The sequence below is a fragment of the Phymastichus coffea genome, unplaced genomic scaffold, assembly GCF_024137745.1.
Source record: "Phymastichus coffea isolate CEN01 unplaced genomic scaffold, Cenicafe_Pcof_1.1 PCOF00114, whole genome shotgun sequence".
Lineage (NCBI taxonomy): Eukaryota > Metazoa > Arthropoda > Insecta > Hymenoptera > Eulophidae > Phymastichus > Phymastichus coffea.
Window position 1 is genome coordinate 369568 of NW_026706925.1, and position 108666 is coordinate 478233.

At 33.7% G+C, this 108666-nt stretch overlaps 8 protein-coding genes across 11 annotated transcripts in view; 7 read left to right on the forward strand and 1 right to left on the reverse strand.

Annotated features, from left to right (window-relative positions):
• Positions 1 to 4590, forward strand: part of LOC131670725 (uncharacterized) — a 7048-nt gene extending 2458 nt beyond the window's left edge. Inside the window, exons 6-10 of the mRNA XM_058946590.1 lie at positions 2717 to 2888; positions 3726 to 3896; positions 3988 to 4069; positions 4139 to 4274; positions 4410 to 4590. Of these exons, the coding sequence (XP_058802573.1) occupies positions 2717 to 2888; positions 3726 to 3896; positions 3988 to 4069; positions 4139 to 4274; positions 4410 to 4590 (742 nt within the window). The remainder of the gene's footprint in view (positions 1 to 2716; positions 2889 to 3725; positions 3897 to 3987; positions 4070 to 4138; positions 4275 to 4409) is intronic.
• A 4542-nt stretch (positions 4591 to 9132) lies between these two features.
• On the forward strand, positions 9133 to 11799 carry LOC131670714 (nuclear pore complex protein Nup54-like). The gene is made up of 5 exons (XM_058946548.1): positions 9133 to 9285; positions 9481 to 10098; positions 10173 to 11074; positions 11145 to 11372; positions 11456 to 11799. Exons 1-5 carry the CDS (start codon positions 9186 to 9188, stop codon positions 11576 to 11578), a joined length of 1971 nt encoding a protein of 656 aa, XP_058802531.1. The 5' UTR covers positions 9133 to 9185; the 3' UTR covers positions 11579 to 11799.
• A 4109-nt stretch (positions 11800 to 15908) lies between these two features.
• Positions 15909 to 16529, forward strand: LOC131670726 (uncharacterized). Its single transcript, XM_058946591.1, has 2 exons — positions 15909 to 15983; positions 16263 to 16529. Exons 1-2 carry the CDS (start codon positions 15909 to 15911, stop codon positions 16527 to 16529), a joined length of 342 nt encoding a protein of 113 aa, XP_058802574.1.
• A 5743-nt stretch (positions 16530 to 22272) lies between these two features.
• On the forward strand, positions 22273 to 35417 carry LOC131670698 (alpha-tocopherol transfer protein-like). 2 transcript variants are annotated; one of them, XM_058946517.1, is made up of 7 exons: positions 22273 to 22577; positions 33736 to 33891; positions 33975 to 34134; positions 34247 to 34427; positions 34505 to 34690; positions 34872 to 34977; positions 35066 to 35417. In XM_058946517.1, exons 2-7 carry the CDS (start codon positions 33753 to 33755, stop codon positions 35224 to 35226), a joined length of 933 nt encoding a protein of 310 aa, XP_058802500.1. In that variant the 5' UTR covers positions 22273 to 22577; positions 33736 to 33752; the 3' UTR covers positions 35227 to 35417. The 2 variants fall into 2 exon arrangements, with proteins under 2 accessions (XP_058802500.1, XP_058802501.1); XM_058946518.1 differs by having other exon boundaries at positions 34872 to 34994; positions 35069 to 35184.
• LOC131670727 (protein psiR-like) lies at positions 31619 to 32143 on the reverse strand. Its single transcript, XM_058946593.1, has one exon. The coding sequence runs from the start codon at positions 32141 to 32143 to the stop codon at positions 31619 to 31621; it is 525 nt and encodes a 174-aa protein (XP_058802576.1).
• Positions 35418 to 53603: 18186 nt separating the features above from the next.
• LOC131670732 (rho-related BTB domain-containing protein 1) lies at positions 53604 to 68803 on the forward strand. Of its 2 annotated transcripts, XM_058946598.1 has the most exons (14): positions 53604 to 53861; positions 61622 to 62021; positions 63458 to 63561; positions 63635 to 64040; positions 64102 to 64344; positions 64820 to 64905; positions 64976 to 65102; positions 65163 to 65297; positions 65459 to 65482; positions 65838 to 65991; positions 66075 to 66205; positions 66276 to 66518; positions 66846 to 66994; positions 67059 to 68803. In XM_058946598.1, the coding sequence occupies exons 2-14, from the start codon at positions 61842 to 61844 to the stop codon at positions 67330 to 67332; spliced, it is 2256 nt and encodes a 751-aa protein (XP_058802581.1). In that variant the 5' UTR covers positions 53604 to 53861; positions 61622 to 61841; the 3' UTR covers positions 67333 to 68803. The 2 variants fall into 2 exon arrangements, with proteins under 2 accessions (XP_058802581.1, XP_058802582.1); XM_058946599.1 differs by lacking the exon at positions 65459 to 65482.
• Positions 68804 to 69219: 416 nt separating this feature from the next.
• Positions 69220 to 75566, forward strand: LOC131670733 (ADP-ribosylation factor 6). The gene is made up of 5 exons (XM_058946601.1): positions 69220 to 69454; positions 70657 to 70769; positions 71317 to 71420; positions 71511 to 71709; positions 71941 to 75566. Exons 2-5 carry the CDS (start codon positions 70688 to 70690, stop codon positions 72081 to 72083), a joined length of 528 nt encoding a protein of 175 aa, XP_058802584.1. The 5' UTR covers positions 69220 to 69454; positions 70657 to 70687; the 3' UTR covers positions 72084 to 75566.
• A 9277-nt stretch (positions 75567 to 84843) lies between these two features.
• LOC131670690 (voltage-dependent calcium channel subunit alpha-2/delta-3) lies at positions 84844 to 107237 on the forward strand. 2 transcript variants are annotated; one of them, XM_058946507.1, is made up of 25 exons: positions 84844 to 85325; positions 91452 to 91533; positions 91614 to 91724; positions 92821 to 93049; positions 93703 to 93834; positions 94529 to 94851; positions 95362 to 95629; positions 96252 to 96388; positions 97671 to 97751; positions 97954 to 98034; positions 98111 to 98185; positions 98282 to 98296; positions 98378 to 98482; positions 98551 to 98622; positions 98689 to 98830; positions 100137 to 100346; positions 100633 to 100723; positions 102062 to 102094; positions 102999 to 103103; positions 103186 to 103298; positions 103473 to 103606; positions 103679 to 103848; positions 103920 to 104119; positions 104630 to 104885; positions 105025 to 107237. In XM_058946507.1, exons 1-25 carry the CDS (start codon positions 85231 to 85233, stop codon positions 105311 to 105313), a joined length of 3549 nt encoding a protein of 1182 aa, XP_058802490.1. In that variant the 5' UTR covers positions 84844 to 85230; the 3' UTR covers positions 105314 to 107237. The 2 variants fall into 2 exon arrangements, with proteins under 2 accessions (XP_058802490.1, XP_058802491.1); XM_058946508.1 differs by lacking the exon at positions 102062 to 102094.
• The last annotated feature ends 1429 nt before the right edge of the window (positions 107238 to 108666 follow it).

Genomic DNA, 108666 nt, shown 5'->3' on the forward strand with positions numbered 1-108666 from the left:
TTGATTATTATTCTTCAGGATTATAAGATAATAAGAACGATATCATCATTAAGTTACATAATAAATTGTGAAAAATAGTTGCCAGCAGATAAAAAATTCAAGACCTCATCATTATACAAATTATATTCCCAATTTGGTATGTAATCAAGTGTTTGTTTAATCCATCTTATCATCGCGGTTTGAAATAACCAAAAATATTAAATGTTACGTTATAATTGCATTCAAGGGTTGGAATGACGCGATCGCACTGTTGCTCAAAAAATTGGCAGCTAAATGTAAAATAGTATATAACGTATGTAGAAACGTAGATTATTAGCATTATATTCATAATACTTTAGATTTATTGTCTTTTCCCATTTTTTCTTAACTTTAACTTATTTATTCGTTTTTTCTCAAGATCGTTTTGTCATGGTTAAAATGTTTTCTGGATCAACGCAAACAATAAGAGAAATATAAGATTGAAATTATGAAAAAGTGAGAGACTTTAACAAACATCAATTGCCATGCACGCGAGTAAATTATTTTATACATCTAAATTTACAACTGGTTGTTGACATCACGTGCTATATTTTAAAATATTATTGTAAAATATTTTAAGTTTTTTAAATATGATGCTAATTCATTGGCAGTTAGCTTCCTCGTTACCAAATTCAATTTCTAATTTTTTTTTCATAGATGTTTTTTCTGATACCATTAGTCCGAATGATCTGTACAAACAATTTGGTTCATTGTTTATGATGAGCAATATTTATACCAAATTTCAAGTCGATTCGATTAAATTTACTCCCGTTATTGTAAAAACAAAAAAAAGTATTTTTAGACCAAAATTATTTTCTTGCTCTTGGATACAAAGATTTTAAATTTACAGAATATTTCACTAATAATATCAGACACCTTGAGTAGAATTCCGAAAAAGTTTCATGCATTAATTTTAAAATATGATTTTTTTAACATTTTACAACCTAACTCTAAAACGTGAGTAGTAAGTGATATGATTTTTTTTTTCAAATGAAAGGAACATAAAAATACTACAAAACTTTAACATGAAATTAAACGAACTTCATGCATAAGATCAAAAATAATTGAAAAACCAAATTTTATAATATTTTGAAATCACATAAATTTGATTTTTGATCATACTACTTGATAGATTTGAATGAATCTTTTTTTCCATCCTTCACTTAGTAAAAACACATTGCAAAAACCTTTAGACGGCAAAATTTACAGTATAGAACGGGAGTTATTGACAACGACATATATACATATCATACATACACACACGCACAAACATTTGGTAAAAATTGCATTTTGAAACCCCTGATAACCTTGAACAAACTTCTAAAGAGATTTTCGTTAAAAAATTTTTTCATGTAAACAAAGTTTCCTCTACAAGGAAATAGATATTTTTGTATTGTATTAAACCATTTTTTATGATCAGGATTTTTGTTTTGTTTTAAGTTTAAATAATATATTAGTGTTAAGTACGATCAAGTAACGCAGAATAACAAATATAATTAATTTTTTAATTTCTGTAAATTTTATTACTCCATATGATTTTACATTAATATTTAATAATTTCGTAGATATTCATCAGCCGGAGATAAAATGATTGAACATTACTGTGATATTGTCTGAAAGAAATCGACTAAAGTTAAATGCGGTACTACCAGATGTTAACAAGGAAAGTACACATAAACGCCACACGAGATGAGAATCTACTTTCTCGCACTTGTGTCGTAATATAATATTTGCCGTGTCTGTATTTACGTACCTGGTGATAAGCACTTTCATGAATCAGTAGAAGAAATTGCATATATCATCGTTTAATTGTATATATTGATCAAAAAATATATTGATTATTATTATTGTTGAGTATATTATAGATAATATCAAAATTAAAAAATTAACCTTAGATGACAGAAGAAATTTTACGTTAATTTGATTTTTGCTTTGTCGTACATCATCGTTAAAACCTACGTTACTGAACTTATAAATCAATAAATTGAATATAATTTATTATTTGTTGTGCTTATTTAATACAATCTTAAAATTAACGTTTTGAAAAATAGATTTAGTCTTTTTGAAGCTCATTCCCTTTGGCTAAAAAATAATGACAGCCACGTTATTTCAACATATGCTAGTAAACTAATCAAAATCAAAATTAAAAAAATGAATTAAATTACCGCTATATCGATATTACACATCTCTCGTACGATCTGAACTGAGCGGTTCGAGGAGGAAAAACTATCTTAATCCAACACCGGGTGGGACCGATTCATATTTTTCATGCAAATAAACTTCACTGATATCGATTAATATATGTTCAAATATTTGGCCAAAATTTTTAATTGAGATTATAAAGAAAATAAGTATATCCTAATGTACAAATAAGGCATCCCTCTAACAGATTATTTTTCTTGGGACTAATGTGAAGCATCGGAAGTATTGGAAAGTTTGATACAATTTCCGACGTCATTGCGATAAGACTTGTTTTGTGGGATTTCCAGTCAATTTAATTCTTTGGTCGTTTAAAAAAAATGTGGACTTCTTTTGAATTAGAAGTTATTGTGAAAAGTCTATTGGTGTGAATAAATCAAACACTGTCGACCTGTAATGTGGATAAGATAAGTCAAGCGAATGCCGTGCTGACGCAGACAAATTTATCGTATAAAACTTGCAAACGAAGTTAGAGCAAAAGTAGTATTCTAAAAATCAGTCCGCGAAGAAACTTAAAGAACAATATGAAAATGATAACAAGTACAACAATATTTATTGTGCTGATGACCGCGCTAACTACACTATCAACTGCTTCTAACTATTGTCATATCAGGTGTCGTTATGGTAATTCGTGGACCGATTATAATAGTCACACAACTTGTCTTTATTCGGTAAGTTAGAATAGATTTGCACATACTTTTAGATTACTTAAATATTTATAAAGGTCAATCCACGTCAAACGGATAATGGTTCTGTTCAAAATTGTAAATCGCCAAAAACATCGTGGATAGGCTCAAAATTTTCATCTTACACTACTTTCTTTTGCAATATGGCGATTTTCAAAACTCTAAAATGGCAGCTCCAATATGGCGCCTCAAATCTACAGATTTCATAAAAAATTTTGAAAAATCAATTTTAATTCATTCAATTGTGAATCTAAGTATTTTTTATGCCAAGTCTCAATTAAAGTCAAGTCGGATTCGGATTCAGTAACACGTAATGCTTGTGGGTGTCCTAATCTTATCAAAAAATAAAAAATATTCCCAATTTTACCTTCAAATAACCTTGATCATAGGGTCAAACGGACATCATATTTGGATTCAGTGACTCGAAATACTTATGAGTATCTTCATTTCTTCACCAATCAACATTAATCAATTAGTAATTCTGTAATCCAAGTGCAGTACTAGAGTACAATACTATAATCCTATGTAAAGCTGAACGCTGAATTTATTTCTAGCATAAAAAAATGCTTAGAATCACAATTGAATGAATTAAAATCGATTTTTGAAATTTTTTTATAAAATCTCTAGATTTAAACCGCCATATTAGAGCCGACATCTTAGATTTTTCAAAATCGCCACATTGCAAAAAAAGTAGAGTGTAAGACGAAAATTTTGAGCCCACCCATGATTTTTTTAATGATCTACACTTTTGATGTGGATTGACCTAGATATATTAATTCTGATTTAACGTGTTGCTGAAATATTATGCTTATACCTTGTTAGCGACCCGGTCCGTCAGCTTATTGTACTGGATACCAAGGATCCGGATTGTCGAATGATGAGAAGCATAGAATTATCGATTTACACAATCGATTGAGACATAAAGTTGCTAGTGGACAAGAAACTCAGGGTATGCCTGGACCTCAACCTCGTGCAAAATACATGCCCTATTTGGTAGGTTTCCAATCTCCTCGTTCAACAACTTTTTAGTCATAAAATAAAATAACAACAAAACTAATATTACAATATCATTAATGAATTGGAGGAATGGGATGACGAAATCGCATCAATTGCTCAAAGATGGGCTGATCAATGCACCTGGGGACATGACTCATGTAGAGATATTGGTAAGAAAACATATCATTTTGACGATTCTTTTAATCTTTCTTCAGATTAATTATTTATTTTCTTTTTAGATCGTTATCCCATTGGTCAAAACATCGGTTTACGCTTTACAACTGGAGATCTGAGCAGTATTAATGTTGAATCTATAGTACAGGACTGGTACAACGAAGTGAAGAATTTTAACAGAAATCAAGTGTCGCGATTCATGTGAGTAAACAATTTTTTTTATTCAATTTACAATAATGATCAAATGTTGCTGGATTATAATATTGAAATAATTTTTTTTAACTTACACTCCTTTCATTAAATTTTTAAAAATAAAAAAAATATCCAATATTTTAGTAATAAAGGAGCAGGAGGTAATATGATTGGACATTACACTCAATTAGTCTGGGCAAAGACGACTAAAATCGGATGTGGTGTTTCCAAATACAAAAATGGCTATGCCAATCTATTTTACCTTGTCTGTAATTATGGACCTAGTGGTAATTATTTATCTGAACCGGTCTATCAAACTGCTTAACTCACTGTGTAATCATTATCAAATAGCGTATTATTAATTAATGAATATTGTAATAAAAAAAAAGCAATTGACATTGTAAAAAATATACTTCACATTTATTTTAACGTTTTTCCCACATCAGACCATATAAAGGTTATTTTATTACTATTTTATTATCAACATAAATATTTATACATTGATTCTAATAATCCAATCGCGCAATTGTTTATAGCAAAATATTCGTGGAGGCGTGCGAAAATTGAATGTATCATATCATATAATTGTGTAATGAGAAGAAAGCACACATTGAATGGAGAAAAAGTGCTCAGAATCTCATATGAACCACAGCGATATGAATGAGTGATAGTGATTAATTTGATTGTCTGAATTTTTGGATGAGCTCATAAGATTAGTAATTTAAGACATACAATAAGTAGTTATAAGTACTTATGTATGTTTTTTAATAATGTCTTTTATGATATTGTTTCGACACATTCAGCATTTATTCATCTATTTAAAATAACAAGTGATATTTAGCGCGCTTCACGCGTTGATTTTTTTCGCCTTTTTTCGCATTTATTTTAATACATAAATATAGATCAAAATTTTTCTTGGCGAAATTGAACATTCAGTAATTCAATATGCATTTAATATTCCTATAATTATACGAGATATAGCCGACGATATGATTTATTGGTAAATAAATATGCAGTTATATACTCATGATTTAAAATGTTATCAATAAAGTTTTAAATTTTTATCGTCTGAAATTCTGTGTTTAAAAAGCATTAAAAGTGAAAATTTTCAAAAAAATGATGAAAAATATGCAATATAAGTTCTAAAAACATTATATTTTTGTATAATCGTATCCTTCACGATACAAATAACATACTTCGGTGTCTACCATGGTTGTAATTAATGCATTTTTTTAATTTTCTTATATTTTATGTAATTAAATACAACCAATATCACTGTTTAATATTTTATTATATTTAATAATTCGTCAATTTACATCTTTTATTGCCTATTCAAAGATAAACTCTTACCCAGAGTAAAGTGCAATTTCTATATCGAAGGTATCAGTTGGTTTTTATTTTGAGATTCATATGATTAAATCAATCAATTCATGCCAACGTTACTGATACTTTTCAAACGTCTAATCGTCTACGGAAATCGCACTAATCTTTCATGAGCATACGCAACATATATGTACTATCGTACATAACAGCTGGTCACATAACTATCTTTTAGCCAATCAGATCACGAATGAACTGGCTTCGCTTTGTCAGATTCTCTTTTTTGTAAAAGGATTTTGACAACTACGACTGAACGTATAGGTATGGTATACTATGAAATACTATGGCATGTATAATAGATTTTGTCTTGTTTGTATAGTTTCACCTCTAGTGGTAATATCCACTTGTGTATTTGTAATTAAATTATAATTTGAATACATTAATAAATTAAATTCTTGAATTGATTTACCGCCTCTTGCTTTTAAAAAATAACAATGACTTAATTTCAAAACGTTATTCAAAATGAATTTATTTAGGTTTTCAACTGCATATTAAATGCTTTATTGATAGAATCTACTAGTGGAATAAATCCAAATCATGTTTCAAAATTTACAAGTATTATCCATCAATCTTTGTACACCATACTAGATTAAACGAATTACAAATAATTCAACATTTCCTCTATCCCGCAAATAATTTTTCTAGATACCGCACTTAACGGCTCCCTCGCTTGAGAAAGATATAACTTGCATATCTATCATTATGGAATATTGTGCGATTCAGAAAGGGGGCCACCAACTGGGAGCGCTGATTTATTTATCCCCCTGGGCCTAAAGTTATTGTGTCGCAACTATCTCTTGGCTTCACACGTACGCTTGTGTGTGTGTGTGTGTGTGCGCGCGCGCGCGCGCGCGTGTGTGTGTGTGTGTGTATTCATATGTAGACATATCCGTGATCGATCATGTCAACGTTTACTTGCGGCGAATGGTCTAATTGTGTCTTTCTTCCCGTAGTCGTCATGGATACGGGGCCTACAAACCACTTTGTGGCTTTTTCGAGGACGCCTTTTTATTTTTCCTTTTTTTTTTTTTTAATAGCGAGGGGTAAGCGCTGCTACAACAGTGGTTTGCTTTTTTTAGGGTGAGCTTCTAAGGTATATATATTGTGGTCATTTCCTGCCTTTCAATGACTTTGTTTCTTTTATAAATAAATACTTTAAGAAATCAAAATGAAAAATTGATTTTTCAGAAAAAGAAAAAAAATTAAATCTTATTCTCGTGCTCTTTATGAAAATTTTTATTTATGGTTACGTGAGAGTAGTTTAAAAAAATTACTTTGATGAAAATTCAACATTATTTGTATCCACCATTTAAATATCGAGGAATAAATAACTGGTAACAAATTCTATGTGAGTGTATGTTAAATACTAGCGTTATTTAATGCGTTTAGCACGTTTTCTTTTTATGTTTTCTCAGTTATTTATTACCTTGTTGGATCATTTGGGTATCAATTAGAAGGTAATTGCAATAGCATATACACACATATGAATAAATTATGTTGCCACTACATCAATGAACTTCTACTAATTTTAAGATGTATCAGAAAAATTATTTAAGAGTTTCGTTAAACCTACGATTGATAAAGTATACTAAACTATTATACTATTATGCAATACTAAACCCTTAATAGTTGTGGTTTTCTCCTAGTCGTTTATTAGTTTTTATAAAACGTATTATTTTATAAAAGTTTTTATAAAATAATACACTTCGTGTATTTTTGTGTTGAAAACACCCTTGAACATTCTTCAGATTTAATGGGTTTAATATTTTGACAATTAGTTTCCGTTGACCCATATTTCTTACTTTACAGTATAGAAATAATGAAATTGAATTTTTTTCTATTTTATTGTATTTGCTTTCTCCCTCTTCCAATTAAATGTAAAGTTAACGCTATTAATTAAAGAATTGAATGCTTAAATATAAATCACACTCTTCTAGATATATATAATACAACTATTTCAAAGTATACGAAAATTCAAAGCTTCGCACTCTTTATTTGTATAAACCAATTACAAGTTACAACATTTGATATTGACATCTTGACTCGTAATTTTTTTTTATAGGAAAAATCTAACAACACGTAAATTTATCTCCGTATAATAAGAGGAATTAAACATTCAATTTGCTAGAAAACAATCATTAAGCTGTCGAAGATGCCAAAAGCCGACAATCACAGCTCATTATTCTGTTAGCCCCAATATATACGCATCCATGAATTTTCAGATCCCCCGTTGGGTGCGTTCTTTTCAACTCCGTCGCGACCTGTCGCCGTCGTCATTCTGACTAACTTTTCCATAGGTCATAGATTTATTACGACTCGTTTAAAGAATGTGGAGCCACGCTGTCTGGACTATTTTCTGGGATTTTTAACAGACGCAACGCGTGAGAAACACGAATCTTACGAGTACATTGTTAATTTTTTAATTGCGAGATAATTCATTTAATTTTTTCATCGTATCATCTTCTAAAATTACTCAAAAATTGAATGTGAATAACAATTTTTTTAAATTATTTTTCGCATTCAGTGATGCGTTCGCTTAATACTCTAGACAATATTTATCGTTTTACAGTAATATGCATTTCTACTATTTTTAAAAGATTTAAAAAACCAACTTCATGTTGAACTAGCACAACATGAAATTCAAAGGGTACCATAAATAGTTAACATAAGCATTCTTGCATTAAATTATCTATAAATTTACCATAGAATAGCCAATTTTTTTATTTATGTAGTTTGTTTTAATTATATTTATTTTTTTTGTAAATTAATTTTTTTAAGGCTTTTCTCTCGCTTATGATCGGGGGTTTATATGCCGCTGCTCTCTTTCATTAGAATCTCTTACTTTTTGAATTTAATAAATAAACAATCTATAATTTTTAAATTAAGCAACAGTGTTTTCGTATTATTTTTCCTATTTTTTATTTCTTAATCCTTATATTTATCATGGTATATAGTACGAGAAACAATAATTTAGTAACAATCTAAAGAAATACTATTTTGGGATAAATAGAAAACATTATTTTCTATAAAAAGCTCTATGACAAGAACAATAAAAAGATTTTCAGTTTCCATAAAAAATAACATGAAATAACAAATGTTGCTACATAGATTTTAGTACAAGTATGTTGTTAATTTGTAAAGTGAAATATAATCTATAAATTAAAAAATAAAGTACGATATTAGAACTTTTATTACTGCTTTTTTTTTGTTTTAAGAAATAATATAAATTGAAAAATATTGCAAAGTATAAATTATTATTAAGAATAATTATTGTTACAAATAATAACAGATAAGAAAAAAGAAGTTCTCTCGTTGAGAATCTAATCCGGATTCACAAACTAATTGAATTATCTGCGAGTGCGGCGGAGAATAACCTTAGCTTTTGAGCGACCGCGAAGTCGAATACACTGAAGTGCGTTCTAAACCGTTTGACCCAACGCTGCACATGCCTATACATGTGGGTAGCGGCAGAGATTAGTGGCGGGAATACAGAGGAAATCATCAACTGTCAAGACTAGTTACTTTAAATTAATCATAAATATGTCTTTTGGAAGTGGATTTGGTTCGTCAACACCTGCTGCAAATACTACTTTTGGCTTTGGTACAGCTACACCTGGCGTAGCAACTCCCATAAGACCAGGTAACTTGTAATTACGTACTTTTAGGTTATAATGCATTTGTTTATCACTATTCAATCATTTCAATTGAAATACAAGAATGCAAGTTTTATTCATAAAATACTTCATGAAATTGAAATTATTCAATTATTACTTATATTAACTAAAAGACTCTGTTTTTATTTTACTAACAAATTATATTTTTGACATGGATTCAGTTCAATTTGGTACTTCTGGCACTGGTTTTGGATTTAGTGCACCAGCTGCTTCAAACACTCCATCCTTGTTTGGAGTTCCAACTACTGCCACAACTCAGTCTATATTTGGTACTCCATCTGTAACAACCACACAGCCACTATTTGGAACTCCAGCAACTACCACCCAATCGTTGTTTGGCACACCAGCATCCACTACACAATCATTATTTGGAACTCCAGCTACCCAGCAGACTACAGCATTTGGTACTGGCACTGGGTTTAGTACGCCAGCAGCTACTGGCTTTGGAGCTACAGCTGCAACTACTACAAGTACATTTAGCACACCATCAAATAATTTTGGATTTGGTACCAACACTGGCTTTGGTGCTATACCTGCATCTTCTATGTCAACTTTTGGTTTGGGATCAACAGCACCAGTCACTTCACTTGGTAATTCAAGTTTTGGATCCTTCGGTGGTTTTGGAACTTCAACATCTACTACTTCTTCTGCTCCATTATTTGGAGGATTTGGCACAACTAATCCTCAGCAGCAGACTTCAGTTTTTGGAGGTAGCTTTAGTGCATTTGGAGCTAAACCAGTAACAACCAATACAACTGGTTTCGGTGGATTCAATACTGGTAACAACATTTTCTAATCTTACATCTTAAGTGTATTAGAAAAACTGATATGTATGTTATGAGTTAATTTTCAGGGAACACTTTCGCTAACTTTGGTTCTACCTTAAGTCAGCCTCAACAACTTCAACAACAGCAAATACAGCCAAACACAAATACAATTTCAGAAGCATTATACAATGCTGTGTTCAACTGTCAACTGTTTAATGATGAAAGAGATAACACTATTGCTAGGTGGAATTTGATTCAAGCTTTATGGGGAGTAGGGAAAGCATATTACTGTCCAAATGCACCTCCAATTGAACTGAACCAAGAAAATCCATTATGTAGATTTAAAGCTATTGGATATAGCCGAATGCCAGATGCTGACAACAATGATGGTTTAGTTGCATTGTGTTTCTCAAAGAAAGAACAAGAATTGAAAGATCAGAAGCAACAATTGATAGCATCGATAAATCAAGTTTTAGGAAATAAACCCAACCTCTCTGTAACAGTAGATAATATCAAGTCTATCGGAGAATCTAAAGGTCAAGTATCAATTTATGTTGTGGAAAAAGGAGCCACAGGATCATTGAGGAAAATTCCAGCAATTGAATTGTTCAATTTTTTGACCCAACCTATACAAAAGCAACAGCTTACACAAATGGGAGTTGAAAATGTATTTCCACAAATAAAGCTAGACCCTGCTCAGTTAAAGGAATACTTGGAAAACCCTCCATGCTCAATTGATCCTCGCCTGTGGAAACAAGCTCAGCTTGATAATCCCGATCCAGAACATTATATACCTGTACCAATGATTGGTTTTCAACAGGTGAAACATCGGTTGAAATGCCGAGAAGAAGAAACTGCAAGACATCGTGCTTTTCTTGATTTAGTTACAGAGGATATACAACATTTACAGAGGCAACAGACAGGTACACAAGCTAGATTGAAAGAACACAGAAGAACTTTACTGGAACTTCAACACAGAGTATTGCAAGTAAATTAAAAGTTTATTATTAAAACAACTCACCTGTAACAGATAATACTATTTTTTAATTTTTATATAGGTTTTAGTAAGGCAAGAGATAACTAGAAAAATTGGATTTTCCTTACAACCAGAGGAAGAAATATTGACAAATAAATTTGAAGCAATGCACTCACAAATTAGTGCTCCAACGCAATTCAAAGGTAGGATCAGTGAAATGTTATCTCAATTAAGAATGAGACGACATGTAGACACACAAAATCAAGAAAGATATACAATGGATCCAATCGCTCAAGATGACATAAAAATTGTAAGTTTTAACAAATTATATTCTGATAAAAGTTTGACCTTTAGCTATTTCATTTTTTTAATAATATTTACACGTGATTTCAGTATTTGAACATGGAGCAGCAAGGAATGACACAACTGATTGAAACTGTAAATGCCGATTTAGAAAGTTTGAGAATAATTAAGGAAGGCATGTCAGATCTCGTATCAAATCAAAACATCACGTGATAATGTATTAATTTTTATTTTACGGTTAGTTTTACTATATTTGACGTTTATTTCGTAATCTACCACGAAGTTTTTTTTGTAAGAAAAACGATAAATTCTCAAAAATTACCAATTAATTAAGTAAGACTATTTTACTACTTGGTGTAAAATGTCCAAGAATAATGTTTATAATATTAAAACATACACATATTCACATTTGTTAAAATGAAAATATATTTTTACTGCCTATGCAGCTTTTTACTATTCTTGTATAAAAATAATTTACTTGTATATGTATTCATTGACACTAGCTCTTTAGTTCTTACTATCGTAATTTATTTACTTCAAAGTTTTAATATAAGAAATTCAATCAAACTACAACACATTTGACTTATGCCAAAATCCTTTAAACAATTGTTAAAATAGAAAATGATAAAAGTCACGTTTAAAGTAGGATAATCTTGAAAGAGTAATTTCCAGTAGTACAGCCAGAGTAGTAGCAGCAGTTTACTCGCGGTCTGACCGAACGTTGAGTGACAACTTTTGTGCCCCTTCGTTACTAGGGGATCATGAATTGTAACCTACCAACTCTCCCTCGGCTTCGCGACAATATATTTTTTTAAATAAGCGTTTACAGAGTAAATAAAATTTCTACATCGTAGGACTACAAACAATCACTCTTGATATTTTTTCATCGAAAAATCACGTTACCGATCTCAATATTATAAGATATGTTTTTAAAATGATCAACGCATCGAAGACGAAGATCGCGTGGGGTAGTACTGAAGGGCGCCGCATCCACATTCTTACCCCGAACTGGCGCGCCGAGAGACACCTATGCGCCCCTTTATTACCAGGGTTGCAGAACTACTTGTGCAGTCGACAATTTTGTAGATGAGAGAGCGTTGTAAAATATTTAATTACATAATGTAAAGCAAAATAGTTTTTATTAATGGCTTAATTTTTTTTTTCAGGCTTATGTATCTATTTAAAAAAAACAATTTCGATCACGATAAGTGTTTTTTATATACGTCGTTTTAAAATGGATTATTCAAACAAGAGCTTTACATTCAACCAATAAACTTCATTCGATCGTCAAGTCATTTATAGTAAACCGATCTTATAATTATCATTTAAAAATGAAAATTTTTGATTAATAACAAGATGTCATTATTTGATCCAATTAAGGCAATTGCGATTTCGTGTTTAACAATCATTTTCTTAGAGAACATCTCTTTTTTTCAAACGAACCTTTCCGACAAAAAAATAATAATTCACGCTAACACACTACTTCATTAACACACTACTCCATCAGCACAAATAATATAAATAAAAGAACACAATATCGCACATCTGGCATAAGCACACCGGATGCAAGCAGGAAGCGTTATCTTAGGACAGTAGGCGATAGGCAGAGGTGTAGTTTCCTGGAACGGTACATACAGCTCGTCGATATCAAGAATGCACACGTATTTGTTATGTCCCTCTTCAATTATTTTTTTGTTTCGTTCCTTATATGCAACGGCCAACATGGCGAGTGCCCAAGCGATCAGGACCACAGCCTTATTCACCAGTAGAAATCTCGTCACTGTCGTGTCAGGCAAGCGCCAGAAGCATCCGCGCCACCAGGCAGTCATAATTTTCCACGTTGGTCGCGCGTAACGTCTTTTTACGGGTTTCGCGTGGGAAGGAAGTTTGCCTTTACGAGGCACAGGGTAGCAGGACAATCTTTTGCTTTGAATACTCTCTTCTTTTCTAGAGACGAAGAAAGGTAGAGAAAGCTCTTTTTTTTGTAAAAGATCGTTCGTTAATTAAATCGTAGTATCGTAAAGTATAATAAACATCAAAGCATGTATATAATACGAAAATGATACTTTTGCGAATTCATAGTTATACAAAAATTCGAAATTCGTAATACATAAACAACTTTTCTAACATTTCAAAAAAAAAAGGATATTCAAGCTCTTTCTAAGCTCGCAAAGCTGCAGTAGACAAGTAACAGGATTGATCTTGAATCGAGCTTCAAAGCACCCAGTTGTTTTTCTAACAGGGCAACATGTCGTCAACAGAGTTCATTCTCTCTCTTTCTCTCTCGCGCCTTCATCCAGTTTGCTCTGTTAATTGGGTATGCTTTGTTTACTACTTTTTCTTTTATCGGCTTAAGTAAAATTTTTTCCTAGCAGTACGTGTTGACGATTTATTTTTGATTATTGAAAGATTATGAATTATTGTGTTACTTTTATTACGTTTATTTTATTTCAATGCTAATAAATTTAACCAACGAATTTTCTTTCTCAAATAATATTCAATACTCACTATGCGGAGAGAGCCATATAGTCAACTTAGAAATCAGAAATAAAACTATAGCATTTCCAACTGGAAATCTTCATCTCGAAATATTAAAAATTCCTATCAAAACTAATTAAATAATTATTATGATCATGTGGATCTGAACTTTCACAATCACTGACAAACATTCAAATCCAATGAAATTTTTCAGTAAAACACCTAGCGCTATTCAAAATCCAGTGATAAAGCTCGCTCCGTTGCAAGCTCAGCCATACGTCAGCAGTTTTTAGTAGTACAAGTCGACGGTCTGACTCGTTTAGCAGACGACACACCAACTTTTCTTTTTAAAAATCATCAATAATTAAAATAATCTCTATCCTATCTATGCCAACCAAATATAGAAGAAGATTGTTGAATGTTGCACGAAATATATGCACATTTCCCACAAGCAATGGTATGTTGGACCAAAAAGCGGCTACTCTCCTCAATAATTTGAGGCACTCTTCCCTTAACAGGCAGCAGTTATAAGCAGGAGAACACGACGTTGAAAGAAGTATTTCCCCGCAGTTGTGCTTGTAAGTGCGCTTGCGCTGCACGCCCACGCGCTTCGCTTGAGCTTCCCTCCAAGTAGGGGAGTAGACAAATTACGGAGCTGGCTCGATATTGTGTTAGCGCGCGCGAGGGGTTTCGTATAATACGAGGTCGACGGCGGCCGTACGTATCGGTTAGTTTATCGAACGCGCACCTGGCAATACGGGTGCTTTAGCTGCGTCGTAGTTTGACGGACAAGAGATTCTATGTCACACATGCGGTGGAATTGTTTTACTTGTTGACACGTTATGAATAGTAATGCATGAGGAAGGAAATGTCGAAAACAACACATGACAATCAGTTAACGTGTATTTTTATTCTGGCGTTATTATGACGTGTAAAAAAATTATTTATCGAAGTATATTATCAACGAGTAATTTTATGATAAAAACTTTCAAGTTTTAATGTAGCAACTATTTTTCATCATCCAAATAATATCAATTTCTTTTGTAAGATATGACTGACTAAGGATTCTCTCTTATCGTTGCTCGATTTCCAAAGATAGAGTTAGATGTGTGAAACAAGTGCAATTAGAATTACAATTAACTGTATGTGCTTTATTAATTGAAAGCAAGAGAGAAACTGTGTGCGTGTTGTACGAGTTTGAATGTCTCCCAACCACGGCAAATCTATTTTGGCGCGTATTTTGTTTAATTATCTCCACTTAATTGTTCTTCTGGAAGTCCAGATATACTTTCATGCGCGGCCCGGAAATATGAGTTGACGAATATCCACCAAGCCGTATGAACGTAACAGGCGAGCGCGAGTACAAGCGAAAAGCGGAATCAAATGACTCTCGTGAGGCTTCACCTAAAATTTTTGACAAAGAGAACCAATAAATTAGTACGAAATTTTTTAGTACAAGTCTGAATGATTGAAGTAAACTAATAAATCAGTGATTTCTTGAAATGTTGCGTAAATATATAATGAATTAAAGTACTGTTTCCTCGTAGATGGAAATAAATCTTGTTGCAAATTCTTAATGCTATTTGTGTGATTTTTTAAATTGGATTTCAAGTATAAAATAGAAATAAAAGTTTTTAAAAATAAATTTTAGAAATAAATCAACAAAATAATTTATTCTTGTACAGTGCTGTGTTGTAACCTTGGTAGATTTTTGTAGCACTACTACATTATAAACAGTATGACTCAAAGTTACATTATTCATAAGTGTTTTTAATTTTGTTTGATTTGACGTAAATGCAAAAAAATATTTAACGTTTACTAAGCTATGGATATTTTAATTTGATATTCAATATATTATCGATATTTCGGCTGTTCTATTTAGTTTCAATCGAATTCTAGCCTATTTCACTCTTATTCTCCGAAATCATCGTTCATTACTTTATATATAACCTTACAGTATTTTTGATAAAATTTAGTATTATCGTTCTTTTTCATAGTGTCGTACTCATATTTGAGAAAATGACAATCGAGTAAATATAAAATCAACTTTTTATAAAGATGTGAGATGTTTGACGTCATAGGTGTCGGTATTTGCATAGCTTGCATTTCATACTTGTGTTGCATTTATACGACGACGCTAGTGAGTATTTGAAAAAGTTTCACGCAAATTTTTCAAAATAGCATCGTTACATTTGATCTTCGACGAACCAAAAAATTAAGTTGTCAACTTTTATAACCTTATTTTTCAGTCGTTTCTGTAATAAAGATTGATAGATTGATTCTCTAACTTTTTAATTCATATACAACGCAGCTGTCTGAAAAATGCAACTTATTTAAATAAGATTAGATGTTTTAACTCTGATTCGAATCAGGTTATAAAGCATACCCATTATATTACCTTAAAAAATTATATTACCAGATGGCTCGATCTACAGCTAATTCATTCCATCGTCCAAAACGATGCAATATCAAATCGCCACTAAAAAAATCATCACCAGAACCAGCAGCAAAGTACGATGATATGAACATCAAGTATTCGAAATCGACGAGACGACGTTGTCTCTGTACCAAGGCTCGTTGTATCGAGCAATCGAATTTTTCAGTGCCAATGGCTCGACGAAGAATTTGTCTCGTTGCTTCTTCGTTTTTTGATACCGAAAGCACAGAAGGAAAAGAGGGTACTTGATATTAAAGTTTAATTTCTCTTTGAATTTGTAAACATACGTACTGAGGTAACTACTGATTTTGTATTAATATTTTTATTTATTACGTTCGAAATTTATTCGTTAAAATATTTTGAATTACGAAAAAAATTGTTTTTCTTATTGTCCGTAAAACGGAATTTTCTATTTTGATATTAAAACGAAAAAATAATTCACATCAATAACGAAAATACTGACAAGAAATTACAAGTAATCAATTGCAATAATAATTTTTATATTCAAATTCAGATCGTTGATCTTTGCTCTTCAGGAAAGTGTAAGCGACCCGATGGTGAGAGATCAAGCACAAATGAAAACAAGTATCTATTTTTCCACTAACTTGCTTCGACATGAGCAGTTTCGACGATTCAAATATTGCGCCTTTATAGCCTTTCAATCTCTTAACTTTCTCCTGTTAAAAGTGCTTTTTACAGTGATGTTTAGAATAAACAAATTCTAAAGTTAAAAGAAACTGTCACTTTTCTTATTATTACGCGAATAATGCCATTTTTGCATTTTAACATTAGTAAATTTATATTATATAATCACCACCTGACAAATGATTTTTCATTTGTTAATTATTATCATTTTGTTAAAGAATCAAAAGATCGTACACTGTTCATAGAAAAGAAAACAATGAAAATCTCATTTAAAAAATCAAATTTAATTTCATTACAAACGTCACATCCGCGTTACAAACAATTTACTCTCTCGCGATCAACGTACTTTTTCATTCAACGTACGGACGATAAATAAAAACCATTCACTTTCGTTACACCAACAAGTATAAAGTAAGGTCATCAGTTCAAGAAGCGGCATACTCTTCCGGTCCACCTTGAAGCACGGGCCTATATCGTCGCTGGAGATTGTGCCTGACATTGAACGAAATCTGCAAAATTCCAATCAATATATTTTCACTTGTCGACTGTGGTTTATTCACAGGTCGACGTGCTTTGTTTTATATATATATATATATATATATATATATATATATATATATATATATATGATGCTTTATTCCATCCTGTGAATATATTTAAACAAATGTATGTTCAAAATGTAATTGATAGAATGTCAATGATGTGTCGAACCACCGATGTTCACTTAATTTTGCTGAAATGTTATACAATTATTCACTTATTTTTAATGTTTTATTGTGACTTTTGGAAAAAATTTGCTTTTTAATACTTAAAATAAAAGGAAAACTTCTCTGCCGATTTGTAAAATTGAATTGTCAAGTTTATGTAAAAAAATAGGTTACAAATAGTGCTTGAAAAGATATTCAAAGAAAATATTTTAATTGAAACAATTGGTTAACAGTTTGTAATTTCATTCAATTAGTCTCAACTCTCATCTCAAATCGTTTCTTCAAATAGATACATCTGAATGACATATTTTTTGTAAAATAAGGAATGAATCTTCAATTTGTTTCAAACCATACAATCAAGATTATATAACTATGACTTTTTTTATAAAAATCAATTTTTTTATACGTAGATGAATATTATATAGACTATTGTTACATTTTTGTATACAAGTTAGTTTTAGATTGTAAAAGTCAAAAAGTTTGAAATTGAAAAACACTAACTATTTAATAATATTAAGATGAAACGTATTTTCGATAGAAAAATATCATGCAGAAGCTATAATTTTTATAATTTTTATTTTACAAAATAAAGTTCAACTCCTTGAAATGGAACTACATTTTTCGAAGACACTATATATACATTTCTTATGTATATATATATATATAAAAAAAAATGTGAATGAAGTTTTTATCTCAGTCTGTAAATGGAAATGGAAATTTCCTGAATAGCATTATATTTTATTTAGATCGTTAAATTGACTTAAGTATTGAGATCTTTCATCGATGCCTACATTTAGAAACTGTTAATGACGCACAAATTAACCTATTTAAAGCGAAAAACAAAAAAAAATTAATGAAATTGCGTACCTTGCGTCATTATGAAAAAAAATGAATTCTCTGTTCACTATCCCGTGCAAAATTTGTTCTTGTCGCTGCTGCGGTTAGAAATATGTCGATTTGTTAAAGAAAGGCACTTTTGCGAATGTGCGTTTCTAAAAAAAAGAAAAGTGCAATAATAATTTTTTACTCGAGATCATTCTCAAACATGCGTTTGAATAAATGATTAACCCCTAATCATGAATTATTATTATCGGAATCTTTACACTTTAGTAGTAAACGTTCATCTATTGTGCTTTTTTGGTTCGTTTATTCTTGCAATAATTCGATTTCCAGTGGCTGCACTTTGATTCATCATTGCAGAGACCTAATGTTCTTGGGCAACGACGGTTCGTTTGTGGCTTGAACGTACATATTCCAGTCCACATCGCCGAAATTATTGAAGTAATTTGGAAAGCTACAACACCAAGGAAGAGGAAGTGTTTTTCCATTATAAATAATTTTTCCAAGCGAGCAGAAACTCATGAATAAAAGCCATATACTGATAATAAAAGTATCGAGTAAAACCAGTTCTTAATTAGCCACTAGAAGTTAGATCATTGAAATTTAAATAATAATATCCCCGCGATGTCATAACACTATACTACATTTGCTCAATGTAAATGAATTCACGAAAAAAATTTATTGTACACGCGCAAAACGTACGCCTTTCTACGCTCAATCAAACATGCGATATGTAATTCCCACGACTAATGTGCCCTCGAGATAATAATTTATCCGCGTAGCTGGGCTTTGTAATTGAACTTAATCAGCATACCAAAACGAGAGTAAAAGGCACCAAGCGCTGGTTATGCAAGCACTGTTGCACAGAGTCAAACATTCCACTATAGTAGACAACGCCAGCGATGACGACGAACGAGAAAATTCAATTTTTCTAAAGACTACTTGATAATTCTTCGCACGTTTTTCACGCCTTGAAACTGGAGATTATCGAAACAAGGCGCGTTGCTGCAACCTGCAACCTAATCGATTTCTATGCGTATGCCAAAAATTTTTTCCTTACGAACGAAAGTCGTGAGGTGTCTTAAGAATTTTGATTGCCTAGTTTCCAATTTATTATCGTGTCTCCTAAAAACTGGTTTAAATAATCCGTTACTCGATCTCGCAGCCGCGCACCCGACTCATTAATTTTCAACTGACTGTGGGATCGCAATTAGTGAAAGGTGTGTCGAAAGTTTTTATTTTCTTCTATAATGCAGAGTTCAAAGAAATGAAAACGCATAATATCGCGCTACAATTTTCTGTCAGAAAATGAACATACGAGGAGCTGGACATGCCTTTTCTCAAGATCAAAATAAAAGAAACTCGGAATACAACTAATAGAATAGTTGAAAATTAAATTTAGTTATTCATCGTACGTGCCAAAACTCTTGACTGCTCTACGTATATTCAAACACCTGAATAAGAAAAAATTATTTACTCTTACAATATCAGTGATAAAGGAGCAATAAAAAAAGTGAAGAAGTAGGTTACACCGCCACAAATCTGGTGATTTTCTGTAAATCAAAAATTTATGATTGAGTCAAAAAAAAAAACATCTAAAAAAAGTTAATGTGAAAAAAGTCAAAGAAATCATTGACAAAGCATGAATTTCAAGAACATTTTTTACTTTTCTCCGATCAAAAAATACATTATAAAACCAATATTAAAGTGTATAGACAAGATCAAAAAGTGCTACGCTTTATGAGGCACGCAACTAAGTGTGCATGTAATTAAGGATACACACAAAAAATAGTGTATGGTTATGAAATATTTATTCTTATTAGCGATCTCAAAGCCACTAATCGTGATTAATTTTATTCACGGCCAAAACATTCTAGGAATGCAAAAAATTTTTTTTTCGCATCAAAAACCTTCTCTGTAAATTTTTTTCCATCAAGCAATTTTGTTCTCAAAAGTTTCTACAAGGCTAGACTAATTAAAGATACATCCGGTTTACCAGTGAGATTTTCCCTCTACCGATAAATATCAAATTTCCCAAGTAGTTTCATTAAAAAAACTAATCTTTAATCGCAGTTGTTAGCCAATTGAATGAAGCTTGCGCATTCTTTATGTTTTACTATGCTATATTTGCATACTATGGATGCGTGCAGCTCTTATATAGCTACGCAAATGGAAACTATTTCATGAATAGTCAGTAGGCCGTGGACGCATGAATTCCCAGCAGATAAGTACACAGTGCACATGGAATACCATCTTTTGAAGGACTGATATTTATGTTGTCCGAAATTCGCTTATATTGGACTTAGCAATTTTTGCAATTTTTTTCTATTTAACAAACATGTGTTCAAAGAAACGTTATCGTGTTATTTATTAATTGGCTTTCTCGGAATTCTATTGTTATTCAATTTCTATATTTTTTCAAATATGATACTTGACTCGTAAATAAAATGACTGGATGTAATGTGTTTTACCTGCAAAAAAGTTGAATAAGCAAATAGTTTTCTTTTAACACTATCAATATATTTTCAACTTTGTTAAGTAACGAAAAGCTCTCATAATCGTTCAGACCACTAATCTTATTTTATAAAAAATATGTATAACGTTACAAACTGACTTTGAATTGATTATTTCATAAAGTACACTGGAACAACTCGATTTGACTTATTCAAGTCATTAATATATCAATGTAGAAAGCTCCAATATTCAACGAATTCATTTTCAACTAACTTCAACATTCAATTACAGTAAAACTAAACAACAAAATGTTGTTACAATGGAATGTAAATAAAAGTAAAAACGTACAATGCAGGCGAGTCATCAAGTGTCAGTTCTTTTCTTCGTCTTATAACGGCGCCAAAGTAGGAGCGCGCTGTTACTGTCAAGGTGATTGCGAAATTTCGCACGCTCACCTGCTGCTCTACTTGCGAGTCTGAAATCGAACCATGAGATCGTAGCCGTGTTGCTCTTTTTCATTCGTTTTTTTGTGTGTGTTCTATACATGATTAATACACGACGTAGTATCAAAGAAATTTTCATTGACACACTTTTAACAAAAAACATTAAGTAATGAGTTCTATTTTGGCTTCTTGTGTGAGGTTCAAGTAAATTTTTGAATACTGAAAACTGAATAATTTTTATAAAAATGAAAAGTCAATTAAATTTGAAAAATTAAAATGAAGATACATCATACGATTTAAAAATTTGAATACTATCTTTTAGTTAATACATTGTATTGTTGCAACGAAACAAGTTTGATAGTTAATTCATCTTATTAAATAAATCACAGATGAATGATCGTCAATGCAACTGAAACGTGGTCAGTAGGATAAATGGCAGTTGCGTCGAGATATTATTTAAAAACAGATCTGTTATTATATGCAATTAACTTCGAAATAAAAAATGAGAAGCCTTTTAAATGAACAGGTCGATGGCAAATCACTGTGAAACATTCTACTGAATCGAGTCGGCAAAATAAATCTTAGATATATTTCTACGCTACATAGAATACTGATTCACAAAAACGTAATTTTCTCAGAAGTACGTATACTACGTTACTAGAATATTCGAACATTCTACTCTCAATCTCATCTTCAGAACAAAAATAGAAACTCGTTGGTAAGTACAAGCATATCAAATAAAATCTGACCAAACGAGTTACCCATAGCCGAACGCAAGATCAGTTCAACAACCGGAAACTCATATGCTGCTCGAAAAAGAGAGAGAAAGAGGGAGACTTGGTGGGAGATGGTTTGTACGCGCGATCGTTTGAAACCCCTGGCAAACGCGCAGAAGTGCCGGGAACGTAAGCGTGAGTGAACCGATCTCTTCAAGGAGGACAACTCTTCCACTCGTACCTGGCTTTGTTTCTCACTTTTATCGACAAAACAATTTCTCTGTTGAATTTCGATCTTTGTTTGTGTGATCAGTCGAGCGGCAAGGATATTTATTATTACTAGTTGCTGTTTTCTAGCAAATTTCCGCTCGGCAAGTTCTATCGGATAGTTAATTACACACACATACACGCAGGCGTACAAGCTTCGCAATCACAACGACGCTATAGGCTTTATTTGGTTATTGTGCACGACGGATTAGGAACGTCTAATAGGTATGTTTTTCTCGTGTTTTTCTATGTGCGATTTTTTTGTGTTTCTTAAACGCTTTTTTTTATAATATTTAATTATTATAAAAAGTGGTTGTTATCTACCACAGTTGGATATAATTTAATATAGAAAAATAAAAAATGCCTAAAAACAAAAAAGAATTTTTTTTATAGTCTGTATGAATCATTATAATAAACGTAGAACAAAGAATATCTACGTAATCATTTTTATAGAATGTTAAGATAAAAGTAAGAAGAAATCTTCTTTAAAATTTTTTAATAAAATCAAATAAATGCTAATATTTATTTAGACGCAGTCAATCCAAATATAAAATACAACTGTTTACTATAAATAATTAGTTTAGTATAAATAATATTACTTATTTCTGATCATATGAAAATACAATTATTTTCAATGTTACTTGCCTTGACATTAGTATTTTTATAATAAAGAACCAGGTTAACTAATTGAAATTAGAGATAACATTTACCAATTCATTATTTAATACCAATTATCAAAATTAATCTTTTTGATTGATCTGATTAATAAAAAACTTTAGGATTACACATTTTTAAAAAAACATCCGGTTAATTATCGAAAAATTATCCAGGTAGTTGTATTAGCAAGTTCAAATAGTATAAAAAAAAATTGTTGACCCATTTATTGAATGCAAAACATGCGAAGATACACATATACACACGCATTTACGCAATAAATCTTTTATAAAAAATAAGTATGTTGAATTCATGAAATAAATAAAACAGTTTAAATTGAATATATAACGAATTAAAACAGCGTAATTATATTCAATCGAAATATTTAGTTATAGATTGTGATAATGAAAGATAACCTAATGAATCAATTGAAGAAAACGAGATTACTACATATTTATGGAGTAAATTAGACAGGGCAAATTTCATATATGTTCAATCAGAACAGTATAATTACAATGAATCATAGATTGTTAGAAAAAGAATGTACTCACGCGCAGTAAATGCAACCATTATCCATTGTACATTATTAATTTCAACAGGCTACTGTCATTTCATTAAATGTTATCTTCTCGTCTTCCATGATTATGTGTAAAATACAACTTACACTGGATCGCTACAGGTAAGATAGTCTTAAAATTATTGAACTGAACTATTGTTTCTGATGAAGTTGCTACATCTGGTCAACGTAACATCAAATAAAGTACAACGTATTAGCCTATACAGTGATCCAGTACTATAAGATTTATTTTACACTACTAAAATTTCTTTTGATTTAGTTGAAACTTCGTATAAATTCTAATAGTGGAAAAATATTTCTTCGAATTTTATAAATCTACACATAGAGTATAAATTTTCTGATGTCTCAGCGACAAAACAGCATTAAAAGCTGATTGCTGTTTCCACAATCTATTGACAGCAGTAAACTGATAGCGAATTAGAAAAATAAATATTACGCCGGGAGTAACTATAGAAGGTCAATGAGAAAACTTAGCTGTCCAATATGATGTTTTAATAATAGAAGAGACTTGATACTAAGTGTCGGTAAACAGATCAAATTTCTTGTATACGATTAACATCTGTTGGCAATAAAAATCAATTATTCACCTCTTCAATTTCCATTATCACTCCGATAAGCTACGTAGATTTTCATACTTTTTTTGATAAAATATTCTATGGGAAACGTTAAAGTTCAAGTGGAAAATAATAATACAGATAATAATTATTTCAGCAGCTAGTTATAGTATGTGTTTTGAAAAAGAACTTTGAAAAAAGTAGTTACTTTCAATATTTATAAGTTTCCATGATGTATTCTCCTTATAACATCTACATATGAAAATGATAATAATCATTTCGTAATACTCATGTAAATAGAAGTATTACACGTTTTTTGTGAGAAAAGTGAGAAAAAACGTGGGAAATGTGATTTGGTCGACGAATATAGTGCAGTGGAAATAAAGTAGCACAGAACTTTAAAGACTATTGGCATCTGAACATCATTGATTAATTGATATCTTGTGCAACAACAACTTTTCTTTCGTTGCCACGCTACCTGCATCACAATCAAATTCCACCAAACCGATTAAGTAAAACGTGACGGTGAGATTATTGTTTTGACCGACTAAGAAAATAAAATATTTTGCTTTCCGCGCACGTCGACAATTTTTGATAGCGCGTGTGCACACTCAGCAACACCTGGTAATCATGTCTTATTTCGACATACACGGCAAATTAACGAAGGAAAGGTACAAAGCTTTTCACTCGGTTGTGTGCTCTTTAGATAGAGAGATACGATAATTTGTTTAAACGCTTTATCTTGAAATTATACGTAGATTGCTAACTGTTAATTCCTTCGTTTTCTAGTTTATTTTGAATAAGTGAACCTATTCGGGCTTGTAAATGCTGCACTTAATCAACATTGCAACAAAAATGTCTTATGTTTTTTAACTCGCAGATGAAATCTACGAAGCCTAGCTACTAGGGAAAATTAATGCGAAGATTTTATGAAATTAACTTCTGTTTCAGAATATTTGCTCATTCTTTACAAACGATGAATCAAATTAAATTTATCATGCCGTTTATTTAAGAAATCTTGATGCAATTGATTGCTATAAAATTTGAAAAGGAGCAATGAACATACATTTAACGTAATTACTACATCTGTGTGTACAACTTATATTTTACAGACATGTAACGCGATACTAGCTATGGAATACCTAATGTGTTGCTCAAAAGTTGAACACATATTGCTTTCTCTTTGAAATATTCATAACAATACAATTGAGTTGAAAACGAGGATGAAAAACTAGCTCCAAATAATGTAAAATATCAAACGTAATGTACGATTATGTTAAGAAAATTGTACAGGAATTTTTTAAATAAACAGTACGACATCCAATAACGTACTAATTGTTATTATCGCTCATTGTCATTAATCTGACAGTCATTTACAAATAACTGTCACGTCTCGTCGCCTCCGGGGTATACACTGTTATGTCTAAAGTCGAGGTGACAGGATAAGTGGAATAAAACGACTAAATAAAAATAAAGGTTTCTTCTGACGGAAATCAGCGGAAAGCCGCGATTCGCCTCACGTCGTCCTAAACCAGTAATTTCTCCGAGTGTGTTTCGAAACCGATAAGCACACATACTTTCACACCCGCGCACTCGTATGCGATGTGCTTGCCAAATCCATGGAAACATGCGTCTCTACCGAAATGGATGTTTTTTTTCTGCTGGACGCTCTTAAGGTTGCATGCTTAATATGCGTTATTACCTAATGCATATTTATGCTTTGAGGAGCACGTGTGTATATTCATTTGGATCATCTGTCAAATATGTCTCACGTGGATTTCACTTTTTTGATCAGGTTTCTTGATGGATATCATGTTGATGAATACAAACTAAGAAAAAAACTTTTTGATATATAGATAATTAAGAAAAAGCTATTCAAACTAATGTCGTTAAAAATATTTCGTAATGTAATAATAAATAACTTGTTTTTAATTTCTAAAATGAATATTCGACCTCAAATAGTAGGTGATAATTTAATATGAAAAAAGTTATGCCATTTACATCTCGTATATATTCCATACAATCTGTCTCCAAAAATCATTAATTTTGCTTTTATCCGACGAACATATCAGAAATTTTAAATGCTCTCGAGGAACTGTCATTATAGTGATGAAGAGAATTGAATCGTCTTGAAAAATAAAAAATTTATTGCTCAAAACATTCTAAAAATGAAGCTTTCCATTACGATTCCTCTTGAAATATATTAAACTACTAACGAAAAGATACCCACTGCAGCAAACATGTCGATTGACTTTATTAAATATGTAAAAAGAATTTTCTAACCGCTCATCCATTGTATCATCGAGAATGCTTCTATTGAAGATTTGTTAAATTAAACATTGAGATATTTTAAGTTTTTTTTTTAATAAAATTGATTAATTAATGGATAAGTGGCATTACAGAGTTATAGAATATATAAATAATATGTAAATGAAACTAGCCTCACAATGTTTCATACGAATCTTGATCATTTTTGTAATATTTATCAAGTAATTTTATAAGTTGGACTGTATCATCTAATGCTACAGTAGGTGTCAGACAAACCATTAGAGTAATACCAATATCTATAGTTATATTCAATTCTGCGAAACTACTATGAAAGTATATTTTTGTCTTTCTATTTGTATATATTTATGTTTCCAATAGTTCAATCATCGATTCCTTTATACGATAAATATTCTTGCATTTATGGTTCCTTATAATTGTTTGTATGAAGAATAATTTGAGGATTAAACTGTCTGAAATAAAAATGAGAAAATTATTAATCACCAACTTTTTCCTGGGATACAGAATTTCAAAGGCGGTTTTTAGTAACTGAGTATGTATCTAGGGCTTCGATTTCCAATTTAAACTGTGTTAACCCACATATAAAAATATATGACCATTGGCAAATGATATCATTAAATATTCTTACTTTCACTGTGAGAAAAAATTTTCTGTATTTATTGTATATGTATGTATATATATATATATATATATATATATATATATATATATATATATATATATATATATATATATATCTCGATTCATCACATGTCAATTCTTGTGGAAATTTAAATTCATATTTCACTAGAAATTAGTTTAAAAGAAGTTAAAATTTCCTTAAAAAATTCGTTTCAATAACAGAACCCTCATTTTGCCTCAATCATCCTTTTAACAATTAGTTGATAAAAAAATAAGCTTTTTCCATAACTTTTCGCCATTTTTTATGATATTACACAAAAAATAGCATCTGTTCTTTCAAATACACACTGAATTAACAATTAATAATTTGGAATTTATTTTAAATAAATAGAGATAATATATAAATTAAGAATTTCGCAATAATAGCATCGATCATAATTGATAAAGTTTACTGAGTAAATTTGAGTTAGAACCAACCAATTGTTATAAGGAAAAACAGCAGTGAATTGGAGAATGAAAAAATTATTTCTATGTCAAGCAAGTTAAAGCAATAAATAATTCAGTAAGCAAGAAAATTTATGGGATAAACGAAGCTAAAGTATATAGGGTAGCAAAGAATCACGTCCAAACAATAATTAAGTATATAGTACATTTAAACAAATGACTTACTTAGTCATTCAAAAATTTGAGATAATCTGATCATTATAAAGAAGGACGATCGCCCTCACAAGCCCCGTTCAAACAGATGGTACCACGAGGACAATCCTTTTTAGATTCACAAATTTTTATACATCGAACAGGATTGTTACGGCATATATAACCATTGATACACTTCGCCGTTAGACATGTTACTTGTATCTTCTCACAGTATCCATCCAAACATTCTTCATTTTCTCGACAAGGTTTATCATCGTTGCACGTAATTACACAGCGCAACGGGTCATTGAAGCCGACTTCGGGACAGCCTTTTTTTTCCCAAGGTATGTGAGGAATCTGTGTCTTTGAGCGAACAAGTATTGCACCCGTAAGTAGAAGAACAACGACGATAGACTTCATTTTCGGTCGATTATCTGTTTGTAACTGCATTGGCGCGTAGTAACATTATTGATATATTCGGTACACACAATGAATCACAATGACATTAGTCGTTATATGTTTCGCAACCATCTTTTTATAATTATCTTATGTTTGCTTATTTCTTGGATTTTTTCTTCAGGAAGATGTTGAAGATCGCAATCGTAATTTGTCGACAAATATTATTCGCATATTTACGTTCATTGCTCAATTATATATGTTGACGCTAAAAAATTATTACAATACTCTACCAAAAAATATTCATCATTATAGTATCGTCAACATTTATATAAGTTTTATTTAATTGTTAAAACTTAAAAATTTCGTAACATTAAAGAGACAATTATTGAACGCATGAAGTGAAAATTCATATCCCTATGAAGCAAATAAAGTTAAAACAATAAAAAGTTGAGTAAGCAGGAAAATTTACAGGGAAAATGAAGCTAAAATAACAAAGATAACGCATTGGTCATATATACACAAAGAGTCCATCAGAAAGAGCACAACATTTTATCCTATAAATGCTATATAACCTTTCCGAAAGAACGAAGTCTTCGTTATACGCTCAAGATGAAGTTCGTCGTTGTATTTTTACTCGTTAGCTTGGCATTGGTTTATGCGAAAAAACCAATGTGCATAGACTCTAACCATTGTATCAAAGGTACCAAATGCATGAACGGACGCTGCGAAAAACTTCCAACAATCAAACTTAGCTGCCGTAATATCTTGTGTGTACCAGAAAGAAAGTGTGTCAATGGACGATGCGTACCAAGAGATTTAAATACACGTAGTAAGCGTTCACCAGCAGCTGCAAGTTGCCGCGATGTCATTTGCATACCAGAGAAAAGATGTGTCAATGGAAAATGTGTACCAAGAGGTTAAAATCTAGTTGGATATCTTCCGCCAAATCCCTTAAGCTGTCGAATTGTCGTTTGTATACCAGAAAAAAATGTGCTCCAAAAAAATCCATACCACAGGATCTAGATTAAAATTATATACTTCATCAATGTAACAATTCAATCAATCTTGTTTAATATGTCATTTTTGCGTATTTATAATTATCAAACGAATCAAAGATGTATTTTGATGTGCTGTAATAAAATAATGATACTTTCAAATAAAATGTATGTGTTTAATTATCTTTATCTCATATAGGGGCGATGTAAAATTTAAGTCTAAATTAGTCTTAATATGAGATGAATACTTGTCGAATATAAAAAGATTCAAGTAACTCCTCTGAAATTTAAATAACAAAATCTTAGATAGAATAAGAAATAAGTACTGTAAGTCAAAACTGCAAACAAACTTAACGTCCGTACGCATTACAGCACTTCTTTTCGTTTCTGAAAGTATATATTTAAAATAATGATGTGTATATTTAAAAACATTTAATATATTTCCAGATTAATGCAAGGTTTTTTCAAACGCTTTAATATAAGTACATTTATGAAATTTTCGTACTACCCGCTACTGCAATTTTGAACATTATTTCGAAATCTTAAGTAATAAGCAATGTTTGAAATTCTAAATCAACTAGGTGCATGAATAATGTATCTTATAAAAAATGTAATGAAAAAATCAATTAGTTTGCATTGATCATGATTTTTTGACTGGTAAAGTATATTGTTTCAAAAGTTTAGTTAATAAAATGATTTATTCCGACTAACAACATACTTTGCTATAATTAAATTTAAATGTCCAAGAAGGTTAATGAATTAGTTAATAAACCGCCTAAAATAAATTGTGTTATCATTTCTTTATCTACATCGATCGAGTTCAATTTTTCTTTACACGTATATTGTTTCATCCTTACGCTAAAAAAACATTTGTCATATTAAATAGCATCTTTTCATTATTATTAATTTATTTTCCAACATAAACTCAACTTATTAATAACACATGAATATAAAAGTACTGACAAAAATTAAATATTTGATATGAATGTTTTTCTGCATGCTTGATTTTTTTGAGTATTTAGTTAGATTTTTTAATTTTATGGCTACTAGGTCATAATTGTAGGTAGTACCTCAATTTGAAATTCTCTGCCTGTAACAAAAAGTTAAATTTTCTACTATTAATACTAACATAAGCATAAATATATACCAATATCTTGAAAAAAAAAACAAAAAAAACTGTATTTTCACATCAATCAAAAAGTTCACTCACCTAGTCTACCATTCATCGTCATCTGATTAATATGGTACATAAATTATTTTCTCACAACCCCCTTTATAACAGAGTGTCTTGCGGGGACATTCCGTTCCAAGTGTGCAAGTCTTGACACAACGAACTGGGTTGTTACGACAAAAATAACCATCGCGACAATCATAAGTAGAGCAGGTTAATAATGGTCTTCTCTGGCAGTATCCATCCAAGCAAATTTGATTGACACCACATAGTTTATTAGCGTTACATGAAGTCACGCAGCGCGTCGGGTTTTCAAGACAGGCATCGGGACAGCCTTTATTTTCACAAGTTATGAGTGGAATCTGCGAATAAACCAGAGTTGCACCCGTAAGAAGGAGAATAGCGACGATAGACTTCATTTTTGACCGACAATTCGTTTGTTACTGCATCGGCACATCATCAAATCGCTGTCTTTTATTCGATGCACGCGGGGAATTTCAGTGACGTTATGATACGTTGTACATATATTTGTGCTTTTATAGTTTCCTTATTTTCGCTTCCTTATTTGCATTTATGCATTCACTGTTTGATTGATTTTATCAAAGTTGAGACTGCAAAATAGTGTCAATACTTTGTCAGTGATAATGATGACTTGGATTATAAGCGTCATCGTGCAAGTTATTGTCCTGTAATTTCATACTAAATATATTGTTGTTTGTCTTGTTATATGGAATATTTGTGGAGTATAAGGTTTTCAATGATAAGATGTCCATTACATCGAACAAATTAATGAATCAGTATTTGAAACGCATGAAGAAATAAACAAATAAATATTTTAATTCTATTTATTATTGTATAAAAGTTATAATTACTGTAAAATTTAGACATGAGCAATTCGTTTTATTAATTAATAATATAATTAATGTTAAAACAATATGAACAAACAAAATTGCAGTAAGATGGAGATTACTTTGGTTTCTGTGTTGTTATATCGATTACCTATAAGCTATAATATAATAACTATATATTATCCTCAAGTCCTCAAAATATTTTGCAAACAGTCTACCTGCAATAAGAAAAAATAGCTATTATACTTTCATATAATTTTATAGAGCTTGCATTTTTTGTGAAAACTTTGAGTTTTGAAGATCAAATTGATCGTTTGATTGCTATTGTCAAAGCCTTGCTAGATTCTTATATCATAATTCATATGGATAAAAAAACGAAAACATTGAGACTACCGTAAATAACTTAACTCTTTAACTCTATAATTTATGTACGCTAAGATAGACAATGAATACTAATTAACACTCATAGCTTCGTAGACATACAAATATGTGACTCACTCAATCAGAATATAACTATGCTAGTCACTACACCGACGGCGTAGTTGTTCTTATGGGACTGGTGAAAATTTTCTCGCAGTAACCATTCAAACAAATGGTGCCTTTGGAACAATTCTCTCTCGCCTTGCAAGTCTGAATGCACCGAATAGGATTCTCTAAGCATACATAACCGCCACGACACTTAACAGTTGCGCATGTCAATTTTGGGATTTCCTCGCAGTATCCATTGGTACAGGTTGTACCACTCGAACAACTATTCTGCTTGTCTTGGCATGGTTTTACGCAACGTATTGGATTCTCGAGACAAATTGTCCCAGTGATACATAGAACAGTTGCACACGTTAATTTCGGTTTGTTCTCGCAGTATCCATTCAAGCAAACTTTGTCAGGTGAACAAATTCTGGTTGTGTTGCACCTCGTAACACAACGAGTCGGATTATCGAGACAAGCCTCGCGACAACGTACATTTGCACATGTTATACCTGTTGGCGATTGGTTCACCTGATCTGCATTTACCCATGCTGTTAAGAAGAGACCGAGAATGAGCTTCATTTTCGATTGATGCACTGTTTATGACTGCGCTTAAGCAGTCGTCGGCTTTTATTGTATGAGGAAAAACTGCAACGAGCTATGTGCTGTGTTATCATAATTTTTTCTGCTTATCTCGATTATACTTAATGGCTTCGTTGTTTGCTAGCACTTTGTCACCATGATTTTTGTTATTACCCATTGGTAATAACATTTTCTTAGAGTAAACTTTTTTTATGCAGAATTCTATGCTGTATTGAATAGTGTGCGTTAGTGACAATTTTGCACTTAACGAGGACATAATTGTTAAGTAAATAATCACACATTTCATCTTGATGTATTTACTTTGTTATTTATAAACTTGCAGAATAACTTAATTCATTTATTGTCCATTGTAGCTGATGTTATGTTGTAATATTGTTGATTAATCAATTGGTAGATTGATATATTTTTTCAAAACATTATAAATTTCCGCAAAACCTGATATCAGGTCTAATAAAAAATATTGATTTAAAAGGAATAAATCATTCTTAAAAATTGCCTTTGCAAATATGCAAAAATGTAATTTTCTTCCAAGCTGGACAACAATGTCATCACACCAGGAAAAAATACCGAAAATAACGTTGGGAAGATAAGGAAACAATCAAAATAACCAAAATAACGTATAAAATTTTCGCATAACTTCGATTTTTCAAATAGTATAAGAAAAGATGAAGCTCATATTCGCTGTTCTTTTGTTGGTCTAGCAGCGGAAAATATTGACTTACTTGACAATCTTGAAGGTGTACTCTGCATTAGTGGTACGACTTGCCTTGAAATTGAAATTCGTTGCATTTGGAGTTGCAAGATAAAAGCTTATCTCTAAAACAATGCTATGAAAGAATCTTTTTGCATAAAAAACAAATACGAGAATTCTATTTCACATATCATTAATTACTTTGCGCAAAAAACTCTATTCAGGAAAATTATTCTATTTAATGAAGATTCATATCAAGGAAAACGTGAGATAAAACTAATAAAAATAACGGAAAGAAAAATAAGTACAAATGAAATGTAAATCAGAGAAAGACACTTTGTAAAAATAAACAAGAGAAAATGGAAATGCAAAGATCTTAGTGGCTAGTTCTTTTATTTTGAGTTTAGTTTACTATATTCTGTTGTTGTAAATGATCATCACTTAATGAAAATTCGTGCATTCATCAATTCATCATTGTCTTACGTACTCTAATATCTTGTAAGTCTCTTCTCGTCAAGAGGAGAATAAAAAAATTAATAAAAAATCTTTGTCGTCTTATTGTCAAGGCACATATATATTTTAATGTCCGTGACTATACATATAATAAGTTACTCATATACATATATGCTAATTAAGTCGCGCGTAATATACATTTTCTTTACTGTATATGAAACTTGTGTGAATTGCGCTACGATACCCCTGAAGTAGAATTTACAAATTGCCCTCACCCAGACGATAATACAATCGAATAGTTTGAAAGTAACATAGTTAAAAAATATAATTTTTCACTATCAGAAATATAATGAATTTTCATGATAGATAGGTTGTTATTAAATGATCTTTAATGAAATATAAAAAGTGCCTTACTTTTCTGTTACAGTTTAGTTATTAATTATAATGACATTATTACCGCCGACGGTTGAGCAACAGAGGCGGATCGATGAGGAGTTGCCGCCAAATCCAGAAATGAGAAAACTCGATTTAATTGCAATCAGAGATTGGCTTGCTAAACAACCACATCTTCCGAAACATATGGGTAATTTAAATTTAATAAAGTTTTGAATGTGCTACATTATTATACATTATATTGTTACAACTAATGGCGACCAATGAATCCAGATGATAAAAGATTGGAACACTTTTTATTCGGCTGCAAAAACAGTATAGAAAGATGCAAAATGATAATAGAAACATACTACAGTGCACGAACAGCTTTACCTGAGTTCTTTGCAAACAGGGATCCACTTGCAAGGGATATTCAAGATTGTTGTGATTCAATGTAAGTTTGCATTTTTAATCGAGTGTGCTTTTTCTACATAACTCGGTTACTAAATTTTCATTAAAGAGATTACAGTTCAATAAATTTATGAACTTATCATCGTTCTTTACAGAGAATATTTTGTACTTCCAAAATTGACTGAGGAAGGTCACAGAGTGACAATATTCCGACTAAAGGATACAGATATTGACAAGTTTTCGTTGACAGCAGCGACAAGGCGAGTTCTTATGGTTTTGGATATTCGTCTGATGGAAGAAGCTTCTCTCACAAACGTCATGGTCTTTGACCTTAAGGTGCATATTCAAATGTGTGAATTTTAGTGGTTTGATATATTTTATTTTCAGCATAAATGTGTTTTTCCTTAAAACAGGGATTCACAGCGGGTCATTTCGCAAAATGCGTACCAGCTCAAACAATCGTGAAGAAAGCCATGCTCGCTACACAAAACAGCATGCCATTTAGATTACATCGAATTCATTATCTGAACGCGCCGTCTTTTATCGGCAGTATCATGAACGTTTTTTATCCGTTATTGAAGGAAAAACTCATTTCAAAGGTGAATATTGAAGATATTACTTAGGAATGATTTAAGAGCTATAATTGCTAGAACCGCCATTGTCATAATTTTTGTCAGATTTTTCAAAGAAACATCGCGTCTAGTAATCTACTCTACGTAAAATCAAGATTTTTATAAAATAAAAATAACATCTGTTTTGACGTATACTCATCGTTTTTAGTTCCGAATCCATACCGGTGGGGGTGAAGAGTTACACGCTTACATGGATAAGGACATTCTTCCAAATGAGTACGGTGGTAACGCAGGTAGCTTTCAAGAGCTAAACGGTACGATAATTTTATAGGTATTTTCGAGTATTTATGAATTCTTTCATTGAGTAAAATAACCATTGAATGTTCCGTACATTAATTGCAGAAGCATGGCGACTAAAAGTTGAGAAACATCGTGACTGGTTTCTTCGCGAAGAAAAAATCAGTCGAACAAACGAAAGTGCCCGATTGCCTAACAACAAATCCAATATTCTCAAAGAGCTTGAGGGTGTACAAGGCTCATTTCGCAAGCTCAACATCGATTAAAATTTCACTTAATTATTCACCTCAATTATCTATTCTCTCTCTCTCTCACACTCTCTCATTCTCTCTCTCCCTCTCAATTTTATTATTATGTGGATAATAAGAAGTGGAGCGTGACGCTCATTTGTTATAGATTATAGTACGATTGCCTTTTTTATTAGTTGATTGTTGCTGTAATTTTTACATTTTGTAATATTTTCATTGAATAAATTTAATTTGTAATCTAACTGGTTTATAATGAACTGCAATCAAACCAATTAGCATAGTGTAGTAAATATTAGAAAATTTCATGATAAGTATGTGGAAAAATGGCCTTTTTTACTAAAAAGAATTAAATTTCAACTCAATTCTTTTGTTAGCCGAAAAATGATTTTGAAATCACATTAAGTGAAAAATTCGGCGGTGATTGGTACAGTAAACTCTATATTTTTAAGATCTCTTGTGGAATTTGAAAAGTTGGGAATTCTTGTCAAATGATATTGAAAAGGAACCTATTTAAAATCCGACGGGCTGGTCAAGGTGGTGGAAGCAGCCTATCAGCGAGCTTTCGCGCGCTTAAAAACATTACTTTTATTTTCAAATCGGTGGCGCTCTAAAAAATTGTTCATAATGGCTTGATTTCGATGTTTTTTATAATCGAGAGTAACAAATAAAATAATGAACATTGATGCAGTTTATATTCACAAGTAACTGAAATTTCTTTATTATCAACAACCAATTTTTTTACGATTTTTTTGAACCTGATTCTATAATACATTAATATGTACATTACAATTACACGTTAATTCTCGGTTTTTGTATGTTCTTTTTTTATTGAAAATAATGATGACGGCGAATGAACTATCACAAAAAGAACCGATAGGTTATAGATTATCCTTTTTTTATTGTTTTAAATTTGGAAAATTCAAAACAATACTTTTACATAAAAAATAAGTATAAATATTATGTGAAATATTATTTAAAATACAATTCCCATCACAGATTTCTTCTTGTGGATTCCATATCTACTCATTGGCAAAATCTATATAGATTCCATTAAAATCAACATAGAAGTCCATATAGAATCTACGTAGATTTTATATAGAACTGTATGGAATTTATATGGATATCATATTCATTTTATGTAGAATCCATGTTGATGTTATATTAACTCCATATAGGAATCTATATGGATATTTCCAGTAGGGAGTATTATTGGATACTACATGGAGAGTGGATAACTTATAAAATGAACCAACAATATTTTTATTGCGGACTTTTCTAATTTTCTTCATCTATTTCTTATCTACGAATAATTTTTTATATCAAATTTCCATATCATAATGAGTATAATCTTTGATTATAGACGAATGAACTTGTACATATTGTCTTAACTACAGGTGGTAGAAATCATGATATTATAGATGAAACTCGACTGCAACATGCGACCTTATCGTCTGCAAGTAAGAGCAATGTAATTAATTTTATCTTTATCATTACATACTCATGTATTCACTTCAGTACATAAAGATGGCGACACTATTACATAATTGCAACATTATCATTTATCAATCAAAGAAAAGTGCATTTTCATCCAAACTGTATTTTGTAATAATGTTCATCAGTAAAAGTAGTTCTAGATCTTGTTAAATAAATTCCAATTAAATGCGTCATTCGTATTATTAGTTTGAACACCATGAGTACAGGTAGTTTTAAAAATTTTAATTAAACATACACACGTAATATACCTTCTTCTTGTGGGAGTTCAAATAAAATTCATTTTTTCAGTTTGTACAATAATATTATTATTCGATTATTTTAGTTTGTTAAAAGATTAAAAGATTAGATTTTATTAAGTTTATACTTGATTAAAAACCTATAATAATATTAATTTAAAATAAAATGAAAAAATATTTTGATTATTCACGTCAATCAATATATAGTACTGAACAAATTAATCAATCAAGTAGCATTTGTCAAATAATGCAAGCTCTTCGATTAACGTTATTACTATACAAAATCAATGTTTTCTAGAAATCAACCTTCGGCAAAAACCGGAAGCATCAAGAGCAAATATTCATGGCTTATTTCCACGAAGCTCTTGAATATAAAATGCCATTCGCCTTCACTGCAATTACGCGCGTGTAAGAAAAAAACTTATTCCCCCCATTCGACTTGAGGGATCAATAAATTGTCGCCTTGACCTTGAGTATTTTCCGCGAACGATCAAATTGCACGAGACTTGCGTGGTGTGATGGGCTCGCCCATTGAAATAAACACAAGCGACTTGAATAAGACCACGCGCTCACGAAATCCTATGTTCATTGATGATTTTGTTGTTTCGCTATACTTTTCGCAATAAACTTAAAACGTTTACAAAATAAATTTTAATTTTCAAGTTTTTATTCGTTTACTTTATAAGTATACTGGGTGAATAAACAAAGTACTTGTCGTCAAGATGATTAATATAAGATTGCAGTATGAATGCGTGTATGCGAGCGTGTGTGTATGCATGTGTATGTCAAAGTAAATAGAATCATGATTTTAATCAATATGACATTAATTTTTGAAAAACTGTTACTATTAAAGCCGAGAACAATCGTCAACGTTACAATTATTTTCGTTAAAAATGTGAAAGTACAAGTTAAATATTATACTTTCATTGAATAAAGATTCAAATAAACATCTGTCTTACCACCAATATTTGCAACAAAAATATATGTAACAATAATAAAATAATAAACTTGGACGAAGACGACTATAACCGCGTTTATACAGCCATTATGTAGCTCTACACCATCATTTAGCCAGACAAAAGCTCAAAAAATCATCAATAAGGAAATATTCTCAACAAACTAACAATAATAAAAAAAAATTTTGTTATGAGAACGCATATCAAATGCAATGCCGTAGAGCAATGCGAGTAGAGTGCTTGCGAGCTTTCGCTCTTTCTCTCATAGTCACAAGCCCCCACTTCTGGTGCTCTCTGTTGAGCGCGGGGTCACAGTAGGTTCATTCAGAGCGACTACGGAGCAGAGATTAGTAGGGAGATTGCTGACGGCAATGCTTCCGAGCGTGCCCGACAAATGTTACTGGTTCGAGCGCCCCGTAGTGGCCAAAGCACCGAAGCTGACGCACATTTTCGTTCGGCGCGAGAGGGGAATACCAAACGTGCGTCTAATATACAGAGGAGAAGAAGAGAATGTGCGTCTGACCAATCACGTTAGCCGATGGGCGGGGCGAAGCAAGAGTGCGAGTTTGAGCACTCGAAGAGAATTTCGTCTCGGCAAATCTTTTCTCTTCGACCAGAATAAAGGCTTCGATTCCCACTTGATGCAATTTTTTTTTTTTTTTCATAATTAAATATCTCGAAATATCTTAATTATTACAGCAAATATCTACAACTTAAGCCCCTTTTTTAATCACAAACCCTCGTACATTTCTATGAACATATGTAACTTTCGTACTACGTAATCCTAGTGCGTTGATAGCCGAGATGGCTAACGCGTGCTGCTTGGTTTCATTTTTGTCGTCCCGGGTTCCAGTCCACGTAGATACCATAGATAAAAATTTTTTTTTCTCACAATTACCTTACAATTAATTTGTATGATGACGAGATTAATTTTTATATTTATAATTTCAATATAAATTCTAACTTCATTAAGTATGAAGTTAGACCGATGTCTAGAGTTGGGTTCAATTCCTACTCAATGTTATGTTTTTCCTTTGGTTTTAACTTTTTTTTAGATATAATTTATAACGGTTATTTCAGAAAATAACTCATGTCTATTTATACAGCTCTTATTAATTATCTGGGTATGAGGATGCAGTTCCTTTTGACAGGGTATTATCACACAAAAGTGTAAATTTATATTACCGACTGATCTTTTTCAGGTACATAATCGTAATGAGAAATAATATTTATTTCTTGAACGGTTATAATATTTTGATTGGATAGAAAAGTGCGCGGGATTTTCCTAACTATTAAGCCCATTTATATCTATAAAAATTAAATCAATATGCTACATAGATTCAGTTTCTACTGATCTCGGAATGTTCAATTTAAAAAATTTTTTTTTATGAACAAAACTAAAATGCGCGTAATTGTTAATAAGTTTTATTGGTCTTTCACAATCATGTGCAGTTTTTAAATAATTTTTCTACGTCAATTTTCATCAATTTTCCGCTCAGTTCCTTCATCCACACTTAGAATTTTCTTTTTTTTTTTAAATATACATGACTTTGACATTTATATATTTTCACGATAAAAATAGAATTTTATTTGCCAAAATAATGATAGAGTGCATTGCATTGCCAAATTTATTTCTTCACAAGTGGCTTGATAAAAGGCAACGTTTAAAAAAAGACTACCAATAAGTATTTGTGTATATATATCATCTAGAAAATGTTTCCTAATACAAATCGAACGTTTGCTGGTCCTCAAATAATCAACAGAAACTTGTAATTATTACTCTTAAAAATACGAGCTCTCTAAATCTTATATATGTGTATATGTTTGTTTTTTCAAGTTGGAGCCGTAATTCACTACAGTTTCGTATTCTCGTTGCGTTAAGTGTGATATAACCGTCTAATAATTATTCTAATTTCGGGAAGAAAATGATGTTAAATATATTAATGTTTATAAAATAAACTTTTAGGCGTCTTTTACATGAATATATTTTCATCAGACCTTATTTAGTCAATAATGCTTTTAGAAAAGATTTACTTATCACTTTAGAGTAATCGATAAATCATACTTAAACTTCAGAGTTGATTTTATGTCCAGAGAACACATTGGTACACGTGTTTTGACTTCAAATTTCGAACGTAGAAAGCATCTGACATTGACGTTAATATTTTAAAGATCACACGTCTTATTATAGTCAATAGCGTTTCGATAATTACTAGAATTGATACTTTGCAAATTGAGCATTCTTCTGTTAATCTGCGTGCTTTAACATAATACACGCGTTAATATTAATGATTTAATACATCAATTCAATTTAAACAAATCAATTTAATAAGCAACTTCATAAATTATAGCTTTTATAGTATACATATAAAGTTAAGCTTAATAAATTGTAGCTTTTATAGTATACATATACAGATGTTACATACAAATAATATAAATGGGTAACGTAGATATATCAATATACTTTTGTTTATATAGAAAACTAAACAACACTATCGCATAACAGTTAACAGCCATTGCCTTATTTCACGTATACGCCACTCCTATAAATTATTTTCTCCTTTATTAATAATATTACTTTGATTATTTGCATAATTATGTAAAAAAACGAAAAAATTCCATTGTATCCATCTTGTAGATTTTACAAAATTAAAAGACACGTATTTTTTCTTTTTTCGATTAATAGAAAATTGACTGAGTTACGGCGTGCCAAAGGTACCCACGATTATTCGGATATATGCAAATGCTATGTTATCGTGACGTCACGGAAAGCTTTATCGCGCTCTTTCTCGGCCAGTTTTTAATTGATTAAATAAACAAAAAATACGTGTCTTTTATTTTTTAAACATCTACAAGACGGATATAATAGATTTTTTTCGTTGTTTTTCATAGTTTACTAGTTTCACTGCATCGCATGAACTTATATAAAGATAGGGGATTTATAAATAAATATGTTAAAAAACAGATATTTTGCGAAGCTAAAAATAATGGAAAAATCTTTTCAACCGCAACAAAATACCTATAGAATATATATATACTCACCTGTCTCTAAAAGAACGCAAGTGTAAAAAACACTAAAAAATGTTAATTGTTACGTCGTAGGTCTGCCTTTTAAAAAAATACTCGGATTTGCTGGGACAATCGAGGCCTATGGTAATGAAACGAGTAAAACACTTAACATTAAAACTTTCTGGAGAAACAAATTTAAAGGATTAATACGATGCCGCAATTCAAACGTTTTTGTCGTTACATTTTCAAAAATAAAAGACACATATTTTTTTCTTTTTTTGATAATGAATAATTATTAATTTACATGGCGGGGACAATAATTTAGAGTTCAGTTGGCGTTGTTTTATTTCATCAAGTATTATTATTACTTATATACTATTTGAGAGGTCTATCATCCTCGGTCTATCAGTTTCGATTTAAAAACAATAAGTTGACCTTGAAACAACCTTCAAGAATATCGTCAAGATCAAATCCAAGGCCACCGTTAAATTCCTCGTTGAAAGTTACTAGAAAAATGACCTTAATCTTTTTCAAAAATAATTTACATAGAAAATGTTATAGGAGTTTCTGGACTTCTTGGAAACCCTCTACAGGGTATCCCACTTTAATTTAGGTTATAAGAGAACTCCGAACTTTGCAAAGTATTCGAAAAATTTTTCAATAAAAAATTGTAAGTTATGAAGGGATTTACTTGAACTTCATTTTCAAGGTTACTACAGGGTTAACTTTATTTTTTAAGTAGGAACCCGATTTTTTTACCCAGGATTCCATAGAGTGAAAAATTCTATGTTTATATAATGTATCCCAGAGAACCTGCAACGTTATTTCGAGGTAATAGAAGTTCAATCTTTTTTTTTCACTCATTCTCTACCTAAATTACATAAGAACTTTAAAGATTCATGAAAAATTTTAAAGACAAAAGTTACTATACTTTAAGAGGGGCATCCACTTTGACTTTCAAGATAATTTGAAGGTCATTTCAAGGGCAGTTTTGTTTTCGAGCTGCAGAATGTGATATAAGTCATTTTTTCTACTTTTTCGAATACTTTGCAAAGTTTTAAATTATATTACTGTCCAAGTTAAAATAGGACGCTGTATATTTATCAGACAATAAATTACACAAATACATTTTTTTTATATTATAAGCATGAATGTTTATTCTAAATAATATTTGAAATACATAAAAATATCGGTAGAAATAGTACATGTACAATAAATACATAATATTAATAATACATAATATTATATAGCATCTTTTTTGCTCCAATGATACGTTCAGGCAGAGCAGTTTACAGCATATTATTTAAATTTTTTTTTAATTTTGACAGGTTTCCACACCACCACAGAGGTACTGTCAATTAGCATGTTACAAGAAGGCGAGACTGTTTAACACATTAACATTAAATTTGAATAAAATTATACATAATATTTGTATCTTTTTTAGTTTTTTAGTTTTTTTCTCTCGTTGTTCCTTATAACACACTCGGCGCGTTGTTTTTTTTTTTGTTTGACTTCAAAACATTGCATAAAAAAATATAAATTAATAATTTAATTAATTGCGTGGTATGCTGCAATAATAAAATTATTAAATACTTTTTCATGAAAATATATGAAATAAAACCGTGGAAAACTCGCCTAGAGCCCTACTGTAACCACGAGAGTCTCTTTCCTAACCAATATATTAATCTACACGAGGGAGAGTGAAAAAGAATGAAAAATTTGTATACAAGGGTGCGGAATTAGTAATAGTTAAAGAATTTAAATATTTAGGATTCCGGTCTACACAAAAAACACGTACGCGACACATACTAAAAGAATGGCAGAAAAAGCAAGTCGGGCAATCAACGCAGCATAGGGGGTTATGAAAAGAGCAAGAATTGATAGCTTCAGAAAGCGGCTACATCTCATAGATAGTATTATCAAAGCGAAATGTATGTACAGGATAGAAATATGGGGTTGAAGAAAATGGGAAACAATAGAAAGAGTACAAGAAAAATTCAAAAAGATAGCCAATTATAAGGAAAGCGAAGGAAAATGTCCGATGAGTAACGATAATAACGATTAAGACTGTGAGTCACGCTAATGCTTTAGGAAATTTATTAAATAAAGCTGTATTTGTAATTTAGATGTAAGGGAACTAATGTAAAAGACCAAAAAAGCTATAAATGTACAAGAATAAATAAATAAATACAATTTAATTTACAAATTAAAATATACAAACAATATAAACGCTATATAAACATATATACGATATTAAATGAACAATATGATATAATTAAATGAACAACATGAACATAATTAAACATATATATAAAAGTTATATAAAATTAACGCAAGTATAATATAATATAAATAATAGATAAAAGAGAAAGACTGGAGGTAGTAAAGGAATACAAATATTTAGGATTTTGGTTTACTATGAAGGGTGGATATGAAACACATTTAAAGAAGATGAAGCAAAAAGCGCAGAGGTCGATGAATAGCACATGGGGTCTAATTAAGAGAGTAAGACTCAATACACTGGAAAGAATACTGCTAATACTAAATTCAATGGGGAGAGCGGGATGTCTATATGAATCGGAGTTATGGAGCTGGACACCGCAAGAAGAAATGGAAAAAATTCAAGCAAAGGTAGTCAAGATGGCACTAGGTAGCAATATGAATACACTAGATTATATATGGAAAATAGAGGCAGGGATAGAAGGCTTATATTTGGAAACAATAAAGAGGGCGACAAACTACATAGCGAAAATCGTTGAAATGGATGACAAAAGACTCCCGAAAATATCTGTTCGCGAGGTTATTTTTAGTCGATCGGTTTCTTCTAAAAGAATCACGCTCGCTAGGGAATGCCGATTTGATCGAGGAGTGATAGGGTCGCTGTTATGAGAGATGTCACCGTCGTACAGAATATCCAGACTTACTTTATACAATGAAGAGAATATAATTAAATAAATGAAAAACACTTCCTAATTCGCGAGACCGCACGGAGATGATAGATGGGATCTCCCGTGAGAATCACCCAGATGCGAACGCCAACCCGGATCTCCTCGTCAGACTGAGAGGTTTCCAACCTGGAGACGACAGCGCTGCCTGACACGAGCGACCAGACAAATAACTGTCACATCAGGTGATCAGACGCCAGGGCCGTCACGAAGATGAGCAGGGATACTTGCCGGAGGACTCGTTGTGAAGCAGATGCTGGAGCGTTCGCTGGTTGTTCGACCAGATCTCAGGGAAGAAGAGGGGGGGGGGGGGGGGGAGCGCTGCACACCCCAGTGATAGGCACACCGAGAACGTTGATGTAATGAGGTTGTGTTATGTGTTGTGGTGAAGTAAGCTATTAATGTGTACTTGTCAAAAATAAAATTATAATAATAATTATTATAATATAAATAATAAGACTAAAAGTTAAAACGCATTATATTATTAATAGCCAATAAAACGGGAACAATAGAAAAATTATTTCAATCATGATTTCTAACTAATCCAATAAAAGAAATTTTAATTTATTAATCACGTGAAGCGAATTAAAAATGTATTAAATTAAAATGAATTAAATTAAAGTAAACATATTAAAGTAAACAAATTAAATCAAAGAAACATTTAAAAAAACCTAAGCACTTTGTATAATTTTTAATTTTCTATTATTTGTTTTTACTTTGGCTTTGGCCTCTATTTGACGCTTTTGATTATTAACCTTCGTAGTGTTAATTACTTTCAATCTCATTAAAAATTGCAAAGCTTCTACTCTATGTTTATAACAAGTATTATTTCTGTCAAACCAATCTGGAAAGTGATCATTTGTTATTTTTTCCACTACGTCGGTTAAGTTAGCAACTAATTTTTTTTGATGCCAAAGACTTGTACAGTGTTGTTGAAAACCAAAAAGCTGGCAAGTCACAATTTTATTAAAAATTAAACTCGATCTTGTTAAATACGAAATTTCAGGAAGATTTTTATCGGAATGCTCATATTCTCTACATTGAAGGTAATATTCATAATCAGTTATTTCATTTTCTACCGGTTCCATAAATACTTTTTTACACTCACAACATTTACTTTTTTGAATAGATATTTTAGCCGTATAACCACTGAAAAAATTTATAGCATTTTTCTCGTACAAGTCTTTTTTTTCAAAGTCAATGAATGTACTCGAATTTACGGGTTGAAATGTCTCTATAAGTTCCGCGGCTTCTAAAAGTTCGAACATTTCTTGATCTATTTCTAAGTCTTTTTGTACAGTTTCTATACCGGGTATATACAATGCGGCAGCGGCTAACGGTTCGGTACTTTCATTGTGTGAGTCCTTCTCATCCGGATTGATTAAATTAATAGTTTCATCTATTTTAACATTCCCCCGTTGTCTAGTATGAATTAATGAAGTGCACACAATGTGTCTAATTGTTAAACGATAAGCTCTACATGTCGGATTTGGATTGAATCCATTTCTTCCTCGAATCTTCGAATGAGTATGCTCAACGCTATCTTGATTACAGAGGCCAGTTGCTAACTCAAAAGATGGACATTCGCTTTTTACGTTTCTATACAATTCTAATAAAGCCGTCGCGGTCAAAGATAAACCCGTAAAACACGGTGGTCTCGTTTTTTTTTCCGATTTGCTACATTTATTCGCGTGTACAGTTCGCGTTGTCCATTGTTTCGACGATTCTATAAAATCTACAAGACACTTTTCGATTTCTGGATTGCGATTTGAGAGTGGACGCTTTTGAGTATTTACATTATTTATTTTATACGAATTGCAGGCATCAATAACAGTGTCCATTTTCCTCACAAAATCTGCTGATTGTCTCCATGTTTCCGATATTAGTCCATTTCCAATGCCTTGCTCACCAGCTTTACCAGCAGTTTTTATCGCAGCTGCTACTCTTTTACTCAAAAGTTGAAAAGCTAAACTAACTTTCATACTCTCAAAGGTACTAGGATTAAAGTGCTTGTCTTTTAAAAAAGCTAATAAATTCGACGATTCGTTCGTTTTATCGATTTCGTACGTTCTTACTATATCACTAAAAGCCATAATGATATTATTATCAATATAAATATATCTATGAACTCTTAGTTGATAAAGTAATCGTTTAATGAGATGAGGCCAATCAAAAGCTGCGAAAACTAATTTTCCTTCATAATAAAAAAAAGGCTTATCTACAGATACTTTTAAATTTTTATAAAACAATTTTACGTTATTTGAACCTTGATCGCACACGATAATTTTGACTATAGCTCCTATTCTAAATAAAGCAGTTAAAATTTTATGTAAAATTTCTAATAAATCATCAGCACTAGCCCCACTTGAATTAAATCCGAATGAAAGTATTTGGCGCCAAGGATTAACAGCATTAATGCTATCTAAACAAAATAATAAAACATATCTAGCTATTTTTGAACTTCTAATATTATCCCCCATATCTTCAAGACCCTCAATCTGATCGTATTTTTTAGAATATTCCTCCATGCTTTTTATACTCATCTCATCAAACTTTAACGCACAATAACGCTGCTCTACGGGTAATTTGCTCAAATTATCTTGTATTTTTTCCAAAAGATTGTTATTTAAACCCGGTTCAAGATCTAATTGTGCTATCCAACTTCTTACTGTAGATTCTCCGGCTAATCTAATTCCTAATTTTAACAATTGACTGTAACCAGCAGCTGAGTGGTAGTACATAACTTTACATAAGTTTTGTTCGGCAAGTGTGAACTTTTGTCTATTTTCCGGTTTGAACTGCATTGCTACTAAAGTTTTACGAGATTCGCTAAAATTCTTTTCATGCATTAAATCATTAATATTTTTAATTTGTTTCTTTTTTTCAACAACTAAACGTTTTTGTAATCTATATTTTTGCATTTTAGTATTTTTTGTATTTTTTTTAAATCTATTTAATTCTAATTTCAAACGATTTATTTCGCGCATCAAGGATCTTTTATGCTGTTCACACTTAGCTGAACATAATTTTCTATCACGATACGTAGATTTACAATTTCCTTTGTGTTCATTTATTTCAAAATTTAAATAAGACTCATCTACTTCTACATCATTTATATTAAAAAAAATTTCTTTTCCTGAAGGATATTTAACATCATTACCATTTCTATGCAAATTAAAATTTTCTACATTCTCAACGATGTTGTGATCTACTGTAACATTATTTTCCGCAGATACTTCAGGTATTTCGCTAATACCTGATATTACAACATCAATCTCCATGGATTGCTGTTCTGTAGAAACCGGTTCTACTTGTTCGTTACGGACAGTGTCCATGGTTAATTGTCCTGTCAGCTGTTGCTCTGTCTCGTGTACAAGTCCTATTTGAGCATCAGCTGACTGCCAATGGATCGGCACCGCACCTTTTCGTAAACGCAGCTTTCCATTTACACAGGTTATAAAGTCTTCATCCGAAAAGTGGTCGATGCAAATTGAAGCGGTCCTTAGCGACGTCGGAGCCCAATACTTCAGTTTGTCGTTGCCTAAGGAATTAATTAATTATTACCGTAACAATAATCAAAATTATTGTTACGGTAACATGTTTCACATGTCCGGCATCACATTCTTTATTTCCTTCTCCAAAATAATCCTTTCTATAATAGCAAGTTACTACTTAGTAAGACTTTTGCCCAAACTTTTGGGAGTTTAGCTCGTCGTTCGTATCGAAGGCAAGAAGTTTGGTCAAATTTATACATATAGAGTCGTATCTTGCTTGGGATCTAGTATGCGACCTCTAGCGGAATAACTTATAACTAATACCTATATATATGAGGTTAAGTCGGCATTTCTTATAGTTGAAGACAAATCATAAGAGTAATTGCAATCTCGCTTATTCAATTTTATTCCTATTGCATCATTAAAAATTTTATATTTAATAGCTAGAATATCGGCTAATTTTGAATTTGATTTAAAAAGAAATTATTGCTTATTCCACTATATCTTAATTAGTTAATAATAATTTTAGGACTTAATAATAATAATTTTAGGATTTAAAAAAATTCAACCGAAAAATCAAGTTTATTTTTTATTTTAGACTTTTCAATGGTTTTATAACTCGATGGAAAATTATAAAATAAAGAATGTGAATACCATACATGTGACAAGAATTGTAGAGTATTTTAATTTTAAATAAATAACTAAAAGATAGAGTGCACAAGTGAAAGAGAGAAATATAAAGAAATTGTATTTTTCATTAAATCAATAAATAAATAAAAGAGAGAGAGAGAGAGAGATACAACTTGAGCTTGATAAACTTCATGCAAAGTTGAACGACGGTCGCTCAATTGCGTAACTCATATTGTGAATAATTCGAGATTGCCCAATATCCCCTTTGCTAAATTGTTAAAAATTCTTTGCCACAATCGTAGGAAAATGCATCGAGGTTATGGTCTTCAGAAGAAACAAAAAATTATAATTTAATCGTATAATGATTTTTCGTTTAATTAAGACAAAGATGATGTATTAAAAAAATTGTGATAATATGCTCGTGATTACAAGCTTGTAAAATAGTAAAACGTAGTTTCCTGTTGTAGAAGTCACGTGATCGTCAGATGCATAATATATAGAATATTTTTTACACAACATAGTTATAAAAATTCTTTTTTATAACCGTGTTGTGCCGTAGTATTTTACAGTCTACTCAAGGTGCAATATATGCATACTGTAGTTATTGTTCGGATTTTCAGGTGTAAGTGTTTTTAGATACGTAAATTTCGAATGCTCTTGATACAAATGTACTTTCGTTATTGGGTGATTCATAATTTCGTTTATTTTTTTTGAAAAAAATTGTTAATATTTTGTTATTAAATGTTGTTTTTTTTGATAATTTTATCGTTTTTCGTCTTTTTGGTTCTAATCATTTGCGTTATTTCAAGTGTATTTGTAAATGATAATTATTTATGCTTATTTGCGTTTTCAACGGTTTAAACGATAACAAAAATATGTCTGAGCAAAGATGAGATTCAATTTCTCATATATAAATATATATAATGTAGTATTTGTCAAAAGAGAAATAAACGAACGTTGTAAGTGAATAATACAGCCATCATATATGTGCGACATTTTTATTTTATATTTATTAGACTTAAAACTTGGTTATACAGAGTTTTCGTCGGGTAACGATGAGATATTGCCGTAAGACATTTGTGTACAATCTTTGCCTATGGTGGCAGGTACATTTACAAAAGTGTAAAGTGAACCAAACAGTGTTTTTTTGCGTTCGTGTACTTATTTTCCGTTCCTTTTTGTGCAAAATAAACGCAGTATTAAATTTTTACAAAGAATTCTGTAACAATAAATTTTTTTTTGTATGAAAGAACACGACTCACACCAAAGTTCTTAACAACTTGCCTTCAAAAGTATACGATATAGTTTTACAAAGCTCTTACACGAACAAAATGAGAAGGGCATTAATCATGTATATAAAAATTATCAGTAAGCATTCAAGATAAATTAAATATTAATACTTGAAAAGAATCTGAACAATTTTTCAAGCTCTATATTTTTTACTTCACGTTATAATGAATATTCTATTTGTTTCTATCAATCTACATATAGTAATGAGTTTTCCTTAAATTGAGATAGCATTCTTTTGAGGTATTGGGGATTAGATAATGAAGCGACATTTATAAGCAGAGGTTAGATGTAAATGATGTTCATAAACTTAAATTCATTGTTTCTATCCTTGGCAACATTTATGGCACGGTATATAAAATGGGAGTGAATTACATCATGGGGTGTTTGTTACAATTATCATACTGATTACTTTCTCGTACATTGTCCCATTTACTAAGAATGTGATTCATAAATTTAAATATCACAATTCAATGTTAAGAGGAACAAAGATTTAATTGAAGTTTAGTTTCATTAATTGTTTATGCAAGATTGATTAATAATTACTTTTCACTGTTAAAAAAAGTAATTAAGAAATCTGATGTATGATTTTAATGACGCCTTTATGATTATTAATAACAATTTTTCAACTTTAAAATAATACAATAGCAATTAGTATTTTGAAATAAATAAATTCTTGATTTTTCACGAATGTTAACTTTCGTTAATTAAACCATTCTTCACTAAACATCGTTAAATAATTTGGAAAGTCAGCCACAAAAATTAAAAAGTAATTAACTTACAATGTAAAACCATAAATCTAATTATATTAACTTATTTATCATCTATAAAAAATCATTAGAAAAATATAAATAAAAAGTACTCAAGCAAAAGGAAGTCTGACTTAAAAATATCACAGTCAAGCATAGTTCAAACAACGAGAAATTATACTAATTACGCTGGCTATATTTCATATTTTAATATTCGCATCATTAATACGTTTGATTTTTAAACGTCGTACGTCAGCAAAAGCTCGACGCGTGTGCAATTTTTAATTTATTGATTGTTTTAATTCATTTTTTTAAGATCGTAAGAAAGTATCAAATCACAGTCGTTTCACACGTATGATTCCTACTTAAATTGAAAAAACTGCTCTCAACAATCGGAGGAACATGCGTGAAACGCGTAAAAATTCTTTTTTAATAAATTTATAATTGACAATCACTATTCATCTTGTCTTCAGTCACCAATTTTTTATTTAAATCTCCTAAACGTAGATATAGCAAATGAGAGAGTGAGAGAGAGAGAGAGGCGCGTTTCAGCCGCTAATCTATTTACACGCTGCGGGGATATCACAATAATACGTGTATACGCACGCGTTGGGGGAGCGCGTGATTTTCGTGCAAGCTCCCGCGAGCGCGCGTAATCCGGATATAACGATCGTCAACACGAGAGAGAGAGAGAGAGAGAGAGAGCGAGAGAGAGAGAGAGGGAGAGAGGGAGAGAGAGAGAGAGAGAGAGAGAGAGAGAGAGAGAGAGAGTTCCAGAAGTTGCAAAAAAAATTAAAGAGCCCAACAAATAGCGTAAAAAAATAGAAAGAAAGTACCAAACATCGCGGAATAAGAATGAGAGAAAGAGAGAGAGAGTGCAACAAATGGCATGGTTAAGAGACAGAGAGAGAGAGAGAGAGAGAGTTCCAGAAGTTGCAAAAAAAATTAAAGAGCCCAACAAATAGCGTAAAAAAATAGAAAGAAAGTACCAAACATCGCGGAATAAGAATGAGAGAAAGAGAGAGAGAGTGCAACAAATGGCATGGTTAAGAGACAGAGAGAGAGAGAGAGAGAGAGAGAGAGAGAGAGAGAGAGAGAGAGAGAGAGAGAGAGAGAGAGAGAGAGAGAGAACAGAGACAAAAAGAAAGCAATTTTATTAAATCTAATTAATTTTAACTTACCTGCGTTGTCAATCCATTGCTTGTGGCGGTTTTCCTGAGTCGATGCATCGGGGAAGCGAAAAAGTTGATGACCGCTGAGCCTAGAATTGTTACATAGTCTGTACTGGCAAAAATCGTACGTTTTCGCCATCGTGTACGATTGATTGCACGTTCACTTAATCACTTTTCACGCACTGTTATCACTGTTCACTCACTTTTTTCACTTTTTACTCACTATTTTCACTTAAAGCACCTTAAGATAACTATTATCGAGAAAACTTTTATCACAAAACTATTATCAAGAAAACTTTTATCACTGGCCCTTAGTATGCGCACGTAGGTGCCAGAACGACAATGATAGATTCGAGCGCGAATTGACAGCCGATACTCGGTCACATTAATAACCGCCAAAACAAAAGAAAAGGGCATTTAAAAAAGGCGGTTAATATGACAATTCAAATTACAATACGAACTGGGAGCTTGAATAACAAGTATTTCTAAAATGTTGAAACATTTAAATGATTAGTATTAATTAATGATAAAACATTCGATAGTAAGCCAAATTATGTATAAAAACGAAAAAAATCTATTATATCCGTCTTGTAGATGTTTAAAAAATAAAAGACACGTATTTTTTGTTTATTTAATCAATCAAAAACTGGCCGAGAAAGAGCGCGATAAAGCTTTCCGTGACGTCACGATAACATAGCATTTGCATATATCCGAATAATCGTGGGTACCTTTGGCACGCTGTAACTCAGTCAATTTTCTATTGATCGAAAAAAGAAAAAATACGTGTCTTTTAATTTTGTAAAATCTACAAGACGGATATAATGGAATTTTTTCGTTTTTTTACATAATTATGCAAATAATCAAAGTAATATTATTAATAAAGGAGAAAATAATTTATAGGAGTGGCGTATACGTGAAATAAGGCAATGACTGTTAACTGTTATGCGATAGTGTTGTTTAGTTTTCTATATAAACAAAAGTATATTGATATATCTACGTTACCCATTTATATTATTTGGATGTAACATCTGTATATGTATACTATAAAAGCTACAATTTATTAAGCTTAACTTTATATGTATACTATAAAAGCTATAATTTATGAAGTTGCTTATTAAATTGATTTGTTTAAATTGAATTGATGTATTAAATCATTAATATTAACGCGTGTATTATGTTAAAGCACGCAGATTAACAGAAGAATGCTCAATTTGCAAAGTATCAATTCTAGTAATTATCGAAACGCTATTGACTATAATAAGACGTGTGATCTTTAAAATATTAACGTCAATGTCAGATGCTTTCTACGTTCGAAATTTGAAGTCAAAACACGTGTACCAATGTGTTCTCTGGACATAAAATCAATATTATAACCGTTCAAGAAATAAATATTATTTCTCATTACGATTATGTACCTGAAAAAGATCAGTCGGTAGTATAAATTTACACTTTTGTGTGATAATACCCTGTCAAAAGGAACTGCATCCTCATACCCAGATAATTAATAAGAGCTGTATAAATAGACATGAGTTATTTTCTGAAAGAACCTTTATAAATTATATCTAAAAAAAAGTTAAAACCAAAGGAAAAACATAACATTGAGTAGGAATTGAACCCAACTCGAGACGTCGGTCTAACTTCATACTTAATGAAGTTCGAATTTATATTGAAATTATAAATATAAAAATTATGATGTATATGATAATATATTAGTTTATTAAAGTTGAATTAACTATTATTAAAGTTATATATTCATTCACTTAATGTAATGGCAAGAACGGGATAAATGGCAAAGAATAAGAAAACTTATGATTGTACTTTTTATTAATCTCGTTATCATACAAATTAATTGTGAGTTAATTGTGAGAAAAAAAAATTTTATCTATGGTATCTACGTGGACTGGAACCCGGGACGACAAAAATGAAATCAAGCAGCACGCGTTAGCCATCTCGGCTATCAACACATTAGGATTCAATTGTACGAAAGTTACATATGTTCATAGAAATGTACGAGGGTTTGTGATTAAAAAAAGGGCTTAAGTTGTAGATATTTGCTGTAATAATTAAGATATTTCGAGATATTTAATTATGAAAAAAAAAAAAAATTGCATCAAGTGGGAATCGAAGCCTTTATTCTGGTCGAAGAGAAAAGATTTGCCGAGACGAAATTCTCTTCGAGTGCTCAAACTCGCACTCTTGCTTCGCCCCGCCTATCGGCTAACGTGATTGGTCAGACGCACATTCTCTTCTTCTCCTCTGTATATTAGACGCACGTTTGGTATTCCCCTCTCGCGCCGAACGAAAATGTGCGTCAGCTTCGGTGCTTTGGCCACTACGGGGCGCTCGAACCAGTAACATTTGTCGGGCACGCTCGGAAGCATTGCCGTCAGCAATCTCCCTACTAATCTCTGCTACGGAGTCAGTCCGCCAGTCGGTCCGCGCGCCGCGTTGACGTATCTGTTCTCTCTTGCACACTGCTGCTAGAAAGACTTGCAGCAGCAGTAGCACAAACGAAGACGGAGAGCCAAGACGAACAGGAGCGAGAGATCGATCCGCGTTGCCTGGCTTTTGCCCGACAGAGAAACAGTGACGCAGTTTGTCCTTATCTACCAAGCTGCAAGCTGACAGAACGCCAAAAGATAAAAGTGCCATCACCGTGTGTTTGTTGCACCACTTGCCAGGTAGTCAATCCCTTATTCCCTTCCACTTCTCGCGGATTATGCCACACACGTACAGAGAGAGAGAAGAGGGGGAGGAGTGTATGCACTGCGGTGTGGCTAACCTAAAGTGATGTTGATAACCTAACATTGCTGCTGGTGCAACATAGCTTTACATCTTTTCTCGCGTGAGGTGGCTTTTCTTTCCAACTATCGATTTGTTTCTTTGAAACTTTCGGGAATCGCGATTTTCCTCTTGCCAACGCCCAACAGGGAAGAAGCATCAGTCTGTGCAAAAGAAAAAATTAGCCAAAATTACGTTAACAACGATCCACATTGGAATATGTTAAACGACGCGGAGACTCGTTCTCTCTCTCTTTCTCTCTCTCTCTCTCTCTCTCTTTCTCTTGCGCGCGCAATTCGTAAATCACGAGAGCCCACCGACTAAGTGTCACTCGCCCTTTGCCGCAGCAGCATTGATTCTCAGCATCGATCCCACAGCCGGCCTAAAGCTCAATTCACAAAGAGTGCATAGCATGTTTTTTTCTTCGTTTGTGCTACCCCAGAATGCAAAATTATTGTTTGAGCCTTGGAATTTATGATCGCTAGATTTGTTTTTGCATTGCTCTGAGTTTTCTCGTAATAATTGCTGGATGATTCTAATCTCTACTTTTCTCTCTCGCGATTGTACGATAACATCGTTCGTGTTGACTTGGCGAAAGCAGAAACAACTATGTCGCGTAGCTTACAATATGATTATTATCGAAAAAAAATAGCAAAAAATGTTTTATTTCTTTGATTTTCAGTTTGACTTTCACTCGACAATCGTATTTATTCTATTTTCCACAAGCTCACCTCTGGTATTGACAGAAACGCGAAGAACTGAAAAATATACATTCAAATATAGCTTCATATTTACCATACCACTACAATAAAGCAAGTTTCTTTCCAACCTGATGGGGGTTGAGCAAATGTATCAATCTAGCGTCGTATAACAGTTTTGACATTGTTACCTGAAAAATTTTGTTGATATTTTTTCACAATATTTCAGGTTCATTTCAAATTATCTTCAATAGTTCATCTTGTCATATATATTATGTTATATTCCGATTAGATTATAGAACTGTGACACCCAAAATTGAATAACTATAAAAAATAATTCGAAAAAACATAATGCGAACGCGCTTTGCTTCGTCAAGATACGTTATTCTTTATTCATCGCATGAACTTTCGTATACCGCGAAACAAGAAAGTTTGTCCACTTAAACACAAGGTACGCGTCTATTAATATCCATGCTATTTTTTTATCAATAATACAAAACTTTCCAACATGCAACCGCGGCTGCTTTCTGCAAAATTGAAAATAATCATCGAAACTCTTTTTGACTTCTTGGAATAATTATGCGTTTGAGAAGAGTTACGTAACATTTAAACAATCTCTCGATTGCCGAGCTATTTTAATTTACGATGGCGCTTGTACGACAGATGAGATCTACGCGGTTCTGTTGATTGGTTAATTTGTCGTTGTTACTGTCATGGCTTGTTCGCTCAAGTGGATGCACTCAAAGATACATTTTTCTCAGGCATTGTCCACGAATTACTGTTGTGAAACTCACGTTTTACATTGATCTTTATAAAGAAAACTATCCAATAACTGTTATAAGTTCTCCTACGATTTATAATTATCACAGCTTTTAGTTTGCAATATCAAACTTTACCGCTCTTACTCAAAAAGAAAGTAGTGTCGATTTAATTTTGAAACTCAATTGAGCGCATTTATGGGGTAAAAAGAACAGTTGCTAACCTTGAATAGGACTTTGAAGCTTAATACAAGCGCTTAATACATGCGTCGAGATAAGATGAGTGTGATTTGTAAATAAAGAAGCGAATGATTTAAAATGCTTGTTACTTTTCATTGTTCTCATCTCGAGTTATTTGATATCTCGGTAGATCAATCGAATAACACTTCTTTTGCATTTATACAGTTATAATTCATTTCGTGTGGTTGAACAAGTAAATGAGCTTTAATGATATCGTGATAAATTAACAGAGTATCGTTTGCATGTCTTTTTCCATTCGATTACCAAATTTAGATAATATTCAATCGCACTCATTTCCAAATAAATTGTTCAAAATTAAGCTTGAAATCTTTTAGAACAACCCTTAAAACAATCGGAAAATCCTTTACGTCTCCCAAGATAACAGGAGCGACTGGAATCGAATCGACTTAAAATTTGGTACAAATATTGCTGATCATAAATAATGAACCGAGTTCTTTGTACAGGTCATTCGGGCTAATGGAATGGAATAAAATATCGATAAAAAAATTAGGAATTGAATATGTTGACGAGGAAGCTAACTGCCAATGAGTTGGCAGCGTTTTTCCTTGTGCGACGAGATTCAAAATAAGAATAAAAATGTTTTTTTTCTCTTGTTGCATTTCAAACCGAGAGGCGAGTCAAGACACTCTCAGCGCGTAATTTTCAAGCATTATATAGCCGCAGTAGGCGTTTATGAAATAAACATATTGAAGGTGCAATTACACAATTGAGGCTGCATTCTTCGAAACGTTGAAATTGTAGCTTCGAGAATGACACCTAAGTAGCGAGACAGCGCGTTATGAAATTAAGAAGGTATTGCACAATCTAGCTCATTTCATTTTGCTTATTAAGATCAAAATATAATCGTCTGATCATTAATTTTCGTGGCTCTTACAACTGGTCAGATAATTATCGAACGATTAGTCAAAGGTTTTGGCGATTATTTATCGATTGAATTGAAATCGCCAATCAGACGGATTTTAAATTCATATTGCTCCTAGATTAATTTATCAATCTTGAAGTATTATTGTGGATAGTGAATCGTTGTTTAACCGACATGTTGGTCCAAATTGTTCCGCGGAATCGTTGAATGATTTCGAAAATAGAAGCGATTATCCGTCGAAAGTTTTAGATAAGTAGAAAAATAAAAAAAGAACGAATTTCTTTGTACGACACAATAAACAGATAGTCGTAAAAAGCCTATCACAAGACAAGCAAACGTTGGCCAGACGCATTTGTTTGGCTTGTAAAATTAATCGCGATAGGCGGTAGTAGAACTGCGCGTTTTAGTCATCGAGCAGGAGATATAATCCCAGAAAAGACGTAAACAGTTTGCTCGATTATCACGCGACCATCTACGCACGTGGGTTTTATTACAGATGAATTTACTACTGGCCACTCTCTCTCTCTCTCTCTCTCTCTCTCTCTCTCTCTCTCTCTGCAATTTTGTATATCAAAAGAGTTTACGTTTTGAATGGCGCAATCATTCTCTTTCACGTGTGGACTGCGAGACAAATATTTTTGTATTTTATTTTGTGTGCGTCTTGATAAATATTACTTCAGATATTCTTTCCTCAAATTCATTCTTTGTTTTTAGACTGAATCGTAAATGTTCTATATGGGCTTTTATCATTTAATTCGCTCATTCTACTGCACAAGAAAAACTTTTAAGATTCATCTACTCCTAATAGCATAATTTTATTCTGATTACTGAACGTGTAAGTTTACATTAACTTCTTTTACTGATAAATATTCCATGCGCATATTATAATAACCAAAGTAACTTAATAAGTGACTTATTTCTTTCGATAAAGTAAGCCTTATAAAACGCCACCTAACAGTTTTTACCTAAACCTATCTCAAAATGAAGCAAACCTTAAAATGATAAAAAAAGACGATGGTTTTCCACAATTCATGGTATATTTGGTTTTGAGATAAATTGTGATAAAAGGTTCTGAGTAACTTTTGTAAAGTTTATTCTATTACAGACAAAGAATGTTCGAACAAATATCTTTATCAAATCAGCTGTCAGCTAAAACATTCCAAAAGTAAGCTTGAAAAAGCTTAGTATGCTTATTAAATAAGTTTAAAATAATGAAAAAAATCGGCATGTCCTTAAAATCTGTGATATTTTACAAAGAATACATCTATAAAGTTTCAGAGTTTTCAAACAAAAAATTAATAAAAATAGAGTTTTTAATTTTTAAATCCACATAGTCATTGATACTTCATTATACATGATATTGCCAAAAAATATTAAGATTAATACATAAAAAATATTAAAACCTACTCGTAAGCACCATTATCATTTTTGAGAGATCATAGGCGTTTGGTAATGAAAACTGCTTTGACTATTCATTATATGTATGTTATTGTATGTGCGTGTGTCTGTGTGTATATATATATATCATATATTATCCGTGACATTGCCGCATCAACCACAAGGCAGTAGTCGATTATCGATCCGCATGTTATATGGTGGATGTGTGAGTATATGTGTGGTTTATGGGCGCAAGAGAGAGAAAAAGAATTTTGTCGATTCATTGGTCTGGAAAAAATTATATATATATTTTTTTGCCACGAGTGACTTTTATTATCAACATATGATTTAGAAATTCGAGTAATTGAGTTTTATGGTCGATAAAAAGTTGCAGATTGATAAATGGATTTTTATTGATAGATATGTGGAAAATATAATCGTCTTATTTTCTTTATAAAGCAGGCAACTTTACCACAGATAAACTAATATTTGGCATGATTAGAAAAATTATAAATAAGAATTCAATAGAAGAATATTATGGTAAATTGAAAAATAAAAAGCTGAATTATCTTCAATTAGTTCATTACATTTGAATTATTATCATTTAGCGTTCGCACCAATGATTGTTGTCCTAATTGAGAGCATGTGTGACAATTTTTAGTAATGAACACTATAATTATGATTGCCATACGCAATAATTTTGCATTTTTCAATCAGTCAACACGCGTCTAGCAATTCACTCAATTCCATAACTTTATATTTCAATTATCGTACAGTTTCCTACAAATAATCAACAGGATTTGCTAAAATTTGAATGGAATAACACTACCATCGACATACTTTCTCTACGTTATCACATGCTTTCGAGGCTAACAAAACCTCACGGAAAATCTAATTCTCGGATCTCACTGGTAGAGAAAAACAAAAGATAACTAGCTTACAGCTACCCAAACACAGCAGGTCTCGGATAGGTTTTTCTTTTAGTTCGTATCTCCTCTCCTACACCATATAAGATTATGCGAGATAAGTGCGACGACCGCTCGCAGAAATGAAAAGAAGGAGGAATAAAGACGGCTGAGGCGGATGAGAAAAGTTTTTATGGGAATTGGCATTGGCCAGGAAAAAAAGAGGTACACTCTCGAGACGTAAAAAATTACGAGGGGAAAAAGCGAGATCGAGAGATTGCTATTTTCTGCAAATTCCAAATCTTGCGATACTTTTGTTTGTGAATCGCCTCTCTTTTTTAAAGTTTCTATGAATACAATCAAGTTTAAGGAGTTTTCTGAAGAGAGGTATGTTTAAACGAAATGTCTGGCGTCATAAAGAATAATTCTGCGACATTGCCGTCGATATCGATTATAAAATATTCTTAGATTTCAAAAGGACTGTTAACGGTTTATTGAATTCAAGTACAAGTTCTATTGTAAATACACTTAACTGTTTGCAGGTACTTAATTAGTTTGACTTTGAAAACGATTATTATTTTTAATCGTTGATATGATTTATTTGTATCAGAAAACAAATCTCACATATGAAAATCTCATACTGAATTACATTGTTTGAAGAAAATTGCATCTAAGTATTGAACAGCTCAACAGAGTGACTTTCAAAATACGATTATCAAATTTCATTACACAAAAAATCTCTTGCGTCTCAATAAATCATGTCGAAACAACAAAAAATCTCTTGCGTCTCAATAAATCATGTCGAAACACATGTTGCTCAAAAAATAGTATGAAAAAGAAACAAGAACTATCTATTAAAAGCAACCTTATTAGCTCATCTTTAAAACTTCAAAAAAAAAAGAATCAAGTGAAGTAAGCTGTGGCCTACTTTTTTCCTTCGAGCCGTTGACCCGTCCCTGCAATGCGCCACTATCCTGATTTGAACTTCATGTCAACTTCAACAATTCAAATCCTTCCATTAATTAATCGTTGTTCTGAAATATAGTAACACAACATAAAATTTATTGCTGAATATACAGATTTACTATTATGCTTATTATAGTAAAAATATCCTTCAAATTCTTTGTAACAAAGATGATTTCGTGTTATTCATTTACATAAAAAAACTTAAGCTTTTTCAAACCGTCAATCATACGACACAAGTGAATTATTACGAAGAGCGACCCTCTAAAGTCTCACAACCTTTGGTTCAAGAACCATCAGATGTGTCCAAATCAAATATTAAGCAAATAATTAAAAGAAGACAATATCCCGTTCTCGTATAAAATTTTTGATGGTGCATAACAATTTCAGACTCGAGGTTGCGAATCGTGTTTCTATAAATACAAAAAGTAAAGAAATTCGAGTGAGGCGCACAAGCGAAATAAAAAAAAAGATCGTTTTTCAAATGATCGATAAAACTATAAAGTTCCAACAGGCGAGAAATAACATATTGATTCAACTAGGTTAATTGAATCGCGTACTAATCAGTCGTTATATAAAGCATAAACTTCTAGTTTCAGGTACACTACTATGTAAAATCATCATTAAAATAATTACATAATCGGCAAAAATTTTTCTTTGTTTCTTATGTTTGTAATTTTTCGGCTCTTAACCGTGTGCATATCGCCGCTTTCTAAATTCTAATTTTATAGTATGGAACAATTAGTATATAGTTTGATCAGTATTACATAATATTAGGCAAAGTTCGCTAATATTCAGCCAATCGATACGAAGTAAATTTTCCGAAAGCTCAAAATGTCATGATTCTTCATCTTTATTCTCAAATAAAACCCATAGATTCTCCAACAAACTATTCAATTCTAGTTTTTAATTAGCACGTGCGTCATTATTAGCAAGTAACTAATCGAAATGATCTCCAGCTGCGAAAGAGAAAACAAAAGTGATAAAGACCTGCGGCGGGAGGAAGAGAGAAAGACTTACGGGGTCAAATCAATAGGCGGTTGTATGTTACGTGTATACGTGTATGTAGAGCGCGTGTAGAGCGCATCCGCTCTCTCTCTCTCTATCTATCTCTCTCTCTCTCTCTCTCTCTCTCTCTCTCTCTCTCTCTCTCTCTCTCTCTCTCTTTCTCTCTCTCTCTCTCTCTCTCTCTCTCTCTCTCTCTCTTCTGTTTCGTTGAAAATACACGACTTGTATGCATTTATTACTTCGATTTTTTTAGTTTCACTTTATACATGTCTTTCTATAAGTCAAACTATTTAATTTTTCGATGGTGTTTTGTTGTTATTAAATTAATCGTCTGTTAAGTGAAGTTGTGGAGTTAATTATCACTTTCGTTCTGCACTTGTGAACCCCTTGGGTACTGCTTTGATTAAAGTAATGAATTAATAATTTATGTGATCATGCAGAAAATTATTATTCTTATGATTGTCAAATGTAGAGTAAATTATTTGTATCGATGCAGATAATAATTTAATACCTCGCATGGATCGATTTCTTCTAACAAGTACTGTTTATAGGCTTGAAATGATCCATTATTAATATTTAACGAGCATACCTACTATTTTTGCAATGTCGTTATACAGAACACTTACACAGTATTCAGGTAGTTAACTTATATCGAAAGTCACAGTGAATATCTGATAAAATTCATACAGGAAATAGAAATAATTGCCAATTATAGCTAATATTTATAAAACTTTAAAAGAGCCATAAATTGATGCCAATGGATCTGGGCAAGATTATACGTCAGCAAACATGTGAAATAATGCGCAACTCACGTTGATGTGTTTACAGGTCGAATGCATCTTAGTCGTACTGTGAAAAGCTCGACGAAAATAAGCATCAACAGCCAGAAAAGGGTAGGAGCGCGAGCGAAGAAAGAAGAGCCAAAGCAGGAGGTGCAGGGAGTATTTAGTAAGGGACTAGAATTGGAACCACGATCAAGTTGGATGAGTTTGCGTGAGGCGGTGTCGTCAATGAGCGACATCGCCCAATCGCCAACAGGGAGTCGGTGATGGACAATGAGCAGCCCCATCAAGAGCTGGTCAAGTGCGTGGTCGTCGGCGACACGGCGGTTGGGAAAACACGACTGATCTGCGCCCGCGCCTGCAACAAGCACGTATCACTGTCGCAACTGCTCACCACCCATGTCCCGACCGTCTGGGCTATTGATCAGTATCGGATCTACAAGGATGTTGGTATCTCAATGTTTACTCTTTCCCTATTGTCTGTTCACTCACTATCTACTTTACATGCTTGCGCAGCTTATTATTTCACGCTGAATACCCTCCTCGAACGTTACTGAAGAAATTTTTATGATTTTCCAAATTTTCAAAGCTTCAGAATAATTTGTATTTTCAACTTATCTTCGTCATGTTGAACATGAGAGTTAATTTTTTATGCATTCAAGTACACCATTAAACAATCTGAAAGAAAAAGAAATTATGAACAAAAGAAGGATATTACACCCAAAGCCTTTCAACAATTTTATGAGACTTCAAGATTTTTGACATTTTTGAAAAGTCATAATTCTTATCCAGCAGATTGACTAGAAATTTTGATAAAGTTTTAGAAGACTTTCGAAATTTTCAGACTTCTTCGAAACTCTTACAAATTGTTGATGAAACTTAGCAAATTTTTCATCCAGAGAAATATTTAGATAGATTTTTTAATTTCATAATTAGTCTTGATTTTTCAATATTATTCTTCATATTTAGTTTATTATTTTAAATCATTTACTGACTTACGGATCAAGCTCTAAAAAATGTAAACAATTTTTATTTGTAACCTCAAATCTTATAGAAAACGATCATTCACATTAATAAGGAAAACATGTTTAATACTTTATAATTTATGAAAAAAAATGTTTTACATTCTATGTATGTATTTTTTTTCCTTCTTAGCCTTTGTTTCAAATTAACAATCTCCTAACATTTTTCCTAGAAACGTATGATTTTTAACAATTAAAATCTAGAAAATTATAATCTTAGTATAATAAACAAAATTTGTATTAGAAACAGTCATATAATGAGGACTGTTGATTACGAAATAACTGTTTAATCAAACTTGAAATTAAATCGCAAGCTTCTTTATATTAAATTCATCTTGAAATGTATTTTTGAGTCATCCGGTACTTACGGTCCAATCAGTATTTATTAATTGATAAAATACAAAATGAGTTGAAGGAAAAGCTTCATTTTCGCAAAAAAAGCTTTGGTATGTCGTTTCCTCAATCTCGAACAAAAGCTGCAGTAGCAGCAGTCTCGTAGCAGTAATAACGTTTAACATCAATGAATCAGGGCACACAAGCACATACAGCTTTAAAACACGTTCTCTCTCTCTCTCTCTTTTCTCTCTCTCTCTCTCTCTCTCTCTATCTCTCGTTCAAGCGCGTGATTGAGTGTACCAGGGACAATGGCTCGAAAATACACATCACGTTCCGCACTTTAAGCGCGCACACAAACCCACGCACAGCCTAATTATCGTATAACGCTTAGCTCGCTCGAGACAAACGGAAGCAAAAGCTTTTCTCGCTCGTTCACTGAACTTTAAACTCAAGCATGACATAAGCGGTCATTATGCGAAACAAGGCAAATATCAAGTGTCCTTTAAAAACTAAACAAACCAAAGGTGTTGGAACGCTCTTGGGAGGTGGTCGACAACGTGAACGTGTCGTTGCGTCTGTGGGATACATTTGGCGATCACGAAAAGGATCGTAGATTCGCCTACGGCAGGTAATGCTATTAATGAAAGCATAGGAGTGGCGCGGCATATTGTCCGTTAGAAATGAAGTATTTCCGATTGCAGGTCAGACGTGGTGCTACTATGCTTTTCCATAACGAACCCCGTGTCGCTGAGAAACTGCAAGGCGATGTGGTATCCGGAGATCCGTCGCTTCTGCCCCCAAACTCCGGTCATCCTGGTAGGCTGCAAGAACGACCTGCGATACATGTATCGCGACGAGACCTATCTGAGCTACTTTCGCGATCGAAGCCCCTTCGTGAGAGCAACGCGAAAGAGCGATCTGGTTATGCCGGACCAAGCGCGCGCGGTCGCGCGAGAGCTCGGTGTCTGCTACTACGAAACCAGTGTATTCACCTACTACGGCGTGAACGAGGTTTTCGAGAACTCGATAAGGGCCGCACTCATCGCTCGTAGACAGCAGAGGTTCTGGATGACCAATTTGAAGAGAGTCAAGAGGCCGCTTCTTCAGGTGCATTCTCGACCCTCGACATTTCCGCTACCGATTCTAACCAGCCAATGAATGTTCGCAGGCGCCGTTCTGCCCGCCAAAGCCATTGCCACCCGAGGTCACGCTGGCACCAAGCACCTACGAGGAAAACATCAAGTCGCTGTGGACTCGGCTCGATAAGACCGACGTCGCTCTCGTCGCCGGTGGACAGTCCTTCAATGCCCATCGCTGCTTTCTCGCTGCTGCTTCACCCACATTCTACCGCCTATTCACCATGGAACTCATACAGGAGTACACGCCAAGAAGTTCTAGCGAGTCTAGTATGGTATGCTACTTTCCATTGCCATTCCATTTTTTTACGCTTTCCATGCTCGAGAGCTTGCTCTAAATCGCAACTTGGCCCTTAAGTTACAAACATTCTGGATTGTTTATAGTCAGATACTACTTTTTAACTTGAGTGGAAAATCTGAAAAACTTTCAAAGTGTTCTGATTTCTATTCTTATTCAACAATTAATCTAAAATTTGCAAACCATCGGTTGTCAGTTAAATTTCGTATTTTGTAAGCAGCAAGTTTGTCGTGAAAATATTGAATTTTCGAACTCCATTAAAATTAAAAGTTATTTATAAATAGGTTGTTGAAAACTTATTTCACGTAATATGTATCAGAAGCTACTGTTCAAAATACAATGCCAATAGTAATTTTAATTATAAAGTCGTGTATATTTTATTACTCGCAACTCATACTCATAACAAAAGGTAAACCGGGTTTGAAACTGACATAAACTCAATAACGTTCCAGGTCAGCTCTTTCGGCGAGGCGACAGTTGGCGAGTTCAACGACGACACAGAATGCCTGATCCGCATCGATCAAAGCAAAACCAATAAGTAAGAAATACATATAGAGCTTACGTTTTACGTATATCTCGTATCCCACAAACGTGCTCTTATCGCGCAGAGTATGGGATCAGATCAAAAGACGCTCGAGTTTTCAAGTATTGCCAACCCTGGAAACCCAAAGAAAGCCCATCGGTGCCACTCGAGAACTCAATCATCCTGCCTTCCAAAGTATTCGCGTCACTGTGGTAAGTTTATGGAACAGCGAGAAAAAAAAAGAGTGTAAAATCCAAGCGACCGTTTTTCAGACTGAAACCAGCAATGGAGCTCACCAGCAGACGATTGTAGTCACATTGTCGAAGCTCATAACGAGTCAAGCGATGCAGCAGTGCTTGCAATTCATTTACACTGGCAATCTCGACAAACGCTACCACGATCTCAAAGTAAGTCAACAAAATTTGCGCAAAGGACAATTTTTACGTAGAACGGATTCGAAAAGTGATTGCATAAATCGCTTTTGTATGTCGCGAGCGCAATGTCACAATATTGTATACCGAGTATATGTAGTTCGATGGCCTAATTAACATAACTGTGGTTCTTTCAGACAGCTCCTATCGGGCTTCTACTGGTTAGTACAACATGTATGTGTTAGACGATCATATAGACACGGTGGTACGTAAAGTGAAAAAAAATACACGTAAGGGGAGATTATATCACCACACGCGTTGCACAAATGAAAAAAAAGGAATCACTAGATATCATAAAATTTTTTTATACGATTTTTCGTCATAAAGTATGGAAGTGCACCACGCGAGTGTACTTCGAGTTCATGCATCGATCATGCACATACATGTTTTAACCCCCGTCGCTCTCATTGAGATTTTACTCTTATCATTTTTTTTCTTTTCGTCAATTAAACGTCAATTAAAATTTTTTTCTAATCTGTATCAACGATTCCCCGTAAATGATGTAATTGTCAACAGGAGGTAAGACAAGCTGCCGAGTTTCTGGAGATACCCCAACTCTTGATGGTACTCAACAATATGCAGTCGCGTGAGCAATATATGAACAGCGATATGAACAATCAGTTCAAGCAGATAGTACGGCAAAGGCTTGAAACTCTTTGTCTTGAACAAGGCAAGTCGGACATCTGATTATAGAGCTTTGAAAGATCATATCGTAACTTTCTTTGTTTTTTTTTAATGTTTTTCAAATTGCAGGTCTCTTCGCTGATGTAGTTTTCGACTTAGATGATGGCAGCTTGCCAGCTCACCGTGCCATTTTAACTGCCCGCTGCGACATGATGAAAGCCATGTTTTCCGGTGATTTTCGCGAAAGCAGCGCAAAAATAGTGAGTTCGCGCCAACCATTTCTTCAATTGAATCTACATATCGACGACAGTTTTCTTTCGATTTTCATAGATTGCATTTCCCGGAGTGAGGGAATACACTTTCCATAAGCTGTTGTGTTACCTATACACAGACGAAGTGCCGGCAATCTCATCCGACAGATGTTTGAATTTGCTCGAATTGGCCAATCGTTTATGCTTACCGCGACTCGTGAATCTCGTTGAAAATCGCGTTATCGAGGATCTGGAGAGACTGTCACAAAACAACGGCAATGAGGCTGTGGAAAATTGCCTTCGATTGCTAGAGCCTTGCAAGGTAAATTACCTTTTTTCTGTGCGTTAGTTTCGCCTTATAAAAGGAGATTTTCACTCGAAATTTTCCTAGTTTTCACGTAAGTTTAAGTTATGCAGGATAAAATTAAAATCTACTAATCGATCCTCATGCATCTCAAGCGAAGATGTAACATTGAAATTTTTTATAATATTCCTCAATTTAAACATCAACAATCTAAAGAACAATCTTTTTATGTATCCATTACAATATATTGATTCAGAATATCGAAGCTACATTTAAATACAGTAATAAAATACAAAGCCATATTTATTTGATGGTTGTATAATTGTTTATGGAATGTTGGTATAGCTACACAATGCCGATCAACTTGCCGATTGGTGTATGAACCATTTGTGTGTCAATTACAACAAACTTTGCAAAATGTCACCACGTAGCCTGCGACTTCTACATCCTGAGAATCAGGAGTATCTGAGCGAGCATCGCTGGCCTCCTGTCTGGTAAGTATCTGATTCACATGGTCACTTATTCAACGTTTGATTGTAAATATCCATTGGCACCCAGGTATCTCAAAGACTACGATTATTATCAGAAGTGTTTGGCGGAGCAAGATCGCGAGAGCAAAAATAAGCCATCGTTGAAACGCAACCGTAACCAATCAAACTCAACGTCGTCGCCGTCATCGTCAGGTTGCTTGTGCTTCTCGTCGTCGAGTAAGTCGCGTCGCTCGGCATTGACAACATCGACAACGACGACGACAACGGCGAGCGAGGCGACCCCAGAACGTCCCTTATTCGAGTCCGCAGTGCAAATAGCTGAGGTGCAAGATGACGTATGACAGGGACCGAGCGGCTCCTTACGCCGCTCTTTGCGTTTTGTCCTCGTGCTGCCCGTGCTGCTCGCCTTTATCTGCACGATTTTTACCATTTTGATACTGCTACAGATTTATACTTAAGCTGTATCTCCATCTCTCTTTTATCTCTATGTTTTTCTTATTATCTCTCCTGCACACTTTTCTTTCTTTCTTTTATCAGTTGGCTATCTGCCGTCCGAGATAGCAGCGTTTGTGTAATCCTTCTTGATTGAATATTTACTCGTTAAACAAGGGATTGTTTTTTTGTGGAAAGTACAGGAATGACGGTTTTGCAACGCATATACGTTTTTGATTTCTTTTCTACTTTTGTCTTATTCCATATGGTGAACGATGATATTACAAACGCTACATTTACCATGCAATAAATTTAATTGGATACTCATCATTTGCACTTGTTCAACGAGAAAAAGGAAGAAGCAACTGCTGGAATTTTCGTATGAAAATGAACGGCCCGAGGTGTAGGGTGAAAAAAATTGCGAGATAATATTTCGTGTTCTTGAATACCATTTTAATCGCAATAAAATTAAGAAACAATTATATACAGTAGGGGAAACGTTTTTTTTGTCTTTCGAAAGCGATGATAAGTATTTTTGTAAAGTTTTTGAAATGAGGATACGACGACTGGAATATTTTCAAAACTTGATTCGAAAGTCAAAAACTTTTAATGAGATGTTTATGGACTGAAAATGGACAAGAGATTATTATATTAAATAGATATTAGGGAATTGATTGCTAATTAAAACTTTTTTATATAATATTTGTGATGTCTCGAATGATCAACGTTCGAGTTGAAAGATATATAACAGAATAACTAAATAATGTAATTGTGTGGGAAAAGCAAACTTTGAAAACAAAAAAAAATAAATTATGCGCTCTTCAATCAACTTTGTATATGGATAAATACAATTCATTGAGAAAGGCTAAATGTTCTAACTTTTATCGGACACGCAACATCATAATTAGAAATCTACTTTCGCACGTAGATTTTCCCCGTTCATGTACCTCCGTAAGCGATTGGAGCTAAAATAAAAAAAAAACAAAGTAAAAAAGCATATCAGAAAACAATTACCAAAAAAAGATAAAGGAATAATAAAATGTTAAAAGCGCTCCTAAAAAACATACAGACACACAAAAGAAAATACACTCAATTAGTGAAACTTCCCTATGAATGTACAAGAAAGGAAGATAAAAGTAAATGGTTCGTAGAATGGTGATAGATGATTTTGTCGAGAGCAAAAAAAATACCCACAATAATAAAATTTCTTCTCTACGTATGTAAATGGTCTCATCGGTTTCCGATTTGCGAAATGACAAAGTTCCACATATTTAATTAGATTGACGACGACGTAATATGCAATACATAAGAAATATAAATATTATAAGAATTTTGTACGTAACTCTTAATAAAACATTCGTCCTTCAAATATATTTGACTATTTTTGAATAATAGTAACATTAAAATGTTTTCTATAAATTATTATCGTATACACACATAAGAAAAAATTGTAAAATTGATAAAGTACGACAATCAATCAAGGCATTACAGCCTCCATTTCTATAATTCATTTGTATGTAACAGCAATCCAAAACAAGTGTGATCTGTCGAAGTTGCGACAATTGTGGCGTTTCCAACCTCGAAAAAGTAAATCAATACCTTAATTGCCCCATTCCATGGATATAAAGCTTATACAAACGCGCGTGTTCGATAAATTACTCAACGCGGCACGGAGCCTAACACACATAATATATATACATATCTAGAGTAGGTGGGTAAAAAAAAATTTTTTAAAAGTACGACCCCCTCCTCGTGACGTATGAACAACGTCAGAGCGTCAGGTACGTTGGAATACGGTAAGTGACAGTCAGTAAAATCCAACAGCCGTTTAGGAATTCCCGTTGGTCTCTCGGCGCATCATCGTCGTCGTCGTCCACGCGAACATACATCATTGAGTAGCAGCTTCTCGTGCTGCGTCCGCTTTTAGTGAAAGAAAGAGAAAGACAGACAAGCAGAGTGCGAGTGAGAAAAAAAGGAGTCGCAACGTTGTGATGTGCAGTGCAGCCGATGACGGCCGCGATTCTTCGTTCGGTGAGTGCACACGTGAAATTCTAAGATATATACGTGTCTGTAACCAGGAAGTATCGTCGTTCCTTTTTTTCCTTCGTTTGCTGTTGCTTCAAATCCCCCTCTCCTCCCCCCTACGATACGAGCGATATAACACTGTTTTGTACTCCAAAAAAGCCGCGCCCTAGCTGCTTTTATTACTCAACTTAACCTGCAGCTCCAGGTCCGTTTTTCCAACTCTGTTACTTTAGACCAAGTGTGACACCTTCGTTTACCACCTTAACTCTCTATCTTTGGCAGCGATTGAGATATACCGTTGGGTTCACTCTCTAGTGCGATTGTAAATAGGATGTGACATCTATTAAGAACCCACACCCACTTGAAAATCAATTGTCTACACAACAGTCTGTTGTGTATTCATTCGCGTGTGCGAGTTGTTTTATTCTTTCATTGTGCAGCTTGCATTCATAGGCAAGACTGTGGACACATGTCTGGCATTCTTCGTTACTGGTGTCAGTGCTCAGCGCAGCCAATGATGTTTAACAACTCCATCATTGGCTTATGACTTCTTGAGAATTTGTAAGGGCAAAAATAGAATTAGAACACTTGTTGTACTATTTTAAGTATTCAACATCAACAAAAGATCATTAAATGCATTATACTCACATAAAAGGGACGAGTTTGATTCTCAGCTGTAAAGTTTTAATGTTATTTTGTGATGTTAAAAAAATATCTTGATTTTCTCTATCAAACTCAGCTGTATCAACAGTTACACAACATCCAGTACAATCTTATCAATAAAATTTGTACACAAAACATAAAAAAATTTTTCTAGTGGAAATGCTCAAATAAAATCTGATAAAATTTATCAAAACAGACAATTAACTATATCATTGATTTTAATATCTCAATGAATATGGCATTCTATTAAAATCAAATTATTTATCTTGCAATTGCCAAACATTGAATGATAAGGAAATGAGTATCATGGCAACTCTCATTCACACTCTTCCTACCTTACATGTTATGAAACTGAAGATAATGTATTGGCTTAGTGTATGTGTGGGTATAGGTGTTTGCATATGTGTTTGCATATCAGTGCCTATTTCATGTAGTAGAATGATCTCTGAGAGTGAAAACCTCTATATGTCAGCTTATGCTATTTATAGACAAACCAAGAAGATAAACTATTAAAATGCAATAATTTTTAATGACTTGATCTTTAGGTGCCAGCTGCGTAGGAAATCTGCCAGTAGGATGGGCAAGCTCTTGTCAAAGATCTTTGGCAACAAGGAGATGCGCATTCTCATGCTGGGATTGGATGCAGCCGGCAAAACCAGTATCCTTTATTCATTATCTTTATTGCCCCAGAATATCAATGTACATTAATCAGTGCCGCTCCATTGCATTTCTAACTAGAGCTAACATCAATGGTGATATAAAGACTAGTCTTTGACTTTTCGTTTCATTAATTTTTATATATTAAAGTCTAGCTAAATTTATTATACAATCATTAAAGATTGTTTGATCTATTCTATAGCTAAAATAATTAGGAAGACTTTCATTTTCAAATTATAATAATGCATCAAATGTGAAAAACAATACTCAGTCAACTTCTCTTTAGCTATATGTATTATTAAATACTAGCATAAATCTGTTTGTAATTTCAGTTCATTGGTTGAAACGTACTCCTCAGTGAGAAGATGGAAAAAGTTGAATATGATGTGAGATAAGTGAGTCATTAACATGAAATAAAAAACATTGTATGACACACTACTTATCATATTATGTTGTACGCATAAAAACTTGAAATGGAATCTAGTTTAATAATTTTTCAATTTTATGGTTTCCAACTGAACATGTTTTTCTTAACAAAATGTCATTAGCAATTCTGTATAAACTTAAATTAGGCCAATCAGTAACAACTATACCCACTGTTGGTTTTAACGTAGAAACAGTCACATACAAAAATGTTAAATTTAATGTGTGGGTGAGTATTGCATATTTTTCTTTCATACATGATATGTTAATTCAAAATGATCAGTTATAAATAAAAAATATGTTTTTATCTAATTTTCAGGACGTAGGTGGACAAGACAAAATACGTCCACTTTGGCGTCATTACTACACAGGTACGCAGGGACTCATTTTTGTAGTCGATTGTGCCGATAGGGATCGAATTGATGAGGCACGTCAAGAATTACATCGAATAATAAATGATAGAGAAATGAGGGACGCTATTATTCTTATTTTTGCCAATAAACAGGATCTTCCAGAATGTAAGAAAACGAATTCTTTTTTTATAGCTCACATCAAAGTTAAACTATAAATGGAAATAAACCAACTCGATTTATTTAAATAATATTATATCAATTTCCTTTGAATTATTAATTGTAATTTGTCAATTATTATATGTTTGAATATAGAATCAAAAGTAATCTCAAAAATCACATTTAATACTCTTTTGTCTTAATGGTATAATTTTATAATAATTTCTGTATATTGTTCAGCAATGAAACCACACGAGATCCAGGAGAAGCTTGGACTAACGCGGATACGAGACCGAAATTGGTATGTGCAACCATCGTGTGCAACGAGCGGTGACGGACTCTACGAGGGTCTCACGTGGCTAACCAGTAATCATAAATTATGAACGAGCGGCTAAGAAATCATCATCATTGTCATCGTCGTCACACATCAGAGTTAGTCACCGAAACTCGTGTATCATAAAACAAAAAAGAAATTCAGCAATTCGCTAGCTGCTTTTCGGTGCTCCTTTAAAAGGAGTATCGCTAAGGCAATGTTTTTTCCCAGCAAGAGAGAAGTGCAGCGAAGCAATGTGGTCATAGTTGAACAAATATAAGAAAAAAGTATGTATAATCGTTATCGTTTACTGAATGCAACTTGATTTGCGATCGAGTGATGATATAGTTTTTACTGATAGGGAGGATAGACAATGTAAAGTAAAATGGAATAAATGAAACAGATAGAAGCTTCGGAAAATTCATTATTACAACTGATATATATTATATCTATCTCTTTCTTCCAACGACAAAAGTTCAAGTAAATTTGGACGATTTACAATAGTCTTATCAAGAAAATTTATGAAACAGCATACAATAGCGAAATTTAAATACCCCAAATTCTGCGTTTAGCTTTTTTTACATCATTTTCTTTTTGGTACCTTGTGTCAATGATAATGAACAAGCCAATTGTTGAACATCGAGTGAATGATTGTGAGATATATTTATGATAAAATTACGATCACATTTTATCGAACACTTCCTCATACTTGTTGATAAAAGAGTCAAACAAATTGCGGGTCAGATGCAACAAGAGATTATTTTTGTGTCATTCGTCGATTCGAGAGAAAATACAATGTTCGAATTAGTCGAGCGTTGCTAATCCCAGATGTATAAAAAAATCGTTTATTCAATAGCTTTTAAGTAGTCATCGCTTGTGTCGCTCTGGTAGTCTTCAAGTTCTGAATTGAATCTATCAAAAAAGTTAATTCTATAATTCTAGATATAACCACTTGCGATATTCGGTATTTTTTAAATAGTAATAAACTGAAAATTCAATATTAGATAAGTAGACATCACATATTTATTTTTCATACCAGTGAAAAATGAAGTTTCACAACAAAGCGGACTAACTATAATCATCAAACTTCAATCTACTCTTCAGTAATTAGGAATATAAATATTTTTGGTCTTACACGGCATATTTCAATACACAACTTGAAGAGCGTTTTTAGAAAGAATAGAGCGATGAATACAGAAAATCGATAATAAAAGAAATTGGCTGAAGGAGTAATTACGAGTAAATGTCGTAAAGTAAAAGGGGCTTATTTATTTTTTATTAACAACGTCTCTTAGTAGCTCACGATATCAATCGTAATGTACGCTCCAGGTGGACTGAATTATAACCGTAATTATATATTTTAGTTTAGTTACTACATCTTGTGAAATTCCCGTCGAGGTTACTGCGATAAGCGAGAATATGGACGATATTCGTATATAAGAGGATTTTGAGGAAAGGTTTCAAGTAATTTCAATACAAAAGTAAAAAAAACCAACAAAACACAGAAAAAAAAATTTTAATGAAACTTATTAACGTCGATTTAAGCACCAAAAGGGAAGAACACTAACATAGCATATTTCTAGATCTCTTGCGATTTCGATGATATTTCCCTTGTCGTATTTATTATTCTCTATTGCATACAAGCAGTGTTCATCATTTATTATTTAATCTTCGAGGGGTAGATATAATTTAACGCGAAAAAACTGTAATTTTTTTTAAAGAGAATCGTTATTAAAAACTTAGCAATATTGATGTTATTAGCTAAATATCATTAAAATATTTTTATCAATACCTTTAGAAGTATCTGAAGAAGTCATAACAATGGTTCATTAGGTTAATAGATGAAAAAGATTATCATCGGGCTTAACAATATTTGTTGAGCCATATTGATAAACTTAATATATTTATTATTTTGTTTTCTCAAAGATTCTACGTACCAATGTCCCATTAAAGTTTTGTCTTCGCAAACTCTCAATGCTTCTTTATTTACTCTTAAGTAGATAGTACATTATAATATATTTAACAGAAAATTATCTAACTTAATACTACTATATGTACCCCTAATTTTCTTAAAGTTTATTATAAAAAAATTAATAATAATCGAGTTACATTCCACAATGAACCAAGTTTAATGACTTTTAGGGATAATAGCACATTTCTAGAATTCAATTGTACCCTATAGCAAGAGAGAAAAAAGTATACAGCGAGTTTGTGATTTCTGACCTGTACTGATTGATCAAACTTAAAATTCTTTGACAAAATTCAAAGAGACGATCGAGTGATTTGCCCATTAATGAATTATTTCTCTCGTCTTTCTTTTTATGTATTATACTAATTATTGTCTTAACTACGTAAATAGTACAGCGATCATTCTGAATACTATGTACACGAAGCTCCATTTTTTAAGAAAAACAAAGATGTCATTTCGAATGTATTGTCAAAGGCACAAAAATAATGAAAATGAATTTTATTGTTGTTTTCTTTTCTTGTTTCTTGTAGAAGGAAGATTATCGCCATGATTATTTAGTATTGAATTGCACGTTTAATCTGTATTTATTAAAATACTAAAGGATGGACGAATACGCAAGAATACATTCAGTACTTAACTTTTATACATGAAAAGAAAAACAAATCAGCGAACAAAAACTACAATTTATTAAGTAATACCTTGTAAAATACGACGAAGTAGAAACGTGTGAAAAAAAAAAACAATTTTTGTGTACAAAAGTAATTGCGAATAATTCTTGCGTGTTTGATAATGCGTACGATCGTAAATTTATAACGCGATTAACACTTCCGCGAGTGATTGTTTTAAATAAAGAAGAAAAAATAAACGAGTTTTAATTGAACGATTTTGTACTTGAATTTTGTTGTAAGCGTGTTGTATCAGATGATTTTTTTAGCGATTAAGTATAATTCATAGCATGTGAAGAGAAAAAAACTTTTTTTATTTACAGTCAAAGTAAAATGCAAAAATTATGTAACGATTATATGCAAACAATACATAACTGAAGATATAATAAAAAAAGATATACTTTTATAAATAAATCTTTAAAAGTGCAATTGAGACTATTACTTATTTCAGATACTCCGTTTTATTTTTTCTTTTGTCATGTACAGATTCAATAGCAAAATCGTTAATTGACATATTAATGTGTGCGAGATGATAAAACTTTCCATCAAATACTTTATTAAAAGTTTGCCCGATCGATCGATTTTTATTATTTTAGAGAGGTCATATTCGACGCGTGCGTGCGAGTGTATAAATTGTGCGTAGGCCGGAAGTTGCAAGACATGACTGTAAACGAAGACGTGTGCAGTATAGCATCACACGATATACAACGTGTAGTGGTTATGAATTGTTAACGTCACACATAAAACTTCCTTTAAAGCTGCAAACTTTTCATTCGTTTTTTTTTTCATTCTCTTTGGATAATTCCTTTTCCGCATGGTGGCGTTTATTATTTATATGTTGCGTTTTATTGTCGAACAATTAAATCTTGTATATCAATGTTTTTTACGTATGATTAAAAATTAAAGAAAGATACTTGAAGGATAACTAAATTTGTTTATTATTAATAATTATAATCTTATTAATAGATGCTTATTTGCTTATTTTATTTGTATAAACGTACGATATCCACTTATATAGTTAAAAAAATTCTCGTTTCATGACTTTGTTAGAAAATATATATTGAGTCCCTTGTCTAAACCAATTCAATTGACTCCTAGAAAAGTTACTACTGTTGCTCAGTAAAATATAATAAAATTCAATCTATAGCAAGAAAAAGCGACACTAGATTTTTAATTTATAATGAATGAAAAAAATATCAACGACTTGCTTAATATTATATTTCCAATGATTATCTTTTTATTAGATTTGATTTGAATAAAGTAAAATTTAAGATTTTTATAGGAGAGACAGAGAGAAAGAGAGAGAGAGACTGTTAATTATCAAGGGTTCAGATTTGCTAAATTGAAAAATTTGTAAATTAAATGTAAAATCTCTCATTGATGCCGCAGATTTTAATTATTTATTAAATTAATGAATACAGTAGTTGTCGAAAAAAAACTTTCTTTTGTTAATTCTTGCGCGTTTTAACATATTCTTTTTTGTTGGATTATCAGAGCTAGGAAACAAAAAAAACAGACTAATCATTTACGTGGATTTAGTAGAGTATTTGGAATTTCTATCAGAACTTGTAATTCAATAAAATAACATTAAAAACATAAAAAAATGCATAACTTGTTATCTACGCTGTTAAAACTTTCAAAGTATCAAATATACTTCTCATTACCATAGCTTTACAATCGTATACATAAGTTCATATAATAAAACGCAGAACCGCTTATAAGATCATCGATCATTTATCAAAAGAAGAAAGATTGATTTTCGAATAATCTGCAAGTATAGGGCGTTCGTCATGGTGGAGTAAAGTCGTATGTATCCTTGTCCTCACGAACCTTAACACACAGCAAGTAAAATAAACTCGACAACAGCGCGCGGCAACAGCGTGACGGTAGCAAAGCAGATAAAGGCAGCATTGAAAGGCAGAAAGCATGAAAGCGTAATCCAGCCACGACTACACATCAAGCCGCATCGACATGCCGCGCGGGTGGTTTTTTTACCGCATACGTACAAAACGTAAATCTATGGATATGCTCGCGGCGATTCTCCCAACGTACCGATAAGCACAAATGCGCGCTCTGCTCTCTCGGGTTTGTTCCCTTCTTTTTATATCCTTCTATGGTTTCTTTTGGAAGAGCGCATACCATTATTTTGCTTTTTGTCTTTGATCGAAGCTAAGCAATTGTTTAGCTTGCAAATAAGATAAAGATAGACAGGAAAGTCGATGGTCGCTCGATTAGGGGATGAAAAGTCTCGTCGGTTTCCTTTTTTATCGATGGCTTGATAGATAAGAGTAGGACAATAACGATACAATTTGTTTGATTCATCGTATAAATATTGTTTCAGTGCGATAGATCGGAGAAATTGGATGACTGATGAAGGATAAGATTATTTTATTTTGACGATTGCCTAACCGTTCCTCGCCTGCTACTACTAGTGCACCGCTAATTAATACACCTTTCTTGTCACGATGAGCAAAAGTTTGAATATACCGTTGTGTCGTATAGCAATTTCTTTGCTATCTATATGTTTGTGAAAGAAAGGCTACTGACTGACGAAAGTCTATGTTTGTTATTTGTAGAGAGTGCTAGTTTGAAATAAATATGAAATTTATTCAATTTAATGAAGACCGAATTATGAGCCCTTGTTCAAAAACCAACGAGAACGAAAAAGACAGAATAGAAAGTACATTGATTGAAGCAAATTCGCACAGTGAAAATAAAAGTAAATCCGCATTCGCAAAGCACTGGGCGGAAAATTCATACATATCGGAAAAAATATACATATACATTAATGTCGTGGGCCAGGCGCTCGGTCGGTAAGTAGGTAAGTTAGGTGATAGCGGAGCAGCGTCGTATAGTATCGGCCGCAAGTTGTACCCATTCCTGCGCGGTAGTAAGGGTGGGCTACGATATTGGCTGGTTGCGGGAGGCTGTGTGTGCAGCTTGTTCGCACCTTGGAGGGTAGGGAGGAGGAAGAAAAGTCCATAAGTCGCGTAACGAGCGGGCATTTGGAAAATCAATAACAGTTGTCGTCATCGCAGGCGTTCTAGCGCGCCTGCTTTCTTCGACAAGGGGGTGAGAGCTTATTAAGCTCCACGTGAACATCAGTTGGCTTTCGTGCAGGGATACGATGGGCGTGCTTGCAGTAGCCTTAGGTAGATATGTAGCGCGGTGTAATTCAATGTATCGCAGATGCGGATTCTTCTTTGTCAATCGTTTCGAGGGTCCGGGTTAAGCAGTTGGCAAGATTTTGGCTGTTCTTGAAATGAGACAAGCTAAAGGGGGAATTAACCTAGTCCGCTTAGTTAGCGTGTAGAGTAAGCGTAAATGCCGGATTCTAAAATACATCTGATGTCGAGAGCGGGAAAGAGCACATTTGTAATCCTCCACAGTATTACTCTCGACATTTGGCTTTTCCGCTGCGATTTGAACGAAAGTTATTGCTAACTCGCGCACCTGGAATTCTCTCGCAACGAGCGACGAAGAAACGAGAGTGTATTTATTTTTCGGGGGTTAACATCAAAACTCGCGCGCATGTATATAAAACGTCGGCTATTTCTCTCTTTTTTTTCGGGTAAAAACTGTTCCGAGCGAGAAAATAGAGGTGGGGGAGCCGTTGAGGCTAAAGGCGTTTATTACCTTCCCCTCTCCTCCACAGCTTTGAGCTTCGCTCTTTTTTCTTTCTTTCTTTACGTTTATCGGGAAACAAGCGGTTCGCCGCGGCTGACTTAACTGATTCGGATTAAAGTTTTTTTCTCGTGAACTTACGCAAATGACGCTTCGACTGCTTTGTCACTTTGTAATTACTGGATTTTATACTTTTTTACTTGCATACTTCAGCGATAGGTGCATGAAGGGGAATTTGTAAATTCGAATATTCAACGCGGTAAATAGGGGAAAAGCTTTTTCTGCTGGCGATAGCAAATATGAGAAAGCAAGGAAACGAGTATATGCAAGCATAAATCCTACTTCCATTTCCCTATGAGTGTGTGTACATTCTAAGAAGCAATTTGAAAAAAAAGAGCCAGTCGATTTTCAAATACATCTCTCTTACACTCACTCCCTTTTTCTTCCTCCAGGCACTTTGAAAAATCTATTGTTCGAGTAATAACACAAAAAAGAGAGTGGCAACCTTTATCGTCATTGTAAAAAAGAAAAACAAATCTGTGAGCAAATAATTTCGAACGTTTGTAGTAAGGAGTTTTCGCACGTAGGTAGGATCAATCGCGCGACGTTCGCGGAATTTTAAAGACTTGATATACTCCGGCATATAACCTGCCTGTGAACTCTCGTTTGCCCTGAGTTTTAATTGCACCGGTTAGGGTGAAATTGAGAAGATCTTTTAGAACAATTATGTTGTTTCTATTAAACGTACACGTACTCGTCTTGAGGGAATTTCGAGCATCACAATTACAACATCTCATGGCACAAATTTCTCTTCGATGATTTCGATAATTGTATAATATTGCATAATATAAAATTGATTCTTTTGAATTATTGTTAGATCACTTTCAACATATAATTTTCTATAAGAAAATGTATCAATGGCAATGATCGAATCAAATTTTGAAAAATCGTAATAATTTCGATCATTATCAATTTCATACGAATATTATAGCACAAAGCGTAGTTATGCGATCAATTTTTTTCACAAAATTCAAATAATGATATAATTTGTATCTTTTTATTAAAATCGATATTAATTTTTTTATTACATTGCAAAATAAAAAAAAACAAAAAAACATTTTCTCTGAAAGAGCGTCGTCGAAAATTAATAGCTTCATCTATATTACCTTTGCAATTTATAAAATTACAGACGCCAAGCAGTATTATTACGGTTGCACATTAAATCTGCTATTCTGTGCAAAAATTATTCGTCATAAAGATAATCTGCACGCGAAACTTGAAAGAAAATACAAAAAGAAAGGTCAATCGCTCGGCAAAGTCAGCAAATGGAGAAAATATTTTTAACGCTCTCGGCGATAAATAAATCATAACGAGAGACAGATAATTCAATAGATATTTATCGGGATCGAAAAGTGGCTAATGATTTCGTAATTTGCCTCTTATCCAATCCCATCGCGTGCCTCTTTACTATTCGCCGTCGTTGGCACGCGACGACGATAACGAAAAAATATTCTATTACCTGTGTGGGCGCCGAAAAAATCACGTCCTCTCGCGCCCCTTATTTTTCATAGTAATAGAGTGATTTTATATTCGCAAGCGCACATGAATTATTATCGAGAGATGTCAATGCATTCGCCTCGTTATTTATATCACCGCGAAAAATAGTTTGATGGCGCTTTTATACTATGATCTTGAATCTCATTCGTCCCCGAAATAATTCTCGTTGGTAATTATCAAATGGCTTTCTTTGGCTTCCAATAAAGGTTATTTCCGCCCTCCGGTTGGTTAATTTCGAGTGCGATTCTATTTTTGAGTGTACATTTGATTTATTACGACTGCATATTTGTGACTGTTGGATTTTGTCAGACTTTTCTAACGACAATTTAACCATCTATATTTACTTTTTCCGGAAATTTAATTAATCAAATTAAGTACAATGAGGTCCTATCCAATCGTTATTAGACACAATTTGGAATTCTCGCTTATATTATTTTTTATTTATACATGTATTATCCATAGGTTTTCATCACTTAAATTACATTGTGAAATTATTTCCGGATTTTTTGAACGTGTACTTACAACAGACAAATTATAACATATATTATAAATTATCAACGTAATTGCTTAATGTATCTTACATATTTTTAACACGCGTCACATTAATATTGTAATTTTTTACAGTTAGGATAATGACGTTCCAGCAATATTATTAATGAATAAATAAATTTATCGAGCAATCTTTTCCATTTAGATACGATGAAATTTGTATATGTTTTGTGTCTCAATTTCAAATCCAAAAATTGCAATCAGTATAATGAATCAAAATATTCCTAGTGTGTATTATAGATTCTCCATACGTAATTCTCATTCCTAACAAAACAAAAACAAAATAAAAAATCCTGCATTCGCAGAAAATACAAAAAAGGTGCACACTGTCGAAAAGTCTGGTCACAGTTAAAAAAAAAACAATCATCGCCAGTCAAAAGGTGCATCATCGCGAAGAGAGAGAGACAGAGAGAGAGAGAGAGAGAGAGAGAGAGAGAGAGGAGAGCGGGGATGGGACAACTTGGCAGTCCGAAAAATTCATAAAACATGACTCTCAGTCGAAAGAACTTTTCCATCCGGTACCCAAACCCGCGGGCGGCAGCAGCGGTCCTACAACTATGCTCTTTCCAGTCCACTATTCAAGCTGCCAAAGTCTCCACGAGTATTATATCCCATAAAAACGAGTGAGAGAGAAAAAAATTCCGAACAGGGAGATTAGGGAGTGGAAATCACTCTCGAAAAAGAAAAAAAAAGCGAGCGACGTGAAAATCTTTCCGGGGACTACTTTCAATCTATTAACGTGTCGCGCGCGCACCTCGCCTCAGCTCGTCAGCCAAGCGGAATCGCGCGACGCTTCTTCTTTTTTTTTACTCCTCCTACGTTCTCTGCTTTTTCTCTTTCTACCTCTCATACATGTTCCTTTTCTTTTTTTTCGCGCGCGAGTTTCTTTTTTTTTTCCTTTTTTCGTAGTTCTCGCGCTTTTTCTCTCGTCGTCGACGACGACGACGACGACGACCTGGATTGACTTGTGACGGCTATTAACGTCGTCGTTTATGAACTCCTCTCGTCTCTGCTTACTTTGTAGTTTGTTGTCCTTTTTCCAAGCGACGCTAATTGAACGACTCGTTACGCTTTTGATTAAGATTTCCGCGGTATAATAAAAAAAAAAACAAAAAAACAAAAAGACAACTTTGCGGTTGTCACATAGATGACGTATACTTCGCACTCTCGCAATCATTTTTCTTTTGTCATTCTTTCGTATACGTTTCTCTTTCATGATTCCATGAAAGATTGCAGCGTGAGAGAGCGTCTTCAGCGCCACGATTTATCCTTTTTTTTCGTGTGATAAGAAACGGGGTATGGCCCTCAACCGAAAAAGCATGAAAAGAAAGTCATCAATCAGAAATACAATATACAACACGGGATTGTCGAAAAGCGAATGAATTAAAATCAAAACTCTGTGAGCAAACGCTGGCGCTGCTGCTCGGCTTATTTTTCCGGGCGGCTTCCGTCGCGAGTCGCGACGACGACGGCGGCGGCAAAGGCCTATTGTGAGTCGCCGGGCGGAAATGTTACGTGCGCCGAGGGGGCGTTTCTATACGCGAAGCCGAGAGAGAGAGAGAGAGAGAGAGAGAGAGGGCGATGCGTCTGTTTGATAAGTGCTTGATTAGTTGTGCGTTTGTTTGTTGTGAGAGAGCGAGAGAGAGAGAATCAACCCGCTTGTGTACCTCGTATATACGTAGAGAGTATGTATATACCTGTGACCGTTGTGCTATAAAATAACGGATGCTCTTTTGACTTGTTCGTTGGATTTGAAAATCAAATAGATACGTGTTTTTTTACAATTGTTTCCGTCGTAAAATATGACAATTGTTCGAGTGCAGAAAAGAGGAAGGGATTTTTGACGCGCGCATATGCAAATGTTATATATATATATGCGCTCGCGAATTTATTTTCGGTGAACGTGCGAGTCGCAAATAATAAATCAAGCCGCACCACGTATTTTCAATAAAGCCCTCCCCTTCCGACGACGAGAAAATTCATAATGCCAAAATTTTAAAGCTCTAACGAAAATTGATTTACCTGGCGAATAGGGACTGGCATAACAAATTAATATTCTTCTTTTGTAAAAACAGCCTTTCAAAGATTCTACTATTTTTTGTCGTTTCATCAGAGAGACACTGCCTTTCTCTGATGGTGCAAGCTATTAATATGCGAGCGGGCAAAAAAACGCGAGGGAATAAAAGTGCGAAATGTATGTAAAGCGATTGCAGGGGAGCGTTGAACTTTCGGAAAAGTTTAATAACAATTGCTTTTCGAACTACCGACTGCGCTCTAACTAATTTCTTTGCCGTCAACTAGTTGGCGATTCTTTCTATATTTTTACCCCGAATCTGCTGATAAGTTAATTTACATTCTGGTAGAACTTTAGTTCGCTTATTTTCGATTTTCAACGTAACTGCGTTAACTTCGACGATTGCGCGAGTTTCAAAACATCAGTTTAATAACCTAGGCGAAGTGATTTACTGTGAAAAAAAGCTCTTTTAACTGATGAAAAAATGAAGTATAAAGATTTGGTGCGTCATCTGGAAATAATAGCTTCACGGTTTTCGAGAAAACGCAACAAAATTCTTTAAAAAAAAAATCATAGATAGAACTGTGGTGGAAAAGTACAGCAGGCGAAAATCATCGAAAAAAGAAGACAAGAAGAATAGCAAGAGCGTGCAATGATCGACGGAAGGCTTTTCATTAGAAACTGGAACACACCCTCGAGAGAGGAAAAAAGTCGCGCATCTCCATTCAAAAAAAGAAATGTACATCATCTGAGTGGTTTGAAAGAGCTCGTTAAGCCTATCGGTTTATCGACGATTTAACTGGCCCTCGTTAGCAGTCCAATGAATTTTTAATGATGTGGTCTTTTCCTCGCGGATAATGTGTGTTAAGCTAATTTTGACGGAAATCTATTCTTTTACAATGGAATCTGATACTAGCGAAAGACCTGGCAAGTTACACTAAAATTCAATTGAGTCCAAATGCACTCTGCTTATAACAATTTTAGAAATATCCCGAATCACTTGTTCTATTGATCCTATTGAAGTTTCGAGATGTAAGAGCCGATTAACAATGCTTTCTGTAGTAGTGCATAGCCAAGTAGTATTATTGATTCACTATTGGAATACCCGATGACTTCCTTCAATTTTCGTCTTTCGCCGTTCGAAGACATCACGCGAATAGTATGTCTTTTTATCAAATGAATAGAATGGCCCTTAAGAATGGAAAAAACTAAATGAAATCTCGTCTAAAGAGAGAGCGACGAACGAATCGTCGCGTAGATCGTCAAACTTGGCGCATTCTTCGTAGTCGTCCAACAATTTCCCTCTGCCCACCTCACTCGGATGAAAATTAAAAGGAAGGTCCAGAATGACGAAGTATCAAAGCCGCATAATTGGCGTGCTTTAATTAGATATCCGAAAAGCGATAAGGAAAGGTCCGATTGATCCTTCTTATTTCCTAATAATCGAATAGCTTGAAATTCCGCAAGTAGCTTCTTCCTCTTCTTCGTTCGTCAGTTTTTTGCGTCGCAAACTCAAGCAACTTTTCGAAACTCGACGAGATTCAATGCATCTCATTTTGCTTTGATTGCCACAGCGAAGTGCATTAAATATTGATGAAGGAACAATCGTCGAAATTGTTATTTATGACGACAGCTGCAAGTATTTGACGGCAAGAGGTTGTTCAAATTTGCCCACGCGCGATGCGCATTCTCCGAGGCGCTCATCTTTTAGCTCTTACCTATCTCTTTCCTGTGCAAAATCCACCTCCTTACGAAAATTCCCTGCGAATTATCTCCTCTCCCCCCCCCCCCCCCGCCCGCCCTCGCTCCACCGTGAAAAATTTCGAGAGAAGAAAAAAAATGAATTTTCATAATCCTTCTTGCGGAAAATTCCTTTTTCCATGTATCTATCTAGCTATCATCGCTAATAAGTTTTCACACTGCATTATTAATCGACAGAAGATTTTGGCGTTTATTCAGAATCAAGCCAAAAGGCGAACAAGTGATTTCGGAAGAATCCTAATTACCGCAGTGCAAGCTAAATCGAGACACTGTATAAATCCATGCTGGGCTACAACAACCCTTGATGCAGCATACATAGATAAGTCCACCGTGCAAAGAGAAGAAAGGAAATCTCCATGCACGTAGCCACAAGTGATAATGACATGCTTGCAAAAACCCTACCCGTGAGCTTCGGTCGGGCGGCTTTGGTGGTTATGGTGAGTATAAGGCGAATAGCTCAATTGAAACATTACTCGGTGGCGCCCACACCCACGAACGTGGCGACGACGACGACGACGACGACGACGACGCCGGCTTCTCTCTCTCTCTCTCTCTCTCTCTCTCTCCCTGCCTCCCTCCTTCCGAACGCGCGCGGCGCACTCTTCGAATCAATGATACTGAGCTTGCGCGTTGCTACTCCTCGCCCGGCGGCTACGAGCGTTTTCAGTACGACGGTCGTCGGTCCCTCAGGACGACGTGGCTATGTGTTGGTGAAGCTGAACGTCGTCGTCGTCGTCGTCGTCGTCATCGCCGTCGTCGTCGCCGTCGTCGTTGCTGCCGTGGGGCTGTCCGCAGAAGGGAAAGGAACCTAACAGTCGCTATCACCAATCGGATAATCATGGCTACTAATATCGTCACTACTAACAACGCTGCAACTACTACTACTACTAATCCTCGCCGTCCTGCCGTGATCGTCGCCGTTACAACGACCAGTTGTGAGTGAGTGTGCGTTGCAATAGTAGGCAACGCTTCGCAGATACGCTTACGCGGACGGCCGATTCGAAGCGACAGATCTCCCCGTGTACATAGTTGTGAAGTGTTAAGAAGATATCGAGAGTGAAAGAGAACGAGAGAGAAAATGCGGCTGGCGCTTCTGCTGATGCTGCTTGGATGCTGCTGCTGCCTCTGCCTCACGGCTAGCGCACAGCAAGAGGAGGACATACCGCACTCGGAGTGAGTATTCGTCTGCTTCTCGCCAGTGCCATCGCAGGCGCGACGTTACGTAAGGCACAGCTCGAGGACGAGCCAGCCTCGTGTCGTCCCGACGAGCCGCTACCGCTGCCGCTGTCGCGTAGCGCGAATCTCTCGACACGATTGCCAAGTGTCCGCTCGCGGCCGCCACGCGCGCCCGATTAACTTGTAATCGCTCGTAAAAATCAGCACCGGCAAGCCTGTTATTTTCTCCCTCCGTGCGCCTCTGCGTGAGCTTCTTTACGGGGCCGAACAAAATCAATAAAAAAAAGACGATCGCGCTCCTTCTCCTCGCACGTTATGCACCCTCGTGCACGTTTCCGTGATGCAGATCGCAGCGAGTACCAGACAGAATGGCTCCAACTATATGGCTTCGAAGGGCCGCTGGTCACTCGACAGGGCGTGAAATTCCAAGCTCTCGCGCGTCGAGCCACGAGAGAAAGAGAAAGAAAAAGAGCAAGAGAGAGAGAGACAAGCGCGGCCTACTCCTCCCTCTCTCCTTCGCACGGTATAGTAGCGTGTGTACGCTATTTACTATGAAGCTACACGTGTATGTGCATAAGTCTTGGCGATTGCGATGCAAAAAGAAGGAGCTTTTTCAAGGATGATGCGGGTACTTCCGCGGCTGCAGGTGTTTGCACTATATGTGCGTGCGAGATGAGTTTAGTTTATCGATTTTCTGCATGAATGCCGCTGTTCAGAGAATGAAGATATGGGTATAAGGAAGAACTGAAATTTGCATGAAAGCAATTGCCTATAATTGAATGAATTCGTTCGTCGCGGTTCAGTTTTTCACGAAAAGTCATTTGTATTCTTTTGTTGAAAATCAAACTCGATTTTCGATGATTCTGAATAAAGGTGAAGGCCATGACCATTGGATATTAGAAATTTAAATGGCTTGAAGGATTTCGATCTACCGACAAAATCCTTTATTTCATTATCGATCTTGAAAATTTACAATCGACGATTGCTCCGACCATTCAAAATTAAATAGTCGTTCTAATGAAAAATCTATGCATTGATAAGTAATAACTTTGCAACAAATCTCAAAGTCTTCTTAGTATCCATAAGCTCAACCAACTTTGGAATTTGCTCAAAAATGAAATCGGCAAACTTCTACTTCATTATACGTTTCTCTGATACATACTGATAAGAAAAAATAAGTGATTTTTTCTTGATTTTATTCATCTGATGCATAGTTTCAATCAGTCAATCACGAGGCCACAAGAGAACGGCGTATAGCTGAAATCCATATGCTATTCTGTCAAGGATATCCTATAATTTCAGTTCAAATCGGCAAACACATGATGGATTGATTTTGACATGAATATATACAACCGCGTCATCGATATATGCGACGTAAAAGGAAAAAAAGATTGCTGCGTGCAACGTCGCGTTTTACGTTTATAAAAGTAGACTTTGTCGGATTTTGCAGCAGATTGAAGATTGATCCCGTCGGTAACTTGGACTATTCGTAAACTTGTTAACAATGGATTTTATTTGTTCCCAAAAAAATACATATCGCAATCAAACTTGGTTAAGCGATATTATCGACCTTTAGACTCGTCTCTATAGAAAATTAAGAAAAAAACAATATACACAGATACGAGGCTATCACATAATCAACGCCGAGCGATAGCAATCCATCGAGAGAGAGAGAGAGAGAGAGAGAGAGAGAGAGAGAGAGAGAGAGAACGCTCTCGCAATACAAAAGTACACCCTTAGGGCGAATATAAGGTCGTCGCTCAATCACGCATCCTCACTCAAAGGACACACGTACATAAATGTGTATATGTGCAAGAGCGAGAGAGAGAGAGAAAGAGAGAGATTTTCAAGGCCTCCATACATGCCAGAGAGAAAGAGGAGAGAGAGAGAGAGATTGGCCCCTCCGGGCCATTGCCATTGTAGACGAAAGTTCGGCGGTGCAAGTTTCGCGCTGTAAATTGCGAGAGAGCGACCAACTTTTTGGGGGGGAGAGAGAGAGAGAGAGAAAAGGCTGTGCCGAGAAATTACGGAGGATCTTTCTTTTCAGCGCCCACTTTACTTTGCGCCGAGAGAGATTCTTCTTCTTTTTTTCTCTTGCTTTATCGCCAAGCACACTGAAGGGCGAATTCTCTCAAGGTATTGGATTTCGGTACCGGCGATACTTCTGATTTACCTTCACAGTCGGTTTACTGCTACTGGTCGATGGTTGCCGCGATGATTTTTCGGACTCATTGCTCATAGCCCATACTGTGGCGTACAATCCGCTTTCGGTGTCTCAGATATTGCTGGAAAAATAGAAGTCGATTCGCGGATGCTTATTTCATTAATCCTTCTGATCGAGTTATCTTCGCGTTGAAATACAAGAGATGAACGATAGCAAAAAATGAAAGCTCGATGAAGAAATTATTTTTATAATGTATTTCACGAGTAACGAATGAGAAACTGGAATAACGGCGTCCAAAAATGTAGGTGGCCATTTCCGAAGTTAATTTAATTGAAAACATTTAAATGGAAGGGAATAAATTCCGTAAGTATATGATAACCAACATCTCATTAAGTACGCATTTTGCATAAAAAGTATTTTCAGCGCGATATTATTGTTGAAGCATAAAATTAATTCGAGCACATCCAAGTAACTCGACAGTTTAATTAAGAAATCATTTCGACAGTATATGCTAATAATTCTATTCTCGTTAGGGATAAGATCTTTTTCTCGTGCAGCCCGAATAAACCGCACTTTTACAGTCAATTACTTTGCGCGGGCACACGATGAATGGCTTTTTCGAGAGATGCCTTTGTGCGGCAAAGCTCAACTTGAAAAGCAAGCCACCGCGAAATTATGAATGAAATTTTTTTACTTCACCTCTTTGCTCCTTTCAACCATTCACCCTTTCAAAACCAACGTCGAGAGGCAATACGAGTGCCATCGTAAACTTGTCGAGGAGTATCCTATACACCTGCATTTATCAATGACAAATTAGCAGATACATCTGAAAACTTTCGTTTATTAACCGCATGGAACTCTACTTTTCCGCGCTTGGGGCAAAAAATTGTTTGTGAAACTTCTCTTTGCTCGCGCGCATACAACAACGACGTATTTTCTGTACGTCGATTGCTTGCCTGGCGTTGGAAAATTACACGTCATAAATGTTTAAAAGAGAGGAAGGGAAAAGCAATCGTAAAGCGTGTTTTTAACTAAAAAGCATCCGCGCACTTCTACTCGTAATTCACATCTAAAAGATATAGCTTGCAATTATATTGATGTTCATTACACTCCCAAGATAAAACTACACTTCACCATTATTCTTCCTTTGCTGAGAGGTCAAACTATGCACAGTGCTTGTTATTGAGCGAACGCTGTTATGCTTAACTATCGCTCAATCTTGATAAAAATTAATATCGCAACTGTTGGAGAGAAAAAAATCTTCGGCGCGTAGTAGCAGTAGTAGTAATCAGCGTCACATTTCCGTGAATCACGAGAAAAGGCGGAAGAGAGGAGAGCGCATATATGCAGCAGCGATAACACGACCGTTCGCGCGCACGCGAAAATTCCATTCCGCAATAAACGGCTGAAAAACTCTCCCCCGTTTTTTCCATATATATAACGACGTATGTTTGTGTTTTGCGCGCGATACGCAATTTATGCCGAAACTTTAAAGTTGGGCTTGTATTTCTCTACGGCGCGCGCGCACGGACGCCAAGGCAGAGCGAGAGAAATATTATTCGTCGAGGGGTAAGCAAAACTTTTCAGCGCGCAGGAGGATTCAAAGCGCCGGAAATTGAGATACGTTGTAAGAAAGGGCTGCGCGCGTGTTGTTGCAGATGTGCGCACACGATGTTCACCTATACCCCAACAGTTTTCTCTTGTATGGCGAAAAAATACGCTGGCAGATTATTACGTTGTTCGCTTCTCCCGATTATTTTATTTTCTTGCTCGTTTTCATCAATTTAGTTGTTTCAGTCCAATAAATTTCTTATACTACCTTTACATTCTTAATGGCGAATATTATTAAGTTAAAAAATAAAACAGGTAATATTTCTTTTGATAGGACAAATTTTTATTTTTAGCGAGAATATTACATAAAATTAGTAACAGCTACTCTTTTTAATTAATAAACACAATTTTTTTTAATTAACAAACTTTTGTTTGTATTTTGTGTAACTTTGAAAAATAATCTACTTAGAAGATAAGAATACTTTTAAGTATCCTAGTTTCTGTATGTATAGTTCTTATATTGTGTTCCATCCTATTTTAATGAATTTATTTAATGTAGTGTATTTTTGGAAGTTTGTATTTTTAGATGTATGCAGTACTTAATTTACATGCAGAGTGAAAATAATAAATTGAAAATTAGATAGAACAAATTTTGAAATTGGTTTTCAATGCTGAGTCAAACTTTCAACGTTGAAACTTTTCAATGTAGGTTCTAAAAGTCATTCGATTAACATTCAAAAAAAAAAAAAAGAAAAAACAAACGTTTCCCCGAGTAGGTACGATTAAATCTCACAAAAGAGTCAAAATCCATTTCGGGCTACTAAAATATTCTTACAAATATTCTCTTTTAAAATATTCGGCATTTTATTATCAATGTGCTGAAATTCAGTAAATTTGCTGCATACTCATAAGAATTTAACGCTATTGAAAATTGCATAAAATAACTTTTTTGGTGAAGCTCTTAAGACCCTCGAAAGCAGTAAGCTAAAGACAATATTTTAATCATCTCTGTGCAGACAATAAGCTTTATATACATTAATATCAACTTACCTCGTCATCGACTATATATATCTCACACAAGATTAGTGTCTTATAATTGGCTTTCAATACTCGACGCGGCTTTCACTTTGACGAAAGGCTTATAACCTTAAAAGGCTTTAAAACTGTATTGACTACATCTTACTTTCTCCCTTTTTTGCACAATGGAAAACTCTCTTGTTTACTGAAAGCTATCTTTCCTACTTTGTCTCTCTGTCTGCCTGTCTCTCTCTCTCTCTCGACACACTGAAAACTCAACCTTTCGATACAATCGATTTCAGAGCATTTAGTTTTGTTCACATTTAAATGAACGTTGCCTGCTGCTCCGAGATCCCATTGAAATTTAAATTTCTCCTACTCGCTTCTGATTGCTGCTTGCTGAATATAACAGAAATATTTCGAATAGAAGATTTTTTTTTCATGTAATAAAGTGCACATACATACGTGCGATGTGACAAAAATAAACTTCGATTAGAACGTTGTGTAACGGATTTACGCCGTCAAATTGAATTCGAGCTTATTCGAATGAATATCATTCTGACTGAAATCTCGTAAGGTATAATTAGATATTATATGAATTATGCAGAGAAAGATTTTACCGCAGATTCTTCATATGAAACGTATTTATCGAATATTTATAAATACAACCTTGTCAAAAAAACTTAACGTCAAAAAATTTCCGTACTTACAATAAAATTAAGTTTTTTTCTTATTTTTTATGATATACTTTTATTCGGAATAGAAAAGTTCTTGATACAAGATATTTTTATTCGTTTATTTCTTAAATCGATATTCAAGAATGAAACTGAAAATAAAATTTTACTAATAAAAACATTGCTCTAAATTATAACAAGCGGGAAAGGCACAATGCTTGAAAAAAAAACACTGTCAACTATATTAATTCAAAGATAAAGCAAATAAAAGTGCTTTGTCAGCACAGTGCAAATAAAAGGATGGATAACAACGAAGATAACGATAGGGAATTTCGATTGTTCTCAACGGCTGAGTCTACAGCTTGTAGCCAGTATAAAGGATATTTTTATTCCCGGTGCGTTTCAATTGTCAAGGAGTTTTCTGTAAATGGGGTCGCGTACAACACAAAACGTACAAGCGCGTTTAGCGCGTCTCTCTCTCTCTCTCTCTCTCTCTCTCTCTCTCTCTCTCTCTCTCCCACTATTCAAACTCAATTCAGGACGAACTAAAAGTTTGATCTGGGTTTCTCTCTTATGCACACGCGCCCATATATATATATATATATATATATATATACACACACACATAGTCTCATGTATATAACGTGGTGTATACGCGGGCGTTTAGTTTTGATAATCCTAGCATTGGATATAACGTTTCGACTTTGAATTTTTCAGGGTCGGCAACTGGGCCTTGAAATTCGGTGTTGACCTCTGGGCTTTTGGCAGGCAACTCACCAGAATGCACGACATTAAGCAGGTTGGTTTTATACAAATATATCAATTGATTTGTTATTTTTTGTATTCAATATAACAAGATTTCCAACATTTCCGCTATAGAAATATCGAACTCAGAAACCCGAAGTAAAGAAAAAAGACGGCCTAGTGCTCGTAAGGGAAATGGCTGCTGAAGTTAAAAATATGATGGACTTCAAAATCAATGCCGTGATGGTAAGGATAATCCTTAACTTTATTTCTTAGTAAATTTTCCACAACTACGTGATTGAAACAAAGACAGTCGATTCAAATGAACGATGAATTCTTATTGCATTAAAGAGCCGGCAAAATCTTATTTTTAATGCCAGCGAAACGAAAATTGCCTTAATTAAGCAAAGTTGCGTTATAACGTAGGAGAGGCGTTGAAGCGCCTTTCTCTGAGATTTTGCTCGAGAGCTGTGTGCCAAAGGATTACAATTTATCCAAGACAACAGTCTAGAATTTCTCTATATAAATTCATATTAAACACCCCCACTTATAAAAGTTTTATCCGGTAAAGCTTTATTTTATTTAATCAATATACCAAATTGCTGAATGGATATTTTACTTCTTTCAATGTACTATAATGTTTTTGACAAATGAGCACATTTGAAAATTGGTAAAATACTGTTTCCAACGGATTTGAAAATTTATTAAAATTTTTTTTTTCATTCCCAATCTCAGAAATATAAATGTTATAAATATATATAACACTCGTATATTGCTAAATTGCACGTTACATTAAATATATGCTAACGCGAATGCCTCTTATTAAATGGAACGTAATAATAGAAGGAAACATTATGTACAAATATTCACTATCGCGACATTTATTTTAAGATGCAATGATGTCTTCATACTATCCAAAGCGTGGATGACACGTGCTAGCGCCCCTATACGCTCACACATTTTCATTCTTTTCTGATACATAAATTCGTACCACACACCTACGCTCTTCTATAAACGGAATATTAGTTTTTTTTCCTTCAAGCATCGTTACATCAATTAGTATTTTAATAGGGTAATTCTGATTAGGTAGAATGTAGTCTATAGAAATTGTTACGTCGATACCGGAACTTGATGCACACACAAATAAAACTCCCGAGCGAAACAATAACACATGCCTTCGAGCCCGCGCTTTCGAAAAAAAATAGTCCATCTAGCGAAATACTCATTCCCGTTATTTGCTCATCACTCAGTCGCAATGTTGCAATAAATCGTCCTCGTTAACTAGGTCAGTAGTGCGTATATATAATTAGCGCATCTCAAATGAAAATATACAACATTTTAGAAACTTATGGAATACGCGGAAGAAGCATCGAAAGCAGCAGCATCGCCAAGTAGTACGAGTCAGCCGCCAAAGTACTACGCGAGCAAACATATCAATTTGTTCAGCGACGATGGTAAATTACAACCAGGCTCACGCGAGATGTATCTAACTGGTAACCGACATTTCGATCATATCGCCGTCAACCTCAGCCTCTCGGCGGTACTCATGCCGCCTGGCGTCAAGGACACTGGTAAGTTCACTTTCAACCGTTCGACTTTCGCGTACATATATATGTGTGTGTATGTTACTATTCTTGTTTTGCTAAGTATGCCATCAACTCTTTTTTTTAATTTTTTATTATTACCTTTTTTGGTCGATATTAAAGCTAACATAGATGTTTGTTATTTTAATCAAAAATATTGCTAGATGAAACAAGAATCCGTTTGGTTATGCAATAATAGCAAGTCATAATTTTTTAAGAATAAGTGAAGAATTGAGTAGATTGCCGTTATTTCAGAGATACAATTGATAAAGCGTGGTAAAAAATTCAACGTCATTCGTAGATTTTGTAAGAAAATTACTGTAAATTGAACAGAATACATATGCAAGTAGATAAGTAGTATTGTTCCAGGCATGTACCTATTTTGATTTTCTTTATTTTTATTAACTGTATACGTAAAAAGACAACCAACAAGCTGTTTAATTTCTTTTATTGTAAAATTTTTTTTTTTATTTTGAATGAATGAGAATGATGTATGTCAAGTAAAGAAACTTATGAGCACTGAACGAAATACAGTTTAGCATGTGAGAAAGATCATTGCAATATAAATACTCGCAACGTATTACATCAACACTTTACGTATCTTTTTTTATTTTTTCCTCGATACTTTGGGATGACAATAGATGCGGACGTGGCAAGCGGACTTCAATGGAGCGAATATCTCGACCCGCTGTTCGTCAACAATTACGAGAGCGACCCGTCGCTCTCCTGGCAGTACTTCGGCTCGACTTCCGGCTTCTTACGCCGCTTTCCTGGTGAGCCTTTTGTCCGTTTGCAACTGTAGTACCCTCGAGGCCTTCACCAGCCAGCCACACATGTTCCTCTTTTCCTCCAAACACTATTTTCACTTTCTTCTCTACCTCTTTTTTTTCTTTTCGTTCCGGATTCAATTTTTCTCTTTTAAAACTCCTTCTCTTTTCTGGCTTTGTTGCAGTTCTACAGCTTTTGAAAGCTGTTTAAAATATAAATTTTTCTGCGCTTTGATTTCAGAAAATTACAAAATTATTCATTAAAAACAGATTATTTTTATAAGATTTAATTTGAGATATTAGATCGAACTTTTTTCATTTGCGTAATGAAGTTTATCAGCTCCAATTTATTGGATAAGTTAGTTAGGGAAATCTTTAGATACTTTCAATCATAGGATTCAGCTAAAGTGATTAAAACTGAATGCCATATCGAGATACCTACAAACTTGAGTCTGATTCAAGTCAAACATTAATTTAATATATCAATTAAATAGAATTCTTATTTTCATTCTATTCAAAATCACCATGCGTTTTTAAACAAGAAGTTATTCTATCGTGCCTCGATATATATCTTTTGTTCACACGAAGATGAGGCAATTTTCATCACCAAACTAAGATCCTAAAATCCTTTAGCACCTATGCAAATAATGGTATTCTCCACGACGAATAATTTTCACGCGGCAACCCAAAAAATCCGTAGCAATCTCATGGCCACCAGTCGACACATCGCCAGTGCAAAATGGGCCAACGCGCGTGCGCGAAGTCGATGATTTCCGGCTGTCGGACTGGTTTGTCGGGGCGGCAACATCGGTCAAGGATCTTGCAATCCTCATGGATGGAAGTGCGCTGTCATACAGCAAAACCAAAGGATTGGCGATCGCGACTGTCAATGCTATACTCGACAGTCTCACGCAGAATGATTACGTGAACGTTTACAAATATGCTGAGAATGCCGAGGAGATTGTCAAATGTTTCAAAGATAGTCTCGTGCTTGCATCGCCCGAGAACGTTAAAGAGTTGAAGGTTTGAAAATTTTTTCTTACTACTAATTCGTAACTTTTAAGAGATAAACAAGTTGCACGAATTGTAATGTGATAATGACTAACAGTTTATGAATATTCTGAAATAGCAAGAAAATTGTTAAGTCAAGTGCGACGCGATAAAAAATTTGCGAAATTATATTATTTATAAGAATGCGTAACAGAGTGAAAATTCAATAATCTATTCTATAATTTATTCACGACTAGGCGACATTAATTAATGAAACTGGAAATCATTCTTTATAGACTGAAATATTAAATAGAGTTATCAGAGAAATGTAAATTAATGTTGAGTTATTAATGATTGCAACGTCAAAAAATCCATGGAATTAATATTCTCCCAAAGGTAGATTTCTCATCAAAATTTCAGAATAATTACATTCGAGCCCTAAAAATATTGATAAGAATCAACAGTGACCTTAATAATCCATCTACTAAGAATCGGATTAATCACTCAGCAAACAACGCCCACGCAAATGATGTATTTTTTTAGAACGCCATGAGCAGTTTGAAAGGTGACTCGTCGTCGAATATCTCAGCAGCATTGAGCACAGCATTCGAAATTTTGAATCGTTACAATCGCTCATCTTTGGGTAGCCAATGCAATCAAGCGATAATGCTGGTTACGTCGCGTACCGACAGTGCACCTGAGGAACTCATTAAACGATACAATTTCCCGCACATGCCAGTCAGAATATTTACCTATGTCGTCGGTGGTGACAGCAGTCAAGAGCTCAACGACATGTCGTGCACTAACAAAGGTATCGTTAATATATTCATAATAGGATAATAGAAAAAGTTAAGGTATTGTGGCTAGAGTGTGACTGTCTGACCATAGCAAGAGCTATTCTACTGATTATTTTATTTCAGTACGTCGAAAGATAGAAGCATTCGTAAATTGCTTTCTTTTGTTGATTTATATTTCAAGTCGGCGATAGTTATATATGGATATGAGATATGCATAAGTGATCCGCATAAATATATATTGCATTCTTTTACAAGATGGTGATTTCTTTGATAAATTTTAGTTTTTATATATCAGCTATTAATTATCTATTTGTGAATTAATGTATAAATAAACAATAAAACAATTATAAAAAAAGAACAATTTATATTTTTCAAGCAAAAATACAACAAGGATAAGAACTACATTTTAGAAAAATACAAAATAACTAGTATTTGAGTAATTTATTTCTCAAAATAAAATTCTCATCGAAATTTTAAGAGAAATTTAAGCAAAAATAAAAAAAAGTCTTAAATTAAGATATTTTAACTTGTATTCTCTTGAGTCACTAATATTATCGTTTACGAATACACCAGAAGACACTTTCCTCTAGCGTCGATTCATAATTAATGGCAGTTTCTCCATTGCGCTCGTTCCAGGATATTATGCACGAATTATCAACAAAGAAGAAATCAACAGCAAAGTCGTCGAGTACATCAAAGTATTGGCACGACCAATGGTTCTTTACCAACGCGATCATCCAATTCACTTCAGTCCGGTCTACGTCGGTGGCAAAGTAAGTCATTTAAACTCAAACAATTTAAACAAAAGAGAGAGAGAGAGAGAGAGAGAGAGAGAGAGAGAGAGAGAGAGAAGGCGCTTGTTATGGATAACCAGAACAAAAAAAGTTGCCAAATTGAAAAGAAAGACTTAGACAGTTTTCGAAAGGTATAACGAGCGACACTAATACGCTCCAAAATTGAATAAGTGCGATCAATTTCTGAGCACATTTCACAATTTCTCCCATCGAGCAAGCTCTGCAACAACTGAAGGAGAATCCCCCGCGTGAGCGCACTTATGGAAACTTTAAATTGATCTTCTTTCTAAAGTTTTCCATGCGCTTGCACTTACTACTACTTATTTTAAGCGCGTTTCGCAAAGGGAAAACGCGATAAATCCATAACCGAACCTCCCTGCCATTCTCATTCTCAGCTTCTTTCTCATTCTACATTGCCTATGGCAAATTTTTTAACTTTCATTCGGAACTTCTCATCCTAAAAGTATTGTTGTTGCATTTGTTTATCTAATTGAAAAATGTAATCCTTGATTGATTTTAATCAACAACCGTAATCCTTAATTATAATATTTAAAAGAGAAATACTATTCATCTTTGCTCGAGGATATAAGAAGTTCTTCAATCAAACAGATCTTATAACTTTCTGAAAAAGATTCTATTCAAAACGGTAAAGCTTTAGAACTGTGATATTCATGAGAAAATCGAAATAAGTAAAGGTTCTGTTTGCTCTATACTTAAAATACAAATAAGTGTAGGACAAAAATACATTTAAAAGAAGATATCTTCATTCATTCTTAAAATAACTAACCGGGAAATGATCGAAGCCTCACAACAAACTTAATTTTTATTCTAATCGTAGAATCAAGTTTACAACTTTGAAGCTCACAATCGTTATGCACTCAAACGTTATTTACTTTCAATTCTATTAATAACGTCCCACGTGATATTTCCAATACATTTTCATAAAAGCAATAGCGTTACAATAAGCAATAGCATTACACGAAATTCCCAAGTAAAGTTGACGTAATAGCGACCTTCAACTTATATTAGAAAGCAATCTTTCCGCCCCTAAAAACGATCTAAAATCAGATAAGCCATCCGTAAGCGCCTAAACGAATGAAGCACATACAATCGCTTGGTCATAAGGTCGAGGAATGCAGTTTCCGTCCGAGTCAGGGCAGAGGGCTTCGAGAGACATTAGTATCCGTCCTCGCAATCGCGTTCTTGTAATCAGATCGTCCGAACGAGGCAGAGAGTGTTAATTGTCTTCATAAACTTGCAGAGCAGCAGATACGGCTTAGAAGGTCAAGGCCAACTGATGACATCAGTCACGGCACCCATATTGGACCACAGGAATCACACGGTAATTCCACACCATACAGAGTGCATTGTTCGCATGCTAACATTTGATCACGAGCGACACACACATATACGGATTGAATTAAAAAATGAATAAATTAAACATTAAATTTTATTGTACCATGGCTTTTACGACTGAAAGAGTGCGAGATTATCCTTATCGCGCGTTAGTTTGGGAAATTGAAAAATCTTTTTTTTTCCTGTAGGTAAGAACTGCTAACTTGTTGGGTATCGTTGGACTTGATGTGCCGATCGAGCAGATACAAAAACTCGTGCCGCCTTACAAGGTAATAATGTAGCTGTAAACATTTTGGACAAACAGAATTAGCGATTATTTGACGAAAAAAAATTTTTAATTTACAGCTTGGAGTGAATGGTTATTCATTCCTAGTGGATAATAATGGCCGAGTTTTGTGGCATCCAGATCTACGACCGTTGGTAAGTTACTTACTTTTGAAAAAATGAAATAAAAAGACAATGAAAACCATCGTGTAATTATATATTATGCATTTTCTCGGACAAAACGCTGTACAGCCTGGAAATACCGAAGTGAGTAAACGTAGCGATCGTTTTTTTCCCGCAACCAATTATCCTACTTATCGATTGGTCTTCTTTCTTCTTCTATTCTAGTACGAGGAAACTTTGAAGCGAAAATACCTTAGCGTCGATCTGTCGGAAGTCGAACTTACTGAATACGACGGGCCGTCGCATTCGAACAATTCGCTGCTTCTTGATGTAAGTTGATTCGGCGAACGATATTATAAAGAAATCTTGATCTTTTATTACCTCGTGTGTAATTTCAGATGAGAAAAGAAATGATTGATCAGAAAGAAGGTGAAACTTATTTCTCGGTGAAAACCCATTACGACGATATGGTGAGTATCTTCTTTCAGCTTTACGAGCTGAATGGATGATATGCAATGTGTTTGATTGTGCTACAGAAACGAGTTTCGATACGGCGACACAATTATTATTACAAGAAAATCGAGGATACGCCATTTTCGTTGGGATTGGCATTACCTGAAGGTTATGGGATGTACGAGTTACACGCTGAGCAAGAGATTAGACATACGCATACGAATGGTGAGTTTTCTTTTTACTTTTCTATCCAATTGATGAACGTTTTGGTGATGGATTTCTAGTCAAACATTTACAAGCATGAGATTTCGAACTATCTTTGTATAGAAGCTCAAGATTTTCATCAATATTTTAATCATATTAATTGAGAGATTCATCTGATCTCATTAGCACAAATATTAATTGAAACATGAGCATGAATCAACTTACTATTAGAAACTTACGTAAATTAATGTTTTCGTGAAGAATGAAATTGTCATTGTTTATTCAATCAACTTGTCTGACAGTATTAAATTCAAACGGTACATTCAATGGAGAAATGTAAATGTTAAGTTTATATATATATCAAATACAAAAATGTAAGTCCAAAAACAACTCATGATTTCAAGCTTAGCTAAAAAAAATAAAAGAAAGCCCCTGAAAAAAAAGGTCCTTCCCTACAAGGTGCTCTCCATCCATCGCATAGGCAAAACAAAAATCCATTTGTCATGGAGCGTCTGATCAATATTCAAGCAACGTCGCGGTCGTGGGGACGGGAAAGTCGGCATGTGGCGGCGGCGACTCGAAAATTTCCAAATGAACAATACTTTTTCGCTCTCTTGCACTTAACGTGAGGAATGCCGCGAATTCGTAATACAGCATGAAAAATTGAGAGAGGGCGTTTGCTGCAGACGCAGCCTTAGCACAGAGACGCGAAAGCGTCGCGTCGCTTCTTTCTTATTTGCGCCTCACTCGCTCGCTTCCTTCTTTTTGGTGAAGCCAGAGGTATTGAATTCCGTGGCGACCGATAAGTGGCCGAGATTCTCTCTCTCTCTCTCACTCGCCCCCTCCCTTCTCTGTATACTGTACTGTACGCGACCGAGATTTATCGTTTGTTTTTTTCTATCTATGCTCTTGGGTCGTGTTGTGCGAAAGCTCACTTTCTTATCTACATACACGATTATTTGTTCACGCGGATTTCTTTTTTGGATACTTTTAATAGTATTTTTTAAATTATGCTTGAATGGCTCGATTCGTATGGAATTATTTTATATTCTCTGCTTTAATTCATATTGAGAAATCTCAATTTTTTGAAGAATTTTCATATCATATGTGTCCGATTGGTATTTCTTGAAACACAATACAGTTTGCTGATACTTTTCATGTGCACTCCTTTCTTACACAAGCAAACATGCCTTCTAAGTCGTACAAATACTTATTAAAATATTCAATGGGACGTTTCAAAGACCTGATTTAATTTAAAAGTCTGACTATGAATAATAAAACCCACATGATATAGAAAAAAAAATAACGATTACTTTACGAATTTCAGTTACGCAATGGTTCCAAGGCAATCATTGGAAGGTTCATCCAGATTGGACGTACTGCGAGTATTACTTCGAGTCGGACAAGTGGTTTGCCACGCCCGAAGAACGCGTACTACACTTTCTAACTCTGGCCCACGGTCAAGGTTGGAAATGGAGATCCATGCGGCCTAAATCTGCCAAATCGGCCAATAAACCAGAGAAAGACTCGTATTACTGTAAGCGATATTTTCTTTGGCTATATGTCGACGCGTTGCAAATTAATTAAAGGTTAACGTTCGGACTTTAGGGGATAATTTAGTTACGATATGTCGTGGCTCGAGCTCCCTCCGATTTTATTCGATTAGCACTGTAATTAGATACTTCGTGCCTAGGCATAATTTTCAGGCTTGCTGATAATTTTATAGTGCTATATAGCGCTTATCGATAATCCATTATAAAGTTGCTCATGCGAATAGAACTTGAAAAGAGAGAGAAAAAGCTGATTTGTTTTCTTTTTGGCAGGCGATAAGCGGTTGTTGCAATCGTTGGTTTTGGATGCATACGCGACCGAAGGATTTGGTAATCCAAGCCAGACGCCACAGAAGGAGGGAGAGTAAGTATACTAGCGCTCGAGACCGACAAACAACAACAAAGATATATATATCTATATATCTGCCACTGATAACTATTCACCATAAAAATGCACCATTTGCACCACTTGCACCACTGCACCAAATATTTAGTTGGTCAATCTAATCTATCTACCAAAGCCATAAATATAAGTTTGCTTACGAGACGAAACCTTGTTGAAGTTATTGAAAAACATTACATTTTAATGATGAAACTGATCAATAGGATAACTTATTGGTTTACATTGATGATTTAAAACCAGAAGATTTCAATGCACTATTTGGTTGATCAGTGTCGTCGATTCCAAAGCATTATTTAGCTAGAGCTAGAATATTTTATTCGAGTTGCTGTATCGATCATTCTTAGAACAATAGTTTTATGCAAAATAAAAACAAACTCTTTCGATGAATTAAATTTTATACTCAAAGCTAATTTATAAATTATTATTACCGTCTATTTTACGTAACAAAGAAAAAATTATCTTGAATTGAATGATACTTTTCGTAATAAACTATTCGAATTAACATTCAAGTTCTAGCTAATTTGAATATTGGCAAAACACATATTTAATAACCAAATGAAAAACAATTTTCAAAAATCGATATTGAGTTGCAGTTTTCCAAATAACATAATTTATTTAATTGTTAATTCATTTTTTATTAATAATATTAAAGATCGAAGACTGCATCTTGATAGTGAATTTCATAATTCATCAATATATTCATTGCAATTGGGTTATCTACAAAATTAACTGCATTTTTAGGTTTAATTGCAGCAATAAAATTATTTTTTTAGATATAATTTATTAATTTTGAGTATGACGTACAACTATTTCTTAACATACTCAACAACCGCTTATATTCTAGAATTTATAAGTTGAAATACACTGTTTTTTTATTTCTATCATTATCGCACTATGTATAATTTTTATTTACCTGAAATCACTCAAATTAAGTTAAATTTTATAAGAGCACTGTCTTATTTCTTTTCAATGCATCATGATAACCCAATTGCCAAAGCACACTTATCAATCATTTAATGTTATTCAATACTCCGATGAGGTTCTCCAAGTAACATTCACTGATTTTTAAATTCTTTAAAATGTTGTATTATGACAAATAAATTTCTATTCACAATCTTCGGAATAAAATAGAATAAAAGTTTAGATAGACGATCGACTGGTTTCACGAAAAATGCTTTTTTTTAAGCACTGCACATTTTAATGCACAAAATGCACCAACCACCACTAATTTGATTTACAAATGTTTATTATTTACTGTATATTTTTTATTATATTACTATTGTGTGTCTTCACCGCCAGCCCCATTGCCATACTGATGGCTGTACTGCAAAGGTAATCACAATGCACAATTATACGTTTAAAAAAGCTCGCTCGCACAGTAACAAAAATGTATATTGCACGGTAATGTGTACTAACATTATATCACCATGTGAGCTTTTATTTTTTATTATGTATATGCACAATGCACTTGCACTTCATCCCACTTATATGTAAGAGTGTGCCGTATTGAAATCATTTTATGAGAGTGGTGTGTGGTTGTTGTTCTACGTATTTAAAAAAATAATATGTTAATTGTTTTATTAAATTTTTTCTTATAAATATTAGCCTACATTGGATCAAGCATTAAGTAGTATTAAATTTTTTTAGTCAGACAACGAAAATAGTTATCTGCAATTCACAAAAAGCATTCTGATTATAAGAAATATCAGTAAAATTGTTATAACACTTCAAAAAATGTAAGCTATTTCAGAACGTATTCAAAAAGAAGATGATTGTACAACAATATCTTTAAGAGTAGACTTAAAGCTCGATGTACTTAAATGTGATATTTAAAAATGTAACGACCACATTTTCAATCAACTACTTCCAGTAAGCTTTCTTGAAGTAAATTTGTAAAAATTGGTTTGTCCAAACTGATCGTATTATTTATTCGGAAATCTTTTCTTATTCAAATAACATTTTTCAAATAATTTCAGCCTAAATACTACTAATCAATAAGAAAAGATAACCAATAATTTTCACGTATTAAGGCTAGAATAACTACTAACAAGTATAAACGTAAATATGTTTCTTTAACCCCTATAGTAAGCGTCGGAAATGGTATTGTTGGTAAAATTGTTTTTGATGAATTTGTATGAGTGACGTGACCAAATTGATGTGCGCGAGTATAAATGTTTCCAGATCCTTTGAAAATCCTAAATCCAACTAATCAAGCATTCGGGTTAATGTTTTGCAGCCAAGGTAAAGGAAGATTCGACGTTGTACGAAGTTTCATCGCAACGAGAAGTGGATTATTACGATGGCACGATCATCAGCCATACGATGACTCGATGGAAGCTCCGTGAGTTTGTAAAAAGAACTGTCTAGGCCATTTGTTTTCAGACCACTGAAAAACCAATTAATCCTACTGTTTTCAACATCAGGGACTTTGCCGACACGTACAGAAGATCGATGAATTCAGCCTGGTATAAAAGAGCGGTTGATCAACACGCGATCGAACCTGAAAGTTTCGTCTACAGTGTACCATTCGATCCTGGTATGATTATTCTGTAATAATTGAGTTATGGCTTTCTATGACTCACTTTCTATTGCATTTCATGTCTATAAATCCATCAACAGGTCGCTTTAATGTTCATCCATTTTTCGGCTAAAGAATGTCTGAAAACGCATCATATTAATGTATTTATATAATTGATTTTATTGTTTATAGTTGACAGACCACTGGTCACAGCAACGCACGCAATCTTCTTCGAGGAAAAAGGTCATAAAGCTCCAGTGGCTGTGGTTGGTATACAATTCAATCATGCATCTCTAGCATCGCATTTCGTTAACGTCACGTCCACGGTAAACTAGTTTAGCATCAACTTTTTGATAATGCTTGTTCTATTTGTGAACCTCATCACGTTCGATTTACAGTGTTCGGGCAATAATTGCAAGAAGAATTGCGCCTCCGAAGATTTAGACTGTTACATTTTGGATAACAACGGTTTCGTTATCATCAGCGAGAAAAATAAACATACTGGCAAATTTTTCGGGGAAATCGATGGAACGATTATGGATTCATTGGTTCAAGACAAAATATTTAAGTGAATATATTTGCAATTTCACATTTTTTTTTATCTAAGAGCACGACAACAAAAATTATTCAATTCAATAGGCAAGTTAGCGCAGTAAACTATCAAGGAATATGCTCGCCACAGTCATCGCAAATATCAGCGGCGCCCAATTCGGCTGTGTATTCAATTATGAAAACCATAGCTGCCATAGGTCATTACATGTTCACGTGGACGATCAATCTTAATTTGGCTGATGCATTAGAACCTGTATACGCTTGGGCTGCTGATGATGATGACGAAGGTAATTTTACAAAATTTTATTTGCTGATTATCAATTATTACTTCAAGTGTGTGTTACGGTATAACAATATACAGTAAATTAATAACACACAAAGAGAACATAGGCTTTAAAAATATTTATGCTCTCTTCGGAATCTATGATCAAAGTATCGATTTCGTTATTCATACAAATATTGATCGAAGTGAATCAAGACAAATAACAATACTCGGGCTTTTCTACAGACTTCTGTTTAATATTCATGAAAGGTTGTAGACGCATGTACAATGACCATATATGAATAAACACATTCAGTCATCCACTACATTACGCCGTAGAAGCACTTCTTAAAATATTAATGTATTTTTAGTATTCACGATAACTTACATAAAAGATGCATCGTAAATTATAGATATTGTAATTAGCTGTTCTCATTTGCTTGATTGAATTTGATTTATGCTTATTTAAACATTATCAGTTGATGTGCTTCCCACGTGAATAATAAAAACCAAATGTTACATATGGAAAATATAGAATTCCCAGAGGGCGACAATTACCAGCCAGGCATGATCGATGATGTAACGATAGAAAATGACAATGGACCTCCGCCAATGGTACAACAAGCGACTCCTCCACCATCTACATCTCACTCAACTACAACGAACATTCCGACGCACAAACTGCGTACTTGTGAAAAGAAAACGGACCTATATATTTTGCAACCAGAACGATTAAATACTCAACCATTGAAGGGTAAACTTACCAACTGTCATTCATCAGGCTGCGAAAGGTGTGTATCACAAAACAAATTGGAATAGTGCGCCTTAGTTTGACTGTTAAGATAATTCTAAATGAAAGACGTATCAAAATTCTCATTCGGTAAAATAGATCATGGCATTCGTATACTTAATCTAAAATATTATTTACAGACCATTCAGTTTACAAAAGATTGCCCATACGAACCTAATTCTCCTGGTAGTAGACACGGTATGCCCATGTGGGAACAAGAAACTTGGAATTAGGCCATTTGAGGCAAGAACCGAAGCAGGTGCATGCACTGCAAGACGCGAACGACTTTACCGTCGTAAGCATCCATCCAAATGCATCAGCTATCATCCTGAAGAGATGGAAATCAAGGTATGCGGTGGCGCATCCAGAATAATCAATTCTCAGTTTGGATTACTTCTCGTTGGTTTTCTCGTCGCTCACCTCACGTGACTCGGCGATCATTAAGCGAAACTCGCGCGTTAACACAATACGCAGTTGGAAAGTAAAAAAGAAAAAAATAATAACAGACTTCCTGTTGATTGCTGAATTGAGGAACAGTAGTCGACATATCGGTAAATTATCGACTGAGAAAGTGCCGTGAAAAAGATAGCTTTCTGGTTTTTACTATTCATAATAAAAAGAATAGATTTCTACCATAGAATCTGATTCCGTTAGTAAAGTTTGGAAGGAAATTTAGTCATTAGTTCGACGTACTAAAACCTAAATTTGTTACTGATTAGCCAAAGTACCATAGAAAAGTATTTGTTTTAACGATGAGAATATTTTTACACGTGTGGTAGTGTAAAAGTTTATCGCTGACAGAAAAACTAGAACAATTATACATTTTTATAAAGAATGTATGAAACCTACCACATATATCGTCCAGAAAAAATCAATTTTCGTTGTGCTATATTCAACGAATAATATTTTATAAATCTTATATCTACGGTAATAACGATTGCTTTAAACTACCATAGATAATATTAAACGTCATATAAAGGTTAGAACTTATATCAACCTTCGAGCTCAGTCGGTAAAGAAACTTGCAAATCGACAGAAAGCTACTATACCCAACGGCAGTCATACAGTTAACAGGAAAGTAAAAGTTAAATAATTTTCAACTACGTAAGTAACAAAAAAAAATAACAACAAAATAACAACGAGCGATTTTCAAAGAAAATTGTTCATAAATGCTACATATACCCGTCACGACAGTTTTCCTTTTTTTAAAAACAAGAAGAAAGAAAAAAATAATTGCGAAGCAATAGAACAGTAAACGAAAAATTCCAGTATGGAATAATGCGAAAATTCGAAATGAAACGCTCAGCTCCCTAGAGAAGCACAAAAAAATCCTATATTTTGCAAAACTCTTTCTTTTAAGAGAATTCCTGAGAGAGACAACGTGAGTGTAAAGAAAAAAGTGTGACAGTATTAAGCGCGTAAAAAACAAAAAAATGTTTTATCTAGCTTTGGCACACTCGAAAAGTAAAAAAATAGCGTCGAGAATAACTATGGTCCGAAACGAGGAGTCGAGACACATAAAAATGCTAACCAAAAGAAAGGACCCGAGACAGCTAGAGAAGATTGAAATTCCTGGCGCTGGCAGCCAGTCGAAAACAAGAGCTTTTTTCGTTTATCAATCGCAACGAGATATTACTGATAGGTGGCAAAAGGGGGGACAAAAAATTAAAAAATTCAAAACCAACACAATGCGCACATAACTTGGACTATTAAAATGAAAGATCTAAATGAAAAAGAACAAACGCGATGCCTACTTTAGGATAAGTATATCAGCAACTAAAACCACAAACCGTGAGATTATTACATGTAATCTAGGCTCGATGATATACATGTCATTTCTGCACAGACGTGAGAAACCGTCCACATTGAAAAAAAAAACAATAACTTCACTAAAATAAGCGCTCTAAATGGTTTTTCTATTTGAAGCGCTAGATCATTGTGCGGGTACTTTTTTGGTTGCATCGACCATTCGAAAAACGCGTGTTTTATAAACAATATAATGCTCTTTACATAATGCCTATTCAGTTGATAAATTATGATCTTGAAATGCACAAGTGTGCGTGTGGGTCAAAACCATAGCATAAAATCAAATAACTGATTGTTACTTGGATTTTTTTATCTGAAAAATTACTGATAGAATAAATATATGAAGATTGTATCAGATGAAAATATGATTACACTTGCGAATGACACACGCGTATTCTTACGAAAAGGTGCATTTTATGATGGAATTAGAATGAGATGCTTCCCTACTATAAATTCTTACATCAGTTCTAATGTAAGAAACATCGCTAGATCCCGTGGGATGTTTTCGCCCCCTATTTCTTATGCATGAACCTGTTCTCATGCAAGATCCAACATAAGAAATATATAAAAATGACTTGTATTCTAGTCTCATGAAAAATCTGATGCATGAAACTGTCCTCGCATATGATCTGACGTATGGTCAGATCATATGTAAGAAACCAAACTTTTATAAAAATTTATAATAAACAATGGTGATTACTTTGGTAACATGAACACTGTTATTTATTATAAAGTTTTATAAAAGTTTGGTTTCTTACATATGATCTGACCATACGTCAGATCATATGTGAGGACAATTTCATGCATCAGATTTTTCATGAGACTAGAATGCGAGTCATTTTTATATATTTCTTATATTGAATCTTGCATGAGAATAGGTTCAAGCATAAGAAATAGGAGACAAAAACATCCAACGGGATCTAGCGACGTTTCTTACATTAGAACTGATGTAAGAATTTTTAGTAGGGTTGGCTCTATCGTAAAAAAATATTGATCTATGACGTTTTTGTAAATTTACTTAACATTTTAAAACGCAATGACGGTCTACTATTTAAGCCTATTCGAACTGTTTAATATAACAATCTTACTTTTCGTTATAATCACGGTCTATATATTTTAAGCCTAATTAAGCAAGCTTAAACATAATGTCAGAGCCTAATTCACAAAACCAACCAAATTTTGAACTATTGAAAAGACATAAATGAACAGCACAAATAACCGTAAATTAAAAAAAAAACACAGGTGCCTTCGAGTTTGATTAACGAAGAAAAATTTAATACACTACGTCTGAGACGACATTCGGCGCTCGTCGAGCAAGAAAAACTGGTTGACGATGAAAATGAAAACAAAAGAATCGCTTAAAAAGCGTTTCCAAGGCAACAACAAATGAAATAAACAAGGACGATGCTTGTAAAGCGTCCTGTAGTAAAATATAAAATCCAACCCAAAGGCGCGATGCGAGAGAAAATTCCGTTCAGCATTCCCACAGTTACTTGATGTGTGACTCTCATGTGTGCGTATGCGTATATATTTGACCATGTGTAGTTTGTCCCCCTTTTCCTGAGTGCTAGAGAGGAAAGGACACACCATTTATATAGTGACCCGAAACACGGATACGAGGAATCTTCTTAATTCTTCTTTTTCTTATTTCCGTCGTAGCGGTTTATAAGGATAAAAATACGTTGACACTGTTGACAATATATGTATTCATGAAGTATTAACCACAACCTTTTGCGAGCTCTTATTAAGCAGCGCGCGTTCGCCAAGTTTTTACGCTTCAAAGTGGAAAAAAAACAGAAAAGCGAACGTAAAGATAGGATTTAAAGCAAGGAAGAAAAGAAAAAACCATGAAAATCGTTGATTATTAAATGAAAATTCCTGTTCTTTCATTTTTGAGTGTTGACAAATTTCTAGTGTATCTTAAACTGATGATCTTAGGATCGTGATGTCTATCCCAATTTATGAATTTTTCTTGC

Bases quoted from the DNA above. Each gene is read 5' to 3' on its own strand.
- LOC131670714 (XM_058946548.1), top strand. From the start codon at position 9,186: ATGTCTTTTGGAAGTGGATTTGGTTCGTCAACACCTGCTGCAAATACT. The intron at 9,286-9,480 runs GTAACTTGTAAT...ACATGGATTCAG, and splicing joins AGCAACTCCCATAAGACCAG to TTCAATTTGGTACTTCTGGC. The intron at 11,373-11,455 runs GTAAGTTTTAAC...ACGTGATTTCAG, and splicing joins CTCAAGATGACATAAAAATT to TATTTGAACATGGAGCAGCA.
- LOC131670726 (XM_058946591.1), top strand. From the start codon at position 15,909: ATGTTTGACGTCATAGGTGTCGGTATTTGCATAGCTTGCATTTCATAC. The intron at 15,984-16,262 runs GTGAGTATTTGA...TTATATTACCAG, and splicing joins GCATTTATACGACGACGCTA to ATGGCTCGATCTACAGCTAA.
- LOC131670727 (XM_058946593.1), bottom strand. From the start codon at position 32,143: ATGAAGCTCATTCTCGGTCTCTTCTTAACAGCATGGGTAAATGCAGAT.
- LOC131670698 (XM_058946517.1), top strand. From the start codon at position 33,753: ATGACATTATTACCGCCGACGGTTGAGCAACAGAGGCGGATCGATGAG. The intron at 34,428-34,504 runs GTGCATATTCAA...TCCTTAAAACAG, and splicing joins TCATGGTCTTTGACCTTAAG to GGATTCACAGCGGGTCATTT. The intron at 34,691-34,871 runs GTGAATATTGAA...CATCGTTTTTAG, and splicing joins AGGAAAAACTCATTTCAAAG to TTCCGAATCCATACCGGTGG.
- LOC131670732 (XM_058946598.1), top strand. From the start codon at position 61,842: ATGGACAATGAGCAGCCCCATCAAGAGCTGGTCAAGTGCGTGGTCGTC. The intron at 62,022-63,457 runs GTTGGTATCTCA...AACAAACCAAAG, and splicing joins AGTATCGGATCTACAAGGAT to GTGTTGGAACGCTCTTGGGA. The intron at 65,103-65,162 runs GTAAGTTTATGG...ACCGTTTTTCAG, and splicing joins AAAGTATTCGCGTCACTGTG to ACTGAAACCAGCAATGGAGC.
- LOC131670733 (XM_058946601.1), top strand. From the start codon at position 70,688: ATGGGCAAGCTCTTGTCAAAGATCTTTGGCAACAAGGAGATGCGCATT. The intron at 71,421-71,510 runs GTGAGTATTGCA...TCTAATTTTCAG, and splicing joins ATGTTAAATTTAATGTGTGG to GACGTAGGTGGACAAGACAA. The intron at 71,710-71,940 runs GTAAGAAAACGA...TATATTGTTCAG, and splicing joins TAAACAGGATCTTCCAGAAT to CAATGAAACCACACGAGATC.
- LOC131670690 (XM_058946507.1), top strand. From the start codon at position 85,231: ATGCGGCTGGCGCTTCTGCTGATGCTGCTTGGATGCTGCTGCTGCCTC. The intron at 103,299-103,472 runs GTATGATTATTC...TATTGTTTATAG, and splicing joins CAGTGTACCATTCGATCCTG to TTGACAGACCACTGGTCACA. The intron at 104,120-104,629 runs GTAATTTTACAA...TGGAAAATATAG, and splicing joins TGCTGATGATGATGACGAAG to AATTCCCAGAGGGCGACAAT.